Raw genomic sequence first — 118,084 nt, forward strand, 5'->3', positions numbered from 1 at the left:
GCAAGGCCATCCAAAGAGCACAAACTATTAAACACTTCTATTTTATACAGTATTTTTAGTTCTAAGGTACATCTGATTTGGGGGAAAATATTATCATTTAAATTTTCTGAATGTTTTTCTTACTTTAACCACCCATCATTATGACCCTTGATAAATCAAAGGTGCCGTTATGCTGATTATCATCAAATTCCCATTGCTGGTGGCAAGAATACCTAAAAAAATGGATTTCAAAAAGGAGATTTCCACAGTGCTGGATGCTCACTATTATCTAAACAAGACAAGGGGAAGTCATAACAAATTAGTGGTGATATTAGTTAGAATATTAGTTGTCATGCTTTTAAAAAAAATAAATTAATATTTAATTAACTCACCAGACTTCCCTGTCAGATGATGATAAAATGGAAGTGCATCCCCTGACAGTCTTTTGTACATAATTACACTTTAATGATGTGATGTAAGTGGTAAGACATGTCAGGGGTCATTAAATAGAGCAGGGCTACCCTATGAGTAACACATTTACACAGCTCCTCCACTGCTGTCTGGTTACCTCTTAGGTAAAGGGAAAGGTGCCTGAAAATCATGAGCATAAAGGCCGAGGGGAAGCCATTTTTAAGTCAAAGTTTTTCACTCCATTTTCTAATCCAGTTTATACTCCAACCCCTCTGCAGCAGTTGTTCTCTGTCAAGCCTTGTAATATAACAACTAAAGAGGAGGGGAAAGAATAAATGAACTGTCTACCAACAAAAAGCAAGCTAGACAGAGCCTATTAGTTTACACACATTCATTATTCTCACTACCACAATGCAGAGACAGAGCTAAAGTGAAAATTAAACATTAAAACGGAGGAAAAAGCCTCAGAGCCCCACCTCATGCAGAACATTTTAGCGAGGCTTTTTTGGGCAATTACTTCATAGACTAAAAAGAAACCCATTAATGATTCACACTAGAGCTATACCGAATAGCATATTTTACTATTCAGCTGAATACAAATAATGAAAAATATTCGGCTGAATACGAATACCAAATACGAATAATGGACGTCGAGCATTAACATAACAAATAAAAGAAGCAATGTGAAATCAGACATCAAGTATTTATTTCAGTAGGATTTAGCACAGTAGAGCCCCGGATTATCCATATTCAAATTTAAATCACTATTTGCCTGAATACGAATCAAATATGAATATTTGATACAGCCTTAATTCACACTCAACTCTGTGCAATGCAGAAACTGTAGTGAAAAAAAATCATTAGAAACAGAAACATAACTTATCTGCTTTAACTGAAGACTCGGTCCCACCAACGGTAGCCAGTATTTCGCTGAACTGCTGCTTCAGGGATTACAGGGATCTTAGCGATCGTGTTCATTTGAAAATCACAGCACTTCAAAATGGTGTCAGCTCCCTTTCCTTCCTTGTGATAAACCTTTTCTTTTATGTTAGCCGCACATTAGGGTTTAACACCTATAGTGAAAGGGCCCTTAACTAGCTACCTGGTATGTGCATAAAAAAACAGCTAAGGATTTTGTACCTGTGATATCTACAGGATGGCTGTGTACTTGAAAATCAAGTGTATTTGCATGTTATCTATATCTGCCTGTGGGATCACAGGCAGATATAGATTTAGCAGCTCTGAGATGTAGTTTACACCCTGTGGAATCTTGCAAAGTTACTGCCTCGTCACCTATGCCCCGATGCTCAGAACCAAACAGGGGCGCTAGAGGCCATTAGTACTGGACTACACCTTCAGTATGAATACAGAATGCTCAGAGGCTGCAGCATAGGAGACATTGAGCACGCCAAAGATTAGCACAAATAGCATGTGAAATGTTTTGGCATAGTTTGCAGCTGGATATATTGCAAGGATGTGTGCCACTCGCTTCTTTTTGAGTTTCTATCAGGAGCTTGCTTCTCACTAGTTTGTGGTTTAAGTTGGGTGGCTGTCGGAAGGCCAGCACTGGTGGGGATGGGAATATCTCTTTCAGTAGTTCATCCTCCTAGAGTAGTGGCTGTAGATCTTTTATGATTTTTCTCAATTTTTCTAGCTCTGGGTTGTATGTCACTACAAGGGGGCTTCTGTCTGTGGCTTTCTTGTCCTTGTACTGTAATAGGTGTTTCCCCAGGTGTTTTAAGGGAGGAGGCAACATTCCTCGAAATTATTGTGGGGTTGTAGCCTTTTTGTTTGAAGGATTCAGTCAGGATTTTGAGGTGTTTACTTCTGTCCCCTGGGTCAGAGCAGATACGGTGGTTGTGTATAATGGGGTTTTTTGTATGTGAAGGGTAGAAGCTGGAGATAACTGCATTTGTCTGTAGGTTTCCTGTATAGTCAGTAGGAAGTGAAACATAAGACCAAAAATCACAATTGCTCATTAGTAGGGCCAGCCGTGATTTGAAAATAAATGTGTACATGCCGTTTTACCCTGCTGACCTATGCATGCCTACACAAAATCATCCATTTCTATGAGACACACATATACGCATCATAGAAGCTTGTGTGTATTTCATACCACACTGTGGAAGGCAATGGTAAGCGAAGCCATTTTGTCTGAGTAACTTGCTCTTTGCCCACATAAATGGTTTGGAGAATTGCTTTCAGTACTTACAGTGCATACTTTCAGGGGTTAATACCATATACAGAAGCTATTTGTTCTACCCTGGTTGCTAGGTACAGAGCAGATTTCCTGGACTGTAAATCTGCCAGATCTTGGACTCTGTCATTATTGAATACTTTGCTAAGGCACACAATGCTTATGCCCTCCCTCCCTCCCTTCCCTTTCACAACTGATCACAGCCTGAGACTGCCAGGGGCTGTTAGACCAGCTCTGAGCTCTCACAAAGAATACCCTCCTCCTTAACCCACTTCCCCCCAATCAGAAGAAAAAGGGGAAGAGCTGGAGCTGGTCATAGCAACGGCAACACACCAAAACCATGCACTGAGTGCACTTACTAGGGCTACTGGCTGTGGTAGTCATGAGGATGCCCTGACACTGATGGAACCAACCCAGGATTTGCAGCTAACATTTCTCTCAAGGCACTGCTGGATTCCCCTTGGAATAGAGGAAGGTAGACATTATCGGCCTTCAAAACAAGGGAAACTTATCTATGGCCCAAACCACAGCCCCCCTGGCCATACCAGAGTTCTCCTGCATATGTGAGCTCTGTGACTGTGGGTAAGCAAGCAATGCACCCCCCCCCCCCCCCCCCCCCCCCCCCGCCTTAGAAGTGAGGAGGGAGTAATTGTATTTAATGATCTCTCTTTTTGTTTTTATCTTTCAGGGTTGGTTTTATTTCTGTAATCTGGATGAGTTATCAGTTTGCAGATATCAGCATGGGCTTTTGTTTTTCTGTAACTTGTCTGCTGTTGGTGTGAAAATGGGAGCAGTCAGTGTGGGAACAAGGGAAAACTATGAGGCAGTCAGATGAAAGGACACTAGCTGATAGAAGAAGCTACTGAAGCAGAAGTGGGAAAATGTTAAAATCATGGTGGAAGTGCCATCTAATTCCTTAAATTCATACAAGCGATAGCACCCTTTGTGACTGACCCTGCCCTTAGCACTTATGGGACTCTCAAGGTGGGGCCTTCATAAGGGAAAAGGGCTGTTCTAGTCTTGCCTGTTGAAAATGTTCCTTAACTATTCTGACATTTGTAGTCCTTCATGTTCTTGTTGAACCGCACTACCTATAATGGTGCTTGTCCCTTTTTAAAAGAGCAGAATTATAGAAAAAGGTATATGTATTTTTGTCATCTGATATTATTACAAAATTCTAAAGATGACATTTAGAATCACCCTGGAGCATTTAATATGCCACAGTCTGAAAGCAAAAGATGTTCCTTGAAATGTCTCCTTTTCTGGCCTGTGCTGTGGCTCAGAAGTAGTGCTGTGCTTTGCCTGAAGAGTATCAGGGCTTAATTTCTGGGCCAGGTCTTCTCTTGCATGGTCCAACCATGGTGAAGGATTCCTCACAGGAAGTAAGCACAGTTTCTAGGGGAGTGCCTGTGGTAACAGGTGGGGATAATTTTGTAAAAGGACATCTATGTGAAAAGTCAAAAAGGCACCTGTATTAAAAAGGCAACATAGCTGTTTGTGTATCTTTTTAAATAAGGCTCCTACAATGACCCCCCCCCCCCCCCCCCCCCCCCCCCCCGAGCACACAAATATTCTTACACAAATGTATGCCCTCTATCAGGTATACTACTGTTACTTATCATAGCCAGTGGGGTTTTCAGGATATCCCTAATAAATATGCAGAAGACAGATTTGCATGACTTTCACCTCCGTTATATGCAAATTTCTCTCATAAATTTGCATATAATGGCAGGTGGTCCGCTAGGACAGGTTTGAGAACCACTAATTTAGGGGAATGTTCGCTTTGTTCAGGGGTGCCCCCCACCACCACCACCTTGTTATCACAGGAGGCAACACAATACGAAAATTTCCAGGGCCTCATTCCTGCACCTACCCCCATCCATGAGCATACAACCTCCCACCTTCCACACACACACTTAAATCCCTGGTGGTCCAGCAGGAGTCCATTGAGGCAGCAGCGATGTAGCCTTATGGCTACATCCAATATAGTGACTGTAAACTTTCACTGCCAGGCCGAAAAATCAATACATTTCCATTTTTCTAACCATATTTAGGGCCCTGTTTACAAAGGCGCACTAGCGTTTCTAGCATGCACTAAAAATTAGTATGCGCTGTGTAGATGCCCATAATATTCATGTGGGCATCTATCTACACAGTTAGAGTGTGCTAAAAACACTAGTGCGCCTTTGTAAACAGGGCCTTTAGTTCTCTGTGTATGGTGCAACCATATTAAACGCTTGCCAGCCCTAATGGCATAAAAACAGAAATGTCTAAGTGAATGAAGGAAAAGAAGGCCAGAGATGCACAAAGATAAGAAGAGATCTGTGAACAGACAAGTGTTTTTTAAGTTTTGAGGGAAATAACTGCTTTTGAGAATAATGGTTTGCTGTTTGTTTTTTGTTGTTTTTTTAATTTAGTAGTCACAAATACCACAAAAACTGCACAAAAGGGATTGCCCAGGTTCAGCGGCTTCTGGCCTCACAAAGATGTCTGCTGTCTCACTACAAGTCCACCTTCACCTCTCATCTCAGTAAGTAAATCCTGTCACTGCCTTCCATAGGAGCTGACTTTGTGGGTGCTGTGGGTGCTTGAGCACCCCCAATATTGAGAACATTGCTTGTATATGTCCTGGGAGGGATTATTTCCATTGGGCTTAGCACCCCCAATAATTTTGAAAAGTTGGCTCCTATGCTGCCTTCAACCGAAGTGGAAGGATTCTTTACAGCTACTGGCTGATGAAAGAAAGAGTAACCATTCTTGCCAAGCTCTGCCCACTCAGCTTATGCAAAAAGCGTTAAAAGCTTTGTTAGTTACTTTTGACCTGAATGGAAAATATATCGTCACAAATTATGAATACTTTTAACTTGAAAAAGTAACAAAAAAAATTAGGGAAATGCAATAACATAGTAAAGATGACATACTGCAATCAGATTGAAATAATTCATATATGTCTATCAAATGATGATTATAGATATGATAAAGTACAGTTGAAAATGAGTAAGGGGGTTTTATTGTAGTGTTACTTTTCATTCTGGTTCAGACCAATGGTCCATCTAGCCCAATATCTTGTTTCCAACAGTGGACAAGCCATGTCACATGTACCTGGCAGAAACCCAAATAGTCATATACAAAAAGGTAACAAAAGATACTGTGATGTAAGACGGAAGAAAAAAGGAGGAAAAAAGGAACCGGGGGCATCAGATATGAATCAGTAGCCAGGCTATTAGGTCTCCTATAGCACTTAGCTATTTCAAACCCTTGAGTTTAGTGCTTAACATCAATCATTTGCTCACCGGAACTAAAACCTCCATATATATGACATCACTACTTTATTGAAAAATCAAACATAAAAATCTTATACCCTAATATTATAGAAAGAAAAAGAAAATATAAATTTATAGGACATCAAGTGCCATAAACCAATTTTAACAAATGCAGCATAATAAAGCTGATTATTGACGACTACTTATCTGTAACTGCAGATTCAGTGCCAACTGAAGGTAGGGGGGTGGGGAAGAGCCGCTAGACCACCAGGTGGGGAGGATTGACCCGCAGCCCACTGGGCCACCAGAGACATCTAAGAGGATGCTGGGGGGGTTAGGGAGGCTGGAGACCTCCTCCGGATCTCCAGCTCCCTGAAATTGTGTCAGGGGGGGTGAGGGGACCATAGGTCCGCTGGACCTCCGGCCCCCGTTTCACTTGGCTCAGGGTGGTGGTAGTTGGGGTCTGGTGGTCCCTGGACCTCCAGCCCCTGTGTTTGACAGATCTGGGCTTTTGACAGCCCAGACCTGTCAAACAAGTGCAGGAGGATTGTCAATCCTGCTGCACTTCTATCCTATGATCAGAGAGAATAGCGTGCTTAAATGTGCATGCAATTATCTCTGATCATAGGGGCGGTAAAGCCCTGTGATGTTCCAGCACTATTTTTGGAGCACTGTTTTGAACAGCGCAGGGCTTTTAATCATCTGCCCATTAGGCACCAGTATTTATACCAAAGTTTTACTTGGCATAAATGGGCATAGCCGCTAAGCGTATTCTATAAACCGTGCCTAAATCTAGGTGCGGTTTACAGAATATTCCTAGGCAGAAATATTTTTGGTGCTGATTTTTCAAACCCCATATATAGGATCTAGTCCTATGTATGTAAATTTAGGTGCAGGAACCGTGCTTACATTTTACACATGGCCCAAAAAGGGGTCACCTAGATGGGAAGCTCATGGGCATTTCAGGGTGGATTGGGGGTGTGGTTTTGAGTTACACACATAATTATAGAATACAGGGGCTGTGCACATATATTTAGGGACGGGCATTTGACCACATTTTCTTTAATGGCGGCACCTTAAATTCACACATGACTCCTGGGCGTAAGCACTGTTCTATAAATAGTGCCTAACTTTAAGCCCAGTTTATAGGATAGCGTATTTTTCTGCGCTGATTTTTTTGGTGCCATATATAGAATTGATCCACCACGTTTCTAAAATGGTTTAATAAACATTTATGTTCAGATATGTGAGGGGGGCATTTAGTAAATGGCACCCAACGTTAGGCACTGAGAAGATCCGTACTAAACTAGTATTCTAAGGGCACGCCATTCTTAGAGTCCTTTATACAACACTAGCTTAGCACGGATTTCACACATAACCTTGGGTGCCAGCAGTTTCACCTGCCTAAAATCTAGTGTAAATGCTAGCGCCTAAGTTTTGGCAGTTGGGCACACAAATGACAGTATTCTGTAACATCGAGTATAACGTCTAGGAATGCCCCTCCCGTGGCCATGCCCCTTTTGAGTTGCACATTATAAAAGTTAGGCGCAGATGTTATAGAACAGCGCTTAGGGCAAGATGCACACGCAAATCCAAATTGTTGCCAATTAACACCAGTTATGGATTGTTAATGCCTCACTAAGGGGCCCTTTTACAAAGTGGCGGTAAACCCAACGCGGGCTTACCACATGCTAACCTGGAGCTACCGCCAGCCCAATGCGAGTGCCAGCGGTAGTTCCAGCCCCAGCATGAGCCATTTCCAGTGCTAGAGAAAATCGGCCCATATAACCTGGCATTAATCGAGCAGTGCTGCATGCTACCATGCGGAAGCCCTTACCACCACCTCACTGGGTGGTGGTAAGTGCTCCCCTTCCCCCCCCCCCCCCCTCCCCACATGGTCATGGCTATTTTCAGCCTTTTAAAGCCGCTGCGGTAAAAATGGCCTCCACCCTTTTTACAGCAGCTTGGTAAAAGGACCCCTTATTAATTAATTTACATGTACTTCTGCCCTAGGCACCCAAATTTGGGTGGCTTCTATTGAATCGGGGGGGGGGGGGTGATGTTTAAATTGATATTTCATAACATATACCTTTATGAGCCAGTTTTGACCTGTTTGAGACATCCCGACCTGGGCATCTCAATTCCAGTTTGCACATCCTTTCTAAAACGACACTCACAGTTGCTTAAGACCTACTCTGTGAAAAAAGAAATGAGTTAGCCAGAGGGAAGGTCAGCAGCTATGTCACTCAATTGCACATTTTGGCACATGGTGTTCTTTGAAAGAAAGGCATTTGGTATTGGCAGGAGCAACAGTCCATGCCAGCCCTAAGAAGGGCCCACTTCTGCGATGGCCATGATATGTTCGGTTGTTATTGGCTTACTCAGTGGGCCATGAAAATACATTCCATAGCTGCAAGAAGATGATAGTGATTCTTACACACACAATTTGCTTAGCATTGCTCAAGGTTACCGAATTTATCATCATGATGCTGCTCTTTCTTTCTCACAGATGTGCACCCCAGAAGTAGCAAGAGGCCCCTCCACACCCCTCCACTTCCCAGCCACCCCCGCATGACATTCAACACCACCCAGCGGTCAGAGTTTATCCCCAAGGAGTTGGGTGAGAGAACCAAACCCTACGTGCCGGTAAGCTGGACGCTGTTGACAAGGCCTTTCACAGTCCCCTGTTCATTCACCTATTGCCCACCATTCCTTCCGCTTATGGATAGCAGTATGCACTTACCTTGGAGTTATAAAACCATTATACTCAGGGGGAAATAATGAAAAGAGAGCACATTGATGTAAACCCCACAGATACTTTTACCAATAGTTTTGCTTTGATTATTACCTAAAGAAAAATTATGTGCAGAAATCTGCTCTTCCTTTCTGTGCATGTAATTTTGCAGCATGAAATTACGTGCAATTTTGAATAATCAAAATGATATATCTTTTCCACAATGCCTGCACAGTATTCAGGTAAAAGTGTGTGCATTTGTGAACAAAGCATGAACTTCACCCATGTACAGGGACAGACATAATCAGAGTCCATTTCCATAATAGGACACTTTTTTATTCACAAAAATGCCTCTGACTATTGACCATTTTACAAAGTTAAACATTTTCTAAAAGAAGTTTTATTGGGGGTCGATATTCAAAGCGATTTAACCAGCCAGAGACAGCTCCTAGTCAGTTAAGCTATCCACTAATATTCACCGGCAGTTATTTGGTTAGTGTCACTTAATATCATCACAGACCACTAAGATGAAAGCTGACTATTTTGTGGGTGGTTCAACGATGGACCCAGCGCTTATATGGTTAAATGCCGATGTTCAGTACTTATCTAAGGAGGGTCTTTTACTAAGGTGCGCTGGTGTTTTTAGCTAGCGCTAAACTCTGAGATGCCTATAGGAATATAATGAGCGTCTCAGTGTTTAGCATCAATTGATTTTTAGTATGAGCTAAAAACGCCAGCGCACCTTAGTAAGAGACTCCTTAAGTTAAGTGGTCATATTGGACCACACGGCATTGAATATCCAGGAAAAACATTGGCAGTGTCATGTCCCCTACCTCAACGCAAGCAGCGTCCTCCAGCTGCACAGGGTCCTGTCAACACGCACACTTGACTGGCACTGCCTGAGCCATGTGTGTGTAGTCCTTCTCTGGGTTTGTTCAGAGAGCGGTGTTTGCAGGCTCCTTAATTGCTTTGCTTCCACCCACCTGGGTCTGCTCTCCCTCTGCCTGGCTTCCCCTGCTTCTCTCCTTCTATGTTTGTGCAGCGCTGTGTACGCCTTGTAGCGCTGTAGAAATGCTAAATAGTAGTAGTAGTATTGGTCTTCCGGTTACTCCTTCCCCTGCTCTTGTCCTATGGCTGTGCCCCTTCTCCCTGCTGATGTCAGATGCCAGCACTTTATCAGCCGAGCTCTCCCTGGACTCCATGCTTCGGCTTCTACTTTGGTAGGTCTTACTTGCTCAGCAGTGTGCTTCTCCTCTACTTTGTTCTTCATTGCTGACTTTGCCTGCACTTGGATTACTCTCGTGCCTGCTACCTGCCTACTGACTCTGCCTGTACCTGGATTACTCTTGTGCCTGCTGCTTGCCTACTGACTCTGCCTGTACCTGGATTACTCTCTTGCCCTGCTGCCTACTGTTTTTAATTGGGTTGGATAGACCCATAAAGATCCCCTCTAGTAGGTTGGAAAGCTAGCCACCTTCCAGAGAGGTTTCCTAGAAGGCTTTCATATTTGTTCTCATCTGACTCTCTACCAATAGGTGTGTAATGTGGTATGCTCCTACCAACCATTTTATCCCCAAGATTAGTTTACTCTTCTAGATACTGTGTAAGGAACAGATAAGAGAAATAGATTATAGATAGAGATTTTTATTACATTTTACCAATGCAGTCCAAGTCAATCAAGAACATCAATCTGCCTTCAGAGGTCTGACCGACAGCATTTCGGGAGGAAATCTGGAGCATCTCTCAACACGCCCAGTTTTGCTCTTCCTTTTATACAATTTTGGGTGCATACAAATCAATGGGTCTGCATTCACTTCAATGTTACACTTGTTTACTTCAAACTAGCTGACCACAACAGAAAGTTGCCACCCATTCTTTCCCAACCATTTCCTTGCACCTGGCCTGAGGTACTTGTTTCTCTAACTTGTTTTTCTAACTTAGATGGGGAAATTAGAGAAAATTCCACTTTGTAACTGATATTAAGGTTTCCATTTTGTGTTCATATTTAGATCTTCCATTTTGTTTTCATATTTCTTGCCCTTACTTTTCCAATTCAGGCCATTCAGGTCTTAGTCTAGTTTTAAAAACTAGGCCATGCTTTTCCAGCAAGCTCCTAGCCATACTAGCCATTACATTGTTGACTTTACCAGGGTTTCTATATGACCTAAGCTTTAAGGTTCAGCCCCTTTCAGCCCTCCACCATTCCAGTGGGGGTCTCTGGCTGTATTATATCTTATCACTACCTACTGACTTTGCTTGTACCGGGAATTACTCCTCTTGTCGGCTGCCTGCCTACTGACTTTGCCCGTACCTGGATTACTCTCTGACCTGCTGCCGCCTATTGACTCTGCCTGTACCTGGATCACTCTTTGGCCTGCTGCCTGTCTGGCCATCACATTCATCACCCCACTTCCTGCTCCGTCTCGTAAGGCCCTGCAGGCCAACCCGCACCTAGGGGCTCAACCTTGGGAAACGGCGGTCAGCGCAGGTGAAATCCGGGGTTGTCCAGCCACCAAGCAGAACCTGGTCCGGGTACCGGGGTCCGCAGAGCTCTACTTGGTACAACAATTCACAAGTCTGACAGTTGTTTTAAATGCTAGTCTTTTTACCACCACCCCAAAATCATTATGTACCAGCCACTCTAAATTTGGAGTGATAAAAGACCAAGAAGGCCACGTATGAGAAAAGCAATCTTTACTACTTATCAAAATACAATTACAATTAATAGTTTCTCATGAGAGATCAGCACTGCTACACATAAGTGTTCTCTGCTACTGTCTTTCCAAAGTAATGTTCTGATTCAACTGCTTATATACTTTTATTTTAAACAACGCTTCACATAGGTTTAGCAATTTATCTTCCTCAGAGATCATTCTGTTTTCTTTCAACACCTTCTGTTTCCATTCAAGTTGCTAAACCACATTTTCTTGTTTATTGTAATTGCTCTTTTCCCATGCCTTCTTGCATGCAGGGATGTCTTATCAGATCATGAGTCTCCGGCTCACATACTTATCAGCTTTTGCCTTTTTGCCCTGTTTCAGGGTGCACACTCTGTTTCAAGGTGCACGACCATGCTCATTACACAGGCAGCAGCTAAAAATGCTCACCATTTCTTTTTAGTTTGTTCTATGGTTATAATGGAGAATAAGGAAAACAGTGTATGCTTACAAGACTCCAAGTGGCATGAAACTGAAATATAAACACATATACAAATTGGTCACTTTTTATCCTACCAACTGTAAGTCAGAAGTCATATTCATTTACAGAAAGAATTCTATGAAGCCCCTCAGGAACCTCTGTTGAGTGAGACCATGTACAGCCTCCATTTCCCACCAAAGGAGCCTGTGGTTACCACTGCCCAACGCCCTTCAAGCAATATCCATGCCAGTCAGGCTAAATTCGAAGACCATACAACCAACAAGGACTTCTTCAAGGACTGGAAATCTAGGCCTCAGCCCAGATATGGAGAGCTTCAGCAATTGCAGGTATGGATCTTCCACCCAGATAGGAAGAACTTCTAGGAACTGTAAGTATGGATTGTCCAACCAGATGTGGAGAACTGACAGAAAACACAAATAAAAGTTGTCCGTTCAGATGTGATCTTCCAGTACTGCTAAATTATCTATAAAGTATTCGTATTTATTTGGATTCATCATGCTGAGTTGAAGAGCACCTTAAAATTAAAAATTCAGCAAATATTTGTATTATTTATTCGTGTAATGACCTATTAGCTTGAACTCTGAATTCCTATATACTGATTGAAAAAAAAATCTGCACTGAAATGATATTCAATGACTCTCCTCCACACAATCCCTCTTCCCCCAGGTTCTCTTCTGTCCCCTGACCTCACCACAAATATGAAAACTACAACCCAGGAACACTTCATAAAGAAAAGCATCCACAAACCAAAGCTGATTAAAAGAATCCAATCAAATATCACCATTGAAGGTAATCATTAAAGACAAATGCATCAAAGTCAGTTATGGAAGAAATAATCCATGGGGGGAGCATGGCTAGCATGACCACATAATAAGCTAAGAGACTGCTTGGGGTCATAAACATCACTAGGCAACTGGTACTCTTGAGGTAACTTACTCAGCTGTGATAGCACTGTCCACCAGGACAAACTCCTGCACACTTTTAATGCATATGATCCCTTCTTTAATTGCCAGGCTCATCCAAACTATGCAGCATGGAGCAACCCCTACTGCAGCTTCTCCTTTAGCATGTGCTAAAACTTACCTCCAGGCAGGGTTGCCAGATTGAAAAAATTTTCTCCACCCAAAACCAGCCCCAAACTGCACAAATACAAACCCCGCCCCCGATGTAACGAACCCCGCCTCCAACATAATTGACCCCGCCTCTGAACACGCCTCCACTGACATTAGCCCCACCCCCGCCATCATTAACCCCGCCTCCAATGTCATTAACCCTGCCTCCGCGGGGCTTCTATTGGACCAAATTGGACCAATAGAAGCCCCGCAGAAAAAGCACCCAAACCCGCACAGCTGCCGTGAAAAAGCCGCCCAATTTCCCGCAGCCTGCAGCCGTCCCGCAGCCGTCAAAAATTGGCCACAACCGGTCGCGGACAGCTGTGCGGGTTTGGGTGCTTTTTCGGCGGGGCTTCTATTGGTCCAATTTGGTCCAATTTCAGAGGCTTGTGGGCAAAGTCCTCGTGGTACTAAACAAGGCTTTAGTCCAAGACTAACCTTCATAAATTTCATTACAAAGCATCATCCCCCGTGCTCCATAGTGCAATCGCACCTTGAATACTGCATTCAATTCTGGTTGCTGTATCTCAGAAAAGATATAGCAGAATTAGAAAAGGTTTGACCAAAATGATAAAGGTGGAATGGAACTCCTCTGATATGAGGAAAGGCTAAAGAGGATAGGGCTCTTCAGCTTGGAAAAGAGGCGGCTGAGGGAGATATAATTGAGGTCTATAAAATCTTGAGTACATTTTTTTTCACTCTTTCAAGAAGTACAAAGACTAGGGGACACTCAGGGTCCTTTTACTAAGCCATGACAAAACTGGCCTGAGGTAGTGGGGCGTGTGTTTTTAGGCACGTGCTGAGCCAGTTTTTACCGCGTCTGGGGAAAAAGGGTTTTTTTCCAATGGGCTGGGAAAAGGGCCTGTGATAAAACTAAAACCAGCGCATGCCTATTTATGGCCTGAGCCCTTAACACCACCCATTGATCTAGTGGTAAGGGCTACCGCGCTACACGCACAGTGACCAGTCAGCACACACCAACTGCCGATTCGTGCTGGAAACACTTCACATTGTAGAAAATATTAAAAATAACTTGTCGCAGTGATATAGGCACATACCAGATCCGAAATTACCACCAGGGGGGTGTGCTAGCCTGGCGGTAGTCTCATTTTGGCGCACACTGCACATGTGTAGAGCCTACCACACCTTTGTAAAAATGCCCCTCAATGAAGTTACATGGAAATACTTTTAAAACAAATAGGAGGAAATATTTTTTCACTCAACGAATAGTTAAGCTCTGGAACTCATTGCCCGAGGATGTGGTAACAATGGTTAGCATAGCTGGGTTTAAAAAAGGTTTGGACAAGTTCCTGGAGGAAAAGTCCATAGTCTTATTGAGATGGACATGGGGGAAGCCACTGCTTGCCCTGGGATTGGTAGCATAGAATGTTGCTACTATTTGGGTTTCTGCCAGGTACTTGTGACCTGGATTGGCCACTTTTGGAAACTGGATACTGGGCTACATGGACCATTGATCTACCTCAGTATGGCTAGTCTTATGCTCTTATAAATGGCACCTAAAGTTAGGTGCCCAATTGCACATCTAGTTATAGAATAGGGTCAGTTATGTGCATAACATAATTGGGTACTGGCACTAAATTGGCACTTAGAGATAAGTACCAATAATTGGTGTTAACAAGCATTAATTGGCAATAATTAACAGTTGCATATAATTTACACCCCTATTCTATAAACTGAGCACCTAATTTCTCTCACGCACAACTCCAAAAGGGGTGTGGCCAAGGAAGAAGCATGGGCGGGTCATGGGTGTTCCCAGGACTTAGGCACATAGTTATAGAATACTTCCAATTTCCACTCTTGACAGTTGTCAAGTGCAAGCATTTACACCAGTCTTTGGCAGATGTAAATACAAATGGCTTAAGCTAGTATTCTGTAAGGGCAGTTCTGCACAGAACTGCTTTTATACAATTCGCATTTACCCCAGATTCGATATAGCACGCCTACAGTTCTACGCCAAAATCCAAGCGTATTCTATAACAACATGCGTACCTTAATTGGCTTAACAAGCTAATTAGCATTAATAATAGCACTTAACAAGCAATAATGAGCACTAATTGACAATAATTAGAATTTATGCGCAGAACTCACTAAGCATATTCTGTAGCGCACTGCACCTAACTTCTAATGTGCACAGGCAAAAGGAGCGTGGTTATGGGTGGGTAAATGAGCATTTTGTGGGTATTCCAAAATTTACATGCATTGCTATGGAATATATCCCTCTGTGACTAAATTTACATGCTTTTGTTGGTGTAAATGGAGGTGCGTAGATTTAGACACTATGATTTCCGCCTAAATCTAGATGCGGCTTATAGAATATGCTTAGGCGGAAAAGTTTTCCAAGCGGATTATTTAGGTGCCGTATATAGAATCCCCCCTTAATGTGCATCATCCCGGTACCTTACTTTGGGCGCTATTTACTGAATCTATCCCTATGTAACCTATATTCTTTGGGCCTGATATTCAGCCAGCTGCAATCAGTGATTTTTAAGGCATTAACCACTATGGACAGAATTTGACCAGGATACTCAATGCCAAGTCTAATCAGGGCACCAGCCAACCAATATTCAGTCAACAAAGAAAAAAAGTAGTGTAGCCAACACAACTCTTCCAAGGACCAAAGAGAAGATCTCTAAAAAACTATTTATTGTATCAAGGACGTGGACTCAATTCGGCCCGACACCGTGTTTCGGCTGTGTGCCTGCTTCAGGAATCTACAAGCAAATACATAAATAAGTGAATAAGATGAAAAACAGTTGACATAACTGTTATTAAGAACATGGAACACACAGAGCCTTAAAAATAAACTTAAGACACCAGGAATCAAACAAAAGGCATCATATGTTCACCTGTAGTATTTCACTTCTGTCCACCTCTGTGGTTTGTTTAACTGATATTCAGTGCCAGTTCCTGGATAACTATCAGAGATAGGAGAGTGTTCTGCAGTCCTCCTTGACTAGATAGTTATCAAAAGTGCCTGGATAACTTCCAGGTACAGCCTGACTTTGCTCCTGGCACTAGTCAGATAGGACTAGATTCTATATATGGCGCCTGAAAAATCAGCGCCGAAAAAATATGCCTAGGCATTTTCTATAAAGTACACCTAAATTACTTTACACCTAAATTTCCATGCAGATTATAAAATATGCCGAGCGCCAGTTCACGTGACTAAATTTAGTCACAGGCAGTTACACCAAGTAAAACTTGGTGTAAATGCTGACGCCTAAATTAGGCGCAGTCCGGGTGTTCTATAACAATGCATATAGATTTTAGAAATGCCCACAACCTGCCCATTCCACACCCATGGACATGACCCCTTTGAACTATACAACTCAGATTTTACGCACATCACTTTACAGAATACCCTTAGACAGTTGTGTGTGTAAATTCTAATTAATGCCAATTATTGTCAATAATTGCTTGTTAAGTGGCAATTATCAGCTCTGATTGGCTTTTTAACTAATTAAGTTGCGCACACAAATCCAGAATACAACCGTATTTGTGCACACAATTTAAGTCGCGCTATATAGAATCCAGGGGATAGTGCCATGGAGGCTTATTTTCAAAGCACTTAGCCTCCCAAAGTTCCATAGAAACCTATGGAACTTAGCCTCCCAAAGTGCTTTGAAAATATGCCTCATAGTGGGCTCCCTGGATTTTCAGCAGCACTATATGGTTATGTGCTGCTGAATATCCAGGCATCACCCAGTCAGCAGGAGATAAGTGGGTTACAGCCTCCACTACCCACTTATCTCCCACTGAATATTGGCTCCTTCATTATCAGGAAAGAGATCTACAGGTCTAACTTGCCCTGAAGTGGTCTGGAGATATCTTCACTTGCATGCATCAGAGTTCAATCTTTTTGTTTTTACAGGTGACCATACAATGACCACCACTCATCAAAATACCTACCAGCCTCCGCCCTTCCAAAGCCAGGCGCTACCCAAAACCCACCTACCAGAAAGAGTAGCTACCAAACGACCTCATATGGAGACTGTGACCAAGTATCAAAGAGATTTCCCTGTGTACCGATCTCTAACTACACGGGTTCATCCTGTCTATCCTCCTTTGGATAACCTGGCAGTGAACAGCAGTTTCAGGTGAGCATAGGCAAGAATATGTCACTTGGACATTACAGGACAGCTCTTTTACAATGATATCCAGACCGGTGCCTAGTTAGCTCGGCAGCTAAAGTTAGAACAGTTAGGATGGGAATATAGGGGGAAACACGGTAAATTCTATCTCTTACTTTGTATTAAGCTGTTGTTGTTTTTTTATTGTAACACATTACTCATTTTTATAAACTATATTATGTTCAATACATTTATTGTAACTTACTTTGTGTTTATTGGTGAAGCAAGATACTCAAGTTAAGTAAACCCCTGGTCAGAGAGAATGGCTTCTGTGGGAAGGAACACGTAGGAGCTTTCACCATCTTCACTTGGAAATGAACCATTTCTTCTGTACACATGTTCTACTTACAGTAATGATTTTAAGACTGTACAGAGAGAGACATATCATGGCTGGGACGTGTCCAAGCATCAGCGGCCTGCACTCATTAGACTGAAAGAAGAACTGACAGCCATGGAGAGAGAGAAGGGAGAAACGTCTGATGGCAACACAGTGACCAAGGTAAAAGTAGTCCATAGCAGACCCTCTGTTTCCAAGGCTACTCCCAGGAACAGATCATTCCAAAGTGTTCAGTGTACCGGGTGATAGCTTCCAGCCCTTCCAACAAATACAGCCATCATTTACTATTACTGGGACCCACCAAGACTAATTGAATGTTATTTATCAACCAAAGCATCTTTTGATTTGATTTTTAGCCCTAATATTACATAAAGACAGGTTAATCAAATGATAGTTTATGGTTTATTAGTACTTGATATACCGCTATACCTAACTGGTATGGCAGTATGATTCAATTTGTTTCTGTGTCTGTCTCCCTCTAATAACTTTAAATGGTTAGTCTTACCTGAATCAAAGTTTGTGTTGAAGTAGAGTTCTGAGTGGACACATTACCTTTTTTGTTTTCAAAGTCTGAGGGCCATCGGGAACAGCACTGGAGAAACATTGGCTCAATAATGAGACAGAATTACTGATCAATGCTCAACACTAACAGCATGCAAATTATATGCACGCTATTAATGTCATTGGTCGTAAAGGGGTCCAAGTGTTCCTGGCACATACCCACAAGAGCTGTGTAGTACGCACAGCTTTTGTGTGTATGTCCAGTAATAATTAAACTCTCTAACCCCCCACAACAAAAATTTCCGGGGGGTTCAGTGGACCCTTTCCCGACACATAAAAACATTCCTGATGGTCCAGTGAACCCGTTCCTGACCCCCCCCTACATACACACCTTAACAAAAACCCTGGTGATCCAGAGGACCCCCCCACCCCCAAAAAGAAATGACCCTGCAGTCCGGCGGGCCCAGGGATGGATCGGACCCCCTAGTCCACTAAGCCCTGGTGGTCTAGTGGAATTACCCTCCACCCCCTGCATATACTTTATCGTTGGAGGCAGGACTGCCTCCTCTCTCCTGCCTCTGGACTCACCTGCTTCAAAATGACAGCACCCAGGAAACCTTATATGGCCTTAGGCCCCCAGTGCATGCCAGGATGCACTGGGCAAGGATTAGGTGCCGCCATTTTGAAGCAGGAGGGCTCGGAGGGAGGAGGCAATCCTCCTGCCTCCAACAATAGGGTATGTACAGGGTGGTGGAGGGGAATTCCACTGGACCACCAGGGCTTTTAGTTGACTAGGGGATCCTAGGGGGTCTGGTTTGGCCCTACCTGTCCCGGGGGTCTCTGGGTTGGATTAGTAGGCCCACTGGACTATTGGGTCATTTCTTTTTGGGGGTCCACTGAACCACCAGAAGTTTTGTTAGGGTTTGGGGGGGGGGGGTCAAGAAGGGTTCCACTGGACCACCAGGTACTTTTTGCTTGTGGGAGAGGGGTTGGGAATGGGTCCGCTGGACTACCAGGGATACCTGAAAGTTTTAGGGATGGGAGGTCCTGTCTGCTTGCGACTGCTCTCCATAGCAACAGCTCCAGACCTGCTATAAAATTTTGTATGTTAAAGGTAGGTGCTCCTTTCTGTGCGATGCACGGAAACATCTGTGCATCACTCAGAATGTTCATTTTAGTACTAGTGAGCTGTTTGTGATACATTTGAATAGGATTTTCGGTAGCTGCTACAGCAAACTTTTAAACAGATATTGAACCCCTTTGTGCATTAGATGCTAGATAACATGTCCCCTAGACCAGCTAGAACCAGTCTAAATCTATCATTGACAGCACGGTAAGCTTTGTGCATCTGGTTCTGAGAGTGATCTTGAAGGGAAGGGCCGCAAAGTGAGCAATTTTCCCATAAGAAGTACATGGAAGACATTCAGGTGCTTACATCTCCAGAACCACTGGGCTGATCTGAATGAAACTTAACATCTGGACAGTGGGAATGGCAGGGCATAGTTTCCCTTTGAAAATTATCTTCAAGATATGCAGCTATGTGGACAGTCTGAAAACTGCCCCCCTCTAAATCTATCAAAAATTATCTTTGAAAGTATGCCTGGTGAGATTTGCAATATACTCCCATTGCTCTGTTTCAGCTTTTTGAAATGTCATCATTTATGCATTAATCAGGAGTTCTATGATTACTTTTATAGAAACAGGAAACATCACTAGCCAATAACAATTTCCAGGTATAATCAGTCTATCCATTTTTCCTGAAGCAACACCACAGAACCTACAAGACTTATGCTTTCATTTAACCTGCTCGCTATACAGAACCTTCTATGCTGATCTCAGACTTCCTTGTATTCTGATGACATTTGTTACCTTCACCATCCTTTTTATGAAGAATGTTTCATTTTAGTTCATCTGTCTAGGTCAAATAGAAAGTCTAGAATAATGGCAACACTGAGTAAGTAGGAAAAAAAATCAGGAAAGGTGAATGTTGAAAATGCAGAAAGGGATTTATTTATGATGAAATAAATGAATTGGGGGGGGGGGACGAAAAATGGTTCTGAAAACACATACAAATTTTTTTAAGCTGAATAAGCAGGCAGAGTTCAGCATGGAGGCTCCTGTCACAGCGAATAATCACTTATTTCACTTCTACAATTTAGCGAGAAATGAAAAGCACTTATAATGAAGTGATGACGAAGACGAAGCAGATATGATAGAAGTATCTTGGAGATTTATTCTAATCAGAGTGTAACTAATATGCTTTTTCTCACATGTCCAGCACAGACAGAACAAACAACAAATTACAGAAAAGTGTCCTCTAATGCTATATGGTTACTAGAAGAGAGAGCTCTAGCATTTCACACATTCAGAGCAACATAGCAGGCCCTATTTCAGGGAGGTGAAGTGGTTTCTTATCTCCAAGCCTACTACTGGTTTTAGGTTAGTTGATCTCTGTTGATTGGTAATGTGTACCTTTGAAGCTCCTTACTTCTCTGATCTCTTTCTCCAGCTCTCTTACCCACCATTGACCCAGCACAGACAGCCCATGGAACCCATCAAGCGGCCCACAACAGTGCTGAAGTCCCTCAAAGCAAAGTTTAATGACACTACAGCCAACAAGTTTTTCTTCCAGGACTGGGGAACGCAGCCCCGAATCCGCTATGGTGATCTGTATGATGGGTTGTGCTTACGACCACTTGTAAGTTCCCCAGCTCAGACCTTACAGAAAAGCGCATTTTATCTTTTCTGCTGTAAAAGAATTCTATTATGCATGTAAACAAACAGTATTTGAATTCTGATAAAACAGAGCATCTCTGAGTTGGTAAATCAGCATCCCTAGAAGCAACATTCAGCTTGTCGTTAGATGATGCCATCTTACTATTTCATACACAGACTCAGAACCTTGGGGGGAGGGGAGGTTTGGATATAGCTGGTTATATCACGTGATATAACTAACTATTCGCTGGTATTCAGCACATCGCCAGCTAAGTTTCAATATCAGCTTGACTGGTTAAATTTACACTGGCCAAAAAGCACCCGGATATTCAAAGCCGGTCACTGGAAATGGCCCAGCATTGAATGTCTGACCACAGGAGTAAGCCGGGCTCCCTTTCACAGTCTCAATATCGGACTCTACTCTTCTTTACAGAAGAGGCTTAAAATAAGCGCCATAACCAGCATCCTTAGTAGACAGCCTATTATAGAATTATTCTTTTTTTAAAATCTCTTTATTGTCAACAGAATTACTCTCTTAGTTGGCATTTTCCAAACTTTGTGCCCAATCTTTTAACAAAAATCTACCCACGGAAAAAGCAGGTGCAAATAGCCATGTGTACTTGGTACCTGAGATGGGGTTTATAGAACACTGCCCCTCACCCTTAAGAAAAGTCTCTCTCTAACTAACCTGGGCCACCTTAAGAACACTGATCTCGCCCTGGGAGGAAGTGATCCAGAAGAGGTGGAGTCAATATCAGGGAAGTTTAAAAGACAAGGACACAGTGTTGCCAGATGGGCAGTTTTCCCGCCCAATTGGGCTCCTTTCCGCGACCTGCTGCAGCTTTTTCATGCCACGTGCGGGTTGCGGGATTTTGGGTGGCTTCTTGTTGCCCTGCTGGCGGTTTTTTCGCCCACTGCGGGGGTTGACTAGTTTTCCCGTGGCCGCGGCCAGTAGAAGCCCCACGGAGGTGGGCTTAATGATGTCATTTTATGCAAATGACCTCATTAATATTTATTAATGATGTCATGTCATTCACATACAAATTGACTTTGTGCAGTTTGGTTCTGGTTTGGGGCTGGCTTTGGGCGTGACAAACATTTTCTATCTGGCAACACTGGCCAGGCTGAGGGTAAAGAAGCCCAGGGAAGGAAGAACTGAAGCCCTAGTATATGCATTTACTTTATACTTCTAGCTACTGTGCTCTGGCTGAGGCAAGCCAATCTTTTATTTGAAGAATTGTGAGCCTTGTTCTGAGGTCTAGCTGGAGCCAGACCTGGAAATACAAAGAAAGAAAAAGAGAACTGGCAAACTGTGTTTTGGGTGTGGCCTAGTGGTTAGGGTGGTGGACTTTGGTCCTGAGGAACTGAGTTCAATTCCCGGCCCAGGCAGCTCCTTGTGACTCTGGGCAAGTCACTTAACCCTCCATTGCCTGCCATGAGTGGGAAAAGTGTGGGGTATAAATAAAAAAAAACCTCTTTTCCCCCTCTGAAGAGACTTTTCTTTTGTTATAGGCCTGTGAATGAGGAACAGGTCTCAGATTTAAGTTAATAAAAGCACTTATTTAATGTTTACAATTTTGTCCGACTGTATTATTGACAGGGCCACCCCATAACCCTCACTCAGGATCTACAGTACTCCAAAAAAGTTTCAAAGCAAAAGTACCTGCACACTTTATCCTTGAAGACTGGTGCAAAGCCAGTACACATGATCATTGTCCCAATATGGACCATTTGAAGGACCCACAAAAGTAAGTTTTAGTTAATTGCATGCTCAGGTGTAGGACTGGACAGGAGACAGAAAAGGTGTTATGCCCACCTAACCTGAACAGAACAATGCATCAGTCACTTGTATTGTCATAGCTGATCTTTGTTTCTGGAATAATGTCTCCTATATCTTCTGCATTTCGCAGGCTAGACTTGACAACGAAACCACCACGCAAAGCACTTTTCTGCCCAAAAAGGCAGAAAGGATACAGAACTGTAAACCCCAGCATGATTCTATTGAGTTGATAGGAGACCAGGACTTCTCCACCGTACACAGGGAGACATACAGGTAATGAGCATCCCTTGTGACTTAATGTACATGTCTACCTCTGAAAGCCTCCAGAATCTTCTTTCCTTTTTTTTCCTCTTTGTTTTATGTTTGACACTGAATCCTCAATTTCAAATATAATTGTTCTACTGTGTATATTTCTGTATCATGTTATTTTGTATTATTAGGATTCAAATTGTCTGTCTTCAAGTTTACCTCATTGATTGTATTTATGCTTACATTTGATCATTTTACTATTGTTATGCTGTTAAAATTGTAAGTTTTATGTCAAACTGGATCTGCTGTACACTGCCTTGAGTGACTCTCTTCATAAAAGCAGTTAATAAATGCCAATAAATAAATAAATAACCTGGCTGGGCTGAGGCACACAACACACCAGCAACAACTTACAAGCCCCAAAAAGTATACGTTTCCCTTTTGTTCGTCTTCTTGATTACTGAACCAAACTGTTTTCTTCCTTGATATTGCTATTATTCCTGTGTTCATGCTGCTATATCCCAGGGTGATGCCATAAGCAAATGTTGGTAATACCACCATATCCAGGCAAGAGAGGGGATCAGGGACCTAATCTAATGTATTGGTTGCACATGCTTAATAGGCTTCCTTATTTAACTGGCTCATGATTTTATTTCAGGCCCATCCCTCTCCCTGTCTGCCGTTTACAGACCTATCTAAGGCAGCAACAAAAGGAAAAGGAAGCAAATAAAAACCTGATCTCACCTGTGCCCCTTAAGGCATGACAAGCTATGAGATGCCTGTGTTCCAGAGCACTGACAGGGATATGCAAATATCAGGCTGCCCTGAGAAACATCATCTGAAACATCATGCAGTCTGCAAAGCCAGAATCACCATAACAAAAGGAAGAAAAATGTTAGTACACAACTCTGATCTGACAGCAGAAAGAAAATGCTGCATTTTTTGCATTTAGGTGTTGAAAGCCAAATTGACATATTTCATTTTCTAACCACTCGATTTTCAGAACAATGTTTTACATGGTCAAGCAGCTGCTTAGAAACTTGCTGAGGCGCATTCACACAGAAAGCGTACGGGGGCAATTTTGTAACTTAGAACCTCATTTTAGGTGCCCCAATCCCACATATTGAGCACCAGTTCTAGAACGGCATTTGGGCACCAAGATGCCATTAGAGAATACTAGTTTCGGAATGCCCAAATCTACGCAGCAACAGCTACACCATGAATAGAGCAGGCATAACTGTTGGCGCCTAAATGATCCAAGTGATGCATAAATTACAGGAGCCCTGCCCGTGTCCCACCCATGCTCTGCCCATGAGTATGCCCAAATGACTTGTGCGCATAAATTATAGAACAGCAACGAGCGCTTATGCATGTAGGTGTGCATTGTTCACGAAATTCTATAAATGGCACTTATAACTGCTTGCACAAATTTGGGCACACACCCAATTTGGATCTGAATTTAATTAAATAATGAGCTAATTAGTGTTGATAATTGGGTGGTAATAATTATCAGCACTATTTTGACCTTAATTGAAATTTACACACACATTTTTAGTTGCATGAATCCATGCATAAAATTTAAGCATGGCTCCATCGGGGGCGGATAGGGGCATCCTTGAATTTATGTGCACTGTTACAAAATAAAAGTGTTTCATTAGGAGGATTTACACAAGGGTTTACCTGGTGTAAATACTCGTGTCTAAAGTTAGGTGCTAGATATATTCTATAAACAAGCCATAACTTTCACCACCGTTTATAGAATAGCACTTAAGGCTAGATTCTATTTTTGGCGCCATAAAAATCGGAGCTGATAAAAGCGCTATTCAATAAGCCGTGATTAAAGTTAGGCGCGGTGTATAGAATAGCGTTTATGCCTAGGAATTGTGCCTAATTGTAGGTGTGGCCACTTGCACCAACTGAAACGTGGTGCAAATCTTCATGCCTAAAGTAGGTGTATTTCCCCTTCATTCTATAAAAACGCACATAAATGTAAGGAACACCCCCATTATGACCATGACCCTACCATTTCTACGTCCCCTTTTTCATACTGCACATAAATTTTAGGCGTGGATCCCGCACCAAAATAGCAATTAAATCTAATTAGTGCCAATAATTGCTAAGAAGCCCGATTATTGGTGCTACTTAGCTCGATATTCAGTTAAATTGCACACGCAAATTGGGTGCGTGTCCAAATTGTGCACAGAAGTTTTGGCAACTTCTATAGAATTAGTGTGTTATTTTTTTGGCGCTATTTATAGAATTTGGTCCTATATGTGTGTAAGTGCTAGTATTCTATAACTTAAGCGCGCAATCAGCACCTAACTTTAGGGGCAGGTTATACAATGAGGAGGTACAATGAGGAGGTGCAATATATGCACAGGGCTTCCTGTGAACCAAAAATGGCTGGAGACGGGACCAGATCAGCATTTAAGCATCTATTTTACAAGATATTTACAAATGAACTGATTTCTACTGGCACATATAAACAGAAACTTACTCCTGCCTTGAAGCAGGTGTAGCTTTATCTGAGAGCTTTTGGGTAGGCTATTTTATAAAGACACAAATACATATACGTAGTGTCCGGAAAAAAACGAGACCCCCAACATTTTTCCAGATAACCCAAAAACGCCCTACTGCAGCAGAAACTTCTGCCTGAAATTCAAGATATTTCTGAGTACTTTATTTTTCAACAGAATAGAGCCCCAGCGCACCAAGCTCGCAAAACCATTCAGCACTTAATTAATGAAACCCCAGAATTCATTGAGCCAAGCAACAGCTCAGTGGCATTAAAGACTTTGTGAACGTGTCAAGGTTGAAGGAGGTTACTTTGAATACCAATTATGAATTAACTAAGAAAAAAATACATTATAGTAATGTATTTCCAAAGTCATAAATGTTTAGACAATTGCAAAGTATTTTGAAACTATGTAAGGGGTCCCTTTTTTCTGGACATCGTCTCCCTCGATATTCAGTGCTATTTAGCTGGCCAGAACGGCTGCTGACGGGTTAAATAAATAGTACTTAACCGGCTATCCACCAATATTCAGAGGGAGATAACCAGCTATCCCCTGTGAATATCCCCAGTTAGCAGCTAGCAGTTAACCAGTTATGTCACCCAATATAACCGGCAATCCGCCAATTTTTAAAGCCTGTTTAGCAGCCATATTTGGCTGCGTGAAAACATGGGATATCTCTGGCCGGTTTAAAGATATTCAGATTAAGTCTGAATATCAACTTAGCCAGTCATCTTTAAACCGGTCAAAAATAAACCAGATAGTAACATAGTAGATGACGGCAGAAAAAGACCTGCATGGTCCATCCAGTCTGCCCAAGACAAACTTATATGTGTATACCTTACCTTGAATTTGTACCTGTCCTTTTCAGGGCACAGACCGTATAAGTCTGCCCAGCAGTATTTCTCGCCTCCAAACCACCAGTCCCGCCTCCCATCATCGGCTCTGGTACAGACCATATAAGTCTGCCCTCCCCTATCCTAGCCTCCCAACCACCAACCCCTCTTCCCCTCACCTGCTCCGCCACCCAATTTCAGCTAAACTTCTGAGGATCCATTCCTTATGCACAGGATTCCTTTATGCATATCCCACGCATGTTTGAACTCCGTTACCGTTTTCATCTCAACCACCTCCCGCGGGAGGGCATTCCAAGCATCCACCACCCTCTCCGTGAAAAAATACTTCCTGACATCTTTCCTGAGTCTGCCCCCCTTCAATCTCATTTCATGTCCTCTCGTTCTACCGCCTTCCCATCTCCGGAAAAGATTCGTTTGCGGATTAATACCTTTCAAATATTTGAAAGTCTGTATCATATCACCCCTGTTCCTCCTTTCCTCCAGGGTATACATGTTCAGGTCAGCAAGTCTCTCTTCATACGTCTTGGAACGCAAATCCCATACCATCCTCGTAGCTTTTCTTTGCACCGCTTCCATTTTTTTAACATCCTTTGCAAGATACGGCCTCCAAAACTGAACACAATACTCCAGGTGGGGCCTCACCAACGTCTTATACAGGGGCATTAAAACTTCCTTGCCGGTCACCGGAAATGACCCGACATTGAAATTCCGGGCTCAGCGCCAGGGCCACTGAGAGACACACACCCCCACCACCACCTTTCTGTCTGCTCCCTTGCTCTGTCCTCTCCTGTCCATGCCAGGAGTAGGGACCTGGATGATTGCATTAACACGATATTGTGTTAATGCAATCACCCATGTCCTGGGCGGCATACAGGAGCAGGAGAAGACAGACCCAGAAACAAGCAGGAAGAAGCTTGCCAGCGCTGCAGCCGGGCCCAGGCAACCCCCTTGGAGATCAGGTCTGTGGAATTTTGCTTCCCCTGCCCCCCCTCTCAGCGGTCCTGCTCTGCGCCGACCACAGGAGTTGTCTGGTCTAACTCCTGTGGTTTGAATAGCGACCCTCATGTAGATTGCCATTATAAAATAGACACAATATCCCCGGGATTCTATATATCACACCTCAATTTCCATACAAAAATCAAAGCGTATTCCATAGCAATGTGCATATGCGCATAACTTAATTAGTTAACAATCTAATCAGCTCTGATAACTGGATGTTAACAAGCAATTATCAGCACTAAATGGCCTTAATTAGAATTTATGCGAACTACTTGCTCAGCATATTCTGTAACGTGGTGCACGTAAATTCTGAGTTGCATAGTTAAAAAGTGGGTGTGGTTATGGGCTTGGAATGGGCTGTGTCTCTCAGTGGCCTTGGCGCTGAGCCTGGATTTTCAATGTCTAATTTAATTTTCAATGCCTCTCTGCTCCATGCCTAATTTAGTTGTTGGAATTTACACCGGGTTTTAGTTGGCGTAATTGACCGTGACTAAATTTAGTCATGCAGACCAGCACTTGGCGTATTCTCTAACATATGCTTTGATTTCCACATGGATAATCGAGGCACAATATATAGAATCTAGTCCTATTTGCCCCTATGGATAGGATTCTGTATAGGTTGCCCAAAGTTAGGTTCTCAAGTAATTGGCTAAATTGATGATAACAATCAATAATTTGCATTAACAAGCACTTAATTGGCAGTCATTAGGAGTTACTCACGGATCTGCCCTACACCCTATTCTATAAGATGTGTGCCTAAATTTCATAGCGTGCAACTCCAAAGTGGATTTGGCTATGGGAGGGGTATGGGTGGGTCAGGGGTGCTCCCGGAATTTAGGTGCAATGTTAAAGAATACCTGCATTTCCGTGCCTAATTGCCATTAGTGAGGTGTGAGCATTTGTACCAGCTTTTAGCAGACATAAATGCTCATGCACAAAGTTAGGCACAAAGGGCCAGATTCAGTAAATGGTGCCAAAATTTAGACGCCATTAAAATCTGTGCTAAGGACCAATTCTATAAAGGTCACTTAACGCTTAGTGATATGGAATAGCACTTAGGGGTGAATTCTATATATGGCGCCAAAAAAAGCACGATTCTGTAAGCAATGCTTAAAGTTAGGCGCGCGGTTTATAGAATAATACTTTCGCCCTGGAATCGCACCTAACTTTAGGTGCCGCCATTTGCACCATCTGAAACGTGGTGAAAATGTATTCGCCATCCCCATTACTCTACAACAACACGCCTAAATGCTAGGAATGCCTCTGTTCCACCCATGACCCTTCCATTTCTGTGGACTTCTATTTACACAAATGTAAATTTTAGGCACGGATCCCACACCTAAATTATCATGCATAAATTCCAATTAAATCTAATTATTGCCAATAATTGCTTGTTAAAAAGCCAGTTATTGGTGCCAATTAACTCATTAGTCAATTAATTTGTGCATGCTATTTTTGGTGACTTTTACAGAATTAGGGGGTTAGTGTGAATTCTTACACCCAATGTTGGGTGTGAAAACTTACACCTCCCAAAAGCTGGGTGATTCCTGGTGTCCAACTGATAGCAGTTGGGTGCAGAAATTCAAGTATTCTATAATTTCGTGCCTAATTTCTGGGAATGCCCCTGACCCCTGGCTGGCCCTCCTGTGGCCATGCCCCCTTTAGAGTTGTACGCTATGAAATTTAGGCACCCAGTGTTATAGAATAGAGTATAGGCAGATCCACGCCTAAGTCCTAATTAGTGCCAATTAACTCCAATAATTAGCACCTAATTGTCTACTTAGGTTCCGCACATATCTGATATCCACTCCCAAATTTAGGTGCCCAAATTTTGTTGATCTGTACAGAATCTGGGAAAAACTCTGAACTAAGCTAGTATTCTATAAAGGATGTTCCACGTGAAATGGCCTTTATAGAATTCGCACTTATGGCGTCTTTTACAAAGGCGCACTCACGTTTTTAGCACGCGCTAAAATTGTGGGTGCGCTAAACATTAGAGACACCCATAGGAATGCATTGGTGTCTCTAACGTTTAGTGCGCCCATAATTTTAGCGAGCGCTAAAAACGTTAGCGCGCCTTTGTGAAAGACCCCGTTAGTGTGGATCATCCTGGCGCCTAACTGGACAACCTGTGAAGAATTCCCCAGTATGTGCCTAGATAGCTTAGGAGCCCTGCTTTAAAACTATCCTTATGGTGGCAGAGAAGGCAAAAATCATGATATGCAAATACAAAGTCCCACAAGGGAGGCCTACGATCATATTCAGGAATCTGATCACCCAATTTCAGGGTTTTCTGCTGTTGTGGTTCAATAAACACCCCTAAGCCTGTCTCCCTTATCTGACTTTCATTCTGAGAGTTCTGCATGCTCTGCTCTCTTGAGCCACCCTCACTTCTCTTATCATAGAAAATGAAAAGTTAAAGTAGCCATTTCTCTTGATGGTGTGAACAAATTGTCTTTCATTTTAAATAATAAAAAAGGAACTGAGGGAGTCATCCAAAAAATGTAAAACGAGGTGTTTTAAGTTTTACTTAATCTTTCTGGTAAACAGTGTTCATTCCTCCCATTGTCACTGGATCACTTAGAGTAAAGGGTAATGGATTTGATATACCTTTCTGTGGTACAACCAAAGTGGTTTACATGTTTTATTCAGGTACTTTCTCTGTCCCTAGTGGGCTCACAATCTAAGTTTTTTTATCTGTGACAATGGAGGGTTTAAGTGGCTTGCTCAGTCACAAGGAGCAAAAGTGGGAATTAAACCCAGTTCCCCGCCCACTGCACTACCCATTAGGCTACTCCTCCATTCTGCTTATATTGTCACTTCTGATGATACATGTGAAATAAAAGTATTTAAAAAATTTGAGTCAAGATGTTAGGAATGGCGCTTGAGAATCTGGAGCTGAAGCAACAGGAGAGTCAGTACACTGCCAGAACAACAAGGTAAGGGAGGGGTAGAGTTACAAACCATGTACCCAGAAGCATGTGCAGCTGGGCCACAGTGTGAAGGGAGAGACTGCAGCTCAGCGCTGGAAAGAGTGCTGCCAGTAATGCCTCTGCTGCTGCTGCTGCTACTGCTAGAAGTCCTGGGGATGAGCCAAGGTGCTGCTGCTTTTCAGCTGCAAGCCATAAACCTGAACATTCAGGTTGTGGTTGTGCAGGAATAGCAACAGTGCTGAGTAAAGTGGGGGCTTGGACTGAAGAGGTGATATCTTTCTTATCTGCGCCCTTCTCCTCCACTGCTAACTCCAGACTCCGTTCCTTTTATCTTGCTGCACCATATGCCTGGAATAGACTTCCAGAGCCGGTACATCAAACTCTATCTCTAGCCGTTTCAAATCTAAGCTAAAAGCCAACTTTTTTGATGATACTTTTAACTCCTAACCTTTACTCACTTGTTCAGCACCTATGTTTTATCATTCCCACCTTAGTAATTCCCTTATCCCTTATTTGTCCTGTCTGTCCTAATTAGATTGTAAGCTCTGTCGAGCTAGGACTGTCTCTTCATGTCCAGTGTACAGCGATGCGTATGTCTAGTAGCGCTATAGAAATGATAAGTAGTAGTAGTAGTAGGTGATGAGCCGGGCTGTGATGGGCATATTGAAGGTGAATTGTGTCTTGGAAATGGGCAAAATGTGAGTTTGCAGTTGTAGAGAGATGATAGGAGCTTGCACTGAGGCTTATGCTGTGAGTGAGACTCAAGCTGAAGAGCAAGACGGGCTCACATTGCAGCAATTTAAAAAAAAACTCTAAGAGAATTGGTTAGGCATGGGACATTAATCAGGTCGGTTGTAGGAAAGGGTTGTTCGGGTGATGGGTGATTGAAAAAGGAAATTCAGAGAACCTCAAAGTGGAAAACTGATGTCTGAATGGGATGAGATAATTGCTGCTCATTTTAAAGAATGAAAGTTTATTGATGAGGTTTGAGTGAATGAGTGTCACAGTGCTTTGCCTGAGACTATAATTGGGAAGAATTCATCTCTTTGGAAAGAGAGAACCTGTGGAGTTAATTTTTATCTCTCAAGCAGCAAAGAGAGATTGAGCTAAGCATTAAAAGGAAACACAGACAATTTTGGAGATAAGACTGATGATATTCTGAGAGCTATAGAAATTAGTAGAATGATAGTGAGAGTGCATCAATAAAAGAATTCTATGGAGAAAATGAAGAAATAACATTGACAGCACCTGATCAATCCTATGATGAAGTCTGGAAAATCCTGATGTAGAACAAACTTTTGTTACCCAGCGGCTAGATCTGTTCTGACACCATTTGTTCCAGGGTTTATTGATCAAATGAAGAGGTATATGTGAGAAAGGAGTGAAAGAAATCTGAGAAAACTTGATCAGGGAAGAAATTATTATTCTTGCATTTAAGTAGTCAGGACAAGTAATAGGGCTCCTAAAAAAAATTACCTTTGGTAATGTGTATAGCTAACTTTCTATTATTAATTTAAGTAAAAGTCAGGATAGTAGGAACACAGAAGATAGACCTGGTGGCGAACTGAGGATCTTGAGGTTCACTGGGTTCTGTTGGAGAGCATCACCTAGAATACAGCACCTACCATAATAAAGTGGAGGAGTGGCCTAGTGGTTAGGGTGGTGGCCTTTGGTCCTGAGGAACTGAGTTTGATTCCCACTTCAGGCATAAGCAGCTCCTTGTGACTCTGGGCAAGTCACCTAACCCTCCATTGCCCCATGTAAGCTGCATTGAGCCTGCCATGAGTGGGAAAGCACGGGGTACAAATGTAACAAAAAAAGAAAAAGTTGTTCTCACTGCATCTCAAGGATACTACTACTACTTAACTTTTCTAGAGTGCTACTAGGGACTGTGCTACAACAACAAAGCTAAGCTTTTGCTATAAAGTTAACTGATACTTCTTTTAAAAGTGACCGAGTCTTCAGTTGTCACATTAGAGAGTTGATAGTATCAAGGTCTAAGAGATACTGAATGAAAAGTATCACAGTTAAATGAAAAGACGCATAGAGGGGCATAATCAAACAAAAACGTCTATCTCCATGGGCGTTTATCTCCGAGAACGGGTCCGTGAAGGGGCGGACCGAACCGTATTTTGGGAAAAAATAGACGTCCATGTTTTATTCGACAATTTGTGAGCTGGGCGTTTTTGTTTTTCAGCGATAATGGAAAATGAAAGCGCCCAGCTCAAAAACGAATAAATCCAAGGCATTGTTCGTTGGGAAGGGGCCAGGAGTCGTAGTGCACTGGTCCCCCTCACATGCCAGGACACCAACAGGGCACCCTACGGGGCACTTTTACAAAAAAAAAAACAAAAAGGTAAAGAGCTCCCAGGTGCATAGCACCCTCCGTTGGGTGTTGAGCCCCCCAAATCCCCTCAAAACCACCACCCACAAGTCTACACCATTACTATAGCCTTAAGGGGTGAAGGGGGGCACCCTACACGTGGGTACAGTGGGTTTGGGGGGCGGTTGTGGAGGGCTCCCATTACCAGCACAAGTGTAACAGGGGGGGGGATGGGCCTGGGTCTACCTGCCTGACATCCACTGCACCCCCTAATAACTGCTCCAGTGACCTGATACTGCTGCCAGGGAGGTGGGTTATGACATTGAGGGTGAACATAAAAGTTGTGAAACGGCTATTTTGTGGTGGGAGGGGGTTTGTGACCACTGGGGGAGTCAGAGGAGGTCATCACCGACTCCCTCCAGTGGTCATCTGGTCATTTAGGGCACTTTTTGGGGCCCTATTCATGGAAAAACAGGGTCAGGCAAAGTGCCCTAAATTCTCGCTAAAAACGCATATTTTTTTTCCATTAATCGGCGAAAGGCGCCTATCTCTGATCGGCCGATAACCACGCCCCAGTTCCGCCTTCACCACCACCTTTGACACGTCCCATCAACTTTGTCCGCATCCGCGACGAGGTGCAGTTGAAAAGTCCAAATTCGGCTTCGATTATACCGCTTATCATTTTTGTGAGATAAACGTTCTATCTCCCGATTTTGGGTCGCTAATATAGGCGTTTTTTCTTTTTCAATATAAGCTGGATAGTAAACATAGTAGATGACGGCAGAAAAGACCTGCACGGTCCATCCAGTCTGCCCAAGAAGATAAATTCATATGTGCTACTTTTTTATTTGTACTGTCCTCTTCAGTGCACAGACCGTATAAGTCTGGCCAGCCCTATCCCCGCCTCCCAACCACCAACCCCACCTCCCACCACCAGATCTGGCACAGACTGTATAAGTCTGCCCCAGCACTATCAACGCCTCCAACTACCAGTCCCGCCTCCCACACCAGCTCTGGCACAGACCGTATAAGTCTGCCCCAGCACTATCCCCGCCGCCAACCACCAGCCCCGCACAGACCGTATAAGTCTGCCCAGCACTAGTCCCTCCTCCCAACCACCAGCCCCAGCACAGACCGTATAAGTCTGCCCAGCACTAGCCCCATCTCCCAACCACCAGCTCTGCCAACCATTCTAGGCTAAGCACTGAGGATCCCTCTTCGCACAGGATTCCTTATGTTTATCCCACGCATGTTTAAATTCCGTTACCGTTTTCATCTCCACCACCTCCCGCGGGAGGGCATGTAACTGATGTTTTTAAATCTTGAAGTTTCATTTTCACTGATGCCTAATATCTAGGGACCTCTTTTCCCTCACTTCAATCTGTGGGGTAAGAATTAATATGCGTCACCAGGGTACAGACAGTTTTAAAAAGGTTCTAGCGCCTTAAAACTAAGGGCTTACAATGCTATATCGTTAGACTGGCAAACTGTATCACACTTTGTCCAGTTCACCTAAAGTACCACAAACGTTAACATGTGAGCACTTTTAACAGATTAAAAGACGCGTTCTGAGAGAGTGATTTAAATCACAGTGAGTTAATTTTCACTTCCACACTGTGTTTTTTGCCCCGTTCCTTGGTTTGAAGCAGACTCCATGGATACTGTATACAGGCCCTACAGTTAAATTTTTAAATAATCATTCTCAGTTTCTCTTTAACGCTGTCACAGAACAATGTGTACTTTGATAAAGGATAACTCCTTTTCACTGCTCAAGATAGGTTCACCTGTCAGCAAATTATACGTCTGCCATGCACCCTTCACGAAAGTCAACTACCTTCGCTGACAAGCAAAGGAAGCTAGATCATAACACACTCTCCCGCCCCCCCCCCCCCCAAAAAAAAAATCAGCTCACAAATTTGAAAACATTAAAAGCTTCATGTGTTTGCCTAATTCGCTTATTTTAATCAGACTTAATAAACGAATTCTATTAATTAAATGAACGAAAGGAACAATTCTGAAAAACGCACATCAATGCCAGATCTAACGATAATTCTGCATCCGTACACCACGAGTTAAATTGCTAAAGATAACCATATGGAATTCTTGAGGGCTACGTGTCCTTTCTAAGAGATCGCGCTGCTTACAAGGCGGAATAATTTACATTTATTAATTTAATATTAACAATAAGCAAATGGCTAGCTTTTTACAATCTAACTTCGCAGACTCCCTACAATGTCCCATCGCCAACCACAACCATCCTTTGTCACTGGGAGTTGTAGTTCAGGAGCTAGTTGAAAGCTGGAGCGGAGTGAAATGAAGGACTACAAATCCGAGTGGGCAGTGCGCGCTGTTCCTGCCTTATGTAGCTTATCCCAGAGGGCAGTGCGAGAAATCCCGAGCGGCATTGCACGCAGCGTACTGTTCCTTGTGCAAGAGCAGTGAAATGAGATCAGTATCATTTTTAGAGGCGGGAGCAGGGAAGGCGCGAGGAGGTGGTGACGGGCTCTCAGTGTCAACAAGGTTAACCTCCTTGGTCTCTATAGTGGCCCCGCTGGAAGGCGGATAGGGGGAACATGGCCTCAGCATCCCTCGTCACCGAGGTGCTAGCGCATTCGGGCAGGCTGGAGAAAGAGGATCTGAGCACCAGAATCAGTCGCTTGGCTCAGAGGGTGGAGGAAGTGAAGGTAGAACACGGCCCAAATTTTGGGATGGGGTTTTGTGTATGAGGCCTGCACTGTGAAACTGCAGTATAGCTTAATATCAGTCCTCGCGTTCTTTCAGTTTCTGTTGCTTGAGATATATTGCTGTCTGTTTAGAAAAAAGTAAGTGGGGTTGCTGTTAGTCCACTACCGGTAGAAAGTATAGAAAAAAAAATAATTAAAAGCTATGACGTAAATTTCACTAGTCAGCACCAGTTTGGAATTGGGTGCATATTTTGCTACATGTTTTTCAACAAACGATGTGTGCCCCAAGTCCTACAGTGTGCAATTCAAAAGGGCATGACCATAGGAGATGCATAGGCAGGTTGGGGGCATCCTAAAATTTGTGCCCAGTGTTATAGGATATCAGGGATATGTGCCAAAGTGGATGCCAGTGGTGGGAGGCGGGGATAGTGCTGGGCAGACTTATACGGTCTGTGCCAGAGCCGATGGTTGGGAGGCAGGGATAGTGCTGGGCAGACTTATACGGTCTATGCCCTGAAAATGACAGATACAAATCAAGGTAAGGTATACACAAAAAGTAGCACATATGAGTTTATCTTGTTGGGCAGACTGGATGGACCATGCAGGTCTTTTTCTGCCGTCATCTACTGTGTTACTATGTTACACCTGGTTTCAACAGGCGTAAATCCTGGTGCTCATATTAGGCGCTGAAATCGGTGAATCAAGCCAATGCTGCCTTGTTTTTTTTATTTATGATTTTAAACGTATTCATTACAAGATTACTCTTGAACCAGCAACACAGAACGTAATATAAGCATAAGAAAAATATTTACGCAGAAAAATTTCAGCTTCCTAAGAGCACCAAATAGAAAGTGGGGTAGTAGAACTAGGAAATCACAGGAGATCCAATAAAGAAGAGAAAAGGAAATCTTATATAATGACTTGTACCATAACATAACCAAAATATCTAACAGTATGGCACGTCTCTACAATCTAAATGATCTTTTTCATATCCAGAAAGGCAAAGTTGGTCAGAAGAAAACATATTAGCCCCCCCCCCCCCCACCCCACCCCGCCAACTAACAATACATTTACAAGGGTAGGCTAGTAATAACAATAGCACCGGTTCCATGTTTCCTACCTCATAGCCATAAATGCTTTACGTCTATCTTGTGTACTTTTTATAACGTCAGGATATATCCAGACTTTTTGCCCTCCAAACAAATCCTGAATATGTTTAAAATAGTCTTAACATAGCATTCACATCTTGCTTAACTATGAGTGAAACCAATAGAGTGGCCCATTGAGTAGTATGTGCTATGGAATCTTCCAATATAGCAGATATATTTTCCACATCTAATTGAACCTCTTGACCCATATCTTCTTTTGTTTCCCCCTGGATTTGTTTTGAGGAAACAGGTAAATAATAAATCTTCTTTGTTTAAAGGACGAATAGCATCCAGTGGTAAATTAAAAATTACCACTGGATGTTGCTTTATGTTTAAGAATATCAATAATTGTTAGGGGAAAACATTTAAATTCAGTTAATACTGTTGTTTTAAATCTCTGTGTCTTATTTTCTATGGAGTTTTTATAGTAGGAAATTATGTGATTTCTGGCAGGGCTGTTGCAAGGATTGAGTAGGTAGAGAGGCTCACCTGAGTCCTAAACTGAAAGAGGGAGGAGGGTATATGGCCTTTTGAGTCCAGCAAGCAAAGGTGAGCTTGAAAGGGCTGAGAGATTCCAAAAGCAATCCATATCTAGGATGTTATTTTGTGCAGTGACCACCCTGCCCTGTGGGTTGAGTTTGGCATGCCAGAGTTTACTCACCGATTCCATCTTAATAGTGCTAATGGAAGTGATTCTGATGTATTGTGTTAGAAGAACGTGTGAATATAGTCTAATAGGATGCTTTCTTGAAGATGATGCTTTAATTTCTTTCCTATTTTAACATGGATGCTTCTGACATTTGTTTTTCACCAGGGGGAAGTGTGTGATATGATTAATAAGAAATATGAAGAATTTCTCCCAAGCCTGCAGAATGCAGAGGACTTAGTTTCTCAAGTTGATAATTTATCCGGTGACATAGACCTGCTAAAATCAAGAATTGAAAATGAGGTAAAAGCAGCAGAAAACTCATTCATAGCCACTGTTCCCAGACAGGTACTTGGGTTTAGAATCTGTCTAATCAGAATTCAGGGTTCAGGGGCGTGCTTGAAATTCTGTTAGCCAAAGATGTATACAGTTTCTGGGTGATACTGAAGTCCTTGGCAGTCAGCGGTTTTAGACCCAGCTGAATTAGACACGGGTCTTCAATGCTGGTCTATATCTGGGCACCAGCATTGAATATCCAAGTCATCTGCAGACCCGGAAGTTATGTGGATGCTGACACCAGAATACCTGGCTATGGTCCTATCTGCCTGCTTAGGTACACGAGTACTGGCATTGAATATGGCCAGTACCCACATATCTGCCATCTCTGCTGTGACTCTGCCCCTGGACTGCCTTGGCCCTAAGTGCAGCAAATTAAGTGAAGTGGCCACAATTTTAATTTGGTTTCATTTTGGAGTCAGAAATAAACTTCATGGGAGCAGTTCTTTAAAACCTATGAGTGCCTTTGAACTATTCTAAAACCCATTATGGAAAATTTTCCCTATACGTATGTATTCTCCCCTTAAAATGGGGGCTATATATTTAGATTTTAGTCCCACCCAAACTATGCCCCCTTGAAATCTCTGTGTGGTGTGGATTTGTATGTTGCCTTTTGAAATCAGTATGTACACATGGATACATTTCTAGTACAATGGCTTTAATATATTAACTCACAACAGCAGGGGCTTGTTCCTGGATCTCCTGGAGAAGTGTATTGAAGGCTAGCACAGCTTGCTATGAGGACCAGGCAATCTCCTTTGCTTCCTGACTGCAGCTCTGGTGGTGAGATACAAGGACTGGGCTGGTGCTGTACTTGCCATAGTTCAGATGCAACACCCCTAGGCCAGAAAAGCAAGTCCAGTTCACCAGGAAATACCCAACAGATCCATGCCTTGCAGCTCACTGCCATGGATAATCAGTGGTTTTTCCCAAGTCTACCTAGCTAATTGTTTATAGACTTTTTTTTTTTCTAAAACTTGTCCAACTCCCTTTTAGACTCAATTATTCTAAATTCGGGCTCAACAAATCTTAGAAGTCAAGTCACCATGCAAATAGAAATTGGACTCTGGTGCCTGGGATTTTGTGACCTACAAAATTGTTCTTACAATCCTGGCTGCCTCTTCCACACAACTGGCTTTCTTATCATCTGCACCATGCAGCTATTGAACACTCTTGACAGGAAAGCCCGTTTTTGCATCATTAGCTCTCATCTGGCAGGTACATCAGCTGGCTTGGGTTGGTTAGCTGGGAGGAAATAATGGGGCTTCTTTAGGAGGGAAAGCCAGCCTGTTTACCAGTGCTGTTCAGTGGCACATTAAGGGCCTGATTTACTAAGGTGTTTCCCATAAATGGAGAGAATGGGAAAACAGCCTTAGTAAATCAGGCCATAGTGAACTGTGGTGAACCTCATTAGATGGCTCCATCAAAAGTTTAGGGGTAGGACAACAGTGGAGAGAAGGGAAAGGCAAGAGAGGTGTTAAACTGCTGGATCCTAAATTCAGAGAAAGTTTTGCTCTGCGCTAGCTGCTTTGATAGCATCCTCTGGTAACAAATTCCAGAGTCTGATTGTTATTGAGTGAAAAAAAATACTTTGTTCAAATTGTTTTAAATCTGCTACCTGTTAGTTTCATTGAGTTTCCCTTAGTTTTAGTACTATTTGGAAGAGTAAATAACTATTCCCTGTGTCTAGGCCATCTTAATTGTTTCTCTTCCAAGCTGATAAACCCTGATCATAAGTGTTTGTTCATAAGAGAGCCATCCACCCCCCCCCCCCTTTTTTTTTTAATTTTGCTTTATTGAAACAAGAAAAAAAAACATAAGAATCCACAAAATAACAGCAGATAACACATCTTCTACAGTACACCTGTTTGTAACAATTTCTATTGAACAGCAGATCATACTGAAGTCCCCCCCCCCCCCCCAAATTATCCATGTCGTTACACTGTAAACAGAGAGGAATCGGGACAAGCAGACCATTGTATATAGGAGTCCCAAGTTTGATGGCATTTCAAAACAGCCAGTATGCATCGCCGTTAATTTAGACATCAAATGAATATAATCCAACTTGCGGAGGATCATCTGAAGACCAGGGTGCGTCAGCTGCTTCCATGCCGCAGCAAGGGTGAGTTTGCTGGCCACTAAAATTTGAGTGACCAAACGGTGAACAGGCTCCTTCACTGCCATTGGTTTAAAATGAAGAAGACAATAGTCCATTCGCATACGATAAGAAGCTTTAGTCACACTATAGATACATTTCAAAACCATGGTCCAAAACTTTCGAGCTTTGGGACAAGACCACTAAATATGGAACATATCCCCTGTCTGGGGATATGCAGGGCCGCCGAGAGACTAAGCCGGGCCTGGGGCAAGGCCGCCCCGCCGACACTGTCCCCCCAATCACCAGCTCCGTTTGGAAAGGTAGATCGCTTCCCTTTGGGCCTTCCCTCACTGTGTCCCGCTTTCGTCTGATGTAACTTCCGGTTTCCACGATGGCAGGACACAGGGAGGGCCTGAAGGAAGACGATCTGCCTTTCCAAACGGAGCTCAACTGAGGCGCTGCCGATTTTAATGCCGGGGGCCCGGTGGCGGACGGAGCCGAGGGCAGGCAGGTGAAACCGGGGACTGCAGCACCGGTGTCCTGACCCCGGCACCGGGCCCCCTCCCCTCTTGGCGGGCCTGATTGGTGCCAGCACTGAGCTGATCCCAATTGAAACATCTTGGCCAGACGCTTGGGTGTATAGTACCAGCAGTAGAGAATTTTATATCCATTCTCCACCAGACCATTAGAGATGGACACTTTAAGCAAAGATTTAAACACCCTCTTCCACCTAACATACTCATAGGAGACACCCAATGCCTTTTCCCATTTCAAAAGATAATACTGAATTGGTTGGGTACGTGAAAGAAGAGCCCTGTATCCGAGAGACACTCCCTCTCCCACCACCACTGGCCATAGCTCGCTCAAAAGAAGTTTCTGCCAGACTCAACTCCCCTTTCGCTCTTTGCAGAATAAAATCACGAAGTTGACAATAATGAAAAACATTGGAAGCGGGAAGACCATATTCTTCACGGAGATCACTACAAGATAACAATTCCCCCTCCTCCCACATCTGACCAAGCATGCAGAGACCCAGCCCCTCCCAGGAGAAACAACAAGAATCCAAAGAGCCCGGGGTAAAGTGTGGAGCAAAACGAATATGCATATGCCAAAAATATAGACGTCCCGGAAAGAATTGAGCACAACATTTACTCCAGAGAGAGGCCACCTCAACAGGGATGGGGCTTTCTTAGCAATATCCTTCAAAAGGCGACCCGGCAACCATGGAATAGCCCTCAAAGGGTAAGGATCTAACCAGGATTGTTGTAAGGATTTCCAAATTTTAGGAGGGCCCTGTAGCCAGTCAGCCAAAATTCAAAACTGCGCTGCTTGATAATAAAAAAAGCAAGGGATTCCCATTCCCCCCATTCACGCATTTGATACATAACTGCACAATGCACCTGCGGCGGTCTCCGCTTCCAGATAAAAGAGAAAACCTGACGCTGCAGGCCTCGAAAGAAGTTTTGTGATAAGGAGATGGGGAGAGCCAAAACAGAGTAGTTTAGGAAGCAAAATCATTTTAACCGCAGTAATACACCCAAGCCAAGAAAGCGTCGGACCTCCACCTATCCAATTCCATCCACCCCCCCCCCCCCCCCTTATCATTTTTGGGGTGACCAGAACACAAACGGGGACTGATGCTCAAAACTACTTCTGGCGTTATTATGCAGTTAACACCGGGTTTGTTCACTTATGCAGTGCAGAATGCTCAGAGGACTTGAGTGCCATTGTTAATGTGCATGCCAAAAATGGCCGCAAATTGTATTTTAAATGAATGTAAATGACATCAGTAGCATTCCTTCCCAGTGCTCAAAGAGAAGTGCTGTGATGCCCAGAAGCAAATGATACACAATTCTTCCAGCAATTAATAATCTTATATAACAAATTACTAGTCACCATACTTCAAACGCATGACAATTCTTCAGCCATCTGAACATTCTTACATTCTTATATACCGACACATAAATGAGTAATTGTAAAGGGATCTTGAGATCTCACAGCACAGATACTGCATTCCAACACTTTTATTATGCAGTACTAATATTTATTGATCCCAAATTTTAATTAACAGTTTCATATCAAAAATTCAAAAGCCACTTAGCTTAGAAAAAACTGGAGCCTCTGCCGACATGGCCAAGTTTTGAAATCTTCAGGGTAGAGGTCCACTATAAAACAATAAAAACATTATTAAATCCTTAAACTAGCAGTGTTCAAAAATGTTTTTTTTCAAACCTTAATAGCGATGACAGCTTACAGATAATACATTGTCTCTCACGCAGCATTGGGAAAGATGGCGACTGCATCTTACATCACCAAAAAATAGCAACTGACGAGCAACAAACACAATTCTGATTGGATGAGCAATGTATTACCAGGGATCATTAGATCAAAGACCGCCACTCCAGTTCCGCATTTAGTCCTGGAGGTTGGAGTGTTTTCATTTGAAAGATCCAACATTGTTCCTTGTAATTCAACAGTAATCAAACAACTGTTAAATTAACAAGGAACAACGTTGAATCTTTCAAATGAAAACTGTCTACCTCCTAGGATTGAATGTGGAACTGGAGTGGCGGTCTTTGATCTAATGATCCCTGGTAATACATTGCTCATCCAATCAGAATTGTGTTTGTTGCTCAGCTGTTGCTATTTTTTTGGTGATGTAAGATGCCATCTTTCTCGAAGCTGCATGAGAGACTGCATGTTTCATCTGTGAGCTGTCACCGCTATTAAGGTTTGAAAAAAAAAATTTTTTTTTTTTTTTTGAATACTGCTATTTTAAGGATTTCATCTGTGTTTTTAATTGTTTTATAGTGGACCTCTACCCTGAAGAAGATTTCGAAACTTGGCCATGTTGGCAGTGACTCCAGTTTTTTCTAAGCTAAGTGGCTTTTGAATTTTTGATATGAAACTGTTAATTAAAATTTGGGATCAATGAATATTAGTACTGCATAATAAAAGTGTTGGAATGCAGTATCTGTGCTGTGAGATCTGAAGATCCCTTTACAATTACTCATTTATATGGCAGTACATAAGAATGTTCAGATGGATGAAGAATTGTCATGCGTTTGAAGAATGGTGACAAGTAACTTGTTGTAAATCAAAAACAATTCTGGCAACTAATAATCTTATATATTTGGATCCCTGCACATCTAGTTGTGGTCCAGTTTATTGAATTTATCAGAAGCCATTGATGGCATTTAATGCCGAAGACTTACCAGCAGCTCGGGGGTAGCATTAAAGGCTTTCAGGAGATTTTTTGTCAATTTGTCATATTAAACTCTGGGTTTGTCCTCTTTTGCAAGAGGAATGAAGCCCATGAGAGTCTGAGCTAAAGTGAAAGCACACATCAACACCTGTTGTTCTGCGCTTAAATATGAGCCTTTCAAAAATTTAAGTGCAAACAATTTTTGAAAGGCTCATATTTAAAGGCGCGGAAGGGACAGCACTGATGTGTACTTGCATTTCCAGTTTTGTCTGGACTTGTGCACAAATGCCGCACTTACCGCAAAACTTTTGTGTACGTGTGCCAGGTACATTCCTCCCCTACTTTTGGTTTAATGGTGCAAATTTAAGTGCGCATATCATTTTTCCTTTGAGCATCCCTGAGCTCTTCTTTTGGCAGTGTTGTGTGGTGGGCTTTAGCGCCAGGCTTTGAACATCAACTCCCTAATGCTTGTTAGAGTTAAGGGCCCCTTTTACTAAAGTGCTTTAGAAGCATCTTCCCACACAGTTAACACAAACGCACTACACTTAACATTGTGGTAACTGCATTGCAGATAATACAGTACGACATGTTGAGATAGCATTAACTTGGAAGTTAGCATTAGTTCACGCTGTTTAACACACTTTTTTTTAAAAAAGTGTGTTTCACTACTGAAATCATTACATTTTGGGCCCTGACTTGGAAACTGTTTTGACAGAAGTGTATCAGGAAGTGCCTGTGTTTTTGTTGCAGGTCCAGAGAGATCTACATATTGCTGCCACAGAATTTGCAGATCTGAAGCAACAGTTAGAGAAAAACACAGCCATCCTTAGTGTGCTTAAACAACTCCAAGAGGTTAGTACTATTTGAATAAATAAACTTAGAACACATTAGCGTATTATTGTTCTAGTATATGATGCTGATACCGAAACATGGGACCATTAACGCTACTCTCAGATTTAACCTGTTTTATTCTTTTTTCAGTTTGACACTTCTATCGAGAAATACAGTTGTAAGATATCTGAGAGAAACTACATTGCTGCTGCTGAGCACCTAGAAAAGGTGTGTGAGAAGAGCCTGAAAATTAAGGATAGTGTTCTGGGATCTGCTGGAAAATCTCTGGATGGTCTTGGGCAGGAAAGTGGGTTAGAAGTGACAAAATAAAGCTCTGAATTTTTACTACTATGCAGAACATTATGAAAATACAAGCGGTAATGTTATCATGTAGGTAAAAGCTATTTGCATAGTATAATGGAAGCAAGTTAACTGCTCCTTGAGAATCTCCTTTAAGTGATTGGCCTTTCATATGTAAGGGTTATACCTTAATGAGAAACCATATGGAACAAACATTTACTTTTCACTGCAGGCGCAGAGCACTCTGAGAGCACTAAAGCTGCAGAAGGGCTCAGAGTTGCAGGTGCTGAAGGGACTTGGGTTTGAGTTGACATTGCAAAAAGAGAACTTGCTCTATCACCTTGGAGAGGAATGGAAACAGTTGGTTGTGTGGAAGCTACCTCCAGCTAAAGGTATTTTGGCTCTTAAAAGTGAAGTCACTTCCTCTTATACTGGTTGTGGCCAGAAATTCTTTCCACAAGGTTATTATGTATTTTATCTTGAAAAAGTCTTCACTGCCTTCTGTATTTTTAACATTTTGCTGTCAAAATGCATTGAGAAGGAGTTTGTTTCACTGATATACACAATACACTGTACACTTTGTTTGAAAGAACAATTACAGAAACACACAAGACTATTTTGAATGCATAGAGTATTTATTTATTTGTTACATTTGTATCCCACATTTTCCCCCACCTATTTGTAGGCTCAGTGTGGCTTACATAGTACTGGAGAGGCGTTTGCAGACTCCGGTGTAAATGCAAAGTGATATTGTGGTAAGATAAAGTTCATGTGGCACAGCCATATTCGGGAATCTGTTCTGTAGATCAAATAAATTCCTATTTTAGTGCATTTTGAATTGTATTTTTTGTACAACAGAATATGAAAGATGTACAAGTAGGGTGAGGACTTTGGCATTCTTTGTTATTGATAATGGCAATTGAGCCCTTCTGAAAAGGAAAGGAATGAACTGAAGCAAAGGGTGATGAGATTCTGTAGAGCATGAGGGAAGAATAGTGTTTGAGCATCTGTCCCAGGTATCTTCCTGACTCCTAGTTCACTACTTTAATTACACCTCCTGGATACTTTTAAAATAGTGTTCCTGCAGGCACACCAAGCTAGTTGGGTTTTCAAGATTACCTGTAAAAAAAAATATATATATATGTATTAAGGGTGGGCAATGAGTAACAATTTTAATCGCCTTTAATTATGCATATTTTGGCACATTTCCTACTGGCTTTCTCCTATTGAACACAAAGGGACTGTCTGTGTCAGGTGTTCAGCGCTGCATGCGCCTGGTAGCGCTATACAAATGCTAATAATAATAATCATGCTCTCCTCCCTAGCCTTTTCCCAGTTTCTCTCATGCCGTCTTTTCCAGCCTCCACCCAGATTCTCTCATTCCCTATTCACCAGTCTTCACCAAGTTTCTCTCAAGCACAGGAACATCTGGCAGCATTCTTTTTTTTTTTTTTTTTAATTTATATATTTATTAGTTATTTTTTTTTTACATTTACATATTTAAAACATAAATGTGGAAATTCAGAAAAAAAAAAAAATAGTAAGAAATATAAAGATAACATATTTTACATCAGTAAATATATTATTGAAATATAATTTTACTTTAGTCCCCAATATCAATATCTGAATCAAAATACTAGGATATAGAAAAAGGAAAAAGTAAATCAAATATAAGCAGTTTGGGACAACGGAGCCCGAAAGCCGACTTTACAGCATTTCCTATGAGGTCGTTTCCAGGGGTCTTCTCGCTTTTTCTTTAAGTTCAATAAATTCCAACAATTTCCTTGGGGTATAGAATACATAATTAACTAAATCTAAAGATATACAACATCTGCAAGGAAACTTTAACACAAAAAGACCACCTAGATTCAAAACCCTGGATTTATATAAAAGGAATTCTTTTCTCCTTTTTTGTGTGTTTCTTGCAATGTCCGGAAAAATCTGGATCTTACCCCCAAGGAAAGAGTCATTCAAATGACGAAAATAAAGTCGAAATATATTATTTTTATTTTTATCAGGTTCCAGAGCAAACGTTACAATTAACGTTGTTCTTTCAGTAACTATCTCAAGAGAGTTTTCAAGGAATTCTGTTAAATTAGGATCATCTTGATTTGGCCCTTTAGATCCCTTTATTCCTGATAGATACTGGGTCCTCGTAATGGGCGGATAACCCTCCATCGGGATCTCCAGTATTTCTCTAAAGTATTTCTTAAGCATTTCACCTGCGGGTATCAATGGGCACTTTGGAAAATTTAACAACCTCAAGTTATTCCTACGAGCATTATTTTCCAAATATTCAATTTTCCTTTCTTGTAGCTCTCTTTCTCTTATCAATTCTGAGGTAATATTTTGTAACTTTTCCAGTTCCCCATCGAAGTTAACACTTTTTTCAGTTTGCTCTTGAAATTTAACAGACAAGTCCTGGTAAGATTGTTTCAATTCCGAAATTTCATTTTTCGTAGAGGTATTCATTTGTAACAAAACATTACTCACACCCTGTATAGCGTCCCATAGGGTCTCCAGCGTGACTACAGCAGGTCTTGTAATTCCTCTAGAGTTCCCCGGCACCAAACTCCCAGGAGTAGAAGAGCAGGGTTGACTCAGCCCCTGTTCCGCTGTTTCACTTCCTGGGGTTAAAGTTCCCCTGGGTCCTCCATCCACGGCAATGGCTGGGAGCTCCTCCATTCTCCGTGGCCCCAGTGGGGAAAATACGACACCGGGCTGCTGGGGTGCTGTAAATGAGGGAGGACTCAATGAGACTCCCTCAATGCTGTGCTCCGCTTCCAAAAGAGCAGGGCTAGTCGAATCGGAGGTCCGTTGAATCCGGGAGGCGATGCCAAAGCTGTCGAGAGTTGTCTGACGGGTGGATGGCGTCGAATGCGGGACCAGGGAGGTAGGTGCCGCAGTTTTCCCCTTCCGCTTCCCCATCTTTCAGACAGAAAGCAGAGCCCACACGGCAGATTACTCAGCAGCTTACAGAGCGTCGCGTCCTTGCTACTGCTCAGAACGCCATCTTGATTCAAGTCCCTCTGGCAGCATTCTTATTAAAATGGTTACACAGATATCCTTGCAGAACAGAGGAGTAGCCTAGTGGTTAGTGCAGTGGACTGTAAACCAAGCAACACAGGTTCAAGTCCCACTGTAACTTTTTTTTTTTTTTTTTTTTGTAACTTCCAGGAACAGAAAAATACCAACTGTACTTCAGTAGCCTTTAGGCTTATAGGTGTCTTTTATATATTCAGGTGCAGTAAGTATTTTTCTGTTCCTTGAGGGAGCTCCAGAAAAAATATTAATGGTGTTACAGTGGGATTTAAATGTGTCCCTTGGTTTGCAGTCCACTACACTAACCACTAGGTGGCTACTCTGATTTGGCTGCTGCTTTGTTCAGAATGTCCATAATGCCTGCAGCTGACATAAAGCCTGGTTTTTCTTTCCAGTTTCACTTTCAGGGGAGAAGTAGGAGGACAGTAACCACTCGGGGATTAAGGAGGGGTCATGCTTTAATCCCTTTAGTGGTCAGTTGCACAGTCAGATCTCCTTTTTTAACTTGGATGTGACTGAAACAGGTCTAGATAAAAATGTCCTTTTTAGACATGGATGTTTATTCCCATTTGAAAATAGCTGTTGGATGTCCTACTTTTGGCTCTCCCTAGTCCATCCCTCCCCTCCCAAAAAAATAAACCACATCCACAGCAAACACCCCTTTGCTATTTGGACAAACTACAGTGCGAAACATCCAAATTCTGATGTTGGGATTTGGACGGATTTTGCAGATAGACATTTTTTTTTTTTTAGGTATTTTGAGGCGTCCATCTGCTTTGAAAAAGAGCACCTAGATGTCATGCATATTGAGAGTGGTGGTATTAAAAACCCAACTGGTGGGAGTGGCCAAGATAGCAGCACACTAGTTTTGGAGCTCCATACCTGCTCGGCGTTTCTGGTTCTTTGCTTGTTGTTTCCACTTCTCGACTATTCCCCATACTTAAGCGTAAGGGGGCTTTAAAGGCCTTTCCCATGCTGGCCCAAACCTCCTCACCAGTCCAGCAAATGCTTGAGAGACATGTCTCCAAACAACCTCAGGATTTGCCAAGAGAAGAGGAACCTGCTGTCTGGGCGAGGGAACATCCATGCTCCTGGAGCAAGATGTTTCTCTGTCCCCTCCAGGATCCGCTACACCGCCACATGCAGCAGCTGTCCGTACCCTGACTAGGAGATCTGGAAGCGGATGGCGCTCTATTGGAACCCCAAGGCACGGGGCGCTGAGGACCTGAGATTCCAGGGTCTGCCGCTTGTTCGTTGCACCCATGGCAGTGACTATGGAGGTAATCTGGAAGGTTCTGAAGAAGCTGGATTTGACAGTCAGTAAAGCATCTAGTGAGATCTCTGGCTTGGCAAACAAGGTTGACTTGCTGTCAAAATCTGTCAATAAGGTTAAGCAGGATAGTATGGGATTTTTCCAGCAGACCCAGTCAGAGATTAAAGAATTAAAAGCTACTGTCTCTACAATTATTAATGAACGAACTGTGATACAACGCAAATTTGAACAGCTTGAAAACGTTAACTGCAGACTGAACTTATGGGTTCTTACTTTTCCTGAGGAAGTTAGTCTGGATCCCATTGAATACTTCAAAAAATTGAGATTTTAGTTTCCTTTAAATACTATGCTTCCGTTTAATAAGATTTATTATTTGCCAGGTGCTTCAAGGGATACAATGGCATCTGCAGTGGGTCTGCAAGTATCAGCTCAAGAAGAAAATGCATCAAAAGATTTATCAGCAGTTCTGAAAGAGTCATTTTTTGATGCCCAAGAAAGAGCTACCTTGTTAGTCTCATTTGTTTTTGAAAAAGACCTCAATTCTAATGAAGTTGTACTTCCGTAACTCTAGAGCAACTTTTTGTGGTCAAAAACTGTCTATTTCCTGATGTGACTAAGGCAATTCAGGATCGAAGGAAAGAATTTATAACAATGCATGTGGAGACAAAGGACTTGGGAGCTACATTTTTATTAGCTTACCCCTGCAAGTGTTTAAGGCGATACTTAGGTGTCAGGTATACTGTAAAATGTATTGGATATTTTCCTGACTTAATTGTCCTGAAATATATTTCTCCTATTTAGCCAGCAGGTGGTGTTTCTTTTCTGTAAAGCCGTTACCAAGAACTGAGTGTTCTTTTCTTTAATTTGACACAAACAGGAAGCAAGAAGCAGTATGTATTTGAAATCTTGTTGACTGGGCTCTGATTGGCCCAAGAGCTCACTTCCTTTGCTTTGTGCTGGTTTTGTCTCCAGTCTTAGCCAGGAAAAGAGAGCAGGATCTCTTTGTTTGTTTACTGAGCCTCAGCAGTTATATATCCTGATCTTCCCAGGTACCTTTCAGAAAGTAAGCAAATGTTCAGTTAGTGTTATAATTGATCCATGCTTCAGTTATCTGTTATTGTTTGCTGATTGCACTTCTTTTGGTTCATTGTTCAATTTTTTTAAGACAATAAATAATTGTTTATTGACTCTGTCTGTTTTAACTGTTTGCTGATTGCACTTCTTTTGGTTCATTGTTCAATTTTTTTAAGACAATAAATAATTGTTTATTGACTCTGTCTGTTTTAACTGATAAAGAATCCTGGTGGTTTGTGTGTTGGGTCTGTGAGTGCTTTCTGGGAGCTGTGGGACCACGGGGATTGTGGCCCCAGTAACCTAGAAATCACTGGGGAATAATTTGAGAGTGGGAGACTCACCCAGAGGTGGTTGTGACCCAGTTGGTGGGAGGATGGTGGTAGTGTAGAGCACAAGCAGCTGAGGATAGACCCTCTAAGTGGCTGCGGGGTAGCCCCGTCAGGTGGCTAGACATTTCGTAACATATACTTTTTATTCCAGCCGAATTAAGAGCTTTTTTGGACCTTAAAAAAATCTCTAATAAATAGTTGGATTTATTGTAATATGACCTGAGGATTGGGCGTGCTATTGCTTATTCCTTTATTTTTTTTATTCCTCTATTTCTTCCTTGTTTTGGTGGTCTGAGAAAGAAATTTATATTTCTTTATAGTTCTTTTCCTAATTAACAAATGTTTCTCTGTTTTTCTGTACTGTTACTTGTGAGATATTATTGCAAATAATAAATTTAAAAAAAAACTGGCTCTGTGTGTTTCCAAGACATGGCTGTGCAGAACAGTTAGCAGCATGTAAACATTTTGAAGAAATATGGAGCAGCCAGGGTGCTATTTAATTAAAAATAAATTCCCCTCCCACTTGCATGGGACACACATGCTCCTCAAAAAAATTTGATAAGGTGTGAAATTAAATTCAAATTAAAAATAAAATCTTGATAGTTTACTCCTTTTTTTTTTGTTTGTTTAGAACTCTAGTAAGCCAAGGTATTTTGGGTATGATCTCTATCTCCAATTTACTGCTAATGCTCATTGTAGCATAAAACTATGCAATGCATTATATTTTTATCTTCAGGAGTCCACGTTGCAGTGGGTGCATGAACAGGTTCGTCATAACCTACAACTAAAGGATGTTAGCTGTTTTTTTCATTCCATTCATAGGTCAGTACTGTGGTCACTTTCCTGAGGTATTGCATACATTCTCTGACCCTTAGAAATGCACTGCAGTTCACTGATGCCACCTTGAATTTTAAGCTGTGAATGCCAATTTCTGTGCCATAGATCAAATGTTTACTTTTTGTTTCTGGTTCTAGATTTAGAGGGTGTGAAGTCGGCTCTGAAGACTGAACTCCACTTGTACACACTGACACCCAAGGAGGAGAATGAATTGGGGTCTCTCCTGACATCTGTGCTCCAGGCCTTCTCTATTGTGGGAGAGCTGAACACCAAACTGAAGTTCTTCAGTAAGATATTAGTGGTTCATATTTAATGAAAGCAATTGGAATCGCATTTGACAGATTGTCCTTTCCTTCAGGATTTTGTAGGACACACTAATAGCTTTTATAGCTTGAGTCATCTCATTCTGATCAGCAGGCTAGGAATTCAGTAGCATTCCAGAGCTGCAGCAACCTGTGTGGGTCTAGAGACGAGTGCTGCAGTCAAAGATGGAGTAGGGGGAGAAGAGAGTGATTGGGGGGGGGGGGGGGGTGAGGAAAAAGAAAAATGTGGGAGACATTTGATAATAAGGATTAATCATTTGTAAGTTTCAGTTGGCTCGCCATTATGATTTTATTTTTTAAAAATGTATAGCCTGCTCACTCTACCATTCTCAGTGGTAACAACCAAACATACACACTATATCATAAAACATAAAATGACATAACAAAAAACTAAAATATATAAAAATTAAGTAAATAAATACAACTATTAACTCGGTGACCTTACATTACTTCTTCCCCAAAGGCTGGCTGAAGCAGAAAGGTCTTCAATTTCTTTTTAAATAACAATTGCTTATTTTCTGCTCTAAGTAAAGATGGTAACAAATTCTGTAGCTTTGGTCCTACTATAGAAAAAATGGAGTATCTATATTCCTGGAGTATCACAAAGCAAAAAGATGGAACATCGAGTAGGTTCTTTGAAACTGATCTTAATACTCATGTAGGTTGATAAAGATGTAAAGTAGAGGAAATTGCTACAGCTATACCATTGTTTAATACCTTAAAAATCACCATCAGAATCTTGCATTGAATTATTTTTTTTTTCAGTCTGCAAGTCTAATAACAGGAAAAATATTGTATTTTGAAAGGCTGCTCAGAACACGAGCTGAGGCATTCTGATCAATCTGAAATTATCTCAGCAAACCCTTAGGTACACCAGCAGATAAATTATTACAGTAATCAAGTAAAGGAGTGATCAAAAGTCTGAATTACTGTCCTAAAGTTAGTAGGGATTAGATAGCCCTTCAGATGCCTGACCCATTGGTTTTTGAACTACCAGACCAATTATTTTCTGCACATGACATTAAGTTGATTATTATATTCTTTTTCCCAGGCCAAATCTTGTTGAAGTACATCCTGAAACCTTTGATCTTCTATCCATCCCTTCACACACAGATTGAGCATCAGACTCAGAGTGTTATCTTGCGATTTGAAAATAGTGAGACAGATTTAGAACATTCAGTCCCAGCAAAGGTTTTTCTTAACATCCTATCTGTCTTCCAACTTCTTCATCAACACTTGCTAGGTAAGTAAAGGGGCAAATGGAAAATCTTTTTTTATTTTCCTCCCTGTTTCTCCCTGTATTGCATCCTTCAGACATTCAGCTCTGCTGAGGGGCTGCTTAGAAGTCATAAGGAAATTTTTCTCCATATAGATTTATTCTCCATTTTACAAATATGGACTAGATTCTATATATCCCGCCTAATAACTTGGCGCTGAAATGAAATTCACTTAAGCGTATTGTATAAAGTATGCCTTAATTTAGGAATACCTTATAGAATAAGCCAAAATTTCCACGCGTTTATAGAAAACGCCGAGTGCCGGTCCAAACAACTAAATTTAGTCTCAGCTAATACGCCAAGTAAAACCAGATGTAAATCCCAGTGCCTGAATTAGGTGCAGAGCGGGTGTATTCTATAACATGCATAGATTTTAGATACGTCCACGACCCACCTATTCCACACCTATGGCCATGCCCCCTTTTCCAAACTATATGACCCACGCACCACGTTACAAAATACACTTAGCAAATAGTTCACTTAAATTCTAATTAATGCCAGTTAGTGCTGATAATTGTTAACATCCAGTTAGCAGTGATTAGCTTATTAACCAGTTAGCTTATGCACATTTTTATGGAATACGCTTCAACTTCCACACAGAAATCTTGGTACGATATATAGAATCCCGGGTATATCTGTAGATTTGAGTCCCATCCATGCCCTTTGAAATCTTTGCGTAGTGTGAATCTCTATATATTAATAGTAGCTTTCTGAAATCGGTATTCACTGTTTACACATGCATATGTTTCTAAAATAATGGCCTCAATATATATAGTGAGTTCTATGCAAGCATTCCTTGAAGTATGCATGTGTGTTTGTTTGTTTGTTTATTTATTATGACATTTCTACCCCACATTTTCCAAAGAAAGCTCAGGTTCAATGTGGCTTACATAACTAATTAAGAAGCATTACAAGACAATTAACTGATCCAAGAAAGAAAGAAGTACAGTATATAATCTGTGCTTCTTTTTTATCCTAACCAGACCAGTTCAGAATGTGTATGGGTTATGCCCGACAGCAGATGGAGACAGAGACCAGTAAGCAGAGAGCTCTGCACTATGAAAGGCATTGTACAGCCAAGGATCATCAGTGTTCTCGCTGTCCAGCAGATGGTGGCAAGGTCGGATCTGGTCTAGTGAGGTAGCTCCTGGGTCCAGTTGGACAACTGGTCACCTGGTTGAGCTGAGGCAGACAAAATGATTCAGGGCTCTGCACTTCGGGGGATACTTGGAGGAGTCCAGGTCCCTCCCCGCTTATGTATTTTCAGTCACAAATTTTGGGGGGTTGATTTGTCCTTCCCAGAGGAGAGTGTCTGTACTTGCACCTATCTGTCTCTATGTAGATAGATAGATATATGTGTGTAGTATATATTTTTTTCCTAATTCATTTAAACTTTTTTGACTCCTGCTTCTTGAGGATGATGGGGTTGTCATGGCAAGAGGGAGCTCTTGAACCATTTCTTGTGCCTCTTCCCACTCCTCCACCCCCTGCCAGTCAGTTGTGCTAGGAGTGGCACTTGTGCTCCACTTTGCAACTTTTTTTTGTAGCTGCTGGATCTGGTATCAAAGCTTACTGCTGACATTGTTTAGGAAACACAGGAGAAGGAGCAAACTATATCGGGCCTACTTTGTTAGTTGTGAGTTTGGGTGGTGTTTAATTTCATGTCCTCTGCTGCCTCAGTGCCAGGAGCGACACAGTCTTGTTTCCGCACACTGGTTTTGTTTTCCTTTGGTCAGGATAGTTCATTTTTGCTCCTCTCACTGTTTATTTTAAATTTAATGCAGAGGCCATGGCTGAGGAAGTAAAAGTACTGCTCACGCTGGAACCCACCACAGCAGTCCTCTGGGCACTGTAGTTCCTGCAGGGGAAATCCTAGTTCTGTACCTCAGAGAGTGAATCCAAGTTCTCAGCACTCCAAAGGGAGTTTTACTGACAAACTGTCTTCTGCTTCTTTGGGTGACAAGGCTATTGCATCTTCCAGGAAGTTAGCAGGAGAGGAAGTCACTTCAAGGTGTGAATCTTTTGAAATTCAGGGAACTTTCTTCACCGTCTCTTCCATCTGAGGCGGGTCGGTTTATTCAGCTGCCTCTCATCTAGCCATTTAGACAGGATTCACAGGTGATTTTGAAAGATCAGCAGAAACGTAGTGATTTTTCTCATGACTTTATTCTCCTTCTGCATAAAGCATTTCTTTTGTACATTGGACATCCTCACTATCCCTTCTTTGGCCAGAAGTTCCAGATTAGGTATGGGAGAAGGCAATAACAGGAGCAAGTCATCGTAGAGTTCTTGCTGATTCAGAGTTCCATCTGTAGTGGAGCCTTTGGAGGAGGGGGAAATTCCAGTGCCATATAGTGATGATCTCTCAATGGTCAGCTCTTCCAGAGGGAAGATTAACCAGGCACGATCTCCTGAACTCTCAAAGTGTTGTGTATTGCTGAACCTTCTGGAGATCCTACTCTAGAAGGAATCGGAAAACCTAGTAAAACATTTCCCATCCATGCTGTCATTCAGGCCGTTGTTTCAGTGGAGTGTGGGACGTATCAGGCTGAGCTCCATGTTGGCAATGCCATGAATAAAATTTATCCTCCTCTTAAGGAAAAAGAAAAATTGAAGTTGCAAAGGTCGATACTTTAATCATGGCCATTACCAAGAAGACTACTATCTCGGTGGAGGATCTTGAATATTTTTCAGGGCTGTTAAGTTAGTCTTTACTTAAACAGGCCTTTAAAGTGGCAGCATCAGGCCTTCAAGTGTGGCACATGTCAAGAGCATGTTGGTACTGGTTACAGTGGGCAGAATATATGGCAGAAGACAAAGATCTGAAAGGTGGCCTGCCTAATATCTATTATGGCTTATGTTGATGCTTTATTTTATCTCATCAGAACTTCAGCCAGGTCTATGGTGGTTTGTAGCCTGCCAGGAGACTATTGTGGTTGCCTAACTGGGCTGCAGATACCACATCAAAAATAAGGCTTAGTAGACTTCCCTTTGGAGGAAAATTACTCTTTCGGGAAGATCTGAAAAAGATTGGTAAAAATACCAGAGAATCAAGGCCTCAGATTACTGGAGGACATACCAGGAGCTGTACAAGAGTTCTACAGGGTTATGTGTGATTCCAAGAGGAGGAGGTGCTACAGGCCAGGCAGATCATCTGGATTTAAAGGCGATAAACAGGCGCTCTATGGATTCCCTGTTTCAGGATGGCGATTCTATACTCTGTCATTTCAGCAAGTTGTGCAGGGGAGTTCTTCAGTATGCTATATCTCTAAGAAGCATACTGCACATTTCAGTCTGGGAACCACACTAAAGGTTTTTTTGCCATTCTCGGGCAGCACTTTCAGTTTCAGGCATTCTTTTGGTGTAGGTACGACTTTGCACACCTTCTCAAAGGTGATGGTGGCTGCTGCCTTACTCAAGAAAGGTCTCATGATCCATCCTTATATATTCAGGTACAAAATAAGTACCTGAATATATGTAAACCGCTTTGAATGTAGTTGGCAAAACCTCAGAAAGGTTGGGTGGTGTGCTTTGCGAAGAGCAAGCTACAGCCCTCTGACTGTATTTGGAACTTCAGTACTCATCTGGTGAAAGTGTTTCCAGGCGACCAAAGATTTTAAAAGCTTCATTCTCAGTTGTAGGCTTTTCTGGGTGACACGTGTTTTGTTGAGTGAAACGTCATGTTCAGGCATTGTCGGCAGCTCACGTAGCAGGAATTCAAAATGTGCAGGCAAATTTTCTAAGCAGACATATGTTGGATCTAGGAGAGGAAGAGTTGTCCAAAAACGCCTTTGCCATGATTGTTCATTGGCAGGGAGTCATGGAAATAGATTGGATGGCATCCACTCAGAATGCCAAAGTTCCTTAGTTTTTCAGTCAAAGGAAAGAGCTGAAGTCAGCAGGTCTAGAAGCTTTTCTTCAGAAGTGGCCTTGTACAAGCCAGTATGGGGTTTTTTTCCCTCCTTGGCAATTGGGTCAAGTTTTCCAGAAGATTGTGCCTGGTCAGGTCTGGTGGTCTTAGTAGTATCAGATTGGCTGTGACATCCTTGGTATGTGGATCTAGTTTGTCTGCTAGGTAGGACAACCCTTATTATTGCCGTAGAAGTGGGATCACCTTCCAGTAGTAAAAGAAGATTCATCTCCTTTTTGTCTTACTGCTTGGCTATTGAGAGGTTGCATTTGAGGTGCAAAGGTTCTGAGGACATAGTTACTATGACACTGTTGCAGGCTAGGAAGCATTCTACCTCTTTAGCTCATGCAGGAGTTGAGAGTTTTTTTGAATCTTGGGTTTCTGAAAAACATTTTCTTTTAAGCTTCCGTGATTGGTTGGTTGATTTATAAATTTATTTATGACATTTATACCCCACATTTTTTTTATTCTGGCTTGTTTGAAGAAAGGTCTTTATCTTCCCTTAAGGTACAAGTGGTAGCAGCCTGTTTGCAAGGATGTTTAGAGGGAGCGTTGATGGGTTGTCATCCAGATGTGCCACCCCTTTAGGGAAATGGATATTTGCATCCACTGATGTAGCCTTCTTGCTTGGAATCTAAATTGGGTTCTGGAAATGTCATCAGCTCATTCTTTTAACATGCTTAAGAAGGCAACTTTAAAGGATCTTGCCTTAAAATCGGCATTTCTGGTAGTATTACTGTCAGAAAGGTAGGCCAGAACAGGCCAGTGGCCTGGACAGACAACTAAGAAGAACCAAACAGAGGGATTGGGCAGGGCTGTCACATAGTTTAAAATATTAAAGACATGACCAAGGACTAGGATCCAGTATAGGTGAACTGTAATGACAGGCAACATTATAAGCTCTTCTGGAAAAGGACTTACACATATGAATCATATTAGAGGAAGCCTGCATGGAAATATGTGCTTTAACATCTGCTCATTATTGCTACAGCATCCTCTGCTTATAAGTAGAAAAGGAAAGTACCAAGAGCTAACTCCAGAATGTTAGGAATTTAGAGAAAAAACTGTAGCAGGATTGGATACAGAAACAAGATAGAAGGTGGGATTTTTCTGGAACACAGGAGGGATGGAAACTGGGTGAGAGATGACAGGTAAAAAGAATAGGTAGTATGAGGAGAGATAGATGAGTAAAAAAAAACCCTATAAATGAGAGAACACCTTAGCCCAGGTTGGGAGAGTCTGTTGGACAGTTGGGGAGCCAGGTGACTGCTTCCTAGTTCTAATCTTTTATTTTTGTTTTAGTAAGCTGTTAGTACACTACTTCTACTATAATGTTTTCATTTGAAGCAAAGAAGAAAGAGAAGTTTGCTGAATTAACGGGGTGAGATTCATTGGGTAAGCTTCACCCATCACAGAGGTGGTGTAAAGAGGTTAGAACCTCACAACTGAGTGTACACTAGAGCTGTGCTCCGGCGGCACAGTAGCAATCTTTGGCAAGGAGAATTGCAAGCCTTCATCCTGCCTTTGTTTTACCCTCCTTTCTTCCCAAAGTAGTCTGTTTTCTATGTCAATGTTCAATTTGCCTTCCTTTCGAAAAGACTGGGGGAATGAGTACAGCATCTTGAAGTTTTTAGATGTTTGTAGGGGGGTGGTGTTATTTAGAATTGACAGATTTAATTTCTTAGATCCAACTATTTGTTCATGCTTCTTGGAGGGAGGCAGCTGCAAAAAAATGCTTCAAGCTGTGTCCTTAAAGATCACAATATTCCTCAAAGTCTTGGGGCTCATTTAACTAGGGGAATGGCTACTTCTTGAACTGCCTGTCCAGATGACATTTGTAGTGCCACTGCTGGGTCCTCTGCATTCTTTTGTCAAGTTTTACCACGTGGGATGTGCAAGAGAAAGAGGCAGCTACTTTAATGCTAGAGTTTTGAGGACCATCGTGTCTTCCTGCCAGACATAAGGATTGCATTGTTACATCCTATATATTCTGGACTGATTTGATTAAGACAGTAAGGCAGAAAAATGTGGGCTTACCTGCTAATTTTTTTTTCTTCAATTAAACCAGACCGGTCCAGAAATTCACCCTGTTGCTAGACAAGAAGTCCCTTCTTGGGATCAGTTATTTTTTCTTTCTTTTCTATTTTGTGTAACCATTCAGTTGAAGGCTAATATTTTTAGCCAATTCACACATTTCTTAATTGTAGTCCTGCATTTTATTATGTTTGTTTAAAGATTGTAATTCATTTTCAACTTTTGTTTTTATGAGTCCTTATTAGTAGTTTTGATACAGGAATACTGAAGCGATTTAGCTTTTTATATATATATATATATATATATATAGTGCAGCGCTCTCAACTCATTGGTCTCTGTCTCCTCTACTGGCTGACAGGTATAACCCATACATTCTGGACTCAAGGAAAGAAAATTAGCAGGTACAACTACATTTCTCTATGGGAAGTTAGATGGTGCAAGATGCTGAAAGCTACACTTCCAAATCCAAACTCAAGGAATATTTTTGATTTTTTTTTTTTTTTTTTAAGATGTGCCTTTGGAGCTCTCCATCAAGAATGAGAAGAAACCAAAGGTTGTTTTGGCGGAGGTGCTAGGTGACATGATTTGGAAGGAGGTGTCAGATTGTATTATCAAAGACTGTCTGGTTTATTCCATCCCAACCAACACCAGCATGCTGGAGCAGTATGAAGAGGTAGGTGCGAGACCTGGATGATAGTGAGGAGGAAAAGAGAAGGGACTCGTACACAGTGGGTTGGGTTGTGTTTGAAAGATTCCCCAAATAGTTGCCAAATCATAAATAACAAAGTGGTTTTCCTCACACCAACAAAACACTTTCACTGTTGTCTAGGTAATCCAGTTCACAGAGGAGTTTGAAAGTAGTCTAAAGAAGATGAAGTTTTTGAAAGGAGATGCCACTGATCTGCTGAAATATGCCAGGAATGTCAATGCTCACTTTGCCAGCAAGAAGTGTCAGGATGTGATTGTGATGGCTAGAAACCTAATGACATCAGAAATACACAATACTGTGAAGGTAACAGGTGAAACACAAATCTCCACAGACTTTCTTTCTTATAGTGTTTTGTGCATATTTTGGATATAATCAGCTTTTTTCTTTATGTGCTTGGTGTCTAATGTATAAAACTCTTGTTTTATGTTCTGAAGATAATTCCTGAATCAGGGGTGAGCATACCAAAGCTCCCAGCCCTTACTGCTGCTGATAGATTGAAGCAGCAAAAGATGTCCAAAACAGTTCACAATGAGATGGTGGAGCTGGAGAATGAAAACAAACTGGGGCAGCACACCTTTGCCCTGCCCACCTGTCGTATAAGCGAGTCAGTGCAAAAGCTGATGGACCTGGCTTACCAGACACTGTCAGAGGCCACGTCCAGCTCCACACAGTGGTAAGCCTGGGCATAAGAACAAAAGTCTGCAAATTAGTGGGAGCAGCTGAGAAGCATAATTATCAAATCATTTCTTTTTCTTGTAGTGCCATTCAACTTTTCTATACTGTCAGAAACATTTTCCATTTGTTCCATGATGTAGTACCAACATACCACAAGTAAGTGATTTGTTTGTCTTTCTAAAGCTAAATTCTACAGAAAATCTCCATTGGGTGAAAGAATGTGTTGTTTGATCTGTGCTTGTTAGAGAGAATCTTCAGAAGTTGCCCCAACTGTCTGCCATTCATCACAACAACTGCATGTTTATTGCTCACCACCTGCTGACTCTGGGCCACCAGTTTAAACACCACCTTCCCTCGCCCCTATGTGATGGAGCTGCCACCTTTGTGGACCTTGTGCCAGGCTTCCGGAGACTTGGTATTTAATTGGCCTTTATCTATACTAATCTATTATTTATATATATATATATATATATATAAATAATAAGCTGCATTTATAAACCAAACACCTTGCAAGGGGGCTCTTATTTATTTTCTCCTATGTGACATCTGTAGGTACAGAGGGCTTTTTGGTCCAAATGCGTATACAAAAGGGAGAGCTTCTAGAGAGACTAGCAAATGCAAGGAAGTTCTCTAACATGGATGATGATGAAAATCATGCCAACGCTACTAAAGCTGTAAGACAGGTGAGATGTGTCTAAGTGGGGTTTACTGCATAAGTCATACCTAAAAAGAAACTCTAGCAATGTTCTCTCTTTTCTAGGTGTTGCACCAGTTGAAGAGGCTTGGTAAGGTGTGGCAAGATGTGCTTCCTGTTCATGTATACTGCAAGACCATGGGGACTCTACTGAACACTGCTGTTACAGAGATCATTGGCAGGATTACTACCCTAGAAGTACGTACGTATGCAGTATACTGGTGCTAATTCTGTACCCTTCACACCAAGTGAAAGAGCATTAGGAGCATTTATTTCCTTCTGCTTTGTATGATGACAGGATATCTCGGCAGAGGATGCAGACAAGCTATATTCACTATGTCGCTTGGTGATACAAGAGGGGCCTCAGGTTTTCACACCACTACTGGAAGAAAATAAAAAATATCAGGAAGAGGTTCCAGTCTATGTCAAGAAATGGGTGAAATTCCAAGAACTGATGATCATCTTACAGGCTAATCTGCAAGAAATAGTGGATCGGTAAGTAATGTTAGAAGATGTCCACTCAAAGAAAGCAGATAATTTTAAAAGCCATTAATTTACATGTTTTTCCCCTTTTTTTGCAAGATGGGCTGATGGTAAAGGACCCCTGGCCAATGAGTTTTCTACCAGCGAGGTAAAGAATTTGATAAGAGCCTTGTTCCAGAACACAGAACGAAGAGCTACTGCTTTGGCAAAAATCAAATAACCCTTTGGCACAATTAAGAAAATGACTGAATTCCTTTTTTGGAAGGAGGAAAAATAAATACATCTTTTTCAAGTTGAACTACAATTATTTCTGAACAAAAACTTAACTGCTCCAACTAAAAAAAAAATATGGTGGAGGTATGGAATGTATACTCTGGTCTAATGTGCCACAGAACTGTGCAATGGAGGCCGCCGTGGCCTAGCAACTTCTCTCATATAGAACTCAGTGTCATATGTTTTGGGGGGGTTTTTTTTACTAATTTTGTTTATCCAAAAGGAAAAGTAATAAACATAAAACACCAAAGGCCCTTAAAATTAAAAACAGTATTCATTTCTACCAAAATCCTATACAAAATTGTATTTCTTTGTCCTGCAGCTTGAGAGCTCCTTGGGGATCTTCAGTACTAGACAGGAAACAGCAGGATAGGTTTCATGATTTTTTTTTAAATACTGAAGTGGTCATGTCCAGTTTACATGTCCTCAACACTCCACTTATATGCCACTTCCTGAACAGCCTTCTGGTTTGCTAAACGGGCAAAACGCTGCTGCTCAAAACCATTTGATCTGAAATATAAAAGAGGTAATTAGTTTAAGCATAATGTGTACTACATGCAGGCACAGATCATATGATTAAACTAGTACAAAGTTAATGGCCCCAGCCTTTTCCTTCTTTTTAGAATTGGAATGAGTGCAGTGGAATTATCCAAGCATGGTCTGAAACTTGTCTTTTTTTTGAGGCTTGGGAGGATACCAGTTCTGCAGAAGTTTATTACACAGATACCTTACTGTCTTGCATATTTCAGTCCATGACACTTTGATGCTGTTGTAAATACAGTATTTAATAAATACCTGTCCACACCATCCCATCGGTACCCAGGCCAAATGTTAAATCTGTTGAGAGGAGGTGCTGGTCCACTGTACCTTGGCCGCTCTAAAAGAAAGAAATGAGCATAGAGTCTGGAACTCCAACCCAGAATCAATCTAAGCATACATTTGCTAAACCACAGCTTAAGTCTCCCTCATATGCCTGTCTTAACTGTACTGGAAGAAAGGCTGTAAGAGATTCACTCAGCATCCCTACTGTCCCACTAACTTGTTAGATTTGGTAGGGAAATGGAGGATACCTTTTTTATTTGTGGTCTCTTTGGCTTTTTTCTTTTTAATGAAGTTAGCCATAGGGTCCCCTTCTCGCTCCTGTTCCCGCAGCATCTGATCCAGGTCTTTGTCATGGATATACCGGGCCAGTGGTTTTTCCATTTCCTTCACTGCATCCTGTAGATTCTGCTCCTGCTGTTCTTTCTGCACCAGCCTGAGAAAGGTGAAGCCATCACACGAAAAGTGACTTGTACATAACCTGCACCTTGCACAGGCAGGCAGTTGTGCTATTTTCTATGACAAAGTCTAAAAGGAGCACTGCAGAGAGATTTTTAAAAATGATAATTAACAAGTTGTTTCCATCAAAAGCAAAAATGGTGGAAGATTACTCCCATATGAGACAGAAGGAACTGCCATGTTTAAATTGGTTCATTTTCCCCACTATTGTGAGGAATGTTTTAAGGAATCATATCTGGCATATGCACCAATTATTTTACATGTAATACAAGGTGACCAACAGGGGAGAGTCTTGTGAGCTTCTTACCCTTTTCCCCACTTGGCATACTGCGCATCTCTCTCAGCTTTTTTGTCTGCTTTCTGCTGTTGATCCAGTCGCTCTTGTTTCAGATCCCTTTTCCTGCCAGATTTATCCCGGAAAATGGTCTTAGCAGTCTGGGATTCATCTATATGCACAGAACAGAAATTCACCATCTCTTTTTCCACACCCCTTCTCTAACTTGGGTCATGCATAAACCACCAGCCAAAGTAAGGCTTGACAAATCCCAGGTCACCATGGTGTCTAGAACTTGCACCCTGGCACCTGAGATCTTACCCCTAAATTTTAATTTACTTAGTTTTGTGCTGCTGCAGAAAACATTTCCTAGTTGCCCACTGCTGTAAGCTTGAGCTGTACAGGGCAGGAAGCTCAGGTACTCTTGTGGTTTCAAGTTTCATGGGACTTAAAACTGCAAGAGTACCTGAGCTTCCTGCACAATGCAGTTCAAACTTACAACAGCAAGCTGAATGATAGCAAGGTACAAGAACGAGAATATCTGAAGGCCAGAGAGGGGGATATGAGAGAGACAGACAAGTATATAGGATCTCTAAGGGAACGATAAAGTAGATGGGCAGACTGGATAGACCATATGGTTTTATCTGCCTTCATTTTTCTATATTTCTAGACGTGGTGACCCATGCCATGATGAAACAGGCCTTTACCTCTTTGCTTCACATATCAAGTGGGTAATGTCACACTGCTGCCATTATGCTTCCAGAAGAGAAACTTCTGGTTTTGGCTACAATATGCAGTGGTATCTTAAGGGACTGATTTACTAAACTTTCAGTCACAGAATGGGACAACAGCCTTATTAAATCAGTTTCTAAAGGAGCTGCTGCTGATCACAGAGGGGTTTCTGGATTCCAACCCAAACACACACACACTTTCACTGTGAACAACTTTGGGTGAGGGGGAAATGAAAGAGGCTTCAGCTGCTGACTCCTAGATTCAGTGAAAATAGGACGAGACATTGAACATAAATTTAGGCCTTCAACCTTGGGTAATTTATTTATTTATTTTTGTTACATTTGTACCCCGCGCTTTCCCACTCAGGGCAGGCTCAATGCAGCTTACAGGGAGCAATGGAGGGTTAAGTGACTTGCCCATAGTCACAAGGAGCTGCCTGTGCCTGAAGTGGAAATCTAACTCAGTTCCCCAGGACCAAAGTCTACCACTAGGCCACTCCTAATATTTCAGAGAGGCCATTTTAGGAGCCCAAATCCAAGCTAGGCACATAAATTTTGGAGTATTACCCTCAATATTTACTTAGTATCCTATATAATAATTCTCACCACCAACGTTCTAATGTGGGACTGCCTGTGTCTGTGGCTCCTGGAGTTGCTGAGCTAGGCTCCATAGCCAGGATGACGTCACTCAGCTGATTCCAAGGCAAGGGGAGGAGTAGGAAAACACGCGGAACCTGATTCCCTACTCCTCCCACGGCCTGGGAATCAGCTGTCAGTGCGCCACTCCCTGCCACTTCGGAGATAGTTGCAGGGAACAGTGCATCAAACAACTACAAGTGTAGCACCACAGAACCCCCCCCCCCCCCCCTCTCCCTTGGCGCATCACCCAAGGCCCCCCACACACACACATCACGGTCTCCCTCACAGATCCCCGAATTTCACGGTCTTCCACTTCCAGGATCCCCCCTCCCTCCCAGTTCCAGGATCCCCCTCGCTCACAGTTCCAGGGTCGTCGTGCCTCCCGTCCACTACCAGCCCCCCTCCTTACGAATTTTTGAAGTCTCAGTTACCCAGTCGGGGTTACGGCGGCAGCGGCGGCACCAGCATCGGTAAACGGCGTACAGGCTCGGCCCGTCTGTCTCATGTTGTGTAACGAATTCTTTGGGGCAGGCAGGAAAGATCCCCGGTCCTGCCTGCCCGCTGCTGGCGCTCCCCCACTGCCGGATCGCTGTTCAAAATGGCCACCGATACTTAAAAGGGCGGCCTCCAAGACCAGCAGAAGTCTCGGAGGCCATTTTCAACAACGATCCGGCAGTGGAGGAGCGCCAGCAGTGGGCAGGCAGGAACGTGGATCTTTCCTGCCTGCCCCGAAGATTTCGTTACATAACCTGGGTGGATGAAGGAGGGGCAGGTAAGAGAGCAGGGTCACTGGACATGGGTGGCTGGAGGGGGCAGGGGAAGAGGAGGGTCGCTGCTGGCCATGGGTGGCTGCAAGGGGGCGGGGGAGAGGAGGGTCGGTGGACAGTGGTGGCTGGAGGAGGGGGTGAGGGCAGTCCTAAGACCAGAAAGGTGGGGTGGAAGGGGGGCCTGAGGCCATAAGGGGAGGGGGCACACACTCAAACTCTATCACATACACTGTCTATCACACTCTACATCTCTCACACACACACACACTCTCTCTCTCTCTCTCTCAAACATACACTCCAAGGAAAACCTTGCTAGCGCACGTTTCATTTCTGACAGAAACGGGCCTTTTTTACAAGTAAATAATAAATAAAAGCAAACAGCAGATATAATGCAGAAGAGAAAGAACAATAGAACATGTCCCCCAAAGTAACACAGCCACAGTTGAAGTTAAAAGATAAAACTCTGAATGAATCCATGCATAACATAATAGCTTCAGCTCTTAAATAACCAGGTCTGCACCAGTTTATGAAAATTCAAATCTGATTCAACACCCCATCATAAAACACTTACCTTCTAAGTGCTTATTGTCTCTCTCCCTCCTCCTGGTCTCTTCCTGCTCCTCTTTTAACACTTTAGCTGACACCAGCCCAGCTTTGCCCCCAGAGAGCATCTGACTCACCTGGGGATAGAAAAGAAAATACCACCTCAAATACTGAAAGCATATTATCCTGCTTCTGCTGTTAAAGGCCAAACACCTACCTTAGAGCCTTCTCCCTGTACTCTCTGGGGAGACCATCTGGATGTCCTTTGTCGAGAGGGGGAGAGGTTAGAGCACTTTTGGGTCTGAGGTGGTCTCCCTAAATCCTGGTTCCTACGGGGTGGAGAGAGATCAGAATCCAAAGACTTTTGCTGCTGTCTTCGTGGAGGAGAGAGGTCAGAGTGTCCAGGGCTTGACCTGCGAGTGTTCCGCGGAGGAGAAATGTCAGAATCTGACGAATTCCTGCTTAGTGAAGTGACATCTAAATCATGATGGTGATGGAATGCAGTCTTGCCTAGGAAGTGAAGGAAAACATTAAAGTGAGAAGAGCCCAATACCCATTCTCAAGGCTCACAAGCCCTACATTCAAGGAGCATGCCTGCATTTTCTCTTTTTAGGTCAAAATTCTAGCTGTGCTCTTTTTGGGGTAGCAGAAAAGCCACAGATGACCTTTTTATGTAGTAACTATACTCGGCACTTCCACAGCAAAGGTACCCATTTGTATTAGAAGATACTACTGTATTTTTGGAATCTAGAAGCTCCTTTTACAAGTCCAATAACCAGAGTTGCCATGTAAACCTAACCCACACTGCACTGCTGCTTTCACAGGAAAGATCAATACATGGAAAAAAGTGCCATATGAATAACACTTCCTACAACTATTGAACTTATATATCCCTAATATACCTCAAACAAGTTATAGGGCAGATGACCAGCATCTAGAAGTACAATGCAATAAGATACATAATAGAAAATTCCAAATAAAATACACCAATTAAAATAAAATTAAAAAAAAAAAATAGAAAACGGTCATGTCTATGCACATTTAACCACTTCCATCTTAACAGCAGCTGATGCCAACAGAAGGTAGCCACATGAAAAGGCTCTCACACTGGTTTCAATTAGGGCATGCAAGAAGATTTTGCTGTGAAGAACACAGCAAATGTGACAGATCATAATTCTCCAAACAGGCTGCAGTGAGACCATGATGGATTTATGTTTCAACAATTTTTATTGATGATTCGACATTACAAATTTAACGGTTAATTCTGAAATTATACAACTTGAATAAAACCAAACATATTATAGGCGTAGATTTCTGCCATCATCAACAGTTTTATCATTTTCGCCCTCCTTCCCCTCTGGCCAGGACCATAAAACCCAATTATTCAATTACAATATTACAGTTCAACCATTGTAGAGTAAAAATGATCGGGTGGAATAGATACCTTGTTCTGCCTCCCGCACAACAGCATCAGGCGAATGTATTATGGTTAAAATTTTCATTTTCCCAATTCTCTAATTCAACCATGTTATATTGGGCCCCAAGGGCTTGTACTCTGATAGCCCTCCAGGACCCATCTCCTAGATGTATTTGTAATGTGTATAGGTTGATCAGGAAAACCCAAACCCCTAAACAATGTAAACAACAGTCGGCCCACAATTGGTCTTCTTCTCCCCCCCCCCCCCCCCCCCCGGTCTTCAACCCCTATTAGCCCCCACGAAGCAGGAGATAAAGCGCTGGTTTAAAGGGCTTAAAGCTGAAATGGCAGCAGTGAGGAAAACAATCAAGGACGCAGTGGTGGACATCCAGAAAGAGGTGAGAGAGATTGGCAGCAGGGTGGTGCAGGCTGAGGAAGCACTGGAGCATGTGGAGGGAGACATCTTGGAGCTGAAAAATGAGATTGTCTCTCTGCGTGCAGAGAAAGATAAAATGCAGCTGGATCTTCAGGACTTAGAAAATAGGTCCAGAAGAAATAATTTAAGATTCAAGGGGGTCCCAGAAGCAGACCAAAATATGGATTGTACTAAGGTGGTGAGAGCAATCTGTGCTTTTATCTTGGCATCTGAGGGAGATGAGCAATGGCATGGAGATGTGACTGAGATACAATTTGATAGGGTACACAGAAGCCTGGGACCCCGAAGAGATAGACAACCCAGAGACATAGTGGCATGCTTTAAGGATTATAAGATCAAAGATCAGGTCTGGCGTAAGGCACGATTGATGGGTGAAATTCCCTGGGACAATCAAACAGTGCTAGTATTTCAAGACCTGGCTCTGGGCACACTGCAAAGAAGACGGGAGTTTCGGGACCTGACCAAGTTTCTTCAACAGGCCAATTACAGGTACAGATGGGTTTTCCCGTTTGGCTTGCAGCTTACAGTAGAGGGCCAAACGAAGCGGGTGACTTCACTGGCTGAAGCGTGGAAAGTGCTGAAGGAGCTAGGCTGTAAAAATTTGCCTCCTGAAGGAGAGACAGGAAAACCAGGAAAAGCAGCAACTGCGAAGAGAGGATCGTCGTGGCAAAAGGCGAGTTCTCGCAAAGGGTCTGGCTCCCAGATGCCAGAAATGGACAGAGTACCCTGAAGGAAAGTATGAGAGACTACTGGTTTCAGTTCACCACAGTTATAAGGCTGCCGGGTAGGAGGGTTGCCAGGCAGGGTTTGCAATAGTTTTCTTCTGTTATGAGTTAAGATAATGGATGTCTATTACACTGTTATAATGTAATGAGTTTGGGAAAGGTGGAGAGGAGGGAGAGGGAATACGAATTTGGGGGGAGGGGGGGAAACAGAGGGGGAGAAGGGGGTGCCAGCTCTGGTGAGGGGTTATTTCCTTACAGTACTAGGCTGGCGGCAAATGGTACCGCTCAGCAACAAGGGGGGGGGGGGCAGGGAGGGAAAGGGTTGAGGTTGGGAACTTGGAATGTGAACGGGTTAAATTCGCAGAGGAAAAGAAATTTGGTGTATCGGGAGTTACAGAGGAGTAGATGGGATATTGTTCTGCTGCAGGAGACACATATTAGACGCCGAGAGGCACACCAGAGGGCTTACAGTGAATGTATTGCACACTTTGATAAAAGAGGGGGAAAGGTGGAAGGTCTAGTCATTTATATTCGGAAAGGGATTCCATTTGTAACTGATGACATTTATAGAGATGAATTGGGGCACTGTTTAGTGGTCAGAGGGCTTTTATATGGGAAATCTGTGACAATTGTGAATATCTATGCACCCAATTCAGGGCAGGGAGAGTTCTTTGAGCATATTCAAAGAGGTGGGATGATTATGGGGGGAGATTTTAATTTATGGAATACATCTATGGACCACTCTAAGGGGCACATTACAGCATACAAGCCTCATGCTCGGAGTTTGAGGGCACTTGCCTCGAAATTAGATCTCCTAGAGGTTTGGCGACTTAAACATCCGTCACAGAAGGCCTATACATTTTTTTCTCACTCAGAACTCATATACACGAATAGATATGATTTGGTGTAGCCGTGTCTTATGGGAACATGTCATTGATGCAGATGTGGGGTCCATTTCAGTCACTGACCATGCCCCAGTGGAGCTTGACTTGAAGGGGTTGGGAGAGGAGAATAAACAGAGATTTTGGAGGCTTAATAAGGGAATTTTGGGCGATAAAAAGGTCATCTACTATGTTACTATGAGGCTCATTTTCAAAGCACTTAGCCTCCCAAAGTTCCATAGAAACCTATGGAACTTAGCCTCCCAAAGTGCTTTGAAAATATGCCTCTATGTAATTCAAGATTACTGTATTATGAATGACTTGGGGGTGGTATCGGAGGGAACACTTTGGGATGCCTTAAAGGCGGTGGTGCGGGGACACTTAATTAAATGGGGTGCCCGGAAAAAGCGGGAACGGAAGGCTAAAGCACTGGAGGCCAGGGAGCGGCTAGCCTATTGGGAGCATAGGCATCAGGAAGGGGGATTAGGAGAGGAGTTGCGGGAGGTACGTAAATGGAGGGCGGCTTTGGGTGGAGTTCCTGAGGAAACGTCTCCAGCACAAGTTTTTTGAATTTGGCAATAAGTCGGGGAGGATGCTGGCTAATTGTTTGAGACACCGTCAACGGGACTCGCTGATTACCAAAATTAAAGGGCAGGGGGATCAGATACTCTATAAGGATAGAGATATTAGGGATCAATTTTTGAGATTTAATAGTACATTATATACTAGCACTATTGGGGTGGCGGGAGATGAAATTAGAAAGGAATTGTGCTCTTTTAGGTTGCTCAAGTTATCTCGTGAGGATTGTGAAAAGCTAGAGGCCCCCTTTCATTTGGAGGAAATTAGGCAGGTTATAAAAGGGCTTAAAGGAGGGAAGGCCCCAGGAGTTGATGGTTATTCTGCAAAGTTTTATAAAATCTTTGCTGGGGAGGTAGGGCCGTTGTTGGTAAGGGTGGGCAATGCTTGTTTTCAGGGCAGCTCCCTCCCATCTAGTATGCATGAAGCCGGTATATCGCTTATACTGAAACCAGGCAAAGATCCGTCTGCATGTGGGTCCTATAGACCAATTTCATTAATTAATCTGGATGTTAAGATTCTATCCAAGGTCCTTGCGAATAGATTAGGGGGATATTGCCCAAATTAATCCACCCAGATCAATCGGGGTTTGTGGCGGGGAGACAAGTAGCCGATAATATACGTCGTACACTTCATATTATCTGGGAGGCTCAACAGAAGGGACGACCTATGGCTTTGCTAAGCACAGATGCTGAAAAAGCCTTTGATAGGGTGGAGTGGCCCTATCTATGGGAAGTACTGAGGCATCTGGGTTTTGGGGAGGAGTTGATAGGATTGTTGCAAAGGTTATATGAAGGACCCTCGGCGCGGATCAAGGTAAACGGGGGGTATTCCAATGCGTTTAAGATAGGGAGAGGTACGAGGCAAGGCTGCCCACTATCTCCCTTGTTATTTGCGATATCGATTGAACCGCTGGCGCAGAGGATAAGGGAGATGGGTGACATAAAAGGGATCGTAGTAGCGGGCAGGGAACATAAAAACATAAGCTGGCATTATTTGCGGACGATATTCTGTTTTTTGTCACGAGTCCCCTGAAGACTTTACCAAACTTGGTGAAAGAGCTCAATCAATTTGGTAGGATTTCAGGTTTTAAGATAAACTATGACAAGTCTGAAGTGCTGGGGGTGTCTATCCCAAATGGTAGAAGTGCTTCAGGGGTTCTCATTTCGACTAAATAAGGGAAATATCAAATATTTAGGGGTGCAAATACCCTCTGAGTTGAGTCAGCTATACCCACTAAATTATGGGCCGTTGTTTCAACAAGTACATAGAGACATGGCGGGATGGCAGGGTAAATGGCTATCCTGGTGGGGGAGAATAGCCGCAGTACGAATGAATATCTTACCCCAGATTTTGTTCCTGTTCCAGACTTTGTCCATACAGGTACCTAAAAGGGAAATAAATAAGCTTTAGGGGGAGATTATGAAATTTATATGGGTGGGTAAAGCACCGAGAATACATACGAAATTGATGTTGAAGTTGGTAGACCTGGGGGGAAGGGGGTGCCAAATTTGGAATGGTATTTTTGGGCTGCACAGGTAAAGTTTGTAGTGGCATGGAGTCAGGAGGCTCCATCGGTGGTGGCTAGCTTAGACCAAAAGATGGTGCAGGGTTATAAATTGAAGTCGGTTATATGGGCTTCAATGGAACCGAGGATATACGGTCAAATGACAACAAACCCATTTGTGAACCATCTGTTGACCTTGTGGGCTTCTTTCAGAACTAGGTTCTGGCTGAAGAGGAAAACTTCCACACTGGCATGTATAGGTGGGGAACCGGCTTTTCAAGTAGGAATGGGACACCAGGTTGCAGGGTGGTGGGAAGAGGAGGGGTTGATTTGTTTCAGGGCTCTCCTGGATGATGGGGAGCTAAGGCCGTTAGAGGAGATTCAGGAACAGTGTGGGGGAGGTGCGGGAGATACTTAATTTTATTTACAAGTCAAGCATTATATGAGCCAACAAGGGTGGTTGAGGAGAGACCCGGAAGAATATGAGGAACTTGAAAATTTGTGGGGATCATTGGGGAAAATGAGAAGAGTTATATCTATGTTGTACAAATTTATTAGAGGCAGACCTTTTGAGAAATGTGCTTATATGATAAAATGGGAACAGGATCTGCAACGGGAGTTTACAGTAAATGAGTGGAAGGCTATAGTAGTAGAAGTTAAAAAAGCTTCGAACTGTGTGTTGTTAAAAGAAAATGCCTTTAAGATATTATCGCGGTGGTATTATACCCCGCATCGAATACATGCTATGTTTTCCTCGGCATCCCCACTTTGTTAGAGGTGTGGAGATGAGGAGGGGACTTTTTTGCATATTTGGTGGTCGTGCCGAACTCTACAACCATTTTGGAAAACTGTAACGACAAAAATTTCAGAAAGCACGAATAAGCCGTTCCAATATACACCGCAATGGTGTCTTCTGGGTCTCGGTAACAGAAGAGGAACTAAATGGCAAAGACGCCTTAACAGGATTTGTTTAACAGCGGCTAAGAGTGTCATTGCAATGTACTGGAAGAAACAGATGGCTCCCTCAGAGCTTGACTGGACTCTGAAACTTTCCCTGGTCGGGGAGCTGGAGCAGCTAACGGACAAAAGAATGGGAAGGTACAACCCATCTTCTGAACTGTGAACTCAATTTCAGCGATTAACCCAATAAGGACAGTTGTAGTAGAGCTGGGAGGGAGGGGAGGGGGGGAAACTTGGGGATAAAATGGATAAGTTTACATTGCTGTATTGTGATGGTTAATAAAAATATTCAAACATTAAAAAAAAGATATAATTTCTCCTTTCTTAACATCCTTACAGACCAATCCAGAGGTGTGTGAAGTACCAAAGCAGTGTAATTTATGGGAGAGTTCTGAAAACACTGCTGACGAAACTAGCACCAAACTCAACATCCTGACAGGCCTGCACATCCAGCCTGTAGTGTTTCATAAATGAATGCCACAAAACCCAAGTGCCTGATTTATAAATCTGTGGAGGAATCGGACCACGTTCTTCCCAGGAAGCTGCCTGACCTCTAGTGGAATACACCTTCAGAACCGTGGATACTTACTGTCCTTTCAGAATATACGCCAAAGCAATCACCACAGTCACTTTCAAAGCTGCCTCAACTATCATCTGCCCACGAAAAAGCATAAGCAGCTGATCTACAAAACTCCCTCACCCTTTTGAGACATACACGCACTACTCATCTCACATTGAGCTTATGCAGTTTCCTCTCTTCTTCACTCCTTCCAGAAAATCCAAGTGCTGGAAGAGAAACTGCCCGATTACCATGGAAGGAGGACACCACTTCCGTAAGAAAAAAGGAAACTGGCTGAACCACTATCTTCTCCTTGGAAATCAAAAAAAAAAAAAAAAAGATTCCCAACAGGGCCGGTCCTAGGGTCTCTAGTGCCCCCCCTGCAGACTATGAGTTTGTGCCCCCCCCCCCCCCCAGCATCTCCTTTCTCTCTTCTCCCACCCTGCCCCTGTCCAGCGATTCTCCTTCGCCCCATCCCCCTCCCATTTATGGCCACCTTCCCACCCTCTTCTCCCCCCTACATCCCCCTTTTTCTTCTTGCCACCCTGCGTGGTTTAAGTCTTTTTTAATTTACCTCCGTCCCAGTGGCCGCGTCATTTGAAAGCCCTGCCCGTCTCTAGCCTTCCCTCCCTTTATGAGTTCGTTCCCTCAGAGTCCCGCCCTCGAGGAAATGACGTCAGAAGGTGGGACTCTGTGGAACGAACTCACGAAGGGAGGGAAGGCTAGAGACGGGCAGGGCTTTCAAATGACACGGTCGCTGGGACGGAGGTAAATTAAAGATTTAAACCCCCAAGTATGCGGTATGGTGGCGCAGCGGCGCCCTTGAAGGCAGGCGCCCCCCCTGCGGTGCTTACCGGGTTTGACCGGCCCTGATTCCCAACACAACAGGGCCTGCAACTTTATCCTTCTGGTCAAACAAATCACTACTAAGAAAAATGTCTTTAAGGTGACAGCCTTGACCGAAACTTTCCTATCTGGAGTTTCACAGAACAAGAGGAATCCAAAATTACTCCCAGGATTTGTACTTATCTTAAGACCTTGATAGATATATGACAGCTGGTAGAATATTCCCTGCAGGTAATCTTAAGATAACATCAGTTTTCTCTGGTTATAATACCGACCCATTTTGAGACATCCAGGATGCAAGAGATGTAATGCAAGAATGCAGTCTTGTGATAGCATCATCCATAGCTGTGCAATTCTTTACTTGCATATATATCTCTTTATCAGTGTAAAGCCTATATGCTGAGCTCACGTAACTTCAAGTATAACTAAATAAAAGGCAGAAAGGGCAGATCCCTGAGCAACACCCATCTTAAGTTCCTCTGGTACTGAATGAGTTGAGCCGAGCTGATTATTGAGATCTTCCCAAAAAGTAGGAAGATAACCACACATAGGGTATTCCTGAAATCCCGCAAAAGATTGCAATGATCCAGCATATCAAGGGCAGCTAATACTAACACATACTGAGAGCACCAATCAACCACTTGAAGATTCTTCTGTTACAATTTGACATGTCTAGTGCTTTTGACATGGTAGATCATGAACTCCTGCTCCATCTACTGGATTCTATTGGTATAGGAGGGCCAGTTTTGCATTGGTTCAAGGGTTTCTTGACCTCAAGGTCCTATCAGGTCATGGTGAATTCCCACACTTCTGAACCGTGGAATGCTTCCTGTGGGGTCCCTCAGGGCTCTCCCCTCTCACCTACCCTATTCAATATAATGATGATGCCTTTAGCCACAGCACTTGCAAATCTGGACCTCAATCCTTTCATCTATGCGGATGATATTACAGTCTATATCCCTTTTCAATCCACAGTATCAGAAGTTGCCAACCTCATAGATGCCTGTTTCTCCACTTTAGAACAATGGGCCAGGGTGTTTCGCTTCAGGCTAAACAGGGAAAAAACTCATTGTCTCATCCTCTCGTCCATGTACGCTCATGTAACTGACACAATGCTTCCAGTTCAGGGTACTGCCCTCCCGATTGCCAACAGCCTGAGACTTTTAGGAGTGCATCTGGATTCACATCTCCAGCTGGTTGATCATGTACACTTGGTCTCCAAAAAAATGTTCCAGGCCATGTGGAGGCTTCGGCGCATCAGATACCTCCTTCCCAGAGACTTGTTTCGTACCCTTGTCCATTGGCTTGTCCTATCCCACCTGGATTATTGTAGTGGTATTTATGTGGGTTGCCAGGCCTCCTTATTGAAAACTTTCCAAACGGCTCAGAACACTGCGGCGAGGCTCATCCTAAATGAAAGGCGTTTTGCACACGCCGACCCCCTGCGTTTTAAACTTCATTGGCTGCCAGTACAGGAGCGAATTGCTTTTAAGATCTGCTCCCTAACACATAAAATCATCTATGGGGCTGCCCCGGAATACATGCTCCCCTTGATCGACCTTCCGCCTAGAAATGCCAACCCTGCTGCTCAGTCCTATCTCCACCTTCATTTTCCGAATTGTAAGGGAGTCAAATATAAGAAAATCTTCGCCTCGTCTTTCCGTTATTGGAGTCCCAAACACTGGAACACGTTACCTCGTCACCTTAAAACTCAAGTGGACCATGCCCTTTTTAAGAAGTTGTTAAAGACATTCCTCTTTGCTAAGACTTATCCCTCAAGTTACCATGTTGATTAAAGCATCCCTTGTCCCTTACCCTACCTAGTTCACTTTGTTAGTTTCTTCCCTCCTACTTACTTCTTAATGTTTGCCTAAGCTGTTAAGTTTGTACTCTTATTTAATACTCTGTAAGCCACATTGTGCCTGCATGAGTGGGAAAATGTGGGATATAAGTATCAAATAAATAAAATAAATAAATAAATAAATAATGTCAATAGTGGTCAAAAAACAGGGCTTCAGTGCTATGTACTGGCCCTAAAGCCATATTGATATGGGTATCACAATTCAGATCTGACACAATCATTAAGCTGAGTGTACACTGACTTCTCTTATCACTTTTACCAGGAAAAGGAGGAAGGAAACCAGCTGATGAGCCAAGAGGGATGGATCCAAAGTTGGCTTTAAAAAAACGGATGAATAATCATATGTTGAAGTGTGTTGGGCATAATTCCTGTTTGTAACAAAGAGTTAACAGTATGTGTCAAAGTGGTGTAGAACGAGTAGAAGTGAATCGATATTTTACTCTTTCAAAAAGTACAAGACTAGGGGACACTTAATTAAGTTACATGAAAACACTTTTAAAACAAATAGGAGGAAATATTTTTTCACTCAACAAATAGTTAAGCTGAGGAACTCTTTGCTGAAGAATGAGATAAAAGTGGTTAGCGTATCTGGGTTTAAAAAAAAGGTTTGAACAAGTTCCTGGAGGAAAAGTCCATAGTCTACTATTGAGATAAACATAGGGAAGCCACAGCTTGCCCTGGGATTTGTAGCATGGAATGTTGCTACTCTTTGGGATTCCGGAATCATGCTACTCTTTAGGGTTCTGGAATGCTGCTACTATTTGGGTTTCTGCCAGGTTCTTATGACCTGGACTGGCCACTATTAGAAACATGATACTGGGCTAAGTGGACCATCGGTCTGGCCCAGTATGGCTATTCTGATGTACAAGTCTCTCTCAAGCATATTTATTGTGGATATCCTGAAGGCCTGGCTGGTTGAGTGTGCCCTATGGACTGGGTTGAGAAGCTCTGTTCTAGAAGCTGGAACTCATTTTCTCATAGAAATGCACTGGGCCATATCTTGAGAGGGGGGTTGCTTACTTCTTTGGCCCATTTTTCAACTCAAATGTTTATTTCCCCTTCCCCCACAGGCCAAGTTTCATCCCATTCTGTTAATTATTCTCTGCTACAAAAGTTGGAACTCCTTTTCCCATAGAAATGCACTATTTGCAGGCTCAAAGTGGCTTACATTATGTTGCACTGGCATCATCATTAACAGAGTAAGAGGTTCAGAATATTATTACAATTAGTGTGTAAGAATATCAGGTAAATAGGGTAAATAAAAGATAATACATAACATATAAATGAGAGCAAGATAGGATATACTGTTCAATAATGATAATATGATAAATTAATCAAAATTAGAAGGGATCAGTATTGGTTGGTTCTGGTATAGATTAGGAGTCAAGTCATTAAGGAGGATTCTTTTTGTAAGTCCCTCATCTTAAGTTTCATCCCATTCTGGCAAATTTATTGGAGAATTATTTTGCCCCTAGCCAGACATATATTCTCAACCTCTTTTGTACAATTCTTTCCAAATTCAGTTGGGTTGCAAAAATAAAAATGTATTGGGGGGGGGGGGGGGGGTGAATATTTGTCCCTCTGAATTTCTCTCTCTCCATCTCAAATCTCTTCCCTTTTTCCCAAGCCTTCGCCACAGTCTCTCCGGCTTTGGTACACAGTTTTCCTGGTGGTACAGATAGATTCTTCTCCCCTTCCTTTAAGCTGGCAATGACAATGCAAGCTCCAAGGGACGTGATAGGTCCCATTGTTATTTCTCTGTGGGGGGCCAACCATGATGCATAATTCTAGGAGTTGACTGATCCACACCTTCTTCATTACAGTGGGAGAAGAGGGGGAAACAGCAACAGTGCACATACTCAAAGGCAGCATGTATTTCTTTGGGTGAGTGAGTAGGGAGCAATAGTGCACACTCTAACAGAGCCATGATCAGTCCCAACTTTCTTCTTGAGTGGTGAGGCAGTTTCTCCCATTGAATGTAATGCAGCAGTTTAGAGATTTGGTAATGCACAGCCCAGCAGTGATCAGTCACTTCCTGTAGGTGGTATCTGGCAAAAAGCCAAAAGGGTCCTAGGAAAGTAACCCAGTATGACCTGCTACAAGGGCCCTAAAATGAGGTCTTATACAGGACTGGCGTATCATCTTATTTGCTGTCATATTATGTTATACAAATCCATGGCATCTAGTTTCTGCCCCACTTCATGGTTTAGTGCTATAGAATCCTGTTGATCTCTGGCATGCCTCACTTCTTTAATTAAGGACTAAGAATCTTCTGTTCATTTCATGCTTTCTTGAATACTATTATCCTTTGTCTCCACCACCTTTATTTGGAGACCATATCATGTACTCACCACCCTTTTCTGTGAAGAAATATTTTCTGATCTTGCACTTTAGTCTACCCCCTTAGAGCCTCACAGTGTTTCCTTTTGTCCTAGGGCAGTCTTCTCCTCTGAGAAAAGGTTTGCTTCTTTTACCCATTTTATATATTTGAAGTATTTGAATGTATCTATCATATTTCTCCACCTCTCATCTCCTCTACAGATTTAGGCTCTTAGGTCTCAAGTGACTTTTGGCATAGATCTGCATCATTTTGGTAACCCCTGGATTGCCTCCAGTTTTCCCTATCATTTGGAGGCAGTGGGAACAGTATTTAAGCTGCAGTCTCAGCAGCATCCTATATAAAGACATCTTATCAATGTGGCAGCCCTCTGGCTCTTCTTACCACACTTCTCAGATCAAACATAGGTGAGTTTTACAGACTTACCTCTAGTGCTGCTTTGATTTTTTCCACTAGCCAGTGAAAAACATTGTTTCTTGTATGAAAGTGGTGTGTCCACATCAAAATCATGCCTGCTGTTCCTAGCTGGAGACAAGTCTGAAGAGCTGTGGTGCTTCCGAGTTGGGATCGGCCCTCGTTCTTGGGAACTAGTGGAGGGCTGCATTTTGTCCATGCTTTGACTGATTTTCTTGCTAGGCAGATCAGTAAGTAAACCCTTTTTTAATTTCTTTGGAGGGGGAAATTGATCAGAAAAACACTGTCCTTTCCTAGGAGGTGAGGTGTCGGGAGAATCGTGGCGCGGCCTGCGTGGTGGCGAGGCATCGGGAGAATCATGGCGCGGCCTGCGGGGTGGCGAGGCGTCGGGAGAATCATGGCGCGGTCTGCGGGGTGGCGAGGCATCGGGAGAATCGTGGCGCGGCCTGCGGGGTGGCGAGGCGTTGGGAGAATCGTGGCGCGGCCTGCGTGGTGGCGAGGCATCGGGAGAATCGTGGCGCGGCCTGCGGGGTGGCAAGGCGTCGGGAGAATCATGGCGCAGTCTGCGGGGTGGCGAGGCGTTGGGAGAATCGTGGCGCGGCCTGCGAGGTGGCGAGGCGTCGGGAGAATCGTGGCACGGCCTGCGGGGTGGCGAGGCGTCGGGAGAATCGTGGCGCTGCCTGCGGGGTGGCGAGGCGTCGGGAGAATCATGGCGCTGCCTGCGGGGTTGCGAGGCGTCGGGAGAATCGTGGCGCTGCCTGCGGGGTGGCGAGGCGTCGGGAGAGTCATGGCGCTGCCTGCGGGGAGGCGAGGCGTCGGGAGAGTCGTGGCGCTGCCTGCGGGGCAGTGAGGCGTCGGGAGAATCATGGCGCGGCCTGCGGGTAGGCGAGGCGTCGGGAGAATCGTGGCATAGAGAGCCTTTGGGGGAATCGTGGCGCAGCCTGCAGGGAGGCGAGGCATCAGGGGAATGTCTTGTTTCGTTTTCTTCTTGTTTACTTGATGCATTCTCTGAGCTGGGAAAAAAATAAAAAGAAATCTTTTGAAAACCTCTTTTCAATTCAAGTTGTAGGACTGCAGAAAATTTCTAATTTCTCTATTAATCCCAAAATGTAGCAGTCTAAAAAGGATGCAAAAGTTGGATTCATCATACCCATCTCTCTCTAGCCCTGCATAATGCTGCTAACTTGATAAACATACATTTATTTTGATGCCCTTATCCAGAGTACCTTATGAAAACACTATCTGTGTGTTCTGAATAACATGGTTTCTGAGGCATATGCATTATTTATTCATAGGGGAGAGGGGGAAATCACCAGGATCAGTCTCATATCCATCCTCCTCTACCTACTGATGTGAAATCTGACAAACTTGCAGTTTATTTTCAAGTCACTGAGGAAAAATTCCATGCGAGACTGTCAGGAGCTGTTTCACCAGTATTAATTCTACTGCTTTGTTTCAAACAACACAATGCACAAAAATGTTAACCTACAACCCTTCTCTCAGCAAGGAGAAAGCATCAGTGCTAGAAAATAACAAAGCAAGGAGCCAGTGGACTAAAACATATGAACAGAAGCATGTGTTATCTATTGCAAGCTTTTAGCAACACTCTTAAGGTGGTTAAATTTGCTTATGTTCCTGTTAACACAAAATCTATGCTAATGTAAAAGTACACAAAATAACCCATTACCTATTAGCACATATTGAATCATGAAAGATACACTACAGCTGTGTTAGTATAAAAACTTTTTTTTTTTTACTCTCAGAGGTGCAGTTACAGGTTCTGGGTTACTGTGTCAATGTATTTCTGCTACTACTTATTTCTATAATGTGTGGATTTTACCTTCCACTGCAAAGTATGCCTCATTTCCACTTAGTTAACAAAGCACCACTGATACAAGCATAAAAGTATGTTAACACAGTTTAGTAGTATCAGCCCCTGAGTTAAAATAACAAAGGTGTTAAGCTTCCATATTAAACAATATTCCTATTATTCTTTCTGTGTTGTTTTTATCTCTATGCATGAATTTATTTATTTTTTTTGGTGGGAGGAACAATTTTGTTTAGTTTCACCTAATTCTCTAGAAAAGGTGGGTGGCATGGTTCTCACAAAACCCAAAATATAAAAAAAAAAAAAACAGGTTGTCTGAGCAGGCATAGAACTTCCCGTATAGTCGTTATCACATGATTTCACCAGGTCTAATTTCATCCAAACTACTCTACAAGTATGAATTTTGTTTCTTTTGGCATATTTTGGATATTTGGAATTGAATTATTTTGTCTCGTTTTTTTTTACTTTATTTTCTCCGTTTTCTACTCTCTGAGCTTGACCACTTTTTTTTTTTAATGTGTGTGCATTCTTTACGACAGAAGTTGACAAATCCCAGGCGCCATATCACCATGAAAGTCACATATGCACCTGGGAATTTTCAGCCCTGTAGCCACTGTAGGAGCATGAACTTCTTTTTCTCTGTAACACAGAGATTTGTTTGTTTGAGCTGTGCAGTACAGAACACTTGAGAATTGAGATCCTGAGACCAATGTAAGAGTTCCTCCACTATTCGGTGCAAACCCACGTACAGCTGTGCAATACAAAGACGACGCAGTTCAATGTCTCTGACGGCTAGCTGGAAAGGTAGGTGGAGACGCACTGGCTTGCAGGGATAAGGGCTGGAGAGATGGCCTACTGGCATGGGGATAGAGGCTGAGAGGTTGACTGTCCAGCTTGGGGTGGACAGATGGTGAGACATGGAAGGGAGACTGGTGGAGAGGAACAGGTTAAAAGGGACTGGGTGGTGACAGGGTTGGGGGGTGGGGAGACACAGCATGAGAGAAACTGGATCAATTGTTACTCTTTTAAAATGCACAAAAGACTAGGGGGCATTCCATGAAGTTACATGGTAATACTTTTAAAACAAATAGGAGAAAATATTTTTTCACTCAACGAATAGTTAAACTCTAGAACTCATTGCAAGAGGATGTGGTAAAAGAAGTTAGCATATCTGGGTTTTAAAATGGTTTGGACAAGTTCCTGAAGGAAAATTCCATAAAATACTATCAAGATAGACATGGGGAAAGCCACTACCTATTCCTGAAGTTGGTAACATGGAATCTTGCTGCTCTTTGTGATTCTGCCAGATACTTGTGACCTGGATTGCCTACTATTGGAAACAGGATACTGGGCTAGATGGACCTTTGGTCTGATCAACTATTGCAATTCTTATGAGGGGAGATTCTGGCTGTGTTTTTCTGCCAGTGCCATGCAGTTGTGCATTAAAGGTATGATTTACTAATATTTCTTTTCCCTTGGACCCAGAATGGAATAACATCCTCAGTACATCAGGCTCCAGACCTCAGAAGAAACATCCTCACCCCTCCCTCCAACTCAATAGAGAATGGGGTACAGTGTCAGACACTGGCTCCTAAATCCAAAGGAAATTTGTTATTGTCCGGGCAATGTATCTCAGAGAGAGAGAAAGAGAGAGAGAAAGAGTGCATGTGAACAAACAGTTCTACAAGACCTTTTCAATTAATAGCCAACTCCTTTCTAACATGTTCCTGTCTTAAGTTCCCTATAGAAACCAAAGCAAATCCAAACTTCCTACTTGGGTTGCTCACTGATAGAGAAAACAAACTGCTTACCTGGAAATAAGGTTCCCCACAGACACCAGGATAAATCAGACACACACACTCACCCTCTTTCCTAGGAAGTTGACTCAAGCCTTTTATTAGACCGAGGCAACTCATGAGATCACAGCTGTGCACAAAATCTTGCACATGCTCAGAATAACCTGAGTTTTCTAAGCTATGTGAGAGTAATGTGTCAGCACTGAATGATGTTACCGCTTGCATGTTTGATTTATTCTAATGCTGTTATAGATAAGTTCATTTTTATTTAATTTTGAGTTTCATGCTTTGCTACCTAAAACCACACTGAACATTAATGACAAATTATACTGATAAGAAGAACACTGAACTGTGAGCTGTCTATCTTATAAACTATAGAAAATGCATTCTACCTCACAGTAGATGTGGTAGTCAGGGAGATGTCTGAGCTTCGGCGATCTCCATTCTGATCTGAAAGAGAATAAAAACTACAGTTTCTTTATATTCTGTTTTTACAATTGTACTTTTGTCTACTTGTCACCTATTAATTTAGGCTTCCTTATCTATTTGTTTGTAATCACTATTCATAGACTCAGAGCAACATACATTAATAAAACAGTACAATAAAGAATCTGGCATAGTTACAGGATTGTTTTTGTAAAAATAAAGTGTGTTGCAGGTTTTTGATATAGAGGTACCTACAGCTGCACTGATCAACCACATAACTGAGCCTTTTCAGGATCTTCACACTAGTTAGGCCCTTTTCACAAACAGAAAGTTACTTATGGCAATTGTCCATTCCAAGTGGAGTAGTTACAAAAGCAGACAGCTTCAAATCTAAAAGCCTCGGTTCACTCACATTATTGTCCAATCATTATGTGAAATAGAAGAGTGCATAATGGAATTAAGAGTCTAAATTATAGTTAAAAGACACATTTAAAGTCTAAAATCCTGGCAGCGTGTTTGACAGAATGAGTACCTACTCAGATATACAGTGTGTGTGTAAAATATACTATACTGCCTCTCCTGGGGTAGAAAACACACAAGAAGAGGACCACCAACAAGAACAGACAACACAGGGTTGCAAACATATGTATGGGAATGGGACACCGAGAATAATGTAATGAAATTAAGAGGGGTAATGAGAAATGCTATGTGCGACAAAAAAGAAACTGTACCTGTGCAATGTATATAAGTGTACAACAGATTGCATGTTCTGCAACACCCAAAAATCCTAATAGAAACAAATGCACTCATGTAGCCAGGTCCATCTGGCAAGCTAAGCGGGGGACCCAGGATGTTGATTAAATTAGCACATAGGATTCAGCTTATTCAGAATACAGCAATATTATTATTAGCATTTGTATAGCGCTACCAGACGCACGCAGCACTGAACACCTGATACAAAGAGACAGTCCCTGCTCAAGAGCTTACAATCTAAATAATATAGACAGACAAAGACAGTTATGGGTGAGGGAAGTAATGGGTAAGAAGGAAGGAAGGGACAAGGGGAGGCCAATTGAGTAGTGGCTAGGAGCTAAAAAGCAGCAATAAGACTGATCTACTGTAAGTCTAAGTTTGACCATGCATATCCACTGTTTAGAGAGCTGCACTGGCTCTCAATGCAGGCTTGAATACATTTTAAGGTGGTGTGTCTGATTTTTAAAACCTTAGAAGGCCATTGTCCCAATGGATTGGTCCCTTAGATTAATTCATTGGGTTTATTTATAGAAAGTCATAAGTGTAATTATTTGCTTATGGAATTCCTCTCTGTTAAAAATGTTAAATATAAATCATTAGTAACAAATTAATTTACGTATTTATCAGTGAAATCTGGGACAACTTGGATTCCAGGGCCCTGTTCTTTCCTGGTTCTCCTCTTACCTCTCTCTTCGTTCTTTCAGTGTTCACTCTGGTGGATCCTCTTCAACTTCCATCCCGCTTTCAGTTGGTGTGCCTCAGGGTTCTTTCCTTGAACCCCTCCTTTTTTCCAACTATACCTCTTCCCTTGGTACTCTGATTTCATCCCATGGCTTTCAATATCATCTTTACGCAGATGACTCTCAGATCTACATCTCCACCCCTGAAATATCAACCTCAATCCAGGACAAAATTTCAGCCTGCTTGTCCAACATTGCTGCTTGGATGTCTCAACACCATCTGAAGCTTAACATGACCAAAACTGAACTTCTCATTTTTCCCCCCTAAGCCCACCTCCCCTCCTCCCCCTTTCTCTATCTCTGTTAATGGCTCTCACATCCGCCCTGTCTCCTCAGCTCGTAACCTTGGAGTCATCTTTGATTCCTCTCTCTCCTTCTTTGCACATATTCAACAGATCGCCAAAACCTGTCATTTCTTTACCTACAACATTAGCAAAATCCGCCCCTTCCTTTCTGATTACACTACCAAAACCCTTATTCACACCCTTGTCACCTCTCGTTTGGACTATTGCAATTTACTTCTCATTGGTCTTCCGCTCAGCCATCTCTCTCCTCTCCAATCTGTCCAAAATTCTGCGGCACAACTTATTTTCCGCCAGAATCGTTATACCCACACTAGCCCAGTACTCAAGTCACTTCACTGGCTCCCTCTCCGCTTCCGCATACAGTTCAAACTTCTTTTACTGACCTTTAAGTGCATCCACTCTGCAGCCCCCCATTACCTCTCCGCTCTCATCTCTCCCTACATTCCTTCCCGTGAACTCCGCTCACTGGACAAATCTCTCTTGTCGTCCCCCTTCTCCCCTACTGCTAACTCCTAACTTCGTTCCTTTTCTCTCGTGGCACCTTATGCCTGGAATCGACTTCCTGAACCTATACGTCTAGCTCCATCTCTACCTGTTTTCAAATCCATGCTGAAAACCCACCTTTTCACTGCTGCTTTTGGCTCCTAGCCCTCATTTGCCCTCCCTTGTTCCTTCCTTCCTTCTCACCCAGTACTTCCCTCATCCGTAACTGTCTTGTCTGTCTGTGTTATTTAGATTGTAAGCTCTTTTGAGCAGGGACTGTGTCTCTTTGTGTCAGGTGTTCAGCGCTGCGTGCGTCTGGTAGCGCTATACAAATGCTAATAATAATAATAAGAAGATCTGCTTTTCTATGCGGGCCTCTTATCAAGCCAGCACGGTAATGCAGATGGAGCCCATTCAAAGTGAATGGGCTTTGTTGGCATTACTGCACCAGGAGCCACTAGCACAACTTGATAAACGAGGTCCTATGTTATTTTCATTTTCGAAAGTTGGTGAAATCATATTTATTTCCTAAATGTTGGTAATAGTTTGTTCTTTTTGTTTTAGCGATGATTATATTAGATTGTAATTCCTGGCTACTGTACCAGTAATTTTGTTTGTTACCCCGCTTTGAACATTATTAAGGGATTAGGCGCATAATACTAATGCACACTGTTTGGAATATTACCAAGCTTTGTAGCAAGCCATGGAAAAGGCTGTGGAGTCAAAAGAAAGAAAGTGGAACAGAGTGCCCTACAGAAGCAGAAATCTTAAACATTCTGTGGCTAGCAACTGAAATGCATCCTTAGCAGTATGGACAAAATAATAAGACATGCTAGATTGGCTTTTTCTGCAACTTATGTATGTTCTTATATATATCACCGTTTCACAGACCTGAAAAATAATCAATACATGTAGCTAATAGGATATTTGTTGTTACTTAAGGCCCAGTGTGAACACTGAATCAGATCAACAGATTTTTCCCTCAACAAAGCCAAAGGCTCACTTGAATCTTGTCCTATCCATGACAAAGTTCATACAACAACTTTCCATGATTTTGTTATTAAATATAAAAACTGTCGTAGGCTCTGCCCTCACAATAAGAACATACCCACCTTTCAAAACTTTCCATTTATTGCTCATTTGGAATTCTTCCATGCGTTTCACTTCTTCAGGGCGCTCATCAATAAATTCTGCCACCTAGAAAATCCACAAGATCTATTATTAAGGTATGGTAGCTACCAAGCTCATGACCATACACCATATTTAGATTACCGGTCCCTCTTTTATACGTTATGACATGAAACACCTTAAACCTTCAAAAGCATGGCACAGACTATGTCTCAAATTTTTAACCAAGCCAAACCTGCACTCTGGTAAGGTGTGCAATGTGAAACTTAAAGTACCCTACCAAGATACTTTTAATGTCTTTGGGGAATTCTCATATATTTTTTGCAAAAGGCATAGCCCTCCCAACTTATTATGGATATCGTTAACCTTCCATTGCCCTAGGTATAAAACTTAGATTATGAGCCCACGAGGGACAGAGTAAGTTATCTGTATATATACTAGTTATACCATAGAAAAGAGGGATATGAAATGCATTACCCTTAACCTTTCAAGGCAAAGTGAGTGGCAGATTCGATTGAGATGCTGCATAATCAACAAGAAGGTATTAAACCCTCATGAACACCATGGTACCAGGAAGATGGCACCAACTCTCATAAGAACATAAGAATAGCCACACTGGGTCAGACCAATGGTCCATCTAGCCCAGTATCCTGTTTCCAACAGTGGCCAAGCCAGGTCACAAGTACCTGGCAGAAACCCAATTAGTAGGAACATTTCATTTTATTACAGGGGCAAGCAATGGCTTCCCCCATGTCCATCTCAATAACAGACTATGGACTTTTCCTCCAGGAACTTGTCCAAACCTTTTTTTACACCCAGATACGCTAACCAACGTTCCAGTATCCTCCAGCAGTGAGTTCCAGAGCTATTTCCATGTAATTTCATTGAGTGTCCCCTGGTCTTTGTACTTTCTGAAAAAATGAAAAAACAATTCACTTTTACTCATTCTACACCACTCAGGATTTCATAGACCTCAATCATATTTCCCCTCAGCCGCCTCTTTTCCAAGCCGAAGAGCCCTAACCTCTTTAGCCTTTCCTCATACGGGAGGAGTTCCATCCCCTTTATCATTTTGGTCGCTCTTCTTTGAACCTTTTCTAATTCCACTATATCTGTTTTGAGATAAGGTGACCAGAATTGAATGCAATACTCAAGGTGAGGTCACACCATGGAGCAATACAGAGGCATTATAATATTCTTGGTGTTATTTTGCATCCCTTTCCTAATAATTCCTAGCATCCTGTTTGCTTTTGTGGCCGTCATCACACACTGGGCAGAAGATTTCAGCGTACTGTCTACAATGACACCTAGATCTTTTTCTTGTGTGCTGACTCCTAAGGTGGGCCCTAGCATCAGGTAACTATGATTTGGATTATTCTTCCCAATGTGCATCACTTTGCATTTGGCCACATTAAATTTAATCTGCTATTTGGATGTCCAGCCTTCCTAATGTCTTCCTGCAATTTTTCACATGCATTTTGACAATTGTGAATAGTTTTGTGTCATCTGCAAATTTAATCACCTCAGTCATTCTGATTTCCAGATCGTTTATAAATATGTTAAATAGCACTGGTCCCAGTACAGATCCCTGTGGCACTCCACTATTCACCCTCCTGCATTTAACCGTACCCTCTGTTTTCTATCCAATAACCAATTCCTAATCCACAGAAGAACATTGCCTCCTATCCCATGACTTTTTAATTTTCTCAGCAGTCTCTCATGAGAGCTCAGAGAGGTTCTGGCAGGTCCTCTTAAAGATTTGTTTAATAAATCCTTGGAGACGGGAGAGGTTCCATGGGATTGGAGAAGAGCGGATGTGGTCCCTCTTCACAAAAGTGGTGATAGGGAAGAAGCTGGAAACTACAGGCCGGTAAGTCTCACTTCGGTTATTGGAAAAGTAATGGAAGCGATCCTGAAGGAAAGGATTGTGAATTTCCTGGATGCCAATAAGTTGCAAGATCCGAGACAACATAGTTTTACCAAAGGTAAATCGTGCCAAACGAATCTCATTGAATTCTTTGACTGGGTGACCGAAGAATTGAATCATGAACGCACTATAGAGGTAATCTACTTAAATTTCAGCAAAGCTTTTGACACGGTTCCCCACAGGAGGCTTGAATAAACTTGACAGGCTGAAGATAGGACCCGACGTGGTGAACTGGATTAGGAACTGGTTGACGGACAGACACCAGAGGGTGGTGGTTAATGGAATTCGCTCGAATGAGGGAAAGGTGAGTAGTGGAGTGCCTCAGGGATCGGTACTGGGGCTGATTCTGTTCAATATATTTGTGAGTGACATTGCCGAAGGGTTAGAAGGTAAAGTTGCCTTTTTGCGGATGATACCAAGATTTGTATCAGAGTAGACACCCCGGAGGGAGAGGAAAACATGAAAAAGGATCTGCAGAAGCTAGTAGAATGGTCTAAGGTTTGGCAATTAAAATGCAATGCGAAGAAATGCAAAGTGATGCACTTAGGGAGTAGAAATCCACAGGAGACGTATGTGTTAGGCAGTGAGAGTCTGATATGTTCAGACAGGGAGAGGGATCTTGGGGTGATAGTATCTGAGGATCTGAAGTTGACAAAACAGTGTGACAAGGTGGTGGCCATAGCCAGAAGATTGCTAGGCTGTATAGAGAAAAGTGTGACCAGCAGAAGAAAGGAGGTGTTGATGCCTCTGTACAAGTCGTTGGCGAGGCCATATCTTGCTAAGGATGTAAAAAGAATTGAAGCAGTGCAAAGAAAAGCCACAAAAATGGTATGGGATTTGCAATACAAGACTTATCAGGAGAGACTTGCTGACCTGAACATGTATACCTTGGAGGAAAGGAGAAACTGGGGTGATATGATACAGACGCTCAAATATTTGAAAGGTATTAATCCGCAAACGAGCCTTTTCTGGAGATGGAAAGGCGGTAGAATTAGAGCACATGAAATGAGATTGAAGGGGGGCAGACTCAAGAAAAATGTCAGGAAGTATTTTTTTCACGGAGAGAGTGGTGGATACTTGGAATGCCCTCCCACAGGAGGTGATGGAGATGAAAACGGTAACGGAATTAAAAAATGCGTGGGATAAACATAAAGGAATCCTGTTCAGAAGGAATGGATCCTCAGAAGCTTAGCAGAGATTGGGTGGCAACTCCAGTGGTGGGAGGTGGGGCTAGTGGTTGGCAGGCGGGGTTAGTGCTGGGCAGACTTCTACAGCCTGTGCCCTGAAAATGGCACATACAAATCAAGGTCAGGTATACACATAAAGTGGCACATATGAGTTTATCTTATTGGGCAGACTGGATGGACCGTACAGGTCTTTCTCTGCAGTCATCTACTATGTTACTATGAGGAGCTTTATCAAAAGCTTCCTGAAAATCTAGATATACACTGACCGGCTCACCATTATCCACATGGTTATTCATGCCTTCAAAGAAATGAAGCAGATTGGTGATAAAAGACTTCCCTTGACTGACCCCATGCTGATTCTGACCATTAAATCACGTTTGTCTATGTGTTCCGTAATTTTATTCTTTATAATAGTATCCACTATCTTGCCCAGCACTGACATCAGGCTCACCGGTCTGTAATTTCCAAGATCACCCCTGGAATCCTTTTTAAACATCGGCGTCACATTGGCCATCTTCCAATCTTACTACTACTTAACATTTCTAGAGCGCTACTAGGGTTACGCAGCGCTGTACAAATTAACAAAAAAGGACAGTCCCTGCTCAAAGGAGCTTACAATGTAATGGGCGAAATGTCAGGTTGGGGCAGTCTAGGTTTCCTGAATAGGGGTATGGTGGTTAGGTGCCGAAGGCGACATTGAAGAGGTGGGCTTTGAAGATGGGCAGGGAAGGGGCTTGGCGTATCGGCTCAGGGAGTTTATGCCAGGCATGGGGTGAGGCGAGGCAGAAAGGGCGGAGCCTGGAGTTGGCGGTGGTGGAGAAGGGTACTGAAAGGAGGGATTTGTCTTGAGAGCGGAGGTTACGGGTCAGAACATAAGGGGAGATGAGGGAAGAGAGGTAAGGAGGGGCTGCAGATCGGGTGCATTTGTAGGTTAATAGGAGAAGCTTGAATTGTATGCGGTATCTGATCGGGAGCCAGTGAAGTGACTTGAGGAGAGGGGTGATCTGAGTATATCGGTCCAGGCGGAAGATTAGCCGTGAAGCAGCGTTCTGACCGGACTGAAGGGGGGATAGATGGCAAAGTGGGAGGCCAGTGAGGAGCAGGTTGCAGTAGTCAAGGCGAGAGGTGATGAGAGAGTGGATGAGAGTTCGGGTAGTGTGCTCAGAGAGGAAAGGGCGAATTTTGCTAATGTTAAAGAGGAAGAAGCGATAGGTCTTGGCTATCTGCTGGATATGCGCAGAGAAGGAGAGGGAGGAGTCGAAGATGACTCCAAGGTTGCGGGCAGATGAGACTGGGACGATGAGGGTGTTATCAACTGAGATAGAGAGTGGAGGGAGAGGAGAAGTGGGTTTGGGAGGGAAGACAATAAGCTCGGTCTTGGCCATGTTCAGTTTCAAGTGGCGATTGGACATCCAGGCAGCAATGTCGGATAAGCAAGCCGATACCTTGGCCTGTACTACTTATGATTTTGACAGGTTACAGATTACTAACAGAAGATCTGCAATTTCATGTTTGAATTCCATCTGATCCAGGTGATTTATCACTCTTTTACTTGTAAAATTAGCTTGATATGTCTTCCAGGTTCACCATGATTTCTTTCATTTCCTACGCACTGTCACCCTTGAAAATCATTTCCAGTACATCTTACATCTTCTTCCATAAACACCGAAGGAAAAAATTCATTCAATTTCTCCGCTATGGTCTTGTCCTCCCTGAGTTCCCCTTTTGCTCCTTCATGATCTAACGGTCCCATGGATTCCCTCACAGGCTTTCTGCTTCTGATGTACCTGAAAAAGGTGTACTATGAGTTTTTGTGTCTACATGGCAAGTTTTTCTTCATATTCTCTTAGCCTTCTTTATCAATGCTTTGCATATGGCTTGACAGTGTTTACGTTGCTTCTTATTTTCTTCATTCAGATCCTTTTTCCATTCTTTAAAAGATGTATACCGGTTATAGTGGCGTCCCCCTTTCCCAGAATATTGCCCAGTTCCTAACAAATCCAAATCCCTCATCCCTGCACCATTTTATCAACCATGCATTGAGACTTCAGAACTCTGCCTGCCTCTTGGGTCTTTTGTACTCACCACGGGCAAATCTTCTTCTTCTTCCTCCACCATTTCTTCTCTATTGGATTGATCCCTCCAGCTCACATCATCATCATCCACTATCCGCATCCTATGAGGAAAGAAGGATGCATGATTAAGGACAACACAGAAAAAAAGGCAACATCATCACCCGTCATAACTGGAACTACATTTTTAAAAAAAACACGTTTCCCAGCCATTCATAAGCATTCATTCACACTTCAAAGTAACTACTCCATTTAACCTATATCAGGGAAATCACTGTGGGTTCTATGTGTGGCTGTAGTAGTACATCTGCTGGAAACCAGCAGGAGATGGGGCGCTCCATCTGTGTCTTGTTTCTTACAGGTTTTCTTTATTTCTCTACTGGGTGAGACAGACTATTTGCACAGCTGCCAAGTTACCCATTCCAGGAGGGTAACTGGATTTTGGTCAGTCCTGGATTTCTGCCAATCTCATCCTGATGCATTATGGGACCTGCAGCACTGATTTCAATAGGTAGAATCATGGACTTCAAATGCTACACTACTTTGGGATGTAAAAAATCTCACTCCTAGAATGGGTAACTAGGCAGCTGTGCATTTGCCTGACCAATTTTGCAGCTGTTAGGTACTGAAGTTCAAAACTGGAGACCTTAAAGATCCCCCCCCCCCCCCCCGCATCAGCTATCTCAAGCCCCTGAATAGCACCCAAAGGGAAGGGAGTAGTAAGCACAGCTCCCTCCCTGACCTCTACCATACTGAAGAACGGGCAGCTCCCTTCTTTTCTCTTCAGACTATTACAGAGCTGCCAAGTTACCATTCCAGGAGGGAGATTTTTGGGCCTGTTCTGGATTTCTGCCAATCTCATCCTGGTACATCATTAGGCATATTTTCAAAGCACTTAGCCTTCCAAAGTTCCATAGAAACCTATGGAACTTTGTAAGGCTAAGTGCTTTGAAAATGAGCCCCTATGGGACCTACAGCACAAATGTCAATAGATAGAATCATAGACTACAAATACTACTACTACTATCATTTCTATAGTGCTACAAGACATACACAGCGCTGTACACCATACACAGAAAGACAGTCCCTGCTCAAAGAGCTTACAATCTAGATAAGACAGGTAAATAGAACAATAAGGGTAAGGGAATAAAGAGGTGAGGCTAAACGGACAGGGCAGGTGAGTGGTGGTTAGGAGTCAAAGGCAGTGGTAAAGAGGTGGGCTTTAAGCTTGGACTTTTGTCTTTTAGATTGTAAGCTCTTTGAGCAGGGACTGTCCTATGTTTAAATTGTACAGCGCTGCGTAACCCTAGTAGCGCTTTAGAAATGCTAGTTAGTAGTAGTAGTAGTTGTAAACGGCCAAAGACGGGGCTAGACGTACAGGCTCAGGTAGTCTATACTACACTGCTGTAAGTTGAAAACCAGGACTGGCCATAAAGTCTCCCTCCTGGAATGGGTAACTTGACAGCTCTGCTATTGGGGAAAGGTTCTCCCTCCCCATTTGACTCTCTCAAGCCCACCCCACTCCTCCATGTCCCAGTATACCCGATCTGGCCGGCTCTCTCACCCCTTCCCGCTGGGCTTCGGCCGCTTCTTGCGCTTCTTGGTCTGCTCCCCTGACAAGTAACGCTTCAGGTATTCGGCCTTAGAAAGAGGAGGCCCCGAGACCTTCCGGGATAGAGCATCCATCCCAAAACCAGAAAACGGAGGAAAACACCGTCCTCCGGCACGCAGAGAGGGAGAGCGGGGTTCCCTTTAGGCCTTTGTACGGAGCACGAAATGTAAATAAAGCGTTGCTCCTTTAAGAACTAAGACGCCAGCTCCGATGTTTACTTTTGTGCTAGCCCGTATCAGAAACAAAAAGCCCTCCCCAGCTAGAGGGAAGTGTCTATATTTCTAGCAGAAGATAACAGAGACGGACGGTGCTACATGATGTGTAGTCCGGAGGGCAACAGTGGAAAGAGAAGAAAGTCCCCCAAGGACGGGCGGTACGGATCCTGTATAACAGAGAACTGCACTTGCACTTTCGTTGTCCGCTGGAACTGGAGGGGTTAACCGTGGCAAACGCTCGGTTGCACGGGCAACGTCATCAGCGGCGCCTAAGAAGGAAGCGGAAGCTCTTACAGGGCTTTTTGGTTGTATTTATTTTTAAGAGGTCATTCATCATATTGGCTGGCAGAAAAAGGAGAAACCGGACTAAAATCCTCACTAATGCAGACCTCAGAAGAATGAGCTGTTACCGGCGTTGAAAAAAAAAAAAGAGGATGTGTTTGCATTTGCTGCGTACCGGTGTGTCTACTTAAGTCTTGTACGCACACAGTTAGGCTCGAAGATAGGGCTCCTAAAGTTGTGCACAAAATTGTGTGTAGAAGATACTGCACTTTATTACAGCCATTCAGCCGAGAAATGAACCAGAGAATTGGGTGAGAGTTTTTTGTAATAACCTTGAAGATAGCTAGATTTGGGGGGGGGGTGTAGCGTGAGAAGAGCATGTTTTTTTGTAGTATTTTGAAAGTCAGAGCACCTGTTTTGAAAATCCTGCCGGGTCTAGAGCTTGAAAATCCTATCACAAACTTATTTTAAAGAAAGCTGATGAGCATTAGGATTCTAACCATAAAAGTTATTTGTGGCTAGGAAACACTTTAAAAATAAACTAGGGCTTATGATGCAGGGTGTGGGTAAAAATCTTCTAGAGCCAGGGTACCACCTTAAAAACATCACTAGTTTCTTTACAGTACAGCAGTCCTCAAAAAAAGAGAGGGAGTCTTCTTGCTCCAGCACTCATTTTCATAACCCTCTAATGTGCTGTATCCAGCAAACATTGTTCTGTAAAGGGGTAGAACCACCATGGACCAGCAGGACTGCATGCACCTGGATGTCGCATCCCCCCACCCCCGAAGGGCTGCTTCCCCCTTAATCCTGCACTTATTTCCCCCCAGAAGGGTGCTGTCCTTCTGGGTTCAGCAGCCATTCACCAGAAGTGCCCTATACCATCACTGTTTTCACTCAGAAGGGCTGCATCTACCTGAATCCAGCATTGTTTTCTCTCACAAAGGACTGTAGCCTCCTGGATCCTGCACTCATTCACCCCCCCCCCCCCCCCCCAAAGTGCTGCATCTACATCTGGATCAGGAACTGTTTTCTCTCAGTGGTGCTGCATCCACCTGGGTCCTGCACCCCCCCCCCCCCCCCCCCCCAGAAGGGCTCTATCTCCATGGATCCAGCACTGTTTTCTCCCAGAAAGAATGCATCCCCCTGGATCCAGCACTCATTCACTCCCAAAAGTGCGGCATCTACCTGGATCCAGCATTGTTTTTCTAAGGGCAGCATCCCCCAGGATCCAACACTATCTTCTCTCTGAAGGGTTACATCCAACTGGATCCAGCACTGTTTTCTGTCAGAAGGGATGCTTCCACCTGGATCAAGCTCTTATTCTCCCCAAGAAGGGCTCTGTCCCTCGATCCAGCACTTATTCTACCCTAGAAGGGCTACCCCTACCTGGATCCAACACTGTTTTCTCTCAGTAGGGCTGCAGGCAACCTGGAGCTAGTACTGTTGTTGCTCAGTAGGGCTGCAGCCAGCACTCATTCCCCCAAGAAGGGCAAATTCCCCTTAGATAAAACAATGCTGGATCCAGGTAAATGCACCCCCCCCCCCCCCCCCCCCCGGAGGAAACAAGAGCTTGATCAAGGGGAATAAATCCCTCCTGGGAGAAATGATTACTAGATGCGCGTGGCTGCAGCCCTTCTAGAGAATCAGTGCCAGGGAGGATGCACCCTTCTAAAGAGAATCAGTGCTGGATCCAGGAGGATGCAGCCCTTCTAAAGATAATTAGTGCTGGATCCAGGTGGGTGCAGCCCTTTTGGGGGAAATGATTTCTCGAAGTGGATGCAGCCTTTCTGAGGGGAATGAGTGATGGATCCAGGGAGATAGGGCCCTTCTGTGGGGAATTAAGGCTGGATCCAGGGAGATAAGGCCCTTCTGTGGGGAATGAGTGCTGGATCCAGGGAGATAATGCCATTCTGTGTGGAATGAGGGCTGGATCCAGAGGGAAGGAGCTCTTCTGGGGGGAATGACTGCTGGATTCAGGGAGATAAGGCCCTTCTGTGGGGAATGAGGGCTGGATCCAGGGTGAAGGAGCTCTTCGGGGGGGGGGGGGGTGGAGGGGAATAAGTGCAGGATCCAGGGGAAAGGAGCGCTTCTGAGGGGAATGAATATTAGATTCAGGGAGATAGGGCCCTTCTGTGGGGAATAAGTGCTGGATCCAGGGCAATAGTGCCCTTCTTATGTACTTCTGTGGGGAATGAGTGCTGGATCCAGGGGGAAGGAGCTCTTCGGGGGGGGGGGGGAATAAATGCTGCATCCAGGTGCATGCAGCTCTTCTGTGAGAAAATACAGCTGCATCCAGGGTAATTTATTTATTACATTTGTATCCCACATTTTCCCACCTATTTGCAGGCTCAGTGTGGCTTACATAGTACCGGAGAGGCGATTGCAGACTCCGGTATAAACAAATACATAGTGAAGTTGTGGTAAGATAAAGTTCCTGTGGTAATAAGGCCCTTCTGGGGGGAATGAGTGCTGGATCCAGGGGGATGTGGCCCTTCTGAGGGGAATGAGTGCTTGATCCAGGGGGAAGCAGTTCTGGGGGGGGGGGGGGGGGGGGAAATAAGTGCAGGATACAGGGAGATGTGGCTGTTCTGGGGGAGAATGAGTGCTACATCCAGGGATGGGGGGGGGGGGGTGCAAACCTTCTGGAGGAAAACAGTGGGAATGAGCGCTGGAGCAGGAAAGCTCCCTCCCTTCTTTGGCGAAGGACTGCTGCACTCTAAAGATGGTACTCTTGAGGATCTGGGTTCTTCCCATGTTTCATTTGGACATAAGAACATAAGAGTAGCCATACTGGGTCAAATCAATGGTCTATCTAGCCCTGTTTCCAAACAGTGGCCAAGTACCTCATAGAAATCCAATTAGCAGCAACATTCCATACTACTAATCCCGTGGGACTTCTGAAATATAAATTATATAGGATGCTATCATCAAGTATATGTTGCCCTATGTGGAAAGAAAAAATGTAAATTATTCTCTGCCCAGTTTTAAGGTGTTAGGCAAGGTGGTAAGCTTTCCAGTCAATTTTATAACCTCCTGCTTCTCCAGGAGGTTATAAAATATATCAGGAAAAAAGAGTCTTAAATGTAAATTACAGGAAAGAAGATATTCAAATGCAAGGCTATTCTCCATTCTTCTGGCCACTGCAAGCACAAGAAGTGATGCATCAGCTCAGGCAAAGTTAATTTAGCCAATCATTACTACATACTGTAACTTAGATCAGTTCATTTTCTCTTGCTTAACTATACAAAGAACTTGCCTTGAGTTTAGCTAACCATCAAATTATCCCAACTGACTATGTACCGTGCCTCTTGTTCCCATTATATATCTGCTTTTAGTCCCTCAGCTATATGGTAAGCCGTATTGTAGAAAATCTTTTTCACCATATCTATGGTAGTTGAATGTTTTAATCCATGCTTATTAGATGTACGATTAGTATTATGCTAACTCCTTAGTGGGTGCAGGGCTATTGGCTAATAGGATGGGAGACAGGGTGTGTGGATTTTTTAATGACATTACCGAGGAGAGACTGTCAATTTCAGGAATTCACTAGGCCTTGTTAAGACGGGAGCCCAAAAAGAAATTAGATAATTTGAGGCACAGATGGGAGACTAAGGCAGGTCCTTAGCAACATGGGATATTTTGGCGAGTTTGGCTAGCATTCCAGGAATCATACCCTGTGCGAGGTTGAGGGAATGCTGTTTTAGAGTGATACACCGAGTTTATCTTGCCCAGACTCAACTATATCATATGGGGGGGGGGGGGGGGAGACACACTATTACTTGTGTAAAATGTGGAAGTCAGACCAATTCTTTTTTTCATTCTCTTTGGAGTTGTCCCAAGGTACAGGGTTTTGGGGGAGTGATTACAAGATATATGAACACACTCGTGGGGGGAGGGGTGGCAGACACAGTAAAACAGTTCTTATTGGACAAAAAAAGGAGCTTTCGGTGGTAAGTCTAAGGGCAAAAATATACTTATTCGCAGATGAGCGAATGCACGTAAATGTGTATTGCAATATTGTATCTGCTGAGCCTCCGAATTTTTGGCATTGGAGAAACCAACTGCATCTATTGGTGATCTGGGAGGCCAGAGATCCCCCCCACAAGAGACGAAAGTGATTCCTACAGGTGTGGGAGCCATATCTTCAATCTCTGCACCTAAAAGGTCGTAGTTTGATCATTAATACCTTCTAACACTTCTTCTGTTTTTTTATGGACTATACCATGTCTGTGGTATTGACTAGTATTAAAGGGCACAAGGGGGGATGGGGGGGGGGCGCTTATGGAATTCTCTTTAGAAGGGATCCATTATTTTGAGTGTGAAGGGTCATAAGAGTACAGGCCTTTTGAGGCAACTAGGATGCAGTGAGGTAAGAGGAATGGGGAAGATGGAGGGATGGAATGTTTAAAGTGGGGAAGTTTCCTTTTTTTGTATAACAAAAACACAGATATGTTAAGTGTTTCCTCAATTTTCTCAATAAAATTGTTTAAACATAGTATTATGCTAACATTGTATTATATCTCTGGTATTTGAATTCCAGTGCTGTTAAATGTGTATTTTTTAATACTGTTTTACAGTAGTTATTAGGTTTCAATTTACTGTTTTCAAATTTACCTCATTTATTGTATTTATGTTTATTCTTGGTTATTTTACTATTGTTATGTTATTAACAAAATTGTAAGTTTTATGTTAAACTATGCCTGCTCTACACTGCCTTGGGTGAATCTCCTTCATAAAGGTGGTTAATAAGTTCCATTAAATAGTATCAAACTGGAGGAAGAAGCCACTGCTCTCAACCACTTAAATAATTCTCTTACAATTCATGACCCTTTAAGAACTGAAAATAAATACTGTAATTTGAAATAGTAATTTTTGATCAGCTGGCACTCAGGATCAGCATTTTCCAACCCTGCCCAGCAAGGCACATCTAATCAGTGTGGTATTAAGGGCTCTGTTTATTAAGCAGTGCTAAGGTCACATTAGTGTTTTTAGCATGCGCTAAAAGCTATCACACATATGGGTGACTTTAGCATTTAGCGTGTGCAAAAACACTCAAGTGGCTTAATAAAAACAGGGCCCTAAGTATGCATAGGATAGATCTGCATATACTGGGTCTCAAGGATATGTAAATCCACTAAAGTAGATTCATTAGGGCTAGAGCTTAGCAAGTACAACTCAAGAGAGCAGATGTGTAGAGCTGTATTTACCAACTGCTATCATTTTGTATGAAAATCTGCCAAGGAAATTATTACAAACGTATACACCATTATCAAAACTACTGTAATACACTAATTAAATATAAAAAGCTATGCAACAGCTGGGAAAAAATGGTTTTGTTTTGTAGAAAGTGAATAGATTACAAAACAGCATAGCTAAAAGCATATTGCTTTAGGTGAGGCAAAGAGATTAACTGGATTTTCTTCTTGGGCAGCAGCTGTATTTTCTGCCAGGACAAGGAAACAGCTACCAAAAACATCTGACCAGAATTATCAAATGTACCTTTAGTATAAAACAGTGGGAAGCTGACCATGAACGCAAGAGACAAGGACAGCGATGTGACGCTTCTTGACACAAGTTTATTAGTTGGAGACTCGACACAGTACTGTATTTTGGCCACAGGCCTGCTTCAGGAGTCTTAAAATAATAATTGTAAATGTATATAAAACAAGTACTAAAGTAACAATGAAAATAAAATGCTAAATGTATGATAAAACAGTAAGACAATAACAGCAGTATATGATATGTGAACAAATATATGCAGAAACAAAAACAACAAAAGAGCGTTTGCTATGTAAAATGACAAAATATATATTTTTGTCTTTTTTTCATTATTTTATGTTTCTGCATATATTTGTTCACATATCATACTTCTGTTATTGTATCACTTTTTTATCATACATTTAGCATTTTATTTTCATTGTTACTTTAGTACTTGTTTTATATTTACTATTATTATGTACACATACATACATACAGGGGACATGTGCAAAGTAATCTAATGCCTGTGAGGTGCATATAAAGAACAAATAGAATATATTACAAATTCATATAAATCAATGTTGGAAATCATAACAAGTCTATGTATAATGATGTTGAAAAAGAAAGAGTACATAACGGTTTCATATCTGTCAATGTTTGTTAGATATCGTAATAGGTACATACATAGTATTATTAAAGAAATACCTAATAGTGTGGTTTATTAATTGTGACATATGTACTGCATTCAACGTAAATGACAAGAGAAACCGATAATGAAAAAAAAAACATATAAAGTAATAGTGGAGTAACAATGTACAAAAGAGATTACAAATAAACCTTGTCATGAGATACTGACAGTTAAATGGGACATGTCAAAAAATATTAAAAAGTGCATATAAAAAGATGTGCGAGGTTAACTTGATAGCGTAATTGAGGGATTTAAATTAAACTAGAGAAGTATACCAAAAAAAAAAAAAACTGAAATATAGGTCTGTTTAATGTTTTCTGTGCAACTTAAAACAAGTGTATCTAATCGGGCAATAACCAGGTGTACTTAATGTAACACTAAGAGCTAAAGCAGATAAAATGTGCAAGTGGCAATGAAAGAAATAGGGAAGTATAACTGACTTTGAAAAACTTGGTTTAGTGTACAAAAACTCCATTATACAACGTGCTTGAGTGACAGAGGAGTGGCCTAGTTAGAGCACCAGACTTGAAATCCAGAGGTGGCCAGTTCAAATCCCACTGCTACTCATTGTGATCTTGGGCAAGTCACTTAACCCTCCATTGCCTCAGGTACAAACTTAGATTGTGAGCCCTCCTGGTATAGAGAAATATCAAGTGTACCTGAATGTAACTCATCTTGAGTAAAATCCAAATAAATAAATGGAAAACAGAAGCGTAAGTGGATATGTATGGATTTCATTGAGTGATGACACGTGTAACCTTCAGGTGCCAAAAATATTCATTCTTTGGTAAAGTGAAAAAAAAATTAAATGGTAATGCAGTGGGAATGATGACCGTGAGCAGAGATGCTTTGTACAAATGTAAGATGTGAAAAAATAAATGATGTACCAAAGGCAGAATGTAAGTTTAGGATAGAAGAAATATGTATCATGGAGAGAATGTAGGGGGAAGCGTACAGATAGAACATGCAAGTGGAAGAACTGTAAATCGGGCTATATCATACTGCTGGTTTTAAGAACAATAAAACGTTAATCAACCATGCCATGTGTACAATCAGAATAAAGAAAATATGTACCGTGCCATATGAGTACACAAGACGAGAATATACCAAAAAGTAAAGAGTGCAGCCAAAAGTTTCCAAATATTAGGAAAGCGATTTAAAATCCAGGTTTGAATCCTGGGAATAGCATGCATGATGGCGGGAACTTTCCTGATAACGTAACAACAAGTTAAAACTGCAGCTAAAAGTTTCCAAATATTAGGAGAGCTATTTGAAATCCAGGTACGAATCCTGTGAATAGCATACGTGATGGGAGCGTTACCGATAAGAGTGAAGTGCCAGATGAGATATGTTGATTAGTGGTCAACTTCCCCCGTCTTATACTCTTCATGTAACTAACGAACATGGGATTCAGCGTTTTTCCACCTTGGTGGATTTTTTTTCCCTTAAAATGTACCTTCAGCCCATACTGGAGCTTTTAATAGCTGGGCTGTCTATTTAGTAGCAGGTATGCATTTTCAGTTAAGTTATATCTGAACTGTTTACAGTTTACTAAAAAGTAAACAGGATTTAAAAAAACACACTATATTGTTATTCTGACCTAATTTATTGAAGCAGAGCTCATGTAAGTGTTTCTAGCAGTCATTGTTTTTGGTTGTTTTTTAAATGGCATTTATATTCTTGAAAGAAAAATCAGAGGGGTAAGTTATCTTTCACCTACAACTTAAACAACTGTATGACCTGTTTCACCCTTTCTGTACTATCAGGTTATAACGTCTCTAAACTTGACAGATAAAAGCTTCACTATAGGAGAATCCCTTCAATTACCCAAGTAAACATAGTAGCTAAGACGACATTGCACAGGTACCTTGTACAGATACATCCATAAAGAAATACACCATTACTTTGATTTATGAATGCAAACAAAAAATATAAATAGGTGGAAAAATCAAGTCAATTATCAGTTCTACACCATTTATATTGGTTAGCACACAGAATTTATTAAAAATAATTAGCCCTCAGTACATATAAAGATGTGCCGTACAGATACAATCACTGTAATGCTTTCTTCCAGCATTCCATCTGAGATTTGTCTTCAAAAGTAAGCAATGGTTAATCACACAGCAGGAAATCAAGTTGAGTGGTTATTTAGTTTTTTATGCATTTCTTTACAATAGCCCAATCTAGATTGCACTTTAGGAGTCACCCTGATTATTCCCCATATATGCTGCTAAGGTTTCTCTACCACCATCTACAAACGTAGGAGCTTATATTCACAGAGGACCAGCGTTACTGCTGCAAAATCCAAGAGAGATCTATATGCATGATGGAACAATGGAAAACTCAGTTCCATATTATGCAAAGGCTCCTGATACTCTGAAAGGTTTCTCAGCTAAGTGACTATGAAAGAAAGAAAAAATTCTACATTCTCTCCTCTAGTGACAAGTTAGAGGTAAGGAAGGACTAGTCAACATTGACTTTGTGACAGGAATACCAAGCAGCTTCCTCTGCATGAACCTCTTACAGGGGAGATTTTAAAGTTCTCCAGCTGCTGGCTGATGAAATAACCCATGCATTCTGGACTGGTCTGTTTGAACTAAGGAAAGAAAATTAGCAGCAGAGACAACATTTTTTTCCTTAAATCCTACTCCCTTAGGTGCCAAGTAGCACATGTTAATTAGAAAATGCCAAGGCTCCAGTATCCTGGAGCATGTTTCTGTATGAAGAAAAAAAAAAAAAAAAAGTCACACACACTCTGACATTCCTGAAAAGGGTAGCTCTCAATAGAATCCCCTTGCCTAAGGCAGGATTCATAGGACACAGAACCTGCCCCTGTACCAGAGAATCTAGCACAAGGAGGGATACCACATCTTGTAGAAGTGAGATGCTTTGAAAGGCATCTTCTAGTTACTTTTAGCTTCACTTTAATTACCTGTGCTGCAGATGCAGAAGCAGCTTTTCACGCACTAGATTCTGGCTAAACGTTTCTCTATTTATGCCGTATTTCAGAGAGAACTTGGCAAGGCCAGGCCTATGACTAAAATCCACTTGCTTCCACAATCCAGCTTCTGTGCATATAGTTTGAATTGGCCTGTTGCTACATTACACTGGCCAATGCTTTGATCTTTGCGCTGAACCAGTAAAACCCATTTGATTAATGAACCCGAGTCAGTGTCCCAGTAGCTCAGACTTGACACTGAATTCCTTCACCTTTGCAGCATTTTGAGAACATCTTATCGGGAAGTCTGTCACAAGACTGCCAGGCCCTTTCTTGAGGAAAATTTATTACTCCAGACCACCAGCGAAATGGCTCAGTCATATGTAGAAGCTTAAACTAGCCTAGTAGTACTCCGATTACCTCCGCCATTCCAGCTTTGACTATTGACCAACAGCACTGCTTAGTGGTGGTCATTTAGAGAGAGCCCAGAGCCAGCTTATACAAAGACCAACTGCGCTTTAATGTTTTCTTATGTTTATTAGGTTTTTCCAAACCAGAATCCTTGCCTAAAAATGAAATGAATAGTAACTAACAGAGCTTGAATATTATAACTGAACTACTGCCACCACTATCAATACCTCTTTCAAAAAGTGAAACATACTAGCAGTGTTTATCAGTGTAGAACAGATCACTGAAAACCAGAAAAGTTGGCATAAGGAAAGTGCACAGGAACCAACCGCCAGAGCTCCAACCTAAGTTTAAACAAATGAAGGAAGAATAGCAACGCATATTTAAAAAAAACATACAAATTATCATGGGCCAGCTTACACAATTTATAGTTGAAAACAATTGGCTAGTAAAGGTATAATATACAGGAAAAGCATGGCGGACACCACTGCTCCTCACCACTGTACAGACCAGTCATGCTGGATTTCAGTGATATCAGATAATCAAAATTGCAATCTCATTGTAAATCACTGAAACTACCCTTATTCAAGCAACTGAAGTCCAACGTGCCAAGGGATTTGCATTTTTAACTGGCTGGAATATTAAAAAAAAAAAAAATCACAATCCCCTCCTTCCTGTAGTTGCTCTTTTCTGGCAGGCTGTTCCCTCCCTGGTTTTGGCAGATGAATGCTTGTCTGTCCTAATGTAAGAAAGCCCAAGCACTTGAAACCACCACAACAATAATTAAGTCACTGGAGGGTCATATCACATGCCCTGCTACCGCTGTTCATAGCCTTCTGTCCTCATGTCATTGAGTCCCAGCTCCTCCTTCTGCTCAAAAGTGCGCTCATACCGTTCCAGCTTCATCTCTGGATCTGCCTCTGGTGCATACACATTCTACAGAAAATCAAGAGGAGTTCATAAAATCACAAGAATAGCAATCTCACTTCAGGACTAGGAAAAATATATGATCTTACATGTATGGCTTTTTAGACCATTGTCACTAGGAATAACATGGAAACAACTTTTTTCTTTTTTTTTTTTTTTTTAATTGACCCCTTAAGTTTTTAACTCTGCATCAGCAGTATCTCATTCAGCATTGTCTCAACATAGCTCACCTAACCCTGGCTATGGCCTAGAAGTCAGAGACTGCTCCGCCTGCTCATAAATGGATCACTAAGCTTTGGTATATAGCAGACATGGAAAGGCTCACAGCTCAGAACAAGACTGGCTAAATGGAAACAAATTTGGGGGCCCTTTCTTGCACACTGCACCTAAGGTGCTTTATTGGACTTTTCTTTTATAAAATTTTTCTGTCATAGTCCATTGGACTGTGACGGGAAGGGAAGATAAGGGGAAATTTTTTTCTCTTCAACAAAATAGGGGTTTCTGTTTTGAGATGTGAAACTTTTCGTTCTATATGACGAATAGTATGTTTTAATGGGTTTTCTTCCTTTCCACACTGTTTGTGTTGTCAGTTTAAGCTTCAATAAAAACAGACCTCTAAAAATAAATAAATAAAAATTAACGTTCCATGCATGGCTAGCCTCTTGATCAGTGGTATACAGCAGATACTACCGGTAAAGACTAATCATGGCTGACAAAAGTTTCAAGCCAAGCATTTCATGTCATTCTAAGCTATTATGATGTTTTAATAAAGACCTGAGGTCTCTCCTGTTACCTATGCAACTTCTCCTTGCTTTTGTCAAGTGGCAGATACAAGAAAAAGTTCACACCAGCAAAATCCACACATATTGTCTTCCAGTCACAGCTCAAACTGATGAAGGCAAGTCAAGCAGTGCCCATGGTAGCTTACAACCTCTATACTTCTGAACAAAGCACTCCGGTTATAAAAACTTCATATAAACTGAAGGAGGGAATGTTAGAAACAGGGGGTCTGGTTTAAACGATACCTGAAGATAGCTATTTCCTGCTGGGTCATCCAGAATCACATGAGCTTTCAGCTGCCCTTCAATGATCTGGCAAATTGCAAGGAGAGACAAAAATGAATAAACAGCAGAAACTACATGTATCTAAGGAAATTAACACAACTTCACTGCCCATAAAAACACATGGTAGATAAATTTTCCCCACACACCTCTGCACTAAGGCCACCTTGGACTCAAGCAGGTGAGAGAAAGTAGAGAACAGGTAGAAGCTTTAATATGCTTGCTGCTGGCCAGAAGGGGTCAAAGAATATAACTAAGATGTTCGATACATTCTGCTTAAATCTGCTACTTCAACATTCCTTCAAGGTCAAACTCACCTGGTCCAGCTTTCTGCCAAAGGCCCTCAGCTTCTCTGTGCGGCCTGGGATAGAACTGTCCCCCAGAGTAAAAGGGTTCTTTTCAACAATCTGGAAAAAAATGGTGAGTAAAGAGTTCTTCAGTGCAGCAACCTCACCTCTTTAAAACAAGTTATAACACAGGCACAGCTTCATCAAGCAAGGGAATACAGACTAGGCTAGAGGTTACAGTAGCAGGCTAAAAATCAAGGAAGCCGGAATTTCAATGGAGGGCAAAATGGCTGCCCAGCTTAGGTTTTAAGCCCATTTGGGCAGGGAAAGATGTATACCTCAACTGTCACTTGTCTTAGGTTCAAATGTGCAATACAATATACAATCCAAATCCATAAACATGACTCTAGCCCAGGCATTGTCAAACTGTCTTCAACCCAGTGAGATTTAGGATTCAAGGAATTGTATGCGATCTATTTACATTTACTGCTTCCACTATATGGAAATACATCTCAGGCATACTCACGTATTGCGACAATCCTGAAAGCCTAACTGGGTTGAAAACCGTTTGCCCATCTCTGCTGTAGCCCATAGGATAGCATTCCGAAGGAAGAGCACTCAGGAGTGATTCCATTTGGAAACTCCCTTGCCCAAACACAGAGTAAACATATCAAAACTGTTTGCCCTTTATTCACAAGTACTTTCAGCTATGAATGCACCAACTTACACGATACTTGGGTAGACATGTCATGTGCTGCTTATGTTGAATAGGAAAACAATTAAACATTTAAAACATGAATTTATCCTGAATTTTCACAATGAAATGTAATGTGCTAAAGGTAACACTTGTACAATAAAGAATAGTTGTGCAGTGTGTGTAAAAGCGCGTGGGAAAGCGCGGGGTACAAATGTAATAATAAATATATATATATATACACACATATACACACACACACACTTCATCTAGCTTACCAGATCTCGGATATCTTTTAATAGCCCTTCCAAGGTAGTGAATTTTCCTCCCAGTGCTCCCATACCCAATTCGAGCTCCAGCTCTGGTATCTCCACCCTGCATGTCTCCGACTGACAGCACCCAGGAAAAGAAAGAAAGACTGTCACATTCAGGAATATCTACTATACAGAAAAAAGTAGAACTAATGTAAATCAAAATTCAGCCATTTGTAGCTTGCAATTTCTAAGAATAGGTTTCTTTCAGTGTGAATTAAATCTGAAAGACCAAAAATCTATAGGTCACCCAAGTTCTCTGCAACTTCCTTCTGATAACAGTCTTTAAAAAACTGAAATGCCCTTGAATTTCCCCACTATAATTCCTGATTATTGTTAACCTCCATAAACTCCAGATATCCTACTTGGGTCAAAAACGTGATTCGACACAAACCTTCAACACGTCTCTGGTCATATCCGATGGATCTGTGATGTGCAAGGAGATTCTGGTGCCAAGTGCTTCAGTGGCTCCTCCTGACTTAACCTGGAAATATGGTGTAATTTTAACTACAAATGTCTCTCAACAACCTCAAAAGGGCATATTTCAGCTAATTGCAGTGTCTTGCAAGCCCAAGTTTCTGAGCATCCTCTGACTCCTAATACAAAATTTATCTTAGCCTACATGTAAATTACATGATACAAATTTTCATTTTGTAATATCACAATTAATTTTTCAGATAAGAAGCCCACCACCTGGGGGCAGCTCCAATAGCTATGTCATTCTAAGCCGGACAGGTTCTGAAGCATTCACTAGAACTATTGGATAGGGCACGGTGTGAAGATCATTAGCTCCATTCTCCACACAGCTCACTGGCTCAGAAGCTCAGCATCAGGGTTTAGCTTGTACAGCTCACCCAACAAGAGTGCTTAGGAGCTTGCTTGCTTGCTTTTTTTTTTTTTTTTTAAGTCTCACAAACAGCATCATGTTTGAAATGTTGTAAAGACACTGAAGAAAATTCCAGGAACCAGGCAGGTTCCCCAACACTATGGGTCATGTGACTTTACACCATTCTTCTTCCTTCAGTTCCTTATGAACACAGCCAGAAAAACTTTGTATCTGGACCAAAACAGAAATTCTGGGAACTGACCTCATTTGTTCTGTGCCCACAGGAGTCACAGTTTGTAGCCATAATAATCACTTCCTTAAAATGTGGAATTTCTGTGAGAGTGTCAAGGAATTAAATCAACAACATCCAAACCACTGTCTAGCCCAAGGATCATCGGAGATTCTTCAAGAGGCTAATAGCACAGGGCCCTCACTGAAGACCCTTCCCCCATCTCTTGATATCTTGTTTTCTAAGATCATCATAGGGAAGTCACAGAACTCTAGAAAAAAAAAAAAAGGCAGAAACTGGCCCCAGTTCAAAATACTGCTCAAAATTACCTGGGGTTGCTGTATAAGGCACATTTGATGCTCCACCTTGTTCCCCCATCAGATGCACCATTTGACCAACTGTGGCACAAGAAAGATCTCCTTGGCCACAATTATATGAACTGCAGCCCTGCCGGAGGGCTACTGCTGCAAACTCATTCCAAAAGTAGTCCCACTTTTCTCTGCTGGAAACAGCCACCACTCTGCTCTATTGAAAACATACTACAATATCTTGTGGTAAAGGGCAGCCAGAAAGCTTGCACCAGTGATAGACTGAACTTGATATACATCAGGGGTCCATGTGGTTGATGCTACTAAAAGTTCTGATGATGTTGGGTGTCCATATTGTCAGCTGTGGGACAACCTGACATTCTGAAAAAGATACGCACTAGCTTCATGTTGGTTTCAGCTGGAGTGTTACATTCAGGGCAATTCGTGTTAAACTGCAACACCTATAAAACACAAGAGGAGAGATTTAAGTCAGGAATGCTTTTTCTGCAGGAAATTAAAGTGCTTGCATATCACCAATACAGTTTGGTATAACAGATCCATATTGGAAGAGGAGAGGGATTACAATTCAGGAGTGAAGTGCACTGACAGAACTGTGTATGGAGGAGTGGGGGGGGGGGGGGTCATCTCAATACTGAACAGCAGAAGTGCTGCAGAGCAGAATTAAGGCTTAGTACGCCCTGCAACTGACAGGCCATAATTCCATAGTAAAGCCTAATACCCAACTTACTTCATTTCTCATCTCCTCCAGTGTGTTGCCTGGTTTGTCTTCTGGTTCTTCCATAGTGCCTGTCCCCTGAAAACACACATACCACAAAATACTGGTTACAGTTGAAGAGAGCAAATTTTTCCCACAGTTATTGTATGACATTTATTCCTAAAAAAAAAAAAACAAAGAGATACCTGGAATCTATGACAAGGATCCACATCATTTACTGCTTCATCAAAACAAAAACAAAATCCATGCAGCATAAGTCATTCTAATGTTCACCCAACTTCACTGCAAACATTCATATGTGTTATTTGTATTAACTCAAAAGTTCAGTCACTTCCTATATAAACAAAATGTTATCAGTATTGCCTGTGGGAAAACCTCTGCACTGGGAAGTTAAAAAGTGTCCATGTGCAAGTGCCAGCAATCCTACCTCCAGACCGAGGATGCTGTCTTGCTGAAAACTCCTTTTGTAGTAAGTCACTGTAAGTGCTTCATCCTTCTGAGGGGCATTAGGGTTCTCCACAAAGCTATTCCCAGAGGGATCATCTAGAATCTAGTGAAGGAAAGTTTTTAAATGAAGCATAACAGAACAAAAATTTATTTACCAAGATATGCTTGCATAGATTATTACAAAGATAGACAGTAAGAAAAGGGAGAGGATAGGGTCTGCTTTTCTCTGAGCCCCTCTTAGCTAGATTTCCATACCCCATTAAAGCAGAGAACATCATCATCCACTTAAGTTTTATTATTCTTGCATTGATTTTAGAGCATAAAGGTTAATTAGATCAGTAGTTGTGCCACAAACCTAATAGCTAGTATATGCTCAAAGGCCTGTTCAAGGCTTTTTCAAGTTCTGGAAAAAAGATTCATTCAGGTACCATCAGATGATATCACTAGTATGTGGCTGATTCATCCTGCCTGTGCATGGAGAATTGAGCATTCAGGTCACTAGTTATGCCAAACTCTTACAACAATCCCCTACCCCAAATGCAAGTGAAATACTTACAAAGGTGAATGGGGATGCTACCTCCTTCAGAAATCGTAATTTGACAATAAACGCCTCAATTTTGGCTGCTATATCTTGGTCCATTGCCTTTCGGGCTGGTTGGTCCTGCTCCAGGCCAGATATAGCTCTGTCAATGATCCCTTCGATAGTGGTCAAAGCTTGGTAACAGAGAATAAAGCCAAACCCCGTTAAATATATCAAAAACAGACATGGCATCCTGCCACAAATCACCTTAATTTTACAATTCCCTTTTCTACTTATGATAGTTCATTGTCTAACATCTTGTATGTCAGGTCTTCCTACTTATTCAGGACATGAAGGCAGCACCAATAAGCTATGAGTTAAGTCCATAGCTATAACACAAATTAGTACATTTATTTTGATATACAGCAAAGAGGCTGAAGTACTCCAATTATGTAATATAAATAATGATGAAGCTTATTTTCGAGAAATCCTCTAAATATGCTTTATTAAGTTTGACATACTGCCTAACACTATCAAATCAAGGCAGTTTACAATACAAAATATAAAATTACCCCCCCCCCCAAAAAAAAAACAAAAAAAAAAACAAATAAGAACTCCATATAGTAAAGCCTAACAATCACACAAGCAAGCATACAAATAAAAGAGGTACAACAAAATCATGAACACAGTTACCAATAAATTTTGCCCTCATTTTCCATTAAGCTTATTTTAAAAAGTGGGTCTTAAATAAACCCTTAAATATTTGTTTCAACTTTTTTTATTGATGATACTGTAGCTCATACATAGCCTTGAAATGCAACAATTAACAGAGCAATTGACATAACATTTATACAGATATGACAGTAACTTGTGTCATCGATGTTTTGTTCCCTTTTTGTATCTTTTCTCCCCTCATTCCCACAAACTGCTATCACTGTACCCAAAAGGTTCACATACTTTGTCAAAGTGAACAGTAAAGAGTAATAAAATAAAAATTGTTTTAGTGCGCTAACATCACATGGGGTATTATATTTAAGGTACATTGTCTAGATTCCTTATCCCCCCCCCCCCCCCTTACTTTTCTGCCATGCTCCTTAACTTTTTCTTCATGGTATCTGCTACTTGGATCCCTCTCTGATCTCCTTTCTACTCTAATACTGTTGGATAATACATAGCCAACCTATTGTGGGTCTACCTCTACGGCTATTATCTCTCCCCTATTGTCTATCTTCCACCTCTTGGTATGGTTTACTAAAAATCCTTTAATCCCCTCCCATCCTTCTAAGTATGAAATTTGTTTAACACAGCGCTTCTTGCTTTGTGGGAAATAGTTTGCAAATACTTGTTCCAAATGGAGACAAAAAGTTTTCAATTTTTTTGTACTACTCTGGGCTGCTCGTGCCTCCCAAAGCAATAGTTCATGGAATCTATTTCTCCAATACCAAATGGATGGTGACTCATCATGTATCCAATGCTTAAGTATACATTTTTTCCCCACTGCATGTGCCTTACATAGTAATAGACCTGAGTACTGGTCTGCAATCCCATAAGCCTTCCTTTTGTTTAATAGAAATTATACTTTGCCCAAAAAGGTTCTCAAAATATTTAAGGAGCAATAACCCTTAAAAATATTTAAAATTTGCTTCTGCTCTTAGTTATTTAGGTAATAAGTTCTAGTAATGGAGCAGTCCAGAAAAAAAAAAACCTTTGTGTGAGTAGATTCCCATTTAGCCCTTGAGAATTAAGGCATAAATAGTAATGCTCTATGCTAAATTAAAAGGAATGGGGGATAGGATTTGATATAACTACCCGTTCTGTAGTTACAATCAAAGTGGTTTACATATTATATACAAGTACTTATTTTGTACCTGGGGCAATGGAGGGTTACGTGACTTCGCAGGAGTCACTCTACAGCACACAGACGCACTTCTGAGCAGTGCTCAGACCTACCCTTTTACAGGTAACATGGAATGAAGTCAAATTATCATGGACTGCCATAGAATAAAGCTGTCTACAAACTACATCATACACTCAGGAGTGTCTTAGGCAACCAGATGCCGATTGCTTAAAAGCACCATCCCCTACAAGTCATTATGTAGCACTACCATAGATTCAGTTTGGGTATTTGATGATTTTATCTGTTCTACCAACGTATCCAAATGTCTCTCTAGCAGTTTCCGTCCCATCTGATTATCACATCCGTAGACCACTGAAAGACACATAGCATACATTTGTCTTCTTTCATGCACAGTGCCTACTTACCACCTTTCTGAGTAAATGCTGGAATTTCAAAGTCCAGTTCTGGGATTCTTGTGGTTGCATAATCTGTCTTCACCACTTCCCGGTTCATGTCCTGAAATAAAAGATGTTGAACAAAGGAGACCACAAAGTTCTACAGCTTTATTAAGTCTATGTACACAATTAGCCACAACTGCATTGCCATACACTTGTACACATTTTTCAGTAACTCCCTCTAGCATTATTTACACTGAGCAAAGACAATGCTGCTAATGCAAAGAAGAGAATGGCCTAGTGGTTAGGGTGGTGGACTTTGGTCCCGGGGAACTGAGGAACTGAGTTTGATTCCAGGCACAGGCAGCTCCTTGTGACTCTGGGCAAGTCACTTAACCCTCCATTGCCTGCCGCATTGAGCCTGCCACGAGTGGGAAAGCGCGGGGTACAAATGTAACTAAAATAAAATAATATAGGAATGCTCGACTGAGCACATAGACTAATCAAGACGCATTCAAATCCAGTTTCCATTTTCTCCACAGGGCCACAGAATACAACTCAGCCTACTATGCTTTAATTATTGAAGGAACACAATAAGATTCTTGCCAAAATTACAGCTGAACTTACACACACAGAAAGCAACTCAAAGGCTTTCTTTCATTCCATTCCCAACCTGCCCAAGAGGCTTCTCTCCACCAAGGGCCAGACACAGGCCTGGATTTATGCAGACAAAAGAACTGCCACCCATGCCACCTCTTTTCCCAATGAAGCTGGCACCAGGCCAGAGAGCCACTGCCCCATCCCTTCCTTCATCTCTACCCCTGCCCTCCAATGTGACCTGCACGGCATAACAGCCACATCCTTATCCCCCAACATCATATTTCCAGGTCTAGGAGCTGTATGAACAGCAGGTTGAATAAGCAAGGACCAATTAACCCATTAGTGGCCCTGATCCCTCTAAGTAGTCATACAGAAAACATAGCAGTCTACTGTCATAGTCTGACTCTGCCCACACATTAACTTTGCCCATTATCACTACTTCTGGCCCTTGTGGTGGTGTAGACAAGAGTTTGCACAAGTGGGAAATAAGTGAATGAAGGTCTGAGGTAAGCAACAGTCAATTAAAACTAAGCACGTGACTGGAGGTTCAAAGGAAGTGGGAGAAAGGATTTGCAGTTCAAAGGTGTATGTGCACTAAGAATGGTAATAGTCTAGATCTGTCATAAATAAAACACATATAAAAAGGTGTCTGTGGTTGAATTTTTCAAATAAAACCAGACAAGTCAAGCTACCCAGTTCCAGCCTGGAGATTGTTGGACAGTCCTGGTTTTGAACTTACTTCCCAAAGCAGTTTGGGATTTGTATTGCCTGATCAGGCCCATTAAAATCAGTGCTGCAAGTCCCATAATAAATCAGGGCAGGGTAGTCAGAAATCCAGGACTGTCCCAAAATCTCCAGATAGATTGGTATAAAAGCCAGAGAGAGTAAGAAGTGTACCCAATAAGTCCTTGATGAATCAACTGTTGTGGCATGCAACAGAAAAAGGAGGACTCAAGTAAATGTGTTTCCAAAAACATGTTCAAACCTCTTCTTCCAGAAGTTAAGTCTCTGTCTCCCTGTTCTGTGGAAGGACTTGGATTTCGGTGGAGGAAAAGCAGGGAAGAATAATGAGTTCCTAACCTGTTTAGATCTGACAACAAGAACATAACTGATGCCCTGGTCTTGAATTCTGCCAGCAGACTGGATCTCTGTGTTGGTCCAGCTACAGCTGTCACACGTGAAGGAACTGACAACGATCTCTTTGAAGAAAGGGATCTTGGTTAGCAGCAGCCGTGTCACACCCTAACAACAGAAACCACACAGTCAGAAAGATAAGGTCTCCTTCCCCTTTAACCCTCCCGGCCCCCTGGGTATCACTCATCTCTCTGGGTCCCCTTCCAGGCCTTACATTTCCCCAAGCCTCACGTTATTGTGGCACTGCATACACAGCGACTCGATCTCCACCGGCTGCTGCTCTTCATCTTCTGCATTAATGTCCCGAAACAGAGACCCGGCGGAACCCCGCACCTCCGCTGTCCCAATTACCGACATCTCTACCGGCATCCAACCACGCTTCCGCCCACGCGCTTTACCTTTGACGCCTAACTTCCGCTACGTCATCTTTCAGGGCCGCTTCGGGCCCCTCTTAAAGGAGCCGATCCCGCATAATCGTGTGTATACCTTAATGTAAAAATAAACGTGTTTTGATTTAAAAACATATAACAAGAAACCAACTAACCAGAGCTACTAGTAAAAATCTGGCAAAGATGAGACAGCCAAGCGTTGCCTTCAAGATTCGGTTTCAAATAATACCATGATTTATAGCATGAAATTATCAAAGCGAAAATAAACTATTGATGTAACATTTTGAGTATGACCATCCAATGTTGCAAAATAGGAGGTAAAGTTCACATTTAAAAATTATTATGTCGTTTTCAATATAATTTTTGTACTTAGAAATTATAAAGGATGGTTTTTAATAAAAGGGTGCCATATTTCCTCAAACTTTTTTGATGTTATCTTTAAAGGAATATGTCAATTTTTTCCATTTTAACTGTATCCCATACTTCTTGTACCCATTCATTTTGAGTGGGTGCCCATCCATGTTGCCAGTGTCTTGCTATTACACATCTTGCTGACAAATAAAAGAACTGAACTAATACATTATTTTCAGTGGCAAGACATGGGATTGGGTTCCATCCTAATATTGCCATCTCTATTGGCATGGGGAATTTGGGGCCCTGTTTACTAAGCTGTGTTGTAGGCGCATTCGCATTAGCATTTTGAGTTTGCACTAAAAACACTAGCGCACCTTAGTAAACAGGGCCCTTGCAGTTTATGGGTTTCAAAAGTTTTTAATGAATACACTGTTCCACCACATGTGATTAAAAGTTCCTTCACACTGACAGCCTTTCCAACATAAAGGGGATGATTCAGGTAGTCTTTTATGAATAATTGGAGAATTTTTATATAGTCGCATTAAGATTTTTAGGCTAACTACTCTTTTGTGAGCATGGTAAATGGCATGCACTAAGAGTAGGCCTACTACACAGTGCCTGGTCGCACTTGGTAGTAGTGCTACGGTGGTGGGTGCCCACCCAGTAGCCTTCTTGCCCTTCCCTAATATGGTTCCCTTGAGCAGCTCAAATGCAACAGCCACCACAGGGAAATAGCTGCAGGGCTCAAGCCAGCCACAGAATAGATGGTGAACAGAAATGACCCAACAATAGGGAAGGTAGCTCACATCAGGGTCTGAGATGTACTGTAGAAAGTCTGTACACATTGGGGAGGAACCCTTCCAAATTGTATTCCTGCCCAAGGAGATGAGCATCGGCACCTTTGTGCTCCACAACATCTGCAATGTGTTATGGGGGGCCCATCAGGTATGTGTAAAATGCTACTGAGTCATTCTCACACAATTTCCATTGTCACCAAAACATTATGATCTGACCCATTACCCTCACGTAAATCACTGTCACAGCACATCACTATTGTGAGGGTGTACAATTGAAGTGACATTTTGGAGTGATCTGTACTTTCTTAACACAGAACATATCTCACACATTTTGTGACTGCGCACATCATAAAGGTTTGTGCACAGTCCCTCAGGTGGTACCACACAAGCAGCCAGCTCCATCACTCCTACACTTAGGAGTAGGTGAGGTCCTAGGTTTCAGGAATCCATACAATCCGCACACCACAATCCCTATGTGATTCCCCAATGCTCGGAGACAGCAGCCTTGACCCCACAACATCAAACAGCATGCACTTTGTCCACAAACCTATTCTAGAGTCAGAACTGAATACGTAGCACAGGCCTCCCTGTAGCCATTGTTTGTACTTTATGAGATGCCCCCACCCCAGGTCCCAAGGTGGCCTTTCTAATGGTTCTGTCAGCCTTGGCCTAGTAAATACATATAGTTGATGGTAGCCTAGCCATTTGGTCAACTGCCTTATCATCCCAGCTCCAAGGGAATACTTTCTATAAATGGTTGTGGAAAGTACACTGACTTGAACACAATCACAAGGATATATAGTGGGAATCCATCACACTTTTACAGGATTAACATGGCCATTACCAACCATGAGGCTAATGGTGCACCTGGAAAGAACTGTGTGTAACATTTGGATGATACATGTCCAAAGCAGAGGGATGATGATGTGAAGCTCAATGCTCTGCATGTGGTGGTGTATTCCCATGTAGGCTTGTCAGGTGTTTCTGGGAAAGCATGCGTGACATGAAGGGAAAAGCAGCCGCAGGGCAGGCAATGCAGCAGAGAACAGCGCTGGCGGAAGGTTTCTGCTGGTGGGGCTTGGGGACCCCTGCCAGCCAGGGTATGTGGAGTTGCGGCAGGGGCAGGGAGGTGGGGAAAAATGTGTCCCTCCACCTCGAGCTCCAGCCCCCCCCCCCCCTCCAATTTTTGTGGTCTGGCTACGCAGAGGTCCAGGGGGCAGCAGCGGTGGTCCTGGGGGCCCAGCAGCTGAGGTCCTGGGAGGGGCAGCAGCAGTGGTCCTGGGGGGGGGGGCTAGCAGCGGCGGTCCGGGGGCTGGCAGCAGTGGCCCTGCCCCAGGCCCGGCTCAGTTTCTTGGCGGCCCTGATGTTTAATAATGGAAGTGAAATTGTTGGCTGCAAAACTTATTGAAAACCAACAAAAAGAAAACATAGGGGCCCTTTTACTAAACCATGTTACGCATTTAACACCCTGTTTATGCCACATTAACTGCTAGCACAGAGCTGCATTAAGGGGCTTTGCAGTATTTTTGCAGTTACAGCCCAGTAAACTGGGTATTAAGAGCAAGATTCTATATATGGTGCAAAAAAAAATCTGTGCAGAAAAAGCGCTATTCTATAAGCTATGCTTAAAGTTATGCATGGTTTGTAGAATAACGCTTACTCTCGGGGAAACATGCCTAACTTTACGTGTGGCTATTTGCACAAACTGAAATGTGAAGCAAATGTACACGCTTACATTAGGCACATATCCCTGTTATTCTATAACAGTGTTTCCGAAGTCCGGTCCTGCAGTACCCCTTGCCAGTCAGGTTTTCAGGATATCCACAATGAATATGCATGAAAGAGATCTGCATATAATGGAGGCAGTGTATGCAAATAAAGTTCATGCATATTCATTGTGGATGATACAAGACTACCACCCAGTCAGGTTTTCAAGATTTACACAATGACAATGCATGAGACAAATTTGCATACAGTGGAAGCAGTACATGCATATTCATTGTAGAAAAGTCGAAAACCCAGCCCTCAAGAATTGTAGTTGCCCACCCCTGCTCTAAAAAGCTGAAAGGATATTCCCCCCTCTGGGTGTACTTATATAGGAACAGCATTTTAGTACACATGCCATGTCACAATCAGTTGCATTCTAGGGGCTTCTGCCTCCTTCTCCGGCTACCAACCTGCTCTCTCTCTCTCTCCCAGTTGGCATTTATGTTCAACCAGTAATTGATGGGTCCTGTAGCCGACATCTCCTCCTGTTTAGCTGATGAAACAGGGTTACATATAGACAAAGAGTCATGACCTTGGTCTTTTCTCCCAGTCCTCTAAGGGCACCAACAGGTCAGATTTAAAAATACCACTCATGAATATGTATCACAGAGATTTGCATACAATGGAGGTGGCAGGCATGCACATCTCTTTCATGCATATTCATTAGGGATAACCTAACAACCTGATCTGTTGGAAGCCCTCAAGGACTGGGAGTGAAGACCAAGGCATTAGGAATTCTGGGTACCTTGGAAGTAACGTATCAGTTTACTTGAAAATCAGAGGCTGCAGCTGTATTAATCTGTTCTTTAGTGCATGCAGTCACTTCATTGTATTGTAAATGGGTGACTCTACCAGATGTGCAAGAGTGGTTTTGGCATGTAGCAATGTTTACAAAAAAACACCCCTCAGAAATGGCTGGACATAGAAGACAACTGTCACATAGGACATTCAAAGGGCAATTCTGTATCAGGGTGCTCACACTTACATGCCACTCGCATGCATAAATGTTAGAATACCGGCACATTCATGGACAAGTATACACTTATCATTTATTAATTTTCCTATACTGTTACTATTTGCGCAGCAAATCAGAACAGTTTACAATTGACAATATATATAATATAAAAGCAAAAAAATACTATATAAAGGAACTCCATAAAATAATAGGAAAGGAAAACAAACATTCCATTCATGCAAGAACATAAATCATTCAACTCCAATTAAAATCAAACATAACACCCCCCCCCCCCAAATAAAAACCCCTAATATCATAAAAACGTATTCTAATATTTTCTCGCTGCAGGGTATTGCCCAAAGTGATTGAATAATACGTGACATCACTGGGATCCAAATGCCAAGTGGCAGCAAAGTGGCTAAGCACTATTCTGTAAGGATCCATGTAAGTGGCATAGCATGTAACTGCAAGGGAGCATTCACATGCAGCTCCCACTTACACATGCACCTTGCAGAATACAGTACATTACGCATGCCCTCACCTTATTTAAACACCCATAGTTATGACCACGTTTATGGCCAGAACTAGTGTCCTAGGCAAACTTTCAGCCTTACATGCCTCCAATTGACATTATGCCCTTAGCCTGCAGCCCCCCCCCCCCCCTCCCAAGAGTTTGATATTTGAACTCAACAGTCATAATCATCATATACACATCCTATAAAATGCAGGTTAAAGTTGGTGCTGATAGTTCTTGGAATCTGTGTAGCTCTCAGGACCTATTGTTTTGCTTTGACTACAGCTGCTCTTCTTTCTCCAAGAAGCTACTCCCCTAGTTCAATGTTTCCCAAGCCCAGTCCTGGAGTATCCCTTACCAGTCAGGTTTTCAGGATATCCACAGTTAATATGCATGAAAGAGATTTGCGTATAATGGAGGCAGTGTATGCAAATCAAGTTCATGCATATTTATTGTGGATATCATGAAACTCTGACTGGCAAGGGGTACTCCAGGACTGGACTTAGGAAGCACTGCCCTATATGACTGCCTAGTCCAGTAGCTTAGCCATGATGGGGCCTCATGGGTCTGCCCCCTCTCTTTGGGCTCAGGCTCCCCCCAAAATTCCAGCATCTGTTGAATGGCTGGCAGGGATACCCAAGCTCCACTGCTCCATCCCCCCTTCCCATGCTGCTTAAGCAGTCAGGAAGATGCTGGCACTCCTGCACATGCTCAGTTCATGCACATAAACTGAGCATGCATAGTAGTGCCAATGTCAGCAGCTGAAGCACACTGGCATCTTCCTCATTGCTCAGGTAAGATGGGGAACTCAGGCAGCAGACCTGTTCGACTGGTGGGGCTTGTTGTTGTTACATTTGTACCCCGCGCTTTCCCACTCATGGCAGGCTCAATGCGGCTTACATGGGGCAATGGAGGGTTAAGTGACTTGCCCAGAGTCACAAGGAGCTGCCTGAAGTGGGAATCGAACTCAGTTCCTCAGTTTCCTAGGACCAAAGTCCACCATCCTAACCACTAGGCCACTCCTCCACTTGGGCAGCCCCACCAGCAAAGGTAACTATATTTTATCTATTCTTGCTGACTGACTGAGTGTTATCTACACAAATCACAGTGAAACAAAATAAAACTGTACTAGCCTTGGTAGGCATCAAGAACTAGACTAGTTGTGAAGAGCTTAAAGTATATGCGGCTGCTTAATGGCTTATATCATACACATATACCTTACCACTAGTCATCTTAGTGAAAATTGTACCTTCATTTCCTAAATTCTAAAAAGATGTGTGCTGCTGAAAAATCATTCCCATCCATAAGCAGAACATGTACTAGAAAAAAGACAATAGCCTTAAAATCCAACTTCTAGAAACCTTGACTTCTACTCAGTTCAAGGATACACTGAGACAGATACTGTACATCGTATTCTAAACAATGAAAGACTTGTGGTTGACTAGAGCTTGCTCTAAAAGCACATGCTCTGTTTTCACACAAAATGGCATTGATTTGGGCATTTCAGCTAAGGAAACTAATGTCTCAGCATCTTCCAAATAAGAAGAGGGTGCCAGCAATTATGTTTTGTGATACATATAAATC

At 42.4% G+C, this 118,084-nt stretch overlaps 4 protein-coding genes across 5 annotated transcripts; 2 read left to right on the top strand and 2 right to left on the bottom strand.

Moving 5' to 3' along the window:
- The first annotated feature begins 3,101 nt into the window (after positions 1–3,101).
- LOC115482150 (stabilizer of axonemal microtubules 1-like) lies at positions 3,102–23,352 on the top strand. Its single transcript, XM_030221723.1, has 10 exons — positions 3,102–3,169; positions 5,005–5,117; positions 8,360–8,496; positions 11,851–12,055; positions 12,395–12,532; positions 16,748–16,973; positions 17,358–17,505; positions 20,354–20,542; positions 22,470–22,612; positions 23,247–23,352. Exons 1-10 carry the CDS (start codon positions 3,102–3,104, stop codon positions 23,350–23,352), a joined length of 1,473 nt encoding a protein of 490 aa, XP_030077583.1.
- Positions 23,353–34,602: 11,250 nt separating this feature from the next.
- On the top strand, positions 34,603–60,617 carry ZW10 (zw10 kinetochore protein). The gene is made up of 16 exons (XM_030221899.1): positions 34,603–34,897; positions 36,860–36,994; positions 43,081–43,182; positions 43,312–43,389; positions 43,694–43,853; positions 50,154–50,303; positions 51,391–51,582; positions 58,070–58,233; positions 58,390–58,572; positions 58,704–58,942; positions 59,029–59,100; positions 59,190–59,359; positions 59,497–59,627; positions 59,705–59,836; positions 59,937–60,133; positions 60,221–60,617. The coding sequence occupies exons 1-16, from the start codon at positions 34,787–34,789 to the stop codon at positions 60,339–60,341; spliced, it is 2,337 nt and encodes a 778-aa protein (XP_030077759.1). The 5' UTR covers positions 34,603–34,786; the 3' UTR covers positions 60,342–60,617.
- A 32-nt stretch (positions 60,618–60,649) lies between these two features.
- BUD13 (BUD13 homolog) lies at positions 60,650–91,839 on the bottom strand. Its single transcript, XM_030221900.1, has 11 exons — positions 91,356–91,839; positions 89,805–89,895; positions 84,590–84,674; positions 81,163–81,220; positions 77,159–78,159; positions 64,844–65,136; positions 64,655–64,763; positions 61,980–62,118; positions 61,465–61,649; positions 61,190–61,271; positions 60,650–60,904 (listed from the first exon to the last, which is right to left on the bottom strand). Exons 1-11 carry the CDS (start codon positions 91,475–91,477, stop codon positions 60,811–60,813), a joined length of 2,259 nt encoding a protein of 752 aa, XP_030077760.1. The 5' UTR covers positions 91,478–91,839; the 3' UTR covers positions 60,650–60,810.
- Positions 91,840–101,799: 9,960 nt separating this feature from the next.
- Positions 101,800–112,104, bottom strand: ZPR1 (ZPR1 zinc finger). 2 transcript variants are annotated; one of them, XM_030222008.1, is made up of 13 exons: positions 111,956–112,104; positions 111,671–111,832; positions 110,021–110,111; positions 107,795–107,952; positions 107,219–107,341; positions 106,804–106,869; positions 106,450–106,516; positions 105,781–105,851; positions 105,087–105,176; positions 104,660–104,770; positions 103,718–103,807; positions 103,365–103,430; positions 101,800–102,348 (listed from the first exon to the last, which is right to left on the bottom strand). In XM_030222008.1, exons 1-13 carry the CDS (start codon positions 112,091–112,093, stop codon positions 102,229–102,231), a joined length of 1,353 nt encoding a protein of 450 aa, XP_030077868.1. In that variant the 5' UTR covers positions 112,094–112,104; the 3' UTR covers positions 101,800–102,228. The 2 variants fall into 2 exon arrangements, with proteins under 2 accessions (XP_030077868.1, XP_030077867.1); XM_030222007.1 differs by having other exon boundaries at positions 106,795–106,869.
- Positions 112,105–118,084: the final 5,980 nt, after the last annotated feature.

This window comes from Microcaecilia unicolor, chromosome 12, assembly GCF_901765095.1.
Source record: "Microcaecilia unicolor chromosome 12, aMicUni1.1, whole genome shotgun sequence".
Classification (NCBI taxonomy): Eukaryota; Metazoa; Chordata; class Amphibia; order Gymnophiona; family Siphonopidae; genus Microcaecilia; species Microcaecilia unicolor.

What these genes read in the sequence shown, in the direction of transcription:
- LOC115482150 (XM_030221723.1), top strand. Translation starts at nt 3,102, where the DNA reads ATGGCCCAAACCACAGCCCCCCTGGCCATACCAGAGTTCTCCTGCATA. An exon ending in ATGGCAACACAGTGACCAAG is followed by an intron (nt 17,506 to 20,353) that starts GTAAAAGTAGTC and finishes CTCTTTCTCCAG; the next exon opens with CTCTCTTACCCACCATTGAC. An exon ending in GTACACAGGGAGACATACAG is followed by an intron (nt 22,613 to 23,246) that starts GTAATGAGCATC and finishes ATTTTATTTCAG; the next exon opens with GCCCATCCCTCTCCCTGTCT.
- ZW10 (XM_030221899.1), top strand. Translation starts at nt 34,787, where the DNA reads ATGGCCTCAGCATCCCTCGTCACCGAGGTGCTAGCGCATTCGGGCAGG. An exon ending in CTGCTGAGCACCTAGAAAAG is followed by an intron (nt 43,390 to 43,693) that starts GTGTGTGAGAAG and finishes TTTTCACTGCAG; the next exon opens with GCGCAGAGCACTCTGAGAGC. An exon ending in CACCAAACTGAAGTTCTTCA is followed by an intron (nt 50,304 to 51,390) that starts GTAAGATATTAG and finishes TCTTTTTCCCAG; the next exon opens with GCCAAATCTTGTTGAAGTAC.
- BUD13 (XM_030221900.1), bottom strand. Translation starts at nt 91,477, where the DNA reads ATGGATGCTCTATCCCGGAAGGTCTCGGGGCCTCCTCTTTCTAAGGCC. An exon ending in TACAGGGAGAAGGCTCTAAG is followed by an intron (nt 64,764 to 64,843) that starts GTAGGTGTTTGG and finishes TTCTATCCCCAG; the next exon opens with GTGAGTCAGATGCTCTCTGG. An exon ending in AGAGACCACAAATAAAAAAG is followed by an intron (nt 61,272 to 61,464) that starts GTATCCTCCATT and finishes TCTTTCTTTTAG; the next exon opens with AGCGGCCAAGGTACAGTGGA.
- ZPR1 (XM_030222007.1), bottom strand. Translation starts at nt 112,093, where the DNA reads ATGCCGGTAGAGATGTCGGTAATTGGGACAGCGGAGGTGCGGGGTTCC. An exon ending in ACAGCATCCTCGGTCTGGAG is followed by an intron (nt 106,870 to 107,218) that starts GTAGGATTGCTG and finishes GTGTGTTTTCAG; the next exon opens with GGGACAGGCACTATGGAAGA. An exon ending in AACCAACATGAAGCTAGTGC is followed by an intron (nt 105,852 to 106,449) that starts GTATCTTTTTCA and finishes ACACTCTCACAG; the next exon opens with AAATTCCACATTTTAAGGAA.